Source organism: Vulpes vulpes, unplaced genomic scaffold (assembly GCF_048418805.1).
Source record: "Vulpes vulpes isolate BD-2025 unplaced genomic scaffold, VulVul3 u000000685, whole genome shotgun sequence".
Classification (NCBI taxonomy): Eukaryota; Metazoa; Chordata; class Mammalia; order Carnivora; family Canidae; genus Vulpes; species Vulpes vulpes.
The window spans coordinates 55,027-180,806 of record NW_027325784.1 but is presented as its reverse complement, the minus strand read 5'-3'; the positions used below and the strand labels follow the sequence as shown (position 1 = coordinate 180,806).

General features: G+C 39.2%; 2 protein-coding genes and 1 long non-coding RNA gene across 3 annotated transcripts; all 3 read left to right on the top strand.

The window, feature by feature from the left end:
- The first annotated feature begins 54,869 nt into the window (after positions 1–54,869).
- Positions 54,870–63,041, top strand: LOC140597338 (uncharacterized). The gene is made up of 3 exons (XR_011999197.1): positions 54,870–54,959; positions 62,157–62,263; positions 62,980–63,041. It is a non-coding gene; the product is annotated as an uncharacterized lncRNA (long non-coding RNA).
- Positions 63,042–67,288: 4,247 nt separating this feature from the next.
- LOC140597339 (rho GTPase-activating protein 20-like) lies at positions 67,289–110,858 on the top strand. The gene is made up of 17 exons (XM_072745557.1): positions 67,289–67,891; positions 67,972–68,086; positions 78,711–79,020; positions 79,958–80,125; positions 87,094–87,243; positions 88,998–89,039; positions 89,675–89,759; positions 93,415–93,492; positions 95,652–95,712; positions 98,348–98,536; positions 100,143–100,315; positions 101,629–101,790; positions 103,563–103,672; positions 104,189–104,378; positions 105,592–105,703; positions 107,565–107,740; positions 109,075–110,858. The coding sequence occupies exons 3-17, from the start codon at positions 78,956–78,958 to the stop codon at positions 109,270–109,272; spliced, it is 1,959 nt and encodes a 652-aa protein (XP_072601658.1). The 5' UTR covers positions 67,289–67,891; positions 67,972–68,086; positions 78,711–78,955; the 3' UTR covers positions 109,273–110,858.
- Positions 110,859–111,049: 191 nt separating this feature from the next.
- Positions 111,050–121,908, top strand: LOC140597337 (rho GTPase-activating protein 20-like). Its single transcript, XM_072745556.1, has 4 exons — positions 111,050–111,162; positions 117,565–117,740; positions 121,058–121,167; positions 121,689–121,908. Exons 1-4 carry the CDS (start codon positions 111,150–111,152, stop codon positions 121,906–121,908), a joined length of 519 nt encoding a protein of 172 aa, XP_072601657.1. The 5' UTR covers positions 111,050–111,149.
- Positions 121,909–125,780: the final 3,872 nt, after the last annotated feature.

Sequence of the window (125,780 nt, the reverse complement as noted above, 5' to 3'; positions counted from 1 at the left end):
TAATGATTACACACATCTTACTCCCAGGTATGGTAAAGGCCAATATGGGAACACCTAATTGCCTGTCATTCATTCTAGATTACGCAATTAGATCCTTTTGCAGTTTATCAGAGTTCTCAGGATCTTTTCCTCAAAAATAGGAAATGAATTGCTGTTCTCAGAGATATTATGCTTGAGTATCCTGAGGGAAAAACTAACACTTATTAACTATTTCCCTATGTGAGAAATCTCTTCTCTGAGTCACAGTTGACAAATTAGTTCAGTTTCAGCTTTTCTATGTCTCCTTGTATTTCTATATCCTCTTCAATTTCTTTCTTTCTTTCTTTCTTTCTTTCTTTCTTTCTTTCTTTCTTTCTTTCTTTCTTTCTTTCTTTCTTTCTTTCTTTCTTTCTTTCTTCAATATCTTCTTTGGTTTAAAAACTCATAGCTGCATTGCCCAGCTATGTTTTTTGCCCCTTTTATTCTGGATTGTTGATATTTAAAAGAAATTTCATACAAACTTACAATCATTCCCAAATATATCACACCAATATCACTTTTTTTGGTATAATGAATGAAAATAGTATATCCAAGCACATGTGAATCAGCCTGTGAAGTCATATCTAAAACAATTACTCAAACCTATGTCTTATTGTCACCCCCTAAAATTTCATGTGCTGTGTTCTACCTCTTGTTTTAAAACTTGCAGTTTTTACCAGTATCTATAAAATCTCTATACTCTTAGGAAAGTGAACATATTCATCTGTACATTTTTTTGAGTAGACATTTAGCCAGGCTTTAAAAGTAGTATAAAACTAACACAAGATACAGTTGTTTACCACAGGAGTTTGGATTTTCTGGATAATGTATGAGCACATCAGCATAATTCCTGATGGTCAAAGCAGCATATCAGCCAATGTCTAGTAGGGTCAAGTGCTCATGTTTTATAAAGAACAATTAAATTGATATCCGAAAGGCTTTGTGAAATTTCTCGGAGTGGAGAGCCCAAATGGCTAGCCTACTTTGTGTGTGGCAATGCAGAGTCCAAGAAGAGGTGAGAATTATAGTAGAAAAGTGAGTGTGATTTGTTCAAGAGCCAAGGAAATGTCTGAACCAGTTAAGTAAAGGATCTGCACTGGGAAAGAGTGAAGACAATACTAATTACTAGAGCAGGCTGCATTGTGGAGGATCTTAAAGACGACATTTTTTTTTTTTTCACGAAAAGAGGAAAAAAAACCAAAGATTTATTGAAATCCATTGATGGCTTCTTAGCAGGGAGTGGAATGTTAAACTATGACTTAAAATAAATTTAGAGAAATGTTTATTAATGTTTCAAGGCTCCTTAATTAACGGGGTCACTTCAAAAGGGTCAAATAATGACAAATAAATATGGGGAAAAACTGCGGCATATGACTTCCAAAAGGAAAATATGAATTTCCCAAAACTATTTGACAAGGGAATCCTTTCAGGGAAAGGGAAAACAATGCATGGATCATATATTCTATATGCTCTGATACCAATCTCAGTCTATACACTGGGATATGTCAGAAATGTACAGTTCTGTAGTTCTAAGTAGCTCACTTGATGTCTAGTTTGATTGTCTGGTACTAGGAAATTGGTCGGTACTCCTGTTGCTGAGGCATCTCTCCATCTCAGTGGCTTTCTATTTCTTCCATACTATTCTGGGAATGATGGAAATACTTTTACTATCTGATCTGTCCATATTGAGGTATAAGAAACTGCGTGGACATAGAGGGCCCCATCTCTCTTAGACATGTCAGCTCGCTATTCTGTGAGGAATTTCTGCTTCCTGTTGGTTTCCATGCAGGAAAAGGTGCAGATATCCCATGTACCTACCTAGTGGTTTTGGGCTTTTCCCATGAGATTGCCACCTAAATCTTCGACTCTATGCCATGAATCATTTTTGTTTCCTAGAAAGCTAAATCTGTAAAACTCATAAGCAACAAAGAACTCCCTTTTCCTCCTATTCCCCTCTTGCTTCTATTCCATGAGGAGGAGATTTAGTTGCCTCTTAAGGCAGCTTAAGACAGGAAGAAGGATGAGGAAGGAATACCTGAGGTAAAAATGAGTTATTATTTCAAATATTTTTCCTACCGTACTTGGAATACCCTTTAGGAAATGCTAGAGTTCAGAACTGAGGATTAAAAGCCAGTGAAGAAGAGGATATGTGTAGTAGTGGTGCTGCCATGAGTTTTAGGATGTGTGGTCTCAAGAAATAATGCCTCCTTGTCTTGTGAACCACCATCTTTGCACATCCTCTCCCACATTAACTCTTGAGAAGTCTCTCTTGCTTCTGGGAACTCTTCCTCCACCCTATGAAAGGAGGAGAAGCTACCTTATGGAAGACATGGGGACCAATTGAGAGCCAGCACCAATAGACAGACACCTAGGTTGACTCCAGATGAGCTGCAGGCTAACTGCAAGTGCACAAGTGACCTCAGCTGAGACCAGACCTGCTCAGATGAGCCTCCACTGAAGTGTTATATGAATCATAACCAAATGAAATGGTTGTCTAACTTACTGAGTTATGGAATGATTTTTATTATCCACATAAAAATATACAACACAACACAATACAAAAGTATGTAATATGATAGATATGGTAGGCATTGAAGATAGAGGAGATATTTTGTGGGGAAATATCCTCAATATGAATATATGGGACCCAGGAAAAAAACTTTAAATGGAAATAGCTGGGTCTTGGAAGGGGTTCATTTTTCATTCATTGGAAAAATAAAGAAAAAGGAAGTGTCAAGTGTCATTATGGAGATTCCAGTCTTCAGTGACTTAATAAACTGTAGACATGTAGGTGGATGGTCCCATGCCAGATGGGGACTTGGTATCATTCTGCAGGTGTGCCTTTTTGGAAATCACTATCACTCCCACTGGCTTGGATTCAACAGGTGATTTTTCTGTTACTGATGAAAAAAACAAACAAACCTGTGTCTTATATCAGAATACTATCAGACCTGACACTAGATTCATCTTAATTCATTAAGACATGAATTACACTATAGAAAAAAAATGAAGACATGTCAAAACTATGGAGGGTTGATGATATATGTCTCTAGGTTCTGAATCTAAACTCTGTTTTACAAAATTGGGTGTTGCCAGTTAGCTGCGATTAGCTAGACTCCAATAATACACTAGTCTCAGGGGAACTTCTCCTAGTTCTATTAACTGCTTTATTAGAAATGTATTTTACATCCATTATCTTATTTAATCTCTAGAACATTTCTAAGATTTAGACATTATTTTCTTTTTTTTTTTAATTAATTTTTATTGGTGTTCAATTTACCAACATACAAAAAAACACCCAGTGCTCATCCCGTCAAGTGTCCACCTCAGTGCCCGTCACCCATTCCCCTCCAACACCCGCCCTCCTCCCCCTCCACCACCCCTAGTTCGTTTCCCCGAGTTAGGAGTCTTTATGTTCTTAGACATTATTTTCATCCAAATTTTAGGGATGAATAAACTGATAGCAAGCTTGAGGTATAGGCCAAAGGTCATATAGCTGATAAATGGGGGGCACTGGAGTTTGTATTCTGGAGAGGTGGTTTGACATCAAGTCAAGTCCTTTTCTCTCAATGATGCTGATTCTTTTCAACTCATTTTTTTCTTTCCTTTTTAATAATACATTTATTTTTTATTGGTGTTCAATTTGCCAACATAAAGAATAACACCCAGTGCTCATCCCATCAAGTGCCCCCCTCAGTGCCTGCCACCCAGTCACCCGCACCCCCTGCCCTCCTCCCCTTCCACCACCCCTAGTGCATTTCCCAGAGTTAGGAGTCTTCAACTCATTTTATTTTTTTTATAGTAAATTTATTTTTTATTGGTGTTCAATTTACCAACATACAGAATAACACCCAGTGCTCATCCTGTCAAGTGCCCCCCACAGTGCCCGTCACCCATTCACCCCCACCCCCCACCCTCCTCCCCTTCCACCACCCCTAGTGCGTTTCCCAGGGTTAGGAGTCTTTATGTTCTGTCTCACTTCAACTCATTTTAAAGAGCACTGGAATCCTGTGGTGCCTCAAGAGCCACTGAGCAAAAAGAGGAGGGAGGAGGAATAAAAGCCTCATGCTCGGGTTTCAACCAGAGCACATTTATATATTACAAATAGAAATTCATAATTATGTATTATATGCTTAACTACATATATAATATAATATATATGTGGGATCCATTTAAAATTGTGTTTGAAAATATTCCCCAAAATGGTATCATTCCATGCTATCTCCTAATACGGCTAGAAACCTCTTGAAGTCTATGCTTTTATTGGTCTCCAACAGTGTGAAACCTCCCTTGACTTGTGAGCCAGCCTTCGGAAGAAGGAGCAGCTGAGAATCATTGCCCTGGAGATGCCATGGGCTCCAGAACAGGGGTAAGTATCTGCCAGACCAATGGCAACCTTGCTGTCTGCTTCTGGCTAAAGCCAATTAAATTATTCACAGTACCTGCGGCCTTCTCATTGTTATCACAACTCATTGAATTCTCTCCCAAGAGAGAAGTGATGTCTACTCCAAATATCTTGAGGCAATTTTCAATCAAAAAGTGTACAAGACAAGCCTGTAATGCAAAAAGACCACAAAGGGGTGCTCTTTTTCATATGGCATAGCTATAAGTCACATTTTGTTTATAAATCTTGGATCTAACCATTAATATGAAAGACTTCTAAGAAGAATTCAGAGTTGATAAAATATAGAGAGACCAGAGTTCTCTAACAAAAATAACATAGAGTGATACTTTCTGGTGTACTTTGGGTACAGATTTGAAGTAATTATCACCAGTGGGCTATAGTTCTAACTTTTGGCCTATTTTTACAGCTAATATTGTGATACTAATAGTTACATCTTTAAAACTACAATAGTTTTCAAAGTAACCCAATTCATTAAAATTTACCTCTCTTTTAAAATTTTGTTTCCAGTAGATATTGGGTTGTAACCTCTGTATAATATCTTATTAAACTGTATAAAACATAGGCAAAACTTTATGAAATCCATTTCTTTTTTTAATAAATTAATTTTTATTGGTGTTCAATTTACCATCATACACAATAACACCCAGTTCTCATCCCATCAAGTGCCCCCCTCAGTGCCCGTCACCCATTTCCCTCCACCCCCCGCCCTCCTCCCCTTCCACCACCCCTAGTTCATTTCCCAGAGTTAGGAGTCTTTATGTTCTGTCTCCCTTCCTGATATTTCCCGGACATTTCTTCTCCCTTCCTTTATATTCCCTTTCACTATTATTCATATTCCCCAAATGAATGAGAACATACACTGTTTGTCCTTCTCCGATTAACCTACTGCACTCAGCATAATACACTCCAATTCCATCCACGTTGAAGCAAATGGTGGGTATTTGTCGTTTCTAATGACTGAGGAATATTCCATTGTATATATACATAAACCACATCTTCTTTATCCATTCATCTTTTGAGGGACACTGAGGCTCCTTCCACAGTTTGGCTATTGTGGACATTGCTGCTAGAAACATCGGGGTGCAGGTGTCCCAGCGTTTCATTGCATCTGTATCTTTGGGGTAAATCCCAGCAGTGCAATTGCTGGGTCGTAGGGCAGATCTATTTTTAACTCTTTGAGGAACCTCCACACAGTTTTCCAGAGTGGCTGCACCATTTCACATTCCCACCAACAGTGCAGGAGGGTCCCCCTTTCTCCACATCCTCTCCAACATTTGTGGTTTCCTGCTTTGTTAATTTTCCCCATTCTCACTGGTGTGAGGTGGTATCTCATTGTGGTTTTGATTTATCTTTCCCTGATGGCAAATGATACAGAGCACGTTCTCATCTGCATGTTTGCCATGTCTATGTCTTCCTAGGTGAGATTTCTGTTCATGTCTTTTACCCGTTTCATGATTGGATTGTTTGTTTCTTTGCTGTGGAGTTTAATAAGTTTTTTATAGATCTTGGAAACTAGCCCTTTATCTGATACATCATTTGCAAATATTTTCTCCCATTCTGTAGGTTGTCTTTTAGTTTTGTTGACTGTATCCTTTGCTGTGCAAAAGCTTCTTATCTTGATGAAGTCCCAATAGTTCATTTTTGCTTTTGTGTCCTTTGCCTTCATGGATACATCTTGCAAGAAGTTACTGTGGCCGACTTCAAAAAGGGTGTTGCCTGTGTTCTCTAGGATTTTGATGGACTCTTGTCTCACATTTAGATCTCTCATCCATTTTGAGTTTACCTTTGTGTACGGTGAAAGAGAGTGGTCTAGTTTCATTCTTCTGCATGTGGATGTCCAATTTTCCCAGCCCCATTTATTGAAGAGACTGTCTTTCTTCCAATGGATAGTCTTCCCTCCTTTATCGAATATTAGTTGACCATAAAGTTCAGGGTCCACTTCTGGATTGTCTATTCTGTTCCATTGATCTATGTGTCTGTTTCTGTGCCACTACCACACTGTCTTGATGACCACAGCTTTGTAGTCCAACCTGAAATCTGGAATTGTGATGCCCCCAGCTATGGTATTCTTTTTTACAATTCTCCTGGCTATTTGGGGTCTTTTCTGATTCCACACAAATCTTAAAATAATTTGTTCTAACTCTCTGAAGAAAGTCCATGGTATTTTGATAGGGATTGTATTAAACGTGTAAATTGCCCTGGGTAACATTGACATTTTGACAATATTAATTCTGCCAATCCATGAGCATGGACTATTTTTCATCTCTTTGTGCCTTACTCAATTTCTTTCAGATGTGTTCTATAGTTTTGAGAGTATAGATCCTTTACCTCTTTGGTTAGGTTAATTCCTAGGTATCTCATGCTTTTGGGTGCAATTGTAAATGGGTTTGACTCCTTAATTTCTCTTTCTTCAGTCTCATTGTTAGTGGATAGAAATGCCATTGATTTCTGGGCATTGATTTTGTATCCTGCCACACTACCAAATTCCTGTTTGAGTTCTAGCAATCTTGGGGTGGAGGCTTTTGGGTTTTCTATGTAGAGTATCATGTCATCGGCGAAGAGGGATAGTTTGACTTCTTCTTTGCCAATTTGTATGCCTTTAATGTCTTTTTGTTGTCTGATTGCTGAGGCGAGGACTTCCAGTACTATGTTCAATAGCAGTGGTGAGAGTGGACATCCCTGTCTTGTTGCTGATCTTAGGGGAAAGGTTCCCAGTGCTTCCCCATTGAGAATGATATTTGCTGTGGGCTTTTCGTAGATGGCTTTTAAGATGTCGAGGAAAGTTCCCTCTATCCCAACCCTCTGAAGTGTTTTGATCAGGAATGGACGCTGTATTTTGTCAAATGCTTTCTCTGCATCTAATGAGAGGATCATATGGTTCTTGGTTTTTCTCTTGCTGATATGATGAATCACATTGTTTGTTTTACAACTGTTGAACCAGCCTTGTGTCGCGGGGATAAATCCTACTTGGTCATGGTGAATAATTTTCTTAATGAACTATTGGCTAGTATCTTGTTGAGAATTTTTGCATCCACGATCATCAGGGATATTGGTCTGTAATTCTCCTTTTTGGTGGGGTCTTTGTCTGGTTTCGGAATTAAGGTGATGCTGGCCTCATAGAACGAATTTGGAAGTACTCCATCTCCTTCTATCTTTCCAAAAAGCTTTAGTAGAATAGGTATGATTTCTTCTTTCAACGTTTGATAGAATTCCCCTGGGAAGCCATCTGGCCCTGGACTCTTGTGTCTTGGGAGGTTTTCGTTGACTGCTTCAATTTCCTCCCTGGTTATTGGCGTGTTCAGATTTTCTATTTCTTCCTGCTCCAGTTTTGGTAGTTTGTGGCTTTCCAGGAATGTGTCCATTTCTCCTAGATTGCTCAATTTACTGGCGTAGAGCTGTTCATAATATGTTTTTAAAATCGTTTGTATTTCCTTGGTGTTGGTAGTGACCTCTCCTTTCTCATTCATGATTTTATTAATTTGAGTCTTCTTTCTCTTCTTTTTAATAAGGCTGGCTAATGGTTTATCTATCTTATTAATTCCTTCAAAGAACCAACTCCTGGTTCTGTTGATCTGTTCCTCAGTTCTTTTGGTCTCGATTTCATTTAGTTCTGCTCTAATTTTAATTAACGCTTCTTCTGCAGGGCGTGGGGTCCATTTGCTGCTTTTTCTCTAGCTCCTTTATGTGTAAGGTGAGCTTTTGTATTTGAGTTATTTTCAGTTTTTGAATGGATGCTTGTGTTGTGATGTATTTCCCCCTCAGGGCTGCTTTTGCTGCATCCCAAAGATTTTGAACGGTTGTATCTTTATTCTCATTAATTTCCATGAATCTTTTTAATTCTTCCTTAATTTCCTGGTTGACCTTTTCATCTTTTAGCAGGATGTTCCTTAACCTCCACGTGATTGTGGTCCTTCCAAACTTCTTGTTGTGATTAAGTTCTAATTTCAAGGCATTATGATCTGAGAATATACAGGGGACTATCCCGATCTTTTCGTATTGGTTCAGACCCGATTTGTGACCCAGTATGTGTCTATTCTGGAGAAAGTTCCATGTGCACTTGAGAAGAATGTGTATTCAGTTGAGTTTGGATGTAAAGTTCTATAGATATCTGTGAAATCCATCTGGTCCCATGTATCATTTAAAGCTCTCATTTCCTTGGAGATGTTGTGCTTAGAAGACCTATTGAGGGTAGAAAGAGCTAGATTGAAGTCACGAAGTTTAAGTGCATTATTATCTAGGTATTTCTTCACTTTGGTTATTAATTGATTTAAATATTTGGTAGCTCCCACATTCGGGGCATATATATTGAGGATTGTTAAGTCCTCTTGTTGGATAGATCCTTTGAGTATGATATAGGGTCCCTCTTCATCTCTCACTATAGTGTTCGGGGTAAATTTTAATTTATCTGATATGAGGATGGCTACCCGTGCTTTCTTTTGAGGAGCATTTGAATCGTAAATGGTTCTCCAACCTTTTATTTTCAGGTTGTAGGTGTCCTTCTGTCTAAAATGAGTCTCTTGTAGACAGCAAATAGACGGGTCCTGCTTCTTTATCCAGTCTGAAACCCTGCGCCTTTTGATGGGGTCATTAAGCCCGTTCACGTTCAGAGTTACTATTGACAGATATGAGTTTAGTGTCATCATGATATCTATTCAGTCCTTGTTTTTGTGGATTGTTCCACTGAACTTCTTCTTAAAGGGGAATATTAAGAGTCCCCCTTAAAATTTCCTGCAGAGCTGGTTTGGAGGTCACATATTCTTTCAGTTCCTGCCTGTCTTGGAAGCTCTTTATCTCTCCTTCCATTTTGAATGAGAGCCTTGCTAGATGAAGTATTCTTGGTTGCATGTTCTTCTCATTTAGAACCCTGAATATATCCTGCCAGCCCTTTCTGGCCTTCCAGGTGTCTGTGGAGAGGTCTGCTATCACCCTAATATTTCTTCCCATAAAAGTCAGGGATTTCTTGTCCCTTGCTGCTTTAAAGATCTTCTCTTTATCTTTGGAATTTGCAAGCTTAACTATTAAATGTCGAGGTGTTGAATGGTTTTTATTGATTTTAGCGGGGGGGGGGGGGTCTCTCTATTTCCTGGATCTGAATGCCTGTTTCCCTTCCCAGATTAGGAAAGTTTTCAGCTAGGATTTGTTCAAATACATATTCTGGAACTCTGTTCCTTATGGCGCCCTCGGGAATCCCAGTTAAACGTAGGTTTTTCTTCCTCAGGCTGTTGTTTATTTCCCTTAATCTGTCTTCATGGTCTGTTAATTGTCTGTCTCTTTTTTCCTCAGTTTCCGTCTTTGCCATCATCTTGTCTTCTATGTCACTCACTCGTTCTTCCACTTCGTTAACCCTTGTCGTTAGGACTTCTAGCGTGGATTGCATCTCATTGAATTGATTTTTAATTTCTGCCTGATTGGATCTAAATTCTGCAGTCATGAAGTCTCTTGAGTCCTTTATGCTTTTTTCTAGAGCCACTAGTAGCTGTATAATAGTGCTTCTGAATTGGCTTTCTGACATTGAACTGTAATCCAGAGTTTGTAACTCTGTTGGAGAGAGGAGTGTTTCTGATTCTTTCTTTTGAGGTGAGGTTTTCCTTCTAGTCATTTTGCTCAGTGCAGACTGGCCAAAAACAAGTTGTATTGGGAAAAAGAGAAAAAGAGAGAGAGAGAGAAGGAAAAAAAAGAGAAAAAGGAAAAAGAGAAAGGAGAAAAAAGGGGAAAAAAGAAAAAGAGAAAGAAAAAGAAAGAAAGGTGAAAAAAAGGGGTGGGGGAAGCAATCAGAAATCAAAAAGAGAGAAAAAAAAACACAAAACAAAACAAAAAATACAAAAAACACGGGGGAGTATCTTCTGATTCTGTATCCTTTAAGTCCCTTGACTTCCCCTGGAACTGTCCTTCTAGCTGGTCTTCTGGGGGAGGGGCCTGTTGTGCTGATTTTCAGGTGTTAGCACTTGGGGGAGCTGCTCTGCCCCCTGCCTGGTGGAGGGCTCAGTGGGGGTTGTTTACCCGTGAGGCCCCAGGAGGAACAGCCACAGTGGGGTGGCAGCTCAGGATACCTGGATTCAGCCCCCGCAGTAACTCCGGGGCTCTCTGTCTGCAGGGCCTGGAGGCCCCGGGGCAGGGCCGCTGATCTGCTCAGCTCCTGGCAGGAGCGTCCTTGCTCTCCTGGGCCCTCCCGGCCTCTTCCTGTCCCTGGGGGAGGCCGGATTCTGGGCTGTGTCCTGGCGCCCTGTGCTTTGGCGCCTGCGCCCTTGGATTCGTGCTCCAGGCCATGCAGCCCTCTCCACGGAGCCGCCCCCCGAGACCCTCTGAGCTGCTCCGGTCCCGCCGTGTTTGCTACAGCCCTTAGGGATCTCAGCGCACTCTCCTTGGTGCGCCGCAGGTGCCTGTTTGTGTCCCAGGGAGCCCGAGGGCATCCCCGCCTTCCTGGGTCCTGCTCTAACTCCCTAAGGGTGCCTTTCCACGGGGAAGGTTGGTGCAGCTCCTGCTTCTCCGGGACGGGGCTCTCCTGTCCTGGGGACAGTCGCCCTGGCCTCAGCCCGGCTGCTCGCAGGGCCCCTCCCTCTTGGAGGCCTTTTGTTTCTTTATTTCTTTTTCCCCGTCTTCCTACCTTGAGAGAAGCGTGAACTCTTCTCACTGTAGCATTCCAGCTGGTCTCTCTTTAAATCTCAGGCAGAATTCGTACATTTTCAGATTGATTTGAAGGTTATCTAGGTAATTTGGTGGGGACAGGATATTGGGGACCCTACTCTTCCGCCATCTTGCCCCTCCTCCATGAAATCCATTTCTTAAATGAGGAAGTATCTGAGTTGGAACGTGGAGAATCTTGTGGGGTTTTTTTTATTTTGTTTTTTTTGTTTGTTTGTTTTTGTTTTTGAGGAAAAACTCACATGGCTGGAGAGAACTGGAGAGAAAACATGTCTGTCTGTATAACTGCAGTCCCTCCTTATGTCTTGCTTTGCCTAATGCTGGCTGTCGTCGTGAGCTTGGGGTAAAGCTGTCATCTTATTAGACAGTGTTATGACCAGAGGAGCTCATTGTGTTATGAGGAAGCCATGACTTTGCCTATGTTTACAAGCTCCACCCCCCATCACAGATCAGGTTGAGAGTTGAACCTTGGCTTGTCAAACTCCAGAGCCCTGGTTCTTTTCTATCTTATCACACCACTCTTCTCTCTCTTTTGTGTAGTCAGTCTAGTATGTAATCTCCTGGACGGGAAGAAAGCGACTCAACTGCTCTCTGTTTCACACTTTAACAACACCCCTTCCCATATTCCACCAGCGTAGGATAATGAACTCTGCCATTCCAAGGAAGCCTATGAGGATGCGCACTTTTCAGAACTGAACCAGTTTACTACTACACATTTCAGATTCAAAGCATGGATTCTAAACCCCAAGGGACACAAATGAGAACTCTCTTACCTTTTTTATAAAGTTGTTTATCAATTCAAAGCTGGAGGAATTAGGTGGACAAAGAATGCATGGGGCTCTACTCTCTGATAAATTAAAATCTGTCATCTGATTGGATGAGGATTGTTGCTCAATGTTGTATAACACTCCAAAAAGGCATCACAAGAGAACAGCATTCGCTTTTGGCAGCTGGGCTAGAAGCCTAAAGTCAGACAGATGCACTTTTGAATAAGGCAAGTCATTGCACTTAGGAAGCTGGAAGTATAGAGACGGAGAACAGAGAATATCATTCTAGATCTAGTACACAACGTGTTGTAGCAGAGTTCCAGGCATTAATGTATACAAAAAAAAAGTTACACTGAATTCAATTTCTGAGCCAACCCACTCCGGTTAAAGGTTTGATAAGCTTATGGTTATACTTCTGGCTACTGATGCTCTAGCATCTCTCTTAGGCCACTGAGTTTTGTCTACCAGTTTCATATATTCAGATTGTGTACAATGGTAAAGGATTCTACATTAATAAGGTCAGGTGAAGAGCAAAAATAGCCTTAACACATGCCTGTATTCTGAAACATGCCTCCATGGGTATGTAGAATTGAAACTCTTTGGCATTGATCATTATTTTAGTGGACAGAGTGGCAAAAATTAAGCAAATATTTTCCTAATAGTATATTGGCTATACTTCAGATACATGACCAGAGTCGAGTAATTATAGCATCATTACCTTTGGGCTACATTTATTTTCTCCTCCTCAGTCGATTCATCAATAACACCAAGCCATTTATCATAGAGGTCGAATGAAAACATACCTCCTTGGATATTTTGAAAAAAATCCTTATGGTTATAAAAAATATAAACACACAATAGAAAATATATGTTGGAAGTATTACAGAGAAAACAGTTGAAAACTTCAGTTAAGTCCCTACTTCCTTCATAGATACCCAAACTGTGTCCCACACGGAGCTCAGCTCTGACTCTCCATTGATGTGCACATTCGAAAGCAGGTGTAGATTTTCTCCAACAAAAACGAAAGCTTCAAAGCAGAGCCTAGGCTTTAGTGGAAATAAAGACAAAGCTCCGTTCTATCATATGGCACTTACTCTTTTGTGTGCTTTTTTGCAAACTACTACAAAAGCTGCTCTCATAATTGCCTCACTCTTCCTTTCCTTTACTGTATAAAATAGACAGTCTAATGGCAAACTCATGATGGTCCTGAGGATATATTAATTTCTAGTGGAGACCAATTATCCAGATAGTTTGACATGATACTATTCAGGCCAAGGTTGCAGAGACTGATTCTCCACAAAGATTAGACAGCTTTAAGAAGGGAAAACTTTAGAAAGGTCTAAGAACCTACGCACACGTGGACACCATATAATCTGTGCTTGTAACATGGAAATAGAAAGGACCCTACTAAGTCTTGGTAGAAAAGTCAATTCCATGTGTGCACATTAAAGAGGACAACACTTATCCTGCGATTCGGGTACGTAATGTATCATCATTCTTTCCCCTGTCTCTTGATGGCTATATATATTTTTTTACTGGTGTGTTTTACTGTTGCCCAGTGTAGTAGTGGTCAGGGACTATTGCTATTTATCATAGAGTTGAACAGTAATGGGGGACAAGGAAATTCCAAAGGTGAAAAAGAAGGATGAAATATGACCTTGATTCTAAGAGTGTCATCATTACTGCATTAACATCCCTTTGTTTAGAGCTGTTAGGTGCCAAGGTAGATGGATTAAATTATCTGTTCTAATTCTCACTTCTTTCTCCATTTCCCTTTCAGAAATAGAGCTGGATATCTGTGATTTAGCTGTATAATTTCGAAACTAATCTATTTCTTGGTTGATCTATAGAATTTTCAGAATTCCAAACTACTTTTCTCTGTTGCACCTACTCCAAAAGTTAGATTTATCAAAAGAGGCATGTAGCAAGAGCTGGTTACCATGTTGTTATAACCTTGCGTGGTGGGCTAGACATCACAAATATTAACCAAAGGATGCTTAGGATGTGGTGAAAGGAGGCACAATTGGCAAAATCCTTCCTCCATGACTTACAAAGTATAAGGCATTAAGAGACAGGAGAGAATGATGGTTAAGAATGATTTGGTCACCTCACTGAGCCTTTTTGGATTCCTCATAAAGTAAACACTTGCTTACTATTGTAAACTTCTATACCAATTTTCAAATGTTTCATATTATTTTCCTTTTGGAAACTGCCTTCATTAGGAGGGTGGTGAGGAAGTCATCAAAAGCAGGATGTTTGCTTTGGTAAACATTATGTATGTGCCAGTGGATATTTTGAAATTTATTATTATTACTAGTAGTCATATTAGTATTAGTATTTTTAAGGGGTCTTCAGGTGGGCGGTGTGTGGTGAAAACAAAGTATTTCTAATCTATGTGGCTTTTAACCCCTACAGTATCTTCCTTAAATTTTCATTTCATGAAGTGTTTTCCAGTGTGTCAAGTTCTTAATCAGTTATGCCTATGATGGTTCTTGGGAAATCTTAATGAAAGACACCAATCAAACCTTGAGTTACTCATGTGTGGATAAGGCTAGAACTTTCCCGACCTTTAAAACAGACTGCTACCACAATAACATTCACTGTCAAAGTTCAATCTGTCCCCAGAATTTAGTTTCCTTTATGATTCTGTATGAATTTATATGGGCTGATTTTCTGAAGATGCCTTCTGTGAGTGGTCCTTTCTGATTGATAAGAAAGCATATCCTGTAGGAAAAAAGAAGGGTATATGGCATGTCATATGCCAATCCCAGAGCAAAAGCTTGCTTCCTTTGGGAAAGAGGTAGGGAATGTGATGGTATACGGTTTTAGAGCTGGAAAGACTAAATTCAATTTAGATTCTTTAGTCAATGTCTCTCTATAGTTTCTACCCAAAAGTCCACCTTACACTCATACACTGAAACATTGTAATCACTTACTTTAATCAGATTTTTTCATTGAATTTACCCTTTTAAACAAACTTCCATGTTTCAAGGCCTTTGTGGAATCCTCGCCTGTCTCCTACTTTGCCAGTCTTTTCTCCTTATTCCCTTCCATAGATGCTCTTCCCCCAAGTATGGAATACTTTTTGCCATACTCATTTCCCATTTGTTGATTCCCCTTAAGTGATTACATCCTCCATTCCTACTACCTCTATTTCCTTTCCTTTTCAAACCAAGCTCAAATGCTCTCTTATTCTCTTATTACATTCCCTTCATGAGTCTTTCACTGTCCTTTGATCTATCTTCATGTCCTCTCCCTGTGGTGTAGAACGATAATAAGGGCTGGAGTCAGAAAGACCAAGGGATTGGAAACCTATTATGCTTCTTATTGTGTGACCTGGGGCACATGCAAACTGTTCTGAATACCTTTCTAACTTTCTAACTCATTTGTAAAGTGTGGAGGACAGTAGTTCTAGCTACCCCCTAAAACTGCTGTGATGCAAGGACTGGGGTAGTAGCTAGCATGTAACTAACATGGTAAATTTCTCCACATCTAGCATAACATTCCCAAATCTAGTGTAGCCCTTGCAGAGGTACTGGGTATTCAGTAAATTTCCACACTACCAATTCAGTACACCAATTTGAGATAACACAGGCCAAACTCTGTGGCTTTCATTAAGCATATTCTGTTAGAATTAATGGACTCATATTTGCCACAGGATGCATCTTTATGCTTAGGTAAGATGTTTTCTAGTGTTAGATTAAGTAGACTCAGTTGAAGGAGACCTGAGACTACTGTGAATTCAGGAAGACAATGACAGAATGTGAAGATGATTCATGCACACAGAGTCCATTTTGACTGATCTTAACAGGCCTACATGGGTCTCTGTGCAAACAAGTGGAATGGACAAAAAGTTGTCCTGCTGTATTGGCCTCATGACTCTGCAGTGGCTAAATCAAATGACACTATCAATGCTCCTCAGCCACAGCCAGGGGCTGTCTAATAATTTCCACATTTGAGGGTAGGTTTGTATGAAAACACTTGGCCTCTCCAAGTTCCTTCTCCTCAGGAAGGCAATAAAAGACCAAACTGAGACCTACCAGAATTGGAAAGGGCAAGTTGTCATTATCACAGATATCTGTGAGGGAAAATCCAAAGAGCTGTCCTGGTTTTGCAGATGGTGCAGTTGTGCACTGGTTGTTCTTGCAAGTGCCAGCACACCGCCAAAATGCCGAGTTTCTGAAAGCACTGCTTTTCATGGTCTTGTGGCCTGTATCTAAGGAAGAAGGTTGATTAGTGTATTTTAATTCACTTAGCCTTATTTTCACCATGGCCATTATACAGCATGTCATCTAGTGTAAATGTCCCCAGGATGATTAATTAATGGGGTCACTTCAAAAGGGTCAAGTAATGTCAAATAAATATGGAAAAAAATTGGGGCATTTGACTTTCAAAGGGAAAGTATGAATTTTCCAAACCTATTTGACAGGGGAACTCTTTCTGGGAATGGGAAAACAATCCTTGGATCGTATATTCTATATGCACTGATAGCAATCTCTGTCTATACACTGGCATATGTAAGAAATGTACAATTCTGTAGTTCTAAATAGCTCACTTGATGTCTAGTTTGATAATCTGTTCCAAGATTGCTGGAGATTTAGGATTTCTTAATTGCCCTCATGAGTGTGTCTATGTTCTAGAGTCTTTTGGTGCTGTGGAGGCTGTAAAATAGTGAAGTGGCACTTATCTGGTTGTTCTGTGTCATTGATGTATACTAATAGCCGCTGAGGTGTCCAAACTGCTATCTGACCATGGGAAATTGGTCTGTGTGACTGTTGCTGAGGCATGTCTTTCAATCGCAGTGGCTCTCTATTTCTTCCATACTATTCTGGGACTGATCGAAATACATTTACTAACTGATCTGTTCCATGTTGAGGTATAAGGAATTCTGCATGGACATAGAGGGCCATCTTTCTTAGACATGTCAGCTCGCTATTCTGTGAGGAATTTCTGCTTCCTTTTGGTTTCCATCCAGGAAATGGTGCAGATATCCCATGTACCTAACCTAGTGGGTTTGGGCTTTTCCTGTGAGATTGCCACAGAAACCTTTTACTCTATGCCATGATCATTTTTGTTTCCTAGAAAGTTAATCTGTAAAACTGATAAGCAACATGGACCTCCCTTTTCCTAATATTCTCCTGTTGCTTTATTCCCTGAGAATGTGATTAGTTGCCTAAGGCAGCTTAAGACAGGAAGATGGATGAGGGAAAGACCTGCGGTAAGAAATGAGTTTTTATTTCTAAGACATTTCCAACCATACTTGGAATATCCCTTAGGAAATTCTGGGGTACAGAACTGAGGATTAAAAGGCAGTAAAGGAAAGGATATGTGTAGTAGTGGTGCTGCCGTGAGTTTTATGATGTGTGCTCTTAAGTAATAATGCCTCCTTGTCTTGTGAACCACCATCTTTGGCATGGTCCTTTGCACATCCTCTCCCACATTAACTCTTGAGAAGTCTCTCTTGCTTCTGGGAGCTCTTCCTCCACCTTATGAAAAGAGGAGAAGCTACCTTATGGAAGACATAGGGACCAATTGAGTTCCAGCACCAATAGACAGACACCTAGGTTAGCTCCAGATGAGCTCCAGGCTAACTGCAAGTGCACAAGTGACCTCAACTGAGACCAGAACTGCTCAGATGAGCCTCCACTGAAGTGTTATATGAATCAGAACCAAATTAAATGGTTGTCTTACCTACTGAGTTACGGAATCATTTTTATTATCCATGTAAAAATATACAGCACAACACAACACAGTACAATACAGTACAATACAATACAATACAAAAAGTATGTAATAGGATATGGTAGGCATTGAAGATAGAGAAGATATTTTGTGGGAAGTTTTCCTCAATATCAATATATGGGACCAAGGGAAAAAAATTAAATGGAAATAGCAGGGTCTTGGAAGGGGCTCGTTTATCATCACTGGAAAAATAAAGAAAGAGGAAGTGTCAAGTGCCGTTATGGAGTATCCAGTCTTCAGTGACTTAGTAAACTGTAGACATATAGGTGGATGGACCCATGCCAGATCGGGATTTGGTATCATTGGGCAGTTGTGCCTTTTTGAAATTTACTGTTCTTCTTACTGGCTGGATTCAACAGTTTGTGTTTCTGTCACAGATGAAATGAAAAACAAACACTTGATTTATACCAGCGAATTCTCAGACATGACACTAGACTCATCTTAATTCCTGATGACATGGATTACCCTAAAGATTACCTCAACACAATGTGGTATATGTCGTAAAAAGAAGACATATCAAAACTATGGAGGAATCGATGATATGGGTCTCCAGGTTCTGAATCTAAACTCTGTTTTATAAATGTGGTGTTGCCAGTGAGCTGTGTTTAACTAGGCTCCAATAATACTAACACTAGTCTCAGGGGAACTTCTCCTAGTTCTATTAGTTGGCTTTTTAGAAATGTGTTTTACATCCTTTATCTTATTGAATCTTGACAAAATTTCTAAGATTTGGACATTATGTTTTTCCACATTTTGGGCATAAATAAAGTGATACTGAGCTGGACTAATTGGCCAAAGGTCATATAGCTGACAAATGGGGGCACTGGAGTTTGTACTCTGTAGAGGTGGTTTGACATCAAGTCAAGTCCTTTTCTATCAGTGTTGCTGGTTCTTTTCAACTCATTTTAAAGAGCACTGAATTTCTGAATGCCTCATGATCCACTGAGGAAAAAGAGGAGGGAGGAGGAATAAAAGCCCCATGCTCTGGTTTCAACCAGAGCACATTTATATATTATAAATTGAAATACACAGTTATGTATTATATGCTTAACAACATATATAATATAATATATATGTGGGATCCATTTAAAATTGTGCTCAAAAAAATTCCCTAAAACTGTATCATTCCATGCTATCTCCTAATACTGCTAGAAACTTCTTGAAGTTTCTATGCTTTTATTGGTCTCCAACAGTGTGAAACCTCCCTTGACCTGTGAGCCAGCCTTCGGAAGAAGGAGCAGCTGAGAATCATTGCCCTGGGGATGCCATGGGCTCCAGAACAGGGGTAAGTATCTGCCAGACCAATGGCAACCTTGCTGTCTGCTTCTGGCTAAAGCCAATTAAATTATTCACAGTACCTGCGGCCTTCTCATTGTTATCACAACCCATTGAATTCTCTCCCAAGAGAGAAGTGATGTCTACTCCAAATATCTTGAGGCAATTTTCAATCAAAAAGTGTACAAGAGAAACCTGTAATGAAAAGGACCACAAAGGGGTGTTCTTTTTCATATGGCATAGCTATAAGTCATAATAGTCATAGCTATTAAACTAGGCCACAAATTATAACTTTAGCCCACTGACTAGTACTATTTTAAAATCTATACCCAAAGTACAACGGAAAGTATCACTCTATGTTATTTTTCTTTGGGAACTCTGCTTTCTGTATATTTTTATTAACACATCACAATTAACATTGTGATACCTATGGTTACATCATTAAAACTAAGATAGTTTTTGAAGTAACCTAATTTGTTAAACTTTACTTATTTTTTTAAATTTTGTTTCCAATACATATTGGGTTATAACTTCTGTATAATATCTAATTAAAATGTATAAAGCATAGAGAAAAACTTATGAAATCAATTTCTTAAATGAGGAAGTATCTTAGTGGAATTTGGAGATTCCTGAGGGTTTCTTTGTATTTGTTTTTTGTTTTTTGTTTTTTGTTTTTTTTTTTTTTGAGGAAAAACTCACATGGCTGGAGAGAAAACATGTCTGTCTGTATAACTGCAGTCCCTCCTCATGTCTTCCTTTGTCTAATGCTGTCTCTCGGCATGTGCTTGGGGAAAAGCAGTCATCTTATTAGACATCTGTGGCTCCATTAGGATGTTCTGGAATATTCTAGTAGTTTCTGTCTGATGTAACAGAGGCAAAACAGTAGCCATGTATTTTTCTAAATGAGCCACAACTTACAGAGGAAGGTCAATGTGTTTGGAGCCATGGGTACTCATAGTGCCCGATCCACCTAGGATGTGCCAGTACTGACTAGAGGACCTAGGTGTTGTTACCATTGTGTTATCAGGAATCCATGGCTTTGCCCAAAATCCATGGCTTTTGCCTTTACAAGCTCCCCCACCCCTCAAAGATCAGGCTGAGAGTTTAACCTTGGCATGTCAAACTCCAAAGCCCAGGTTCTTTTCAATCATATCACACCACTCTTCTCTCTTGTTTATTTAGGTAGTGTAGTATTGAACCTCCTGGATGGGAAGAAAGCGACTCAACTGCTCTGCGTTTCACACTTTAACAACATCCCTTCCCATATTCCACCAGAGTAGGATAACGAACTCTGCCATTCCAAGGAAGCCTATGAAGTTGTGCACATTTCAGAACTAATCCATCCAGTTCACTACTACACATTTCAGATTCAAAGCATGGATTCTAAACCTCAAGGGACAGAAATGAGAGCTCTCTTACCTTTTTTATAAAGTTGTTTATCAATTCAAAGCTGGAGGAATTAGGTGGACAAAGAATGCATGGCGCTATACTCTGTGATAAATTACAAACTGTCATCTGATTGGATGAGGATTGTTGCTCAATATTGTATAACACTCCAAAAAGGCATCACAAGAGAACAGCATTCGCTTTTGGCAGCTGGGCTAGAAGCCTAAAGTCAGAAAGATGCACTTTTGAATAAGGCAAGTCTTTGCACTTAGGAAGCTGGAAGTATAGAGATGGAGAACAGAGGACATCTTTCTAGATCTAGTTCACAACCTGCTGTAGCAGAGTTCCAGGCATGAACGTATACAAAAATGTTTCACCGAATTTGATTTCTGAGCTAACCCACTCTCGTTAAATGTTTGACAAATGTAAGATTATACCACGGGCTGTTGATGCTCTAGGATCTCTCTTAGGCCACTGAATTTTGTCTACCAGTTTCATATATTCAGAAGGTGTACAATGGCTAAGGAGTCCACATTAATAATGCTCTTCAGGCGAAGAGCATTAATAGCCATAAGGCATGCCTGTATTCTGAAACATGCGTCCATGGGTCTGAAGAATTGAAACTCTTTGGCTTTGATCATTACTGTAGTGAACAAACTGGCAAATGTAAGCCAATATTTTCCTAAAAGTATATTGCCTGTATTTCTGAGACATGACCAGAGTAGAGTAATTATTGCATCATTACCTCTGGGCTGCATTTATTTTCTCCTCCTCAGTCACTTCATCAAAAACACCAAGCCATTTATCCTAGAGGTCAGATAAAAGTAAACTTCCTTGGATATTTAGAAGAAAATACTATGTAGATAACAAAAATACACACACACACACATATTGGAAATATTACAGAGAAAACACTTAGTTGAAAACTTCAGTTAAGTCCCTACTTCTTTCATAGATACCCAAACTGTGACCCATACGGAGCTCAGCTCTGACTCTCCATCGATGTGCACATGCGAAAGAAGGTGTGTGGATTTTCTCCAACAAAAACGAAAGCTTCAAAGCAGAGCCTAAGCTTTAGTGGAAATGAAGACAAAGCTCTGTTCTATCATATGGCACTTACTCTTTTGTGTGCTTTTTTGCAAACTACTAAAAAAATACTCTCATAATTGCATCATTATTCCTTTCAATCACTGTATCAAATAGTCTAATGGCAAACTCATGATGGTCCTGAGGATATATTAATTTCTAGTGTAGGCCAATTCTCCAGATAGTTTGACATGATACTATTCAGGCCAAGGTTGCAGAGTCTGATTCTCCACAAAGATTAGTCAACTTTAGGAAGGGAAAACTTTAGAAATGTCTAAGAACTCTACACACACTTGGTCACCATCTTCCTAGTCTGTGCTTATAACACAGAAATAGAAAAGACCTGACTAAGTCTTGCTAGAAAAGTCAATTCCATGTGTGCAGCTTAAAGAGGGCAACACTTACCATGCTATGCAAGTACTTAATGTATCATCATTCTTTCCCCTTTCTCTTGGTGTCTATACATATATTTACTGGTGTGTTTTATTATAGCCCAGTGTAGTAGTGGTCAGAGACTATTGCTATCTATCATAGAGTTAAACAGTAATGGGGGACAAGGAAGGACCAAATATGACCTTGGTTCTAAGAGTGTCATCATTATTGCCTTAACATAGTTTTGTTCAGAGTTGTTAGCAAGTGCCAAGGTAGATGGATTAAATTGTTTGTTCTAGTTCTCACTTCTTTCTCCATTTCCCTTTTAGGAATATAACTGGATATCTGTGAATTAGCTGTATAATTTCAAAAACCTATTGTTTTAGTCAATCTTTTGAATTTTAAGAATCGAAACTATTTTTGTATGTTGTGCCTACTCCAAAAGTTAGCTTTATCAAAAGAGGCATGTAGCCAGAGCTTGTTACCATGTCGTTATAACCTTGGATGGTGGGATAGACATCTCAAATATTAATAAAAGGATGCTTAGGATGTGGTGAAAGGAGACACAAATGGCAAAATCCTTCCTCCATGACTTATAAAGTAAAAGGCATTAAGAGACAGGAGAAAATGATGCTTAAGAATGATTGCCTCACTGAGCCTTTTTGGATTCCTCATAAAGTAAACACTTGCTTACTATTGTAAACTTCTATACCTATTTTCAAATGTTTCATATGATTTTTCTTTTGGAAACTGCCTGCATTAGGAGGGTGGTGAGGATGTAATCAAAAGCGGGATGTTTGCTTTGGTAAACATTATGTATGTGCCAGTGGATATTTTGAAATTTATTATTACTAGTAGTCATATTAGCATTAGTATTTTGCATGGGGTCTTCAGGCGGGCGGTGAATGGTGAAAACAGAACGTATTTCTAATGTATGGGGCTTTTAACTCCTACAGTATCTTCCTTAAATTTTGATTTCATGAAGTGTTTTCCAGTGTGTCAAGTTCTTAATCAGTTATGCCTATGATGGTTCCTGGGCAATCATAATGAAAGACAACAATCAAACCTTGAGTTGTTCATGTGTGGATAAAGCTAGAACTTTGCCCAGCTTTAAAACAGATGCTACCACAAGAACAGATTCACTGTCAAAGTTCACTCTGTCCCCAGAATTTAGTTTCTCCTTTATGATTCCGTATGAATTTATATGGGCTGATTTTCTGAAGATGCCTTCTGTGAGTGGTCCTTTCTGATTGATAAAGGAATGCATATCCTGTAGGGAAAAAAAAGAAAGAGTATATAGCATTTCATATCCCAAGCCCAGAGCAAAAGCTTTCTTCCTTTTGGAAAGAGGTAGGGATGTGATGGTATACATTTTAGAGCTGGAAGTACTAAAGTCAATTTAGATTCTTTAGTCAATGACTCTCTATAGTTTCTAACCAAAAAATCCACCTTACAGTCATACACTGAAATATTGTAATCACTTATTTTAATAAGATTTTTTCATTGAATTTATCCTTTTAAACAAACTTCCATGTTTCAAGGCCTTTGTGGAATCCTCGCCTGTCTCCTACTTTACCAGTCTTTTCTCCTTATTCCCTTCCATAGATGCTCTTCCCCCAAGTATGGAATACTTTTTGCCATACTCATTTCCCATTCATTGATTCCTCTTTAAGTGATTGCATCCTCCATTCCTACTATCTCTATTTCATTTCCTCTTTTCAAATCAAGCTCAAATGCTCTCTTCTTATTCTCTTATTACATTCCCTTCATGAGTCTTTCACTGTCCTTTGCTCTATCTTCATGTCCTCTCCCTGCAGTGTAGAAAGATAATAAGGGCTGGAGTGAGATAGACCAAGGGACCAGAAACTTATTATGCTTCTGATCTATTGTGGGACCTTGGGCACATGCAAACTGTACTGAGAACTTTCTAATTCATTTGTAAACTGTGGAGGATGATAGTTTTAGCTACCCCCTAAAATTGCCATGATGTAAGGACTGGGGTAGTAGCTAGCAAGTAAGTAATGTGGTAAATTTCTTCACACATAGCATAACATTCCCAAATCTAGTGCAGTGCTTGCAGAGGTCCTGGGTACTCAGTGAATTTCCACACTGAAAATTCAGTACACCAATTTCAGATAACACATAACCAAACTCTTTGGCTGTCATTTAACATATTCTGGTAGGATTAATGGATTCATATTTGCCACAAGATGAGTCTTTATGCTTAGGTAAGATGTTTTCTAGTGTTAGATTAAGTAGACTCCGTTGAAGGAGACCTGAAACTACTGTGAGTTCCGGAAGACAATGGCAGACTGTGAAGATGATTCATGCACACAGAGTCCATTTTGACTGATCTGAACAGCACTACGTAGGTCTCTGTGGAAACAAGTGGAATGGACAAAAAGTTGTCCTATTGTATTAGCCTCATGACTCTGCAGTACCTAAATCAAATGACACTACGAAAGCTTCTCAGCCACAGCAGGGGCTGTCCAATGATTTCTCCATTTGGGTGTAGGTTTACATGAAAACACTTGGCCTCTCCAAGGTCCCCCTCCTCAGGAAGGCAATAAAAGACCAAACTGAGACCTACCAGTATTGGGAAGGGCAAGTTGTCATTATCACAGATATCAATGAGGGAAAATGGAAAGAGCTGTCTGGGTTTTGCAGAAGGTGCAGGTGTGCACTGGTTATTTTTGCAAGTGCCAGCGCACCGCCAAAAGGCCAAGTTTCTGAAAACACTAATTTTAATGGTCTTCTGGCCTGAATCTAAGGAAGAAGGGAGATTAGTGTATTTTAATTCACTTAGCCTTATTTTCACCATTGCTATTATACAGCGTGTTCATTGTACTGGCTAGACGAGGGAAACTGAGTCATTTGTTGTATAGAATTCTGCACGTTCTGATGTTGGCTAATACCATCCTCTTGGTGTTGAAGACTTCTTGCCCATATCCTTCAGACTGATGGTTAAGCCTAGAGACTCGATGACACTCAAGGTCAGTATTTCCTGTGCCATCAGTTACTGTCGATTACACTGCATCAGGAGACACTGAACCTGTAGACGTTTGTTTTCTACTGGTGTGATCAGTGGGTTCAGGTGTCGGATCTCATTTTAAAAGCTAGAAGGATTTATATTCAAATCACGTGGAGTTTGCTAATCATAGGCTTTCCCAGCCCTTCTCCCCTCAGCCTCAGATATCCTCTTTGGTTTTCTCAGTGCTCAAGTTTCTCCCATGCAGAGGATCTGCCTCTTGTGACACAATTTGCCTGAGCCCTACTTCTCTGGTTCCTCTGCTCTGGGTCATCTTCAAGGACGACTTTCTGCAGTCAGGGTCCTTGGGAAGTTGTCATCACATGCTGGCTATGTGGTGGCTGTGTTTTCTTGTCATACCCCACCAACCCACCCAGAGATGATGTTTTTGTTTAAATATGTTTAACATTTACTGAAAAGAGCCTAAACCACAATGAACTGTGGAAACACACTTCCTCATACACACACTCAAACATACATGTATATATACATCTACACACAAGTACAAGGCTTGAGAAAACATAGAAAAAGCAAAACAATGAGAGGTTATAAATGCATTTATTTACCACCAGTTTCCAGAGATGATTTTTAATTACTCAACATTCCCTATCAAAGGAAGAGCTTTCCAAAGAAAAGGTGATCAGCAGTGAAAAGCTGAATTCAGTGTTTCGAGTGGTCAGCTATGAATGTTTTCCTTTGAAGATACCTTAACATTGCTTAAATAAGTGAATTCCTTAAAAGTCAACAGATGAGCCAAGCTGTTGAAGGATAAAGAGATGAGCAACATTTCACCAAATGACCTTAAACACCTGGCCTCTTGGCTTTTCTGGAATGTAGTGAGTACATCACCACCTCCACTGATGTGGGTGCCAGCACTCCACCAGAAGCATCCTGGTTCTGCCACTTAGGAAGCTCAGCATTTTAAAGCTTCGGTTTGCTCAACTTTAACATAAATGATGCTGCCTACAACTCTTAAACTAAATATATAATATTCTACTCAGCACAAGGCAATAAATGTCCCCAGGATGATTAATTTTCGGGGTCACTTCAAAAAGGTCAAATAATGTCAAATAAATGTGGCAAAATTTGGGGCATTTGACTTTCAAAATAAAAATATGAATTTTCCAAAGCAATTTGACAATGGAACATTTCTGGGAATGGGAAAACAATGCACGGATCATATATTCTATATGCACAGATACCAATCTCTGTCTATACACTGGCATATGTAAGAAACCTACAGTTCTGTAGTTCTAAATAGCTCACTTGATGTCTAGTTTGGTTCTCTGTTCCAAGACTGCTAGAGTTTTAGGATTCCTTAATTGCCCCCATGAGTGTGTCTATTATCTGGAGTCTTCTAGTGCCAGGGAGGCTGTAAAATGGTGAAGTGGCACTTATCTGGTTGCTCTGTGTCATTGATGTTCACTAATGGCCATTGAGGTGTCGGCACTGCTCTCTTGACCTGGGAAATTGGTCTGTGTGCCTGTTGATGAGGCATGTCTTTCAAACCCAGTGGATTTCTATTTCTTCCATACTATTCTGTGACTGATGGAGATACTTTTACTAACCGATCTGTTCCATGTTGAGGTATAAGAAACTCTGCGTGACCATAGAGGGCCATATTTCTTAGACATGTCAGCTCGCTATTCTGTGAGGAATATCTGCTTCCTTTTGGTTTCCATGCAGGAAATGGTGCAGATATCCCATGGACCTGCCTAGTGGTTTTGAGCTTTTCCCATGAGATTGCCACCAAAATCTTCTACTCTATGCCATGAATCATTTTTGTTTCCTAGAAAGCTAAATCTTTAAGACTCATAAGCAACAAAGAGCTCCCTTTTCCTCATATTCTCCTCTTGCTTCTATTCCCTGAGGAGGTGATTTAGTTGCCTCTTAAGGCAGCTTAAGATGGGAAGAAGGATGAGGGACAAAATACCTGAGGTAAAAAAATGAGTTAGTACTTCAAAGATACTTCCTACCATACTTGGAATACCCCTTAGGAAATGCTGTTGTAGAGAACTGAGGATTAAAAGCCAGTGAAGAAGAGGATATGTGTAGTAGTGGTGCTGCCATGAGTTTTATGATGTGTGGTCTCAAGAAATAATGCCTCCTCATCTTGTAAACCACCATCTTGGGCGTGGTCCTTTGCACAGTCCTCTCCCACATTAACTCTTGAAAAGTCTCTTTTGGTTCTGGGAACTCTTCCTCCACCCTATGAAAGGAGGAGAAGCTACCTTATGGAAGACATGAGGACCAATTGAGAGCCAGCTCCAACAGACAGACACCTAGGTTAGCTCCAGATGAGCTGCAGGCTAACTGCAAGTGCACAAGTGACCTCAGATGAGCCTCCACTGAAGTGTTATGTGAATCATAACCAAGTTAAAAAGTTGTCTAACCTACTGAGTTATGGAATGATTTTTATTATCCATATAAAAACATACAACACAACACAATACAGTACAGTACAATACAATACATTAAAATACAATACAAAAAGTATGTAATAGGATATGGTAGGCATTGAAGAAAAAGGAGATATATTGTGGGAAGATTTCCTCAATATGAATATATGGGACCAAGGGAAAAAAATTAAATGGAAATAGCTGGGTCTTGGAAGGGGTTCATTTCTCATTCACGGGAAAAATAAAGAAAGAGGAAAAGTCAAGCGTCATTATGGAGATTCCAGTCTTCAGGACTTAGTAAACTGTAGACATGTAGATGGATGGACCCGTGCCAGATGGGTACTTTGTAGCATTCTACAGTTTTGCCTTTTTGGAAATCACTATCACTCTCAGTGGCTTATTTTCAGGAGTTTGTTTTTATGTCACTGATGAAAAACAAACAATTGTCTTATACCAGCATATTCTCAGACATGACACTAGACTAATCTTAATTCCTAATGACGTGGGTTACCCTAAAGATTTCCTCAACACAATGAGGTATATGTCGTAAAAATGCAGACATGTCAAAACTATGGAGAGATTTATGATATGTGTCTCTAGGTTCTGAATCTAAACTCTGTTTTACAAAATGGGGTGTTGCCAGAGAGCTGTGGTCAGCTAGGCTCCAATAATACTCGCTCTAGTCTCAGGGGGAACTTCTAGTTCCATTAGTTGCTTTATTAGAAATGTATTTTACATACATTATTTTATTTAATCTTTACAGCATATCTGAGATTTAGACATTATTTTTATCCACATATTAGGGATCAATAAACTGATACTGAGCTTGAGTAATAGGTCAAATGTCATATAGCTGATTAATGGGAGCACTGGAGTTTGTACTCTGGAGAGGTGGTTTGAAGTCAAGTCAAGTCCTTTTTTACTCAATGATGTTGGTTCTTTTCAACTCATTTTAAAGAGCACTGGAATCCTATGGTACCTCAAGACCACTGAGCAAAACGAGGAGGGAGGAGGAATAAAGCCTTGCACTCTGGTTTCAAACAGAACACATTTATATATTACAAATAGAAATACAAAATTATGCATTATATGCTTAACTACATATATAATATACTATATATGTGGGATCCATTTAAAACTGTGTTTAAAAAAAAAATTCCCAAACACTCTATCATACCATGCTATCTCCTAATACTGCTAGAAACTTCTTGAAGTTTCTATGCTTTCTTTGTTCTCCAACAGTATGAAACCTCCCTTGAACTGTGAGCTAGCCTTCGGAAAAAGGAGCAGCTGGGAATCATTGCCCTGGGGATGCTCTGGGCTCCAAAACGGGGCGAAGTATCTACCATGACCCCCGGCAACCTTGCTGTCTGCATCTGGCCAAAGCCAATTAAATTATTCACAGTACCTGCGGCCTTCTCATTGTTATCACAACTCATTGAATTCTCTCCCAAGAGAGAAGTGATGTCTTCTCCAAATATCTTGAGGCAATTTTCAATCAAAAAGTGTACAAGACAAGCCTGTAATGCAAAAAGACCACAAAGGGGTGCTCTTTTTTATATGGCATAGCTATAAGTCACATTTTGTTTATAAATCTTGGATCTAACCAATAATGTGAAAGACTTCTAAGAAGAATTCAGAGTTGATAAAAATATAGAGAAACCTGAGTTCTCTAAGAAAAATAACATAGAGTGATACTTTACAGTGTACTTTGGGTACAGATTTTAAAATACTACTAGTCAGTGGGCTAAAGTTCTAATTTGTCGCCTAGTTTAATAGCTAACATTGTGATATCAATGGTTACATTTTTTAAACTAGCATGGTTTTCAAAGTAACCTACTTTATTAAACTTTACTTATTTTTCAAAATCTCATTTCCAGTTTATATTGGATTGTAAGTTATGTATAATATCTTATTTAAATGCGTAAACCATAGACAAAAACTTATGAAATCCATTTCTTAAAAGAGGAAGTATCTTAGTTGGAACGTGGAGATTCTCGTGGGGTTTTTTGTTTGTTCATTTGTCTGTTTTTTGAGGAAAATCTCACATGGCTGGAGAGAAAACATGTCTGTCTGTCTAACTGCAGTCCCTTCTCATGTCTTGCTTTGCCTAATGCTGGCTCTAGACATGGGCTGGGAAAAGGCTGTCATCTTATTAGGTAGGTGTGACTACATTAGGAATTCCTAAATACTCTAGAGGTTTCTGTCTGATGTAGCAGAGGCAAAACAGTAGCCAAGTATTTTTCTAAATGAGCCACAACTTGCAGAGCAAGGCCAATGTATTTGGAGCCATGGGTGCTCATAGTGCCCGAGCCAACTAGAATGTGCCTTAATGACCAGAGGAGCTGGGTGTTGTTACCACTGTGTCATGAGGAGCCATGGCTTTGCCCAAGGTTCCAAGCTCCCCCCTCAAGGATCAGGTTGAGAGTTGAAGCTTGGCATGTCAAACTCCGGAGCCCAGGTTCTTTTCTACCATATCACCCCACTCTATCTCTTTTGTTTAGTCAGTCTAGTATTGAATCTCCTGGATAGGAAAGGAGCTACTCAACTGCTCTGCATTTCCCACTTTAACAACACCCCTTCCCATATTCCACCCGAGTAGGATAACAAACTCTGCCATTCCAAGGAAGCCTATGAAGATGTGCTCTTTTCAGTACTGATGCATCCGATTTACTACTATGGATTCTAAACCCCAGAGGACACAAATGAGAGCTCTCTCTACCTTTTTTAGGAAGTTGTCTTACAATTCCAAGCTGCAGGAATTAGACGGACAAAGAATGCTTGGGGCTATACGCAGTGATAAAATAAAAGCTGTCATCTGATTGGATGAGGTTCATTGCTCAATGTTGTATAACACTCCAAAACGGCATCACAAGAGAACAAGATTCGCTTTGGGCAGCTGGGCTAGAAGCCTAAAGTCAGAAAGATGCACTTTTGAATAAGGCAAGTCATTGCACTTAGGAAGCTGGAAGCATAGAGACGGAGAACAGAGGACATCTTTTTAGATCTAGTACACAACCCGCTGTAGCAGAGTTCCAGGCATGAACGTATACAAAAATGTTTCACCGAATTCGATTTCTGAGGTAACCCACTCTGGTTAAATGTTTGACAAACGTAAGGTTATACCATGGGCTGTTGATGCTCTAGGATATCTCTTAGGCCACTGAATTTTGTCTACCAGTTTCATATATTCAGAAGATGTACAATGGCTAAGGAATCTACATTAATAAGGTCAAGTGAAGAGCAATAATAGCCATAACACATGCCTGTATTCTGAAACATGCCTCCACGGGTATGTAGAATTGAAACTCTTTGGCATTGATCGGTATTTTAGTGGACAAAGTGGCAAAAAGTAAGACAATATTTTCCTAATAGTATATTGGCTGTATTTCTGAGAAATGACCAGACAAGAGCAATTATTGTATCATTACATTTGGGCTGCATTTATTTTCTCCTCCTCACTCGATTCATCAATAACACCAAGGCATTTATCATAAAGGTAGAATGAAAATATACATCCTTGGATATTTCGAAGAAAATCCTTATGTAGATTAAAAAATATAAATATATGCACATATATATGTATATATAATATAAAATATTTATTGGAAATATTACAGAGAAAACACTTAGTTGAAGCTTCTCTCAGTCCCTACTTCCTTCATAGATACCCAAACTGTGACCCACGCGGAGCTCAGCTCTGACTATCCATTGACTTGCACATGCAAAAGCAGGTGTGTGGATTTTCTCCAACAAAAATGAAAGCATCAAAGCAGAGCCTAGGCTTCAGTGGAAAGGAAGACAAAGCTCCCTTCCATCATATCGCACTTACTCTTTTGTGTACTTTTTTGCAAACTATTACAAAAGCTACTCTCATAATTGCTTCATTCTTCCTTTCCTTAACTGTATAAAAGTAGATGGTCTAATGACAACCTCATGTTGGCCCTGAGGATATATTCATTTCTAGTGTAGGCCAATTCTCCAGATAGTTTGACATGATACTATTCAGGCCAAGGTTGCAGAGTCTGATTCTCCACAAAGATTAGTCAACTTTAGGAAGGGAAAACTTTAGAAATGTCTAAGAACTCTATGCACACGTGGTCACCATCTTCCTAGTCTGTGCTTATAACATGGAAATAGAAAAGACCCTACTAAGTCTTCTAGAAACATGAATTCCATGTGTGCACCTTAAAGAGGGCAACACTTATCATGTTATCTGAGTACCTAATGTATCATCATTCTTTCCCCTGTCTCTTGATGCCTATATATATATATATATATATATATATATATATATATATATATATATATATATTTAGTGCTGTGTTTTACTGTAGCCCAGTGTAGTAGTGGTCAGGGACTATTGCGATTTATCATAGAGTTGAACAGTAATGGACCAAATATGACCTTGATTCTAAGAGTGTCATCATTATTGCCTTAACATAGTTTTGTTCAGAGCTTTTAGCAAGTGCCAAGGTAGATGGATTAAATTCTTTGTTTTCGTTTTCACTTCTTTCTCAATTTCCCTTTTAGAAATAGAACTGGATATCTGTGATTTAGCTGTATAACTTCAAAATTAATCTATTTCTTGAGTCGATCTATTGAATTTTCAGAATTCCAACTACTTGAAGACATGGGGACCAATAAGAGCCAGCACCAATAGACAGACACCTAGGTTAGCTCCAGATGAGCTGCAGGCTAACTGCAATTGCATAAGTGACCTCAGCTGCGGCCAGAACTGCTCAGGTGAGCCTCCACTGAAGTGTTCTGTGAATCATAAACAAATGAAATGGTTGTCTAACCTACTGAGTTATGGAATGATTTTTAGTATCCATATAAAAACATACAACACAATACAATACCATACAGTACAATACAGTACGATTCCAAAAATATGTCATAGGATATGGTAGGCATTGAAGATAGAGGAGATAATTTGTGGGAAGATTTCCTCAATATGAATGTAAGGGACCAAGGAAAAAGCTTTAAATGGAAATAGCTTGGTCTTGGAAGGGGTTCATTTTTCATTCATTGGAAAAATAAAGAAAGAGGAAGTGTCAAGGGTCATTATGGAGATTCCAGTCTTTTGTGACTTAGTAAACTGTAGACATGTAGGTGGATGGACCCATGCCAGATAGGGACTTGGTAGCATTCTGCAGTTGTGCTCTTTTGGAAATCATTATCACTCTCAGTGGCTTGGATTCAGTAGTTTGTTTTTCTGTCACTGATGAAATGAAAAACAGACACTTGTCTTATCCAGCATATTCTCAGACATGACACTAGACTCATCTTAATTCCTGATGACACGGATTACCCTAAAGATTCCCTCAACACAATGAGGTATATGTCATAAAGCGAAGACATGTCAAAAGTAGGGAGGGATTTATGATATGTGTCTCCAGGTTCTGAATCTAAACTCTGTTTTACAAAATGGGGTGTTGCCAGTGAGCTGTGGTCAGCTAGGCTCCAATAACACTCGCACTAGTCTCAGGGGGAACTTCTCCTAGTTCTATTAATTGCTTTATTAGAAATGTATTTTACATCATTATCTTATTTAATGTTTACATCATTTATAAGATTGATACATTATTTTTATCCAAATTTTAGAGATGAATAAACTGTTACTGAGCTAGAGTAATTGGCCAAAGGTCATATAGCTGATAAATGGGGGCACTGGAGTTTGTACTCTGGAGAGGTAGTTTGACATCAAGTCAAGTCCTTTGTACTCAATGATGCTGGTTCCCTTCAACTCATTTTAAAGAAAACTGGAATCCTGTGGTGCCTCAAGAGCACTGAGCAAAACAAGGAGGAAGAATGAATAAAAGCCTCATGCTCTGGTTTCAACCAGAACACATTTATATATTATAAATAGATTTACATAATTGCGTATTATATGCCTAACTGCATATATAATATAATATAATATAATATAATATAATATAATATAGATATGGGATCAATTTAAAATTTTGTTAGAAAAAATTGCCAAACACTCTATCATACCATGCTATCTCCTAATACTGCTAGAAACTTCTTGAAGTTTCTATGCTTTCTTTGGTCTCCAGCAGTGTGAAACTTCCCTTGACCTCTGAGCCAGCCTTTGGAAGAAGGAGCAGCTGGCAATCGATCATTGCCCTGGGGATGCTCTGGGCTCCAGAACAGGGCTAAGTATCTACCATGAACCCTGGCAACCTTGCTGTCTATATCTGGCCAAAGCCAATTAAGTTATTCACAGTACCTGCAGCCTTCTCATTGTTATCACAACTCTTTTTTAATTCTCTCCCAAGAGAGAAGTGATGTCTTCTCCAAATATCTTGAGGCCATTATCAATCAAAAAGTGTACAAGACAAGCCTGTAATGCAAAAAGACCACAAAGCGGTGCTCTTTATCATATAGTATAGCTATAAGTCACATTTTGTTTAAAATCTTGGATCTAACCAATAATGTGAAAGACTTCTAAGAAGAATTCAGAGTTGATAAAAATAGAGAGAGACCAGAGTTCTCTAAGAAAAATAACATAGAGTGATACTTTACAGTGAACTTTGGGTACAGATTTTAAAATACTACTAGTCAGTGGGCTAAAGTTCTAATTTGTGGCCTAGTTTAATAGCTAACATTGTGATATCAATGGTTACATTTTTAAAACTAGGATGGTTTTCAAAGTAACCTAATTTATTAAACTACTTATTTTTCAAAATTTCGTTTCCACTTTATATTGGGTTGTAACTTATGTATAACATCTTATTTAAATGCATAAAGCATAGACAAAAACTGATGAAATCCATTTCTTAAATGAGGAAGTATCTTAGTGGAATTTGGAGATTCCCGTGGGCTTTTTTTTGTTTGTTTTTGTTTTGTTTTTTGAGGAAAAACTCACATGGCTGGAGAGAAAACGTGTGTCTAACTGCAGGGCAGTCCCCTTCTCATGTCTTGCTTTGCCTAATGCTGGCTCTAGACATGAGCTTGCGGAAAAGCTATCATTGTATTAGGCATTGTGGCTCCATTAGGATGTCCTGGAATACTCTAGTAGTTTCTGTCTGATGTAGCAGAGGCAAAACAGTAGCCAAGTATTTTTCTAAATGAGCCACAACTTGCAGAGCAAGGCCAATGTGTTTGGAGCCATGGGTGCTCATAGTGCCAAGCCACCTAGGATGTGCCAGTAACGACCAGAGGAGCTAGGTATTGTTACCACTGTGTCATGAGGAGCCATGGTTTTGCCCAAGGTTCCAAGCTCCCCCCTCAAGGATCAGGTTGAGAGTTGAAGCTTGGCATGTCAAACTCTGGAGCCCAGGTTCTTTTCTACCATATCACACCACTCTTCTCTCTCTTTTGTTTAGTCAGTCTAGTATTGAATCTCCTGGATAGGAAAGGAGCTACTCAACTGCTCTGCATTTCCCACTTTAAGAACACCCCTTCCCACATTCCACCCGAGTAGGATAACAAACTCTGCCATTCCAAGGAAGCCTATAAGATTTCTCTTTTCAGTACTGATCCATCCGATTTACTACTACACATTTCACATTCAGAGCATGGATTCTAAACCCCAGAGGACACAAATGAGAGCTCTCTCTACCTTTTTTAGGAAGTTGTCTTACAATTCCAAGCTGCAGGAATTAGACAGACAAAGAATGCTTGGGGCTATATGCAGTGATAAAATAAAAGCTGTCATCTGATTGGATGAGGTTCGTTGCTCAATGTTGTATAACACTCCAAAACGGCATCACAAGAGAACAAGATTCGCTTTGGGCAGCTGGGCTAGAAGCCTAAAGTCAGAAAGATGCACTTTTGAATAAGGCAAGTCATTGCACTTAGGAAGCTGGAAGCATAGAGACGGAGAACAGAGGACATCTTTTTAGATCTAGTACACAACCCGCTGTAGCAGAGTTCCAGGCATGAATGTATACAAAAATGTTTCACTGAATTCGATTTCTGAGGTAACCCACTCTGGTAATGTTTGACAAACTTAAGGTTATACCACTGGCTGTTGATGCTCTAGTATCTCTCGTAGGCCACTGAATTTTGTCTACCAGCTTCACATATTCAGAAGGTGTACAATGGCTAAGGAGTCCACATTAATAATGCTCTTCAGGCGAAGAGCATTAATAGCCATAAGGCATGCCTGTATTCTGAAACTGGCCTCCATGGGTGTGAAGAATTAAAACTCTTTGGCATTGATTGTTATTTTGGAGGACAAAGTGGCAAAATATAAGCCAATATTTTCCTAATAGTATATTTGCTGTATTTCAGAGACATGACCAGAATAGAGTAATTATTGTATCATTACCTTTGGGCTACATTTATTTTCTCCTCCTCAGTCAATTCATCCATAACACCAAGCCATTTATCATAGAGGTCGAATGAAAATATACTTCCCTGGATATCTTGAAAAAAATCCTTATGTAGATTAAAAAAGATATATACAAACAAACATAGATATAAAATAGAAAATATATATTGGAAGTTTTACAGAGAAAACACTGAGTTGAAACTTCACTTTGGTCCCTACTTCCTTCATAGATACCCAAACTGTGACCCACACGGAGCTCAGCTCTGACTATCCATTTACTTGCACGTGCAAAAGCAGGAGAGTGGATTTTCTCCAACAAAAAAATGAAAGCATCAAAGCAGAGCCTAGGCTTCAGTGGAAAGGAAGACAAAGCTCCCTTCCATCATATCGCACTTACTCTTTTGTGTACTTTTTTGCAAACTATTACAAAAGCTACTCTCATAATTGCTTCATTCTTCCTTTCCTTAACTGTATAAAAGTAGACGGTCTAATGGCAAACTCATGTTGGTCCTGAGGATATATTCATTTCTAGTGTAGGCCAGTTCTCCAGATAGTTTGATATGATACTATTCAGGCCAAGGTTGCAGAGTCTGATTCTCCACAAAGATTAGTCAACTTTAGGAAGGGAAAACTTTAGAAATGTCTAAGAACTCTATGCACACGTGGTCACCATCTTCCTAGTCTGTGCTTATAACACAGAAATAGAAAAGACCTGACTAAGTCTTGCTAGAAAAGTCAATTCCATGTGTGCACCTTAAAGAGGGCTACACTTATCATGTTATCTGTGTACCTAATGTATCATCATTCTTTCCCCTGTCGCTTGATATATACATTGTGGTGTGTTTTACTGTAGCCCAGTGTAGTAGTGGTTAGGGAGTATTGCTATTATTGTATAGTTGAACAGTAATGGGGTAGAAGGAAAGACCAAATGTGACAAGGAAGGACCAAATATGACCTTGATTCTAAGAGTGTCATCATTACTGCATTACCATAGTTTTGTTTAGAGGTGTTAGCATGTACCAAGGTAGATGGATTAAATTCTTTGTTCTAGTTCTCACTTCTTTCTCTATTACCATTTTAGCAATACAATGCGATATCTGTGATTTAGGGTGTATAATTTCAAAATTAATCTATTTCTTAGTCGATCTATTGAATTTTCAGAATTCCAAACTACTTTTGTCCATTGTACCTACTTCAAAAGTTAGATTTATCAAAAGAGGCATGTAGCAAGAGCTGGTTGCCATGTTGTTATCACTTTGGATGGTGGGCTAGACATCACAAATATTAACAAAAGGATGCTTAGGATGTGGTAAAAAGAGACACAAATGGCAAAATATTTCCTCCATGACTTATAAAGTAAAAGGCACTAAGAAACAGGAGACAATGATGCTTAAGAATGATTTGGTCACCTCACTGAGCCTTTTTGGATTCCTCATAAAGTAAACATTTGCTTACTATTGTGAACTTCTATGTCTATTCTCAAATGTATCATATGATTTTTCTTTTGGAAACTGCCTTCATTAGGGTGGTGAGGACGTCATTAAAGCAGGTGTTTGCTTTGGTAAACATCATGTATGTGCCAGTGGATATTTTGAAATTTATTATTATTACTAGTAGTCATATTAGCATTAGTATTCTTCATGGAGTCTTTAGGTGGGCGGTGTGTGGTAAAAACAAAGTATTTCTAATGTTTGGGGCTTTTAACTCCTACAGTATCTTCCTTAAATTTTGATTTGATGAAGTTTTTTCCAGTGTGTCAAGTTCTTAATCAGTTATGCCTATGATGGTTCTTAGAAAATCATGATTGAAAGACACCAATCACCACTTGAGCTACTCATGTGTGGATAAAGCTAGAACTTTCCCCACCTTTAAAACCGATGCTACCACAAGGACAGATTCGCTGTCCAAGTTCACTCTGTCCCCAATATTTAGTTTCTCCTTTAGGATTCTGCATGATTTTCTACTTCCTGATTTTCTGAAGATGTCTTTCATGAGTGGTCCTTTCTGATTGATAAATGAAAGCATATTCTGTAGGAAAAGAAGAATAGTATATGGCATTTCATATCCCAATCCCAGAGCAAAAGCTTGCTTCCTTTATGAAAGACCTAGGGAATGTGACAATATGTGGTTTTACAGCTGGGGAGACTAAAGTCAATTTAGATTCATTAGTCAATGTCTCTCTATAGTTTCTACCCAAAAATCCACCTTACAGTCATACACTGAAACATTGTAATCACTTATTTTAATTTGATTTTTTTCATTGCATTTACCCTTTTAAATCAAACTCCATGTTTCAAGGCCTTTGTGGAATCCTTGCCTGTCTCCTACTTTACCAGTCTTTTCTCCTTATTCCCTTCCATAGATGCTCTTCCCCCAAGTATGGAAATTTTTTTGCCGTACTCATTTCCCATTTGTTGATTCCTCTTTAAGTGATTGCATGCTGCATTCGTACTACCTCTATTTCATTTCCTCTATTAAAATCAAGCTCAAATGCTCTCTTCTTATTCTCCAATTACATTCCCTTCATGAGTCTTTCACTGTCCTTTGATCTATCTTCATGTCCTCTTCCTGCAGTGTAGAAAGATAATAAGGGCTGAAGTCAGAAAGACCAAGGGATCGGAAATCTATTATCCTTCTATTCTATTGTGTGACCTGGGGCACATGTTAACTGTACTGAAACATTTCTAATTCATTTGTAAATTGTGGAGGATGATAGTTCTACCTACCCCCAAAAATTGCCGTGATACAAGTACCGGGGTAGTAGCTAGCATGTAACTAACGTGGTATATGTCTTCACACCTAGCATACATTCCCAAATCTAGTGTAGTGCTTGCAGAGGTACTGGGTACTTAGTAAATTTGCACAGTAACAATTCAGTAGACCGATTTGAGATAACACAGGCCAAACTAGTGGCTGTCATTTAACATATTCTGTTAGGATTAATGGATTCATATTTGCTGCAGGGTGAGTCTTTATGCTTAGGTAAGATGTTTTCTGTTTTTAGATTAAGTAGACTCAGTTTAAGGAGACTGGAGTCTACTGTAAGTTCAGAAAACAGTGGGAAAATGTGAAGATGATTCATGCACACAGAGTCCATTTTGACTGATCTGAACAGGCCTACATGGGTCTCTATGGAAACAAGTGGAATGGACAAAAAGTTGTGCTGCTGTATTGGCCTCATGACTCTGCAGTGGCTAAATCAAATGACACTACCAAGGCTTCTCAGCCACAGCCAGGGGCTGTCTAATAATTTCCACATTTGGGGGTAGGTTTGTATGAAAACACTTGGCCTCTCCAAGTTCCTTCTCCTCAGGAAGGCAATAAAAGACCAAACTGAGACCTACCAGAATTGGGAAGGGCAAGTTGTCATTATCACAGATATCTGTGAGGGAAACTCCAAAGAGCTGTCCTGGTTTTGCAGATGGTGCAGTTGTGCACTGGTTGTTCTGACAAGTGCCAGCGCACCACCAAAATGCCGAGTTCTGAAAGCACTGCTTTTCATGGTCTTGTGGCCTGTATCTAAGGAAGAAGGTTGATTAGTGTATTTTAATTCACTTAGCCTTATTTTCACCATGGCCAATATACAGCATGTTCATGTAGTGTAAATGTCCCCAGGATGATTAATTAATGGGGTCACTTCAAAAGGGTCAAGTAATGTCAAATAAATATGGAAAAAAATGGATCATTTGACTTTCAAAGGGAAAGTATGAATTTTCCAAACCTATTTGACAGGGGAACCTTTTCTGGAAATGGGAAAACAATGCATGGATCATATATTCTATATGCACTGATAGCAATCTCTGTCTATACACTGGCATATGTAAGAAATGTACAATTCTGTAGTTCTATTTTTTTTTATTTTTTTTTAAATTTATGATAGTCACAGAGAGAGAGAGAGAGAGGCAGAGACACAGGCAGAGGGAGAAGCAGGCTCCATGCATCGGGAGCCCGATGTGGGATTCGATCCCGGGTCTCCAGGATCGCGCCCTGGGCCAAAGACAGGCGCCAAACCGCTGCGCCACCCAGGGATCCCAATTCTGTAGTTCTAAATAGCTCACTTGATGTCTAGTTTGATTCTCTGTTCCAAGACTGCCAGAGATTTAGGATTTCTTAATTGCCCTCATGAGTGTGTCTATGTTCTAGAGTCTTTTGGTGCTGTAGAGGCTGTAAAATGGTGAAGTGGCACTTATCTGGTTGCTCTGTGTCATTGATGTATACTAATAGCCACTGAGGTGTCCAAACTGCTATCTGACCATGGGAAATTGGTCTGTACGCCTGTTGCTGAGGCACGTCTTTCAATCGCAGTGGCTCTCTATTTCTTCCATACTATTCTGGTACTGATCGAAAGACATTTACTAACTGATCTGTTCCATGTTGAGGTATAAGCAACTCTGCATGGACATAGAAGGCCCCTTCTTTCTTAGACATGTCAGCTCATTATTCTGTGAGGAATTTCTGCTTCCTTTTGGTTTCCATCCAGGAAATGGTGCAGATATCTCATGTACCTACCCAGTGGTTTGGGGCTTTTCCCATGGGATTGCCACCGAAATCTTTGACTCTATGCCATGAATCTTTTTTGTTTCCTAGAAAGCTAAATCTTGAAGGCTCATAAGCAACAAGATTTATTCATTCATTCATTCATTCATGAAAAACACAGAGAGGGGCAGAGACATAGGCAGAGGGAGAAGCAGGCTCCAGGCAAAGAGCCTGATGTGGGACTCGATCCAGGAACTCGGGGATCATGCCCTGAGCCAAGGCAGACGTTCAACAGCTGAGCCACCCAGGTGTCCCTTAAAAATATTTTAAAACTTTTCCAAATTCACATGGTAAATAATCTAGAATAGGACTGAAATTCAGGGCTGTGCGATTAAAAAAATCAATGTTCATAACTAAGATTCTATGTTCTTATTTTAGTCCCAGTGCCTTCTTTTTGACAACTCTGGTCCATAAATTATGTTAACAGTTAATGCACTTAATTCTTATTACACCTATAGGTTATTTTTCTCTGAAACACATGGATACCATACATTTCTTCTGCTTGAAAAAACTAGAATTTTCCCATTTGCCTTCCAGATAAAACCTTGTATTTGTTAGTGTGGTATTCAGAAAGTAAAAGTAAATTAGGGAGATCAGAGTGAAGAAACAGGGGACTCAAGATGAGTTAAAGTTCAGAGTGATTAATGTACTTAATTGTATTTACTTATTTATGTTTTTTTAATTATCTATCGAAGAAAATATCCATTGGATTTCTGATATTTTTCCTAAGATACATTTAAAACTACCATCATGGGGTGCCTGGGTGATTCAGTCAGTTAAGTGGCAAACTCTCAATTGCGACTTGGAACCAAAGTACCACTACCCCCAGCCCATTTTTTGAGGTGGCACGTTGAAACTGACCTCTAAACTTTCCTATTTGCAATATGTAAAGAGTAGTTCATTCTGTCATGTCATGGCAAAATCCTTTTTTTTTTTTTAAAGAATGACGAAGTTTTTTTTTTTTAATTTTTTATTTATTTATTTATGATAGTCACACACACAGAGAGAGAGAGGCAGAGACATAGGCAGAGGGAGAAGCAGGCTCCATGCACCGGGAGCCCGACGTGGGATTCGATCCGGGGTCTCCAGGATCGTGCCCTGGGCCAAAGGCAGGTGCCAAACTGCTGCGCCACCCAGGGATCCTGGCAAAATCGTTTTAAAAAAAAAAAGATTTTATATATTTATTCATAAGACACACATAGAGAGAGAGGCAGAGACAGAGGCCAAGGGAGAAGCAGGCTCCTCACAGGGAGCCTGATGCAGGACTTGTTCCCAGGGCCCTGGGATCATGCCCTGAGCCAAAGGCAGATACTCAAACACCGAGCCACCCAGGCACCCATCAGCATGGCAACATCTTAGCCATTTTTCAATATGTTATACATTTGTGCACACCACTGTGGATCTTTGCCACAAAATCTTTTTACCTCAAGGTAGTGTCCCCTAAAGGTAAGAGGTGATCACAGCTGCAGAAAAATTTAGAGGACTCTAAAGAATAGAGAAGTCAAAAAAGGACTGTCCCTGTTCCCACTGGGACTCCTAGGAGGTAGTTGAGTGTGTCTAAGCAGAGAGGGTTGGGATGATCCCAGAGTCATCTGTACCATGGAAGCAGTGTGGAAGAGGTCCAGGAGTAGGGATGAAGAGGACAATAAATGAAGGACTGCTGAGGGAGACCATGGGGGAATTTCTGATGTCTTAGTAGATGCTAATGAGTTATGATGCCATTGCCCAAAAACTATGAAACCAAGCCTGTACCAATTTTTTTTTAATGTATGCCTGATATTTGGATTGAAAACATTGTGACTGCTACCTAAGTCATGGGATCAAATATTTTTTCCCTCAGCCTTCTCTATTAAGAAATTATCTCTGTCCTCTATATGTCTACTCCATGTTTAAATCATTCCCGTGACACCTTTGTGGGGGAGATTATAGTAGAGTAACTAATGCTACATGTCCTGTTTTCTTTATGAGATTGTAATTTGGGCAGCCCAGGTGGCTTAGCGGTTTAGCGCCGCCTTCGGCCCAGGGCCTGATCCTGGAGACCCAGGATCGAGTCCCATGTCGGGCTCCCTGCGTGGAGCCTGCTTCTCCCTCTGCCTGTGTCTCTGCCTCTCTCTCTGTGTGTGTCTCACATGAATAAATAAATAAAATCTTAAAAAAAAGAGATTGTAATTTTGCTGGATTAAGTCGTATTTATCTTGTTGTATCCCATCCCTTGTAGGGTCAAACACAGGGTCTTATACTTCTCACATAGTAGGTACTTCGTATATAATATGTAATATGTTATGAAATGAACTGAATTGTAAAGAAAATACCATTGAGTTTGTATTCCAGAAAAGACCCTTTCATATACTGCATTGTAGGACAAAGTAGCATCACACAGTTCTTTATCACATACATTAATGAGTTCTTACATAAATAAGCGAAGGGACAAAAATATTAGCAAAATGCTGTCAGTTACATAATAAGAGTTTTGCAGAGAATTTACTCTGAGTTCTCTAAAGCAGATAATTCAGTCCTGTGGCTCCAAATAGGCATTTATTATGTCTCCAGAATGCCCCTTTCTTTATTCCATCATTATAGAAGCTCTAATCATAGGGCACAATTTTAGAGAATATGTAAGTTAAAATGAAAATTCAGATTTCCACTTATGGAAAATTGCATGTGGAAAAACCCCAGCTGTGATTCCTAAATAAACATCAAGAAAATGAACAGAAAAAACCTTAGTGTGAAACATTTCCCTTGAAGAATTTTCTTCTTACTCTGATACTGGCTTGATTACAGGAGGCTGTTGGAGTAATAGTTATATTTCCTTTGTGATTTTTTATTTTATGCCATTCTTGTAAAAACTGAATTTGTCTGATTTATTAATTTCTGTTTTGAGACATGAAAAATCACTGATCTCTAAATTTTCTTTGTATTGATTACCAACATCTCCATGAATCTGTATGAGACTGCCCCGGAAGACGACTTACCTCATTGTGAGAAGATGAGATATTGACTATTTCATGCATATAGCAAAATGTTAGAATAGTGTCTTGTAATTAAAAGTAACTGTATCTATAAGGATATGATTATGAAATAAACATTGGAAAATCTGGTTGAGAAAAAAGAAACTACTCACCCTATTAAAACTAATTTTTAAGGGTGCCTGGCTGGTTCAGTCAGTGGAGCATGTGACTTTTGACCTTGGGGTTGTTTATAAGTTTGAGTCCCACGTTGGGTCTAGAGATTACCTTAAAAAAGTTTTTATATGTCTCAAATTCTGAAACACTCATGATGAACATGACACCCAAAGTGCATTTTTACAATAAATGTGTTACTTTGAGAAGAAATATCTTTGTGTCTAACTAAAGAATATGACAGACCTGAACTTTTATATTCTAGAACTAAAAGTCTTACTGTTTGACATTTTTATGTTCATTTATACATTTTATATAAATATAGACATTTCTAGAAATATAAATATTTTCACATTTCCCCCTATACATATGCTTACATATTTATATTTCATTTCTAAGGTATTTATATTTTTTGACCTACCTCATACTTTAGAGATAGTGATGGTTAACTCATTAAACACCCAAACCAAGTAAATGGGACAACAGCACAATTGTTAGACTCTATAGTGGTGCAGGCCATTTATGTGACCTTAACATGGATCTCTTAACATGGATCCCACAGCATCATGGTAAACAAGACAAATACTTTGGATAGAACAAATGCCTTTGTGATGTTCTTACAAATTTATATTCCCATTAATGGTGATATACCAAGAATAGAGTATATTTTTAATTTCTTTTAGGACCACAGCTATGTTTTCCTTCTCACAGCAAATGGTAAGATATCATCACTATTGGGAATTGAAGTCCACAAAAGAGAAAAAATAGTTCTTCAATGACCAAATGTGATTTTCAGAAGTCATGTTTAGTGAGTAACATGATTAATCTTGCATTTAAAAAGGAGTCAGAAATGATAAAAGGAAGAACATCTTCCTTCTTTTGAACTACATTTCACTCCACAAGTACTAATACACAAAGAGTAGAGAGTCATGTGAAAAACCTATAAAGGATAATTCAATACAGGAACTTGCATAGAATTATTTTCCATGAACTAATCAGAACCTGCATTAATGTAAATGAAATCTATTTTAGCTTCCAGGAATGCCATTGATTCTTTAAGGGACCTAAAAGAATAAAGAATGAATGTATAAGAATAGTAATATGATGGTAATGTGTAATAATTATACATCTACCTAATTGCAGAATATAGTGCAAAGTGTAATCATTACTGTTGTTGTGCCCAAGATAGCGAATCCGAGAAACCACCGAGGAGCTGACAACGATGCAAGCACACGAGGGTTTATTAGCAAGCTCGAGCTTGGATCCAAGTATACCCGACACAGCGGAACAAGGACTTGGACCCCGAAGTGGGTTACAGCTGGGTTTTTATGGGCTGGTCTAGGGGATTTTCAGAAGGGATGGAGGAATTTCTCAAGTTCTGTTTACATTCTGATATGGGGCTTTCAAGGGCATTGAGCTCTGTTCTTATTCTAATAGGGGCTTCCTGCCCTTGGCTTGGGGTCTGTTCTTGTTCTAATATGGGACTTTCTACCATGGGCGTGGGCTCTGTTGTCTTTCTGATATGGGATTACCTGCCGAGGACACTGAGGACATTCTGCAGTTTTCCCATAAAGTTCAGCTCTTATTCACAGGGGCCTAAAATGGCTGTACTTGTGCTAACGCTAAACTTGAGGTGGAAAGGCTTTGATTTTTCTTGGCCTCCACACTGTGAAGAGCAATTTAGTAATCATTAATAATTCTCAGGTGTTTCCCTCATAGTCCAGTGATACAAAGCAATTGTTGTACATTTTCTGCCGATATCAGCCATCACTTTAAAATTGGTTTTGTTTATCTTTACTGAGTACAAAAATTGGCTGTTTTTTAATTTCGAATAAATTTTAAATATGAAAATATTTTGATACTATATTACATATGTTGTACTTAAATTACATGCTGTAGCCTTCCACAACTCACCCTGATACTTTTGGTTTTCTTACATGCAAACTGAAACGTCCTTTGAAAAAAATCCTCATTAGCTGATAGGTCTCCTTTTGTTGACATATCCTAGAGATATGATAATTCCAGAAAGAGGATAAGGAGACAAGAATTTTAATCACTAAATCACAAAATCTTTTGTAAAATTGAATAACCTCCAGATGCTATCCTTTTTAGCCTTGTAAACTAATGGAAACATATTTCAAACTGTAGATTTTTCTTCCCTTTAATGAGGTCACTTGTACCTTTTAGTGGTCTACAAATAGCAAGCTAAATAAAAGAATGTCTTCTTTTTTTATACTCTGATAGCACTAAAAATGAACAAAAGCATCTCTGCTAAGCTTGTCTACTGTTATCTCCAGCCTCGTAGGCATATTTCATTTAAATTATTCCTTGTCTTTCATGAACATACACATTTGGTCTTGGCATGTAGCTGGGCCAGTGGCCATTTTTAACGTTGCAGCATAATAGACCCATGGGAGGAGAAAATAGTGTTCTATTTGTTAGTACTTCTCAAAGTACTTTGGATTGCATACAAAATTACCTGGGGATCTTGGTAAAATATAGCTTCTGACTCAGGAGGGCTGGGGTAAAGCCTGATGATTCACATTTCTAATAAATCTCAGGTGACCCAGTGCCGCTGGTCCACTAACCCTCACTTTGTTTGCTAGGTATGATCAAAGTGATGTATTTTCATCTTTTCTCTTGAATTGAGTGCAAGCTTGGGGGAAGGGACCTAACCTATCTTTATCTATTCTTCAGCAGGGCCAAGCACAGCACTCGGCATCTGGTGTGCGCTCAATAAACATATGTTGCATACCAGACGATAACCAAGAGTAAAGACTCCCTGTTCTCTGGTGCCCTAAATTTTGTTTTCTCTCAGAATGTATAACAACAAGAGACCCTTTTCTCACCTAGTCACGTGATCTGGTTACAAGTCAGAGTAGTAAATTGAAATTATAAGGTTGCACTCACTAGAAGTCACAGAACCAGGATGACAATTTTACAACTTCTTTTATCACCTCTTCCCAGCTTTCCTTTGTCTAGCTAGAACATATTCTAGGAGTGGTGCCCTCTTCAACTCCTCGTGGTCCAAAGTGCTGAAGTATTAAGCCTCTTAGAGGGAAAGTAAGGGAGGAGCACAGGAGGCTGAGGGTAACACCTTGAAAGTTCTTTTTGAGAATATCAACAGAGGGTCACCCGGACTTACACATGCATTGCTTTGACCTTCTTCTAAGATGTAAAATTGTTTGTTCTTGAGGTTATTTATCCACAGTTGTTGTTGTTGTTTTTTTTTTTTGTTTGTTTTGTTTTGTTTGTTTTTTTTAGTTAGAATTGCTCCTAAGCATTTTTGGAAACTGAAGAGGTCACTGGTGTGTGGCTGTTGCATTTTGCCCTAGATCATTAGGCATCCACCTTCAATAGTGTACAGTGAAGCCATCCTGTGGGGTGCTTGGGCAGCTTGCCTTCTTCGTGTGATGGACGTGTAGACAGTCTTATACCCACTCTGTGCTTAGAAAATCAGTGTTAACAAAAAGACATTAAAGGCATTCAAATTGGCAAAGAAGAAGTCAAACCCTCCCTCTTCGCCGATGACAAGATACTCTACATAGAAAACCCAAAAGCTTACACCCCAAGATTGCTAGAACTCATAGAGCAATTTGGTAGCGTGGCAGGATACAAAATCAATGCCCAGAAATCAATGGCATTTCTATACACTAACAATGTGACTGAAGAAAGAGAAATTAAGGAGTCCATCCCATTTACAATTGCACCCAAAAGCATAAGATGTCTAGGAATAAACCTAACCAAAGAGGTAAAGGATCTATACCCTAAAAACTATAGAACACTTCTGAAAGAAATTGAGGAAGACACAAAGAGATGGAAAAATATTCCATGCTCATGGATTGGCAGAATTAATATTGTCAAAATGTCAATGTTACCCAGGGCAATTTACACGTTTAATGTATTCCCTATCAAAATACCGTGGACTTTCTTCAGAGAGTTAGAACAAATTATTTTAAGATTTGTGTGGAATCAGAAAAGATCCCGAAGAGCCAGGGGAAGTTTAAAAAAGGAAACCATAGCTGGGGCCATCACAATGCCAGATTTCAGGTTGTACTACAAAGCTGTGGTCATCAAGACAGTGTGGTACTGGCACAAAAACAGACACATAGATCAATGGAACAGAATAGAGAACCCAGAAGTAGACCCTCAACTTTATGGTCAACTAATATTCGATAAAGGAGGAAAGACTATCCACTGGAAGAAAGACAGTCTCTTCAATAAATGGTGCTAGGAAAATTGGACATCCACATGCAGAAGAATGAAACTAGACCACTCTCTTTCACCACACACAAAGATAAACTCAAAATTGATGAAAGATCTAAATGTGAGACAAGACTCCATCAAAATCCTAGAGGGGAACACAGGCAACACCCTTTTTGAACTCGGCCACAGTAACTTCTTGCAAGATACATCCACAAAGACAAAAGAAACAAAAGCAAAAATGAACTATTGGGACTTCATCAAGATAAGAAGCTTTTGCACAGCAAAGGATACAGTTAACAAAACTCGAAGACAACCTACAGAATGGGAGAAAATATTTGCAAATGACGTATCAGATAAAGGGCTAGTTTCCAAGATCTATAAAGAACTTATTACACTCAACACCAAAGAAACAAACAATCCAATCATGAAATGGGCAAAAGACATGAAGAGGAATCTCACAGAGGAAGACATAGACATGGCCAACATGCACATGAGAAAGTGCTCTGCATCACTTGCCATTAGGGAAATACAAATCAAAACCACAATGAGATACCACCTCACACCAGTGAGAGAGGGGAAAATTAATAAGGCAGGAAACCACAAATATTGGAGAGGATGCGGAGAAAAGGGAACCCTCTTACACTGTTGGTGGGAATGTGAACTGGCGCAGCCACTCTGGAAAACTGTGTGGAGGTTCCTCAAAGAATTAAAAATAGATCTGCCCTACGACCCAGCAATTGCACTGTGGGGATTTACCCCAAAGATTCAGATGCAATGAAACGCTGGGACACCTGCACCCCAATGTTTATAGCAGCAATGTCCACAATACCAAACTATGGAAGGAGCCTTGGTGTCCATCGAAAGATGAATGGATAAAGGAGATGTGGTTTATGTATAAAATGGAATATTACTCAGCCATTAGAAACGACAAATACCCACCATTTGCTTCGATGTGGATGGAACTGGAGGGTATTATGCTGAGTGAAGTGAGTCAATCGTAGAAGGACAAACAGTGTATGTTCTCATTCATTTTGGAAAAATAAATAATAGTGAAAGGGAATAAAGGGGAAAGGAGAAGAAATGTGTGGGAAATATCAGAAAGGGAGACAGAACATAAAGACTCCTAACTCTGGGAAACGAACTAGGTGTGGTGGAAGGGGAGGAGGGCGGGGGGTGGGGGTGACTGGGTGATGGGCACTGAGGGGGGCACTTGACGGGATGAGCACTGGGTATTATTCTGTATGTTGGTAAATTGAACACCAATAAAAAATAAATTTATTAAATAAAAAAATTAAAAAAGTAAATTCTAGAATCTCCAAAATTATACCAACAATTATTTACATATTCAGAAAAATGAAACCGAAGAAAATATTTCGTTACGTGCTCAGTATCAATATAAAATTCCTCAGAAAGAGAAACAATTTTTATTTGTAGTAAGCTGAGCATGTGGCTCTACCAGTATAATGCCCGAGTTCTGCCTCTAAATTCCTGGTGGAAGTAGTGAAAAGATGGTGATTTAAACACACCTGTGTGTATACACAGGTACAAAAGATTGAAGGGTGTACGGAAAATATTTTAGGGCTACTTGGCCTATTAGGTATGTTTCAAACTGATCAAAATCTGATAACACTGTCATAGGCAGCATTCTAAGATGGCAGAAAAATCCTCTAAGGAGCACATTTTATTTATTTTTTATTTTTTTAAAGGAATCTTTTCAATTTATTATTATTTTTTTATGATAGTCATACAGAGAGAGAGAGAGAGGGACAAGGCAGAGATACAGGCAGAGGGAGAAGCAGGCTCCATGCACCGGGAGCCCGATGTGGGATTCGATCCCGGCTCTCCAGGATCACGCCCTGGGCCAAAGGCAGGCGCCAAACCGCTGCGCCACCCAGGGATCCCCCAAGGAGCACATTTTAGATACTCTCCTCATTTTGAGTGTGGCCAGAGCCTGTGAATATGATAGGATTCACTTCCCGGATTAAATTCATCAAAGGTAAAAAAAAAAAAAATTTAGCTAAGGGTAAATTAACTGACTAGGTCTAACCCAGTTAGATGAATCCTTAAAAGGGATCTCCATGAAGTCAGACTCGCAGTATGAGAAAGTCTATGGAAGAGCCATCTGGCAAAGGCACAAGACTCCCCTCTGGCCAAGGAGCAAAACAACAGTAACCCCAGTCCAAGGTTATTAATTCTGCCAACAGCCAAGGGGCTTGGAAGAGAACCCTGGGTCTTCTGGGTTGATGGATGCAAATGGATGAGATTGCACTTGCAGAGACACCTGTATTTCAACTGCGTGAGACTCTTGAGTAGAGCATCCAGCTGTGTCACAGCAACCCCTGATGTACCAGATGGCGATAATAAATGCGTGTTATCTTCAGCCATCAATTTGCGGTAATTTGTCATGCAATCATAGACAGTAAGACACTAAGGCATTTCTCATATAATCAAGTAGGATAGCATGTCTGGTGCGTAGTTTTTGAGACTTGATTTTTACAAATAATGTTTCTAGCTGCTTCAAGGACTACAGTGTTTTTGCAATTGACACGGATTGTGCGCTCTCTTTCAAACTTCTCATCCTAACATAACATAGTGAATTCGTGGGTCAGAATTCCCTGACAACTTCTTCCGCGTGTCTGGGCCTGATTGGGGGGGAACTTATTCCCGAGGAACTTATTCCCGCGCGCAGAGGCAGCCCCTGCGGCTCCCCGCTGACAGCACAGGACAGGAGCTGCGGCTCACCCCTTTAACCCCAACCCAATTCCCTTGTTTTTGAAGAATTTATTTATTCATGATAGACACACAGAGAAAGAGAGCGAGGCAGAGACCCAGGCGGAGGCAGAAGCAGGCTCCATGCAGGGAGCCCCACGCGGGACTCCACCCCAGGGCTCCAGGGTCAGGCCCAGGCTGAAGGCGCCTCAACCGCTGGGCCACCACGGCCGCCCCCAATTTCTTAAAAGCTGCGCCCGGATCCAGTCACCAGGCCCTCTCAAGCTGCAGCTGGGCAGCCACGCAGGCGGGTTCTTCACTGACTCCGGAAGCATCTAAGCAGAAGTTTGGGGAGGTGGCGGGGGTCCCTGGGGCCACGTTAAGAGGCAACCCGCGCGGTTCACATCACTTTGAAAATGGCTTTGAAAAAAAAAAAAAAGAAACAATCGCTTTGGCACTGACGAGCTGGGATCCTGGGCCGCTCAGTCCGCAGGCCTCGGGAGCGGGCGTCAAAGCAGGTTCTGCAGTCCTCTCGCCTCAGCTGCTGCCCGCGACCACAATTACAGGGGCCCGCCAGGACCCTTCGGAGCCCCACAACCCGGAAGTGCCTGACCACGCCTACCCACTGCGCCTGCGCGAGGCGCCCCCCCTCCGGCGAGCAGGGAGACTGGCGCTGGGCGGGCTGAGAGGCTCGTCGCGCCTGCGCGGAAGGCCCCGGGGAGCAGCGTAGTTACTTTCCAAACGAGTGGCGGGAACCGTTGGGGGCTGTGCGGTCGCCGCCTGCCGGGTAGCAGCGCGCTCCCTCGTCCCTAGGCCTGGCCATGGCGCTGCAGCTGTCCCGCGAGCAAGGCATCGCCCTGCGCGGGAGCGCGGACATCGTGGCCGAGTTCTTCTGCAAGTCCCGCTCCAGCAGGCCAGAGGGCGGGGAGAGCTGAGGCCCGGCGGCCCTGGAGGCCCGGGGCCACGGAGGCGGGGGCGGGGGCGGGGGTGGGGGCGGCTCTGCTCCAGCGCCCGCCTGGCTGGAGAATCAAATCTAGGCGCCTTGCTCCTGGGGCAGCGGGAAGCCCAGGTGCTGCCCAGGCCTGCCTCGCGCCGGCCCCTCCCCAGCAGCCTTGCTTTAAACTGCGGATCCCACAGGCTTCCCAGCCCGGCCGGCCGACACCGCCCCGAGAGGGTGGAGCCCCAGTACATTTTGCACAGCCCATCCACCAAGCTTTGATTCCGGCACTGAGGGCGATGGACTGGATTTAGGAAACTCTGTCCTGGACCAGGCCATGTTTGCACCCTCTGATAGACTCTGGCAGGAGAAGAGGAGGGAAAAGTGAGGGAGAGGCTTGCTCTGGAGCATTGGACCGGTTAATCAGTCAATTGCTAATCCAGACGCAAAAGCCTGTGATCACATAACCTGAATTGGGGCTTGCATTACCGTGAGCTTGTAGTTCTAGTTTGACGCTAGGTTAATGCAGTTTGGCATTTTTATTTCCGCATAAAAGCACGTATCGTGTTCTTTTGATTTAGAAGCAACATTTTTAAGGATTTTCAGTGGCACTTTTCACCTACTCTGCTTTCAGCGAGACACCCACAAACGCACATTAGGCTTTTTCAGTTTGATGCCATGAATGAAACCGCAGCCACATCTAAATAGGTTTTATTTTCCAGAGTTACAAAGTGGAAATAACTTTAACATTCCTTTTGTTTTCAGCATTTGGCGTCAACAGCATTTTATATCAGCGTGGCATATATCCACCTGAAACCTCTACCAGAGTGCAGAAATACGCATTCACCTTGCTTATAACAACAGATCCTGAGCTCATAAAGTAACTCAGTAATGTAGTGGAACAAGTGAAAGGTATTTAATTGTTGAAAACCAATTTGAGTTTCGCAGGCCTTCTTGGACCCGTACTTTCTGGCATCTTGGTGTTCATTTTTCAGCTCTATACAAAGAGGTGTAAAACACTGCAATCTCAAATAAAGCGATTCTCCATCGGAAGGAAGCAAATAATAAAGTGAAAGAAACTCCACTCTTCCCTACCACATTTTGAGTGGGTTAAATACGTTGATGTTAGGAATCTGATCTGGCTTCACAAAACAATCTCTATCAACTCTTTTTGAAGTGATTTTTGCAGTTCGTGTAGCCAGGTGGAACAAGTTGGAATTTTACATAACTATGATGATGTTTATTGTTGGAGAGAAATCCACTATATATTTTTACATGACATATTTTCTATAGCTGCCTGGAGTTTAAAACCGTCATTATTTTAAGATAAAAGAAAATGAAATTGGATCCAGCCTGGGAACTAAACTTAAAAAAATACTACTAATAGAGTACCCAATAAAGTTTTTTAATGTCTTACTTTCTTCATTTGTCTTTGTTAAAATCCTGCCTGTAAGTTAGCCGTTTCTATCTGAACACTCCTTGTTTTTCCGTAGCTCAAGAAATTCCTGAATACTTGTTCTCCATCTATTCTGTCTCTTTTTCCCCCATGTTTTTCTCTACTTAGGATTCTCACTTCTAATTTTTCTGTGTTATAGGATGTTTCTCCCTGGCTCCTCATTTGACCTTCCAAAGCTAGTTCCAAAAAAAACCAAAAAAAACATTATAGTATTTTTTTTTATTCCTAAGTCATATATATATATATATATATTGTTTCAAGAGGCTTTATTTTTAGAATTCTATTAATTATATTTTTATCATCTTCAGGGCTAAATCACCCAGGGCGATACTCAGATTACTTAGCCTGCAACATAGAAGTAACTAAGAATCTATGTCACCTTAATTTGATGAAGAAGCAAACCCTGCCTAAGTTACTGGTTTTTAGGTTGTCTCCTTTAAGACTACACTGATGACATTTCACCTCGGTTGTATGTACACCTTCCTATTTAATTTGTCCCTTTTATTTTAGTTAGAATGGGGGAATTGCTCTTCTTAGAGGCAAATTGTTCAATCTCTTTGAATCCCCATCCCTCTAGCCTTCTTAAGGACTCTACCCTAGTTCTTCTCTGGTATTTCTGACTTCTTTCTTTTGAGATATTTTCATTGGTTTCATTTGTCTTCAGTTTTAAAAGAAAAAGATTTCCACCCACCCCAGATCTTTAAGTGACTACCCAATCTCTTCCTTTTCAGACCAAAATTGAGAAAAGGTTGTTTTTTGTCGAGGGGTCGGCAAGCCTGAGGGCACATATCCAACAAGTGGCCAATTTTTGTACTACCTGCAAACTGAGTGTTTTCAGATTTTGAAAGGCTAGTTTTTAAAAGACTACGCAAGAGACCTAGGGGGCCCACAAGTCCTAAATATTACAAGATTGTTTTTGTCTCTTGAAAGAAAACAACAACTGTGTATTCTTGAGTATATTATCCCCAGTTCCAAGATTAATTCAGGGCTCATTATGAGGTCCCCTTATTATAATCTCTAAGATGACTTCTGACACATACATAACTTTACTAACAATCTTTGTGTAGTTGACTCACAAACATACATCCAACCCAAGTCTTCTCTTTGCTCATATAGTAAGTGGCTCCCTTGATATCCACATGTGGCTATCCTAGTGATACTTGAAAACTAAATTTAAGGGGGTCCTGGCTGGCTCAGTCAGTAGAGCATGCAACTCTTGATCTTGGGTTGTAAGTTCCAGCCCCACATTGGGTGTGGAGATTACTTAGAAATAAAACCTTAGGGCAGCCCGGGTGGCTCAGCAGTTTAGCACTGCCTTCAGCCCAGGGCATGATCCTGGAGACCTGGGATCGAGTCCCACATCAGGCTCCCTGCATGGAGCCTGCTTCTCCCTCTGCCTGTGTCTCTGCCTCTCTCTCTATGCCTCTCTCTCTCTCTGTCATGAATAAATAAATAAAATCTTTAAAAAAGAAGAAAAATAGAACCTTATAAAATTGTAAGCATCATGTCTCATTCCCATTCTCTTTCTCTCAATGAATGGATCAACCTTCCAACCAGTGGTATAAACCAGAAAGTTGGGAACTATCCCTGAGTATTTCCTCTTCCTTAGTCTCATAAGTATCCAATAAATCTTAACAATTTTAACCACGAAATCTCTTCACTCTACCTATACTGATCCATCTCTCCCAATTTATCCTTCTATAAGCCTTCAGTACCTCTTGCTTGAATTACTAATCAATTAGCATCCCTAGATCCTCTCTTTACTTCCACTCTACTTTCCACACATCACAGCCAAAAGGATAGTTCTGAAATATAAGTTTAATCACATCACACCCTGCTTCAGACACAGTAATGACTTCCCTGGTACTTGAAGTATAAGTTCTTTAATTTAGCCCATGTGACCTTGTGTGGTCTGACCCCTATGTATCTTGCACAAACCGACCTTGTTCATTCTCCCTTTCTTAACTGTATCTGTATTACCCTTTCAATCCTCTGGTCAGATACTTTTTGCTTTCCAGTATTTTAGACCTGTACCCTTTTCTGTAACCTTTTGCATATTTAATTGTATTTACTTGTAGAACTGAAGTCCAGTGAGAATTCCCTGAGTCAAATTTTCCTATATTCTCTCATTGGATCACATACTGCACCTTCTTGGCACTTATTACAATTAAAAATTTACATTCATTGCTGCAGTGATTAGATTAATGCTCATCTTCTGCAATTTACCTTGGATTACAGTATACTGCATGTTCACTACTCTGTGCTTAGCATTCAGTAATAACTACATCTGCTATGGATACTGAGAACTGGAAAACGGGAGCTAGGTTATCGTGAGGCAAGTTTTCTGTACAGGTTGGAGGAGTTCCAAAATACCAGTGGTAGGATTTGCTAAGGGTAGAAAGTGAGACCTGGGAAGAGTTACTTTGTAATGCAGTGAACCAAAACAGATGCCTTGTTCTGTATTGCAGATTGGTTATACAAGTTTTCAGTTCAGAAGCTGGTGGTATTCATCTCAAATAATGAAAGCAGTGAAGTCCTTGAAAGGTGGCAGGTTGACATTGAGTGCGACAAGACTGCAAAAGATGACAGGTAAGTATGAATTAAACTGCTTCCATTTTCATGATTTTTTTCCCAAAACTTGTTTTCTTGACTAAATGAGTTCTAACCAAATTGAACTAGTTTCGTATAAGGTAGTTTGTTTGTAATTATGTTAGATCTCCTGTGGAGAAGAATAAGACTCACAAACTGTGCTCACAAAAGAGTCATGCCTATTATGGACTTGTATAGTGTACTTTTAACATAACTGCCCTTAGTCTAAAATCCATGAATTTCAACCGTTAGTATTTATGGTGCTATATGTAAGCTATGTATTAGGTGTATTAGGATGTATTAGGTGGCCCATTTAATGGATTGTGTCAAGGTACTTTTAACCATGAAGTATTATCCTAGACGTTCTCCTAGCTTGATATGCAGCTCTACTGTATTTCATTTAATGCTATGAACTTCCTAAGACACTCTGAACTGAAGTTCTTAGATCCTCTGGATGGGAAATGCCCCCTCATTATATGCTAATTCTTAGCATTGTCCAAGGCATGCTTACCTGTAAACTCAGAACTCTCTCTCATAATGAAATGTACTTTGTTCCTGAAGCCTTTGGTCTATTTTAGAAAATGTTTATTTTATTATTTTAAATAATTTATTTTTATTGGTGTTCAATTTACCAACATACAGAATAACACCCAGTGCTCATACCGTCAAGTGCCCCCCTCAGTGCCCACCACCCAGTCACGCCCACCCCACCCTCCTCCCATTCCACCGCCCCTAGTTCGTTTCCCAGAGTTAGGAGTCTTTATGTTCTGTCTCCCTTTCTGATATTTCCCACACATTTATTGACCCTTCCCTTATATTCCCTTTCACTCTTATCTATATTCCCCAAATGAATGAGAACATATAATGTTTGTCCTTCTCCGATTGACTTACCTTCACTCAGCATAATACCCTCCACTTCAATCCACGTTGAAGCAAATGGTGGGTGTTTGTCATTTCTATTGGCGGAGTAATATTCCATTGTATACATAAACCACATCTTTATCCATTCATCTTTCGATGGACACCAAGGCTCCTTCCACAGTTTAGCTATTGTGGATATCGCTGCTAGAAACATTGGGGTGCAGGTGTCCCGGCATTTCATTGCATCTGAATTTATGGGGTAAATCCCCAGCAGTGCAATTGCTGGGTCATAGGGCAGCTCTATATTTAACTCTTTGAGGAACCTCCACACACTTTTCCAGAGTGGATGCACCAGTTCACATTCCCACCAACAGTGTAAGAGGGTTCCCTTTTCTCCACATCCTCTCCAATATTTGTGGTTTCCTGCCTTGTTAAATTTCCCCATTCTCACTGGTGTGGGGTGGTATCTCATGGTGGTTTTGATTTGTACTTCCCTGATGGCAAGTGATGCGGAGCATTTTCTCATGTTCATGTTGGCCATGTCCAGGTCTTCCTCTGTGAGATTTCTGTTCATGTCTTTTGCCCATTTCATGATTGGATTGTTTGTTTCTTTGGTGTTGAGTTTAAGAAGTTCTTTACAGATCTTGGATGCTAGCGCTTTATCTGATACGTCATTTGCAAATATTTTCTCCCACCTGTAGCTTGTCTTTTAGTTTTGTTGACTGTATCCTTTGCTGTGCAAAACCTTCTTATCTTGATGAAGTCCCAATAGTTCATTTTTGCTTTTGTTTCTTTTGCCTTCCTGGATGTATCTTGCAAGGTGTTACTGTGGCCGAGTTCAAAAAGGGTGTTGCCTGTGTTCTCCTCTAGGATTTTGATGGAGTCTTGTCTCACATTTAGATCTTTCATCCATTTTGAGTTTATCTTTGTGTGTGGTGCAAGAGAGTGGTCTAGTTTCATTCTTCTGCATGTGGATGTCCAATTTTCCCAACACCATTTACTGAAGAGACTGGCTTTCTTCCAATGGATAGTCTTTCCTCCTTTATTGAATATTAGTTGACCAAAAAGTTCAGGGTCCACTTCTGGGTTCTCTATTCTGTTCCATTGATCTATGTGTCTGTTTTTGTGCTGGTACCACACTGGCCTGATGACCACAGCTTTGTAGTACAAACTGAAATCTGGCATTGTGATGCCCCCCGCTATGGTTTTCTTTTTTAAAATTCCCCTGGCTATATGAGGTCTTTTCTGATTCCACACAAATCTTAATATAATTTATTCTAACTCTCTGAAGAATGTCCATGGTATTTTGATAGGGATTGCATTAAACGTGTAAATTGCCCTGGTACCATTGACATTTTCACAATATTAATTCTGCCAATCCATGAGCATGGACTATTTTTCCATCCCTTTGTGTCTTCCTCAATTTCTTTCAGAAGTGTTCTATAGTTGTTAGGGTATAGATCTTTTACCTCTTTGGTTAGGTTTCTTCCTAGGTATCTTATGCTTTTGGGTGCAATTGTAAATGGGTTTGACTCCTTAATTTCTCTTTATTCAGTCTCATTGTTAGTGTATAGAAATGCCACTGAATTCTGGGCATTGATTTTGTATCCTGCCACACTGCCAAATTGCTGTATGCGTTCTAGCAATCTTTGGGTGGAGGCTTTTGGTGTTTCTACGTAGAGTATCATGTCATCGGCAAAGAGGGAGAGTTTCACTTCTTCTTTGCCAATTTGAATGTCTATAATGCCTTTTTGTTGTCTGACTCCTGAGGCTAGGACTTCCAGTACTATGTTGAATAGCAGTGGTGAGAGTGGACATCCCTGTCTTGTTCCTGATCTTAGGCGAAAGGCTCCCGGTGCTTCCCCATTGAGAATTATATTTGCCGTGGGCTTTTCGTAGATGGCTTTTAAGATGTTGAGGACTGTTTCCTCTATTCCTACACTCTGAAGAGTTTTGATCAGGAATAGACGCTGTATTTTGTCAAATGCTTTCTCTGCATCTAATGAGAGGATCATACGGTTCTTGGTTTTTCTCTTGCTGATATGATGAATCACACTGATTGTTTTATGAGTGTTGAATCAGCCTTCTGTCCTGGGGAAAAATCCTACTTGGTCATGGCGAATAATTTTCTTAATGTGTTGTTGGATCCTATTGGCTAGTATCTTGTTGAGAATTTTTGCTTCCATGTTCATCACGGATATTGGTCTGGAACTCTCCTTTTTGGTGGGATCTTTGTCTGCTTTTGGAATTAAGGTTATGCTGGCCACATAGAACGAATTTGGAAGTACTCCATCTCTTTCTATCAAACAGCTTTAGTAGAATAGGTATGGTTTCTTCTTTAAACGTTTGATAGAATTCCCCTGGGAAGCCATCTGGCCCTGGACTTTTGTGTCTTTGGAGGTTTTTGATGACTGCTTCAATTTCCTCCCTGGTTATTGGCCTGTTTAGGTTTTCTATTTCTTCCTGTTTCAGTTTTGGTAGTTTGTGGCTTTCAGGAATGCGTCCATTTGTTCCAGTTTGCCTAATTTATTGGCGTATAGCTGTTCATAATATGTTTTTAAAATCGTTTCTAATTCTTGGTGTTGGTAGTGATCTCTCCTTTCTCATTCATGATTTTATTAATTTGAGTCTTCTCTCTCTTCTTTTTAATAGGTCTGGCTAATAGTTTATCTATCTTAATTAATTCTTTCATAGAACCAACTCCTGGTTTTGTTGATCTGTTCCACAGTTCTTTTGTTCTCAATTTCATTGAGTTCTGCTCGAATCTTTATTAACTCTCTTCTGCTGGGTGTAGGATCTATTCGCTGTTTTTTCTCTAGCTCCTTTATGTGTAAGGTTAGCTTTTGTATTTGAATTCCTTCCAGTTTTTGAATGGATGCTTGTATTGTGATGTATTTCCCCCTCAGGACTGCTTTTGCTGCATCCCAAAGATTTTGAACGATTGTATCTTTATTCTCATTAGGTTCCATGAATCTTTTTAATTCTTCCTTAATTTCCTGGTTGACCTTTTCATCTTTTAGCAGGATAGTCCTTAACCTCCACGTGTTTGAGGTCCTTCCAAACTTCTTGTTGTGATTTAGTTCTAATTTCAAGGCATTATGGTCTGAGAATATACAGGGGATGATCCCAATCTTTTGGTATCGGTTCAGACCCGATTTGTGACCCAGTATGTGGTCTATTCTGGAGAAAGTTCCATGTGCACTTGAGAAGAATGTGTATTCAGTTGAGTTTGGATGTAAAGTTCTGTAGATATCTGTGAAATCCATCTGGTCCAGTGTATCATTTCAAGCTCTTGTTTCTTTGGAGATGTTGTGCTTAGATGACCTATCCAGTGGAGAAAGCCTTAAATCGAAGTCACCAAGTATATTATTATCTAAATATGTCTTAATTTATGTTATTAATTGATTGATAGTTTTGTCAGCTCCCACATTCGGGGCATATATATTGAGGATTGTTAAGTCCTCTTCTTGGATAGATCCTTTAAGTATGATATAGTGTCCCTCTTCAACTCTCACTACCGTCTTTGGGAAAAACTTTAGTTTTTCTGATATAAGGATGGCTACCCCTGCTTTCTTTTGAGAACCCTTTGAGTAGTATATGGTTCTCCAACCTTTTATTTTCAGGTTGTAGGTGTCTTTCTGTCTGAGTCTCTTGTAGACAGCAAATAGATGGGTCCTGCTTTTTTATCCAGTCTGAAACCCTGTGCCTTTTGATGGGGTCATTAAGCCCATTCACGTTCAGAGTTACTATTGAAAGATAGGAGTTTAGTGTCATCATGATATCTATTCAGTCCTTGTTTTGTGGATTGTTCCACTGAACTTCTTCTTAAAGGGGAATTTTAAGAGTCCCCCTTAAAATTTCTTGCAGAGCTGGTTTGGAAGTCACATATTCTCTCAGCGCCTGCCTGTCTTGGAAGCTCTTTATCTCTCCTTCTATTCTGAATGAGATCCTTGCCGGATAAAGTATTCTTGGTTGCATGTTCTTCTCATTTAGGACCCTGAATATATCCTGCCAGCCGTTTCTGGCCTGCCAGGTCTCTGTAGAGAGGTCTGCTGTAACCCTAATACTCTTCCCCATAATAGTCAGGGATTTCTTGTCTCTTGATGCTTTAAGGATCTTCTCTTTATCTTTAGAATTTGCAAGCTTAACTATTAAGTGTCGAGGTGTTGAACTGTTTTTATTGATTTTAGGGGGAGATCTCTCTATCTCTCTATCTCCTGGATTTGAATGCCTGTTTCCCTTCCCAGATTAGGAAAGTTTTCAGCTATGATTGGTTAAAATACGTATTCTGACCCTCTGTCCCTTTCGGCGCCCTCGGGAACCCCAATTATACGTAGGTTTTTCTTCCTCAGGCTGTCGTTTATTTCCGTTTATCTATCTTCATGGTCTTTTAATTGTTTGTCTCTTTTTTCCTCTGTTTCCCTCTTTGTTGTCTTCTATGTCACCCACTCGTTCTTCCAGCTCATGAACCCTCGTTGTGAGGACTTCTAGTTTGGATTGCATCTCATTCAATTGATTTTTAATTTCTCCCTGATTAGGTCTAAATTCTGCAGTCATGAAGTCTCTTGAGTCATTTATGCTTTTTTCTAGAGCCACCAGTAGCTGTATAATAGTGGCTTCTGAATTGGCTTTCTGACATTGAATTCTAATCCAGATTTTGTAACTCTTTGGGAGAGAGGACTGTTTCTGATTCTTTCTTTTGAGGTGAGGTTTTCCTTCTAGTCATTTTGCTCAGTGCAGAGTGGCCAAAAACAAGGTGAATTGGGAAAAGGAGAAATTGAGAAGAGAGAAAGGAGGAAAGAAAAGAGAAAAAGAAAAACGAAAAAAGGAAGAAAAAAAGAGGAAAAAGAGAAAGAAAAAGAAGGGAAAAAAAGGCCAAGGGAAACAAATAAAATTCAAAAAGCAAAAAAAACAAAAAACAAAAAAACAAAAAACAAGAACAAAAAACAAAAAACAAAAAACAAAAAACAAAAACAAACAAACAAACAAAAAACACAGGGGAGTATCTTCTGATTCTGTATACTTTAAGTCCCTTGACTTCCCCTGGAACTTGTCCGTCTAGTTGGTCTCTAGGGGACGGGCTTGTTGTGCTGATTTTCAGGTGTTAGCGCTTGGGGGAGCTGCTCTACCCCCTGCCTGGTGCAGGGCTCAGAGGGGCTTGTTTACCCCTTGAGGCCCCAGAAGAAACACCTGCATTGGCAGCGGCCTGCTCTGGAGCCCTGGAGTCAGCTCCTGCAGTTACTACGGAGCTCTCCATCTGCTGGGGCCTGGATGCTCTGGGGTCGGGGCCGCTGATCTGCTCAGCTTGGGGCAGGAGCGTCCTTCCCATCCTGGACCCGCCTGGCCTCTGCCTGTCCCGGGAGGAGGCCGGATCCTGGGCTGTGTCCCTGGCGCCCTGTGCTCCTGGGCCTGTGCTGTTGGATTTGTGCTCCCACCACACGGCCGCCTCTCTGCGGAACTGTGGCCCTAGACCCTGTGAGCTGCTCCCGGGTCCAGCCGTGTCTGCGCTGCAGCCCTTTAGGGAGCTCAGCACACTCTCCCCGGGGCGCAGTTGCTCTGGTAGTGTCCCATGGAGCCTGCGGTCATCCCCGCCTTTCTGGGGTCCTGCTCCAACTCCCTGCGAGGCCTTTCTGCCCAGGAAGATTGGTGAAGCTCCTGCTTCTCTGGGCCTGGGCTCTCCTGTCCTGGGGACACTCGCCCTGCCTTCGCCTGGCTCCTTGCAGGGCCCCTCCCCCTTGGATGCCTTTTGTTTCTTTATTTCTTTTTTCCCCGTCTTCCTACCTTGATAGAAGTGCGAACTCTTCTCACTGTAGCATTCCAGCTGTTCTCTCTTTAAATCTCAGGCCGAATTCATAGATTTTCAGGATGATTTCAAGATTATCTAGGTAATTGGTGGGGACAGGTGATTTGGGGACCCTACTCTTCCGCCATCTTGCCCCTCCCCTGGAAAATGTTTAATAATAAAAACAACTTGATATAACATCTTCTTTGAAGCACTACAGAATTAGACATTTATGTATTCCTAAAAATGCCAAAATGATTATGCCAATTAAAGATCTTAGATACTAATTGTTATCTTTATTTTACAATATGCTGAATGTTTCCTGACTTGAAGCACTTGGCAGGTTTTCTGGTCATCTGTTATTTAATGACCTGATACTAAGATCAGCCTTAATCACTGGAATAATAAGTGAAATTATAATTGTTTTTTAAAAACTCCTTTTGAATGCATTCCTTAATTTGAGTTTTGAAGCACTTAATCAAACAAATAATCTTACCAGTGTTTTAAATAACTTGTTAAAACTTAAAATGAATCAACTCATTTGGTTTCTTCAGTAGCACACCCAGAGGAAAGTCTCAGAAGGCCATCCAGGATGAGATCCTCTCCGTAATCCGACAGATCACAGCTACCGTGACGTTTCTGCCGCTGTTGGAAGTCTCTTGTAAGTATTATATGACTTCATGATGGTTCAGATTTGTTGTGGAAAGATTAAGCTATTACTTTAAGAATTAACAGTTTTGTTGAGTTTTTTCTTAATTATCCATGTCATGGTATATAAGTGAGAAAAACGTCATGAATCTAAAGCGATGCTGGTTGTGTTTTATTTACAAGTGCCGAATAGGGAAAGAATGAAAGTTTTCATTCAGTACTCCTGAATATTTTGACGTAATTTCTTCCATTACTTTTATTTTATACACATTTCCTTGTATATAATTAAGACTTAGACAGGTATAACTGTGTCTTTCTTTTCTGGCTTAGTTACTCCTTCATTCATCAGATATACCCTAAATGCCTACTGTATACCTTCCATGGTTCTGGGCATTGGGATACAGCGGTCACAAAACCAAGATGTTCTTTTTCTCTGGCTTAGATTCATGCTGTCTCGTGATCAATTATATACTTTCTGCAAATATCTTTAATGGCTTTTCTCTTTGAAGAAAAAAAAACAATCGAGTTTTTCATTAAGTAAAAAGGAGTACAGTATTTTCTGTACTAAAATTTCCATTGAAGAAAAGCAATTAGCTAATATAACTGATTAGAGATCAAGCCAAACTAGCTTTTCTGACATGATAGGTGGCTCACATGTGAGGGAGAGAGGAAGGATAGTTGTACCTTTCAAAAACTAATTGTACTTTAATGATCTTATCCCCAATTTAGGTTCATTTGACCTACTGATTTATACAAAGATTTGGTTGTACTTGAATAATGGGAAGAGTCGGGACCACAGTATATTACCAATTCTGAGGAAGTCTGTCTTCATTCATTTACTACTACTATCCACAAAGTAAATAGCATGGTGGCCTATAAAATTCCGACCAGTGACTGAGGATGAGATTAGGACAGTGATGTACTTGTAGTTCTCAGATGCGGTTTTCCTGAAACCAAGTCAACTATAGTTGATAAATTTTGTATCACTGGTTAATTTTTAGACTGGGGAAACTTAACATTATACATCTATTGAACTGTGCATAATTGTCCCATTTTTTGTTACCTGTATGACTTTATACAGGGTTGGCATAAATTATTGCACATTGTTCAAAAGGGAACTAGCAGATCACATCAGCATTGTTGTCAATTCCTTGAAAGTGGTAACTGTAGATGGATAACTTTTGCCATAAAACTAAATGCCTTCTTAAATCAGACCTTTTGGTCAAGGACTTTGCCTCTGGAATATAGGTAGGGAGATATTAAATGTAAAATACAGCAACAGAAGTATGAATATTGAGAGTCTTTGTTTAGATTCTGAAATTATCTAATGACAACCTGCAAGTAATGAAACATTGCTCATAATAGGTCTCTGCCATTTATTTCATTTGTATATTTTCCATATTGAAAACACTTCCAATTATTTGATTTTGATTTGTTGTAGAACTCGAACCTACAAAGCTATGTGTATTGCCACTGTTTAAATTCCTGTGATACAGAACTCTTAATTTTTTTGTTTTATAAAATCAAGCTTTAAATGATGATGAAATAAAGTTAAATATGTATGTTTAAAATTTGTCTTAAATATGTTTATATTGGTGTGGTATTAACACATATAATAGAATGGATTCAGTATAGCAAATAATATCTTGTGCCTACTGAGGCCTAAGGATACCAACTTGAATAAATCTGGAGGTGCTTTCAATTTAACGAACAAGCTTTGATTATATCCCTTTAATCTTATAACCTTAGACTTAAAATAAGCATCATTCTCTGTATAAAATAATACATGTCATTTGGAATTAATTCATTTTAGCATATAGTGGACTGGAGAACTTTTCTATCCTCTTAGCTTTATTGCCAGCCTAGTTTTCCTTATTTTTTAAGGGTCAGTTTAAGGCAAATTTCTGACGTCTTTTCTAATCTCTATTCTAAATGTTACCTTGTTTTGTAATTAAGTGCTTAGTATCAGACACCGTTCTAAGCTTTTTTTTTTTTTTAAATTACAATTTCTTTTTTTTTTTAATAATTTTTTATTTATTTATGATAGGCACACAGAGAGAGAGAGAGAGGCAGAGACACAGGCAGAGGGAGAAGCAGGCTCCATGCACCGGGAGCCCGACGTGGGATTCGACCCGGGTCTCCAGGATCGCGCCCTGAGCCAAAGGCAGGCGCCAAACTGCTGCGCCACCCAGGGATCCCCCGTTCTAAGCTTTTTATATGAATTAACTCATTAACCTTCACTATAAAGTAAAAACACATAGCCTGTATCACTCATTCAGAAATGACAAAGTGAGCACCTGTTAAAGTTCCAAGTATTAGGATGAATGAAACAAAGTCTTGGTCTTTCTGAAGCTTGAGATATGGAGAGGAAAATAGATGGCAAGCTTCCAGGCAGTTACTACACAGGTTTATCTCATTATGTATTTGTTTTTTCACCTGAGTAATCTAATTTCTTTGATCCAGTTGCCTGCTTGTTAAGAATAAAAGGCAATTCTCTCATTGCAAGACAAATAAGTGCCAGTATTTGATGACAGGTATAGTGAATGCTATTGTGAAAGCCCATTGCCTGGAGAATTGTTGAAGCTATCTAATTGAGGTCCACCCACATATGTCCTTTTCCTGAATAAGAAAAGCAGTTCTGCAGAAAGGAAAATGATGTTGAATTAAGGTATGGTCAAGAGTCTGGTTTTCCAAACATGAGGTATGTTACAAAGTGGACACTAGTAAGATTAAAGCATTTAAATTCTGTGCTGTTTGTAACCTCTAAACATGAAACATTAGGTTGAGAAGGAAAGCAGAACTGGAAGTTCAGTAAAAATATGAAGAGTTAAAAAATCTGGTCCTACTTTTGGGACAAAAGTTTGAAATTCTTTTTAGAAAGCAGTAACTGCTTTAGGAAACACTAAATGCCTCTGCTAAATAACCAGAAATAATGTGGTCATTCCCTGAAAAATATTCACCAGTAGCAACTTTCTTAATAGATCACGGATAATACTTAAATTTCTGTCAGTTGTTTTTATTCGCCAAATTAAAAAGTCCTAATATTACCACTTATACTTCGTGGCTTATACCACTACTGACTCCTACTAGTACATATATTAGAGTTGAGTGGGAGCCAAGCTACAAGCTTTATTGGCAAAGCTCAACTGGAAAAGCTTTAGCCTATGGCTCCAACTAAACTTGTCCTGCCCTCTTTTCCTATACCTTGAAGTCCACCTTAAGAGGAAGATATTTAAACCAACAGATGTAAGAATTGCAAATGACCTATGAACAGTGGGTATTATATGTAAGTGATGAATCACTAAATTATACTCCTGAAACCAATATTACACTATATGTTAATTAAAATTTAAATAAATGTTTGGAAGGAAAAAAAAAGCCCTACATGACTTCCACACCATGTTATACAGTGAACCCAAGATTCTAAGAGAGCCTAATGGGCCTGCCCTGGACTCTTGACTCAGTTTTGCTTACCATAGGTAGAGGAATGGAAACATGTTCCGACTGGGCCTATCCGGGTCTGAAATAGAGCCCCAGAAGGGACTGAACCACACGTCTCCAGGAATCTTCTCCCAGTGTCATCAATTGGAGGGAGGAGTCAAGCTTCCATGGGAATTCACACAGAGGTGTGTAATAGTCTCATGTATTAATTGGCTTTTGCACAAACAACCATAGAATAACAATTTTTTCCCGTGTAGTCTGTGGGTTATCTGGAGTGCTTGTCTTCTTCTTTGCCCCTGCAAATCTGCAGGGCACGTGTCTCCTTCTATCATTGAAGGGGCAATGGCTCACCAGGACTCCTAAAGCTTATCTTCAGAACTTTCACACTGACATTTTTGCCCGTATTCCACTGATGCAGGTAAGTCTTAAGGCTAAGCCAAACTTCAATGGGGCCAGAAAGTACACTCTTCCCATGGACGTGGGGAGAGGGCTGTGCGAAAATCTGATGAAAGTGATAGAAAGATCAGGATACCTAAATAATGCTACCCTGTAACTCGTTTTCCATCAGATGTCACTAATGCTACAATATTCAAATTAAGGTGAACTTTTAACTTTAGTATTCAGCCTTTCCTATTCGAAATTAACATTGGGATTTCTGGCTACAAAGATATAAAGACATCAGAGGAAGAAAACACAGCACGTGTATTGGCTAGGTAATTTTTCATTTAATTTTCCTGCTTTAGTGCACAAGTAGAATTGCAGGATCAATGGACACACAAACAGCTCTACATTTTTTAAACTTTAGGTGGTCTCTTCTGTCCATGATCAAGAAGCTCATTTGGCTCCTCAGCAAGCACATCAAGAGAAGTGTGTATTCACCTTTCCTAATGGCTCCTACCCTTTTACATCCTTTTAGCAATTGAATGTCCATAACACATTACTTTCCATTTACTGTATTTACAAAACTCCAGGTTTCTTTGGGAGCGTTGTAATTGCACTGTCCTCGGATGACTTTAACCAATTAATGGCAGGAACCAAAAGACAGAGGACTGAATCCTGTAAGTTATCTATATCGTTCAAAGAATAAATCAAGTGTGAATTTGTGAACCGTTGTGCAACACTTTCCCAACCAGTCAAAAGAATTGTTCATTAAATAACCTTTTACTCTTTAGGGAATTAATTTTTGGCTAAAGTTGTAAATAATAATATCTTCATCTTTTTATTAAATATGTAAAGCTCTGTTTTAAGTTATTTTTGTACAATGTAACCATGATAAAAACTTGTGTGTTGGAATAACTATGGAATAGAAATGCTGCTAAATTTCAAATTTTATTAGTTACACCTTCTTAGAGCAGATCTTTGTTTTTTATTTATTTTTTACTGGAGTTCAATTTGCCAACATAGAGCATAACACCCAGTCCTCATGCCTTCAAGTGTCCCCCTCAGTGCCCGTCCCCTTGTCACCCCATCCCCCCACCCACCTCCCCTTCCACTACCCCTTGTTCATTTCCCAGATTTAGGAGTCTCTAAGAGCAACTCTTTAAAGATCTTTCCATTCTTCATGAATATGGCTTTGAAAGCCAGCAGCATTAACTGATGCTTATTTTTAAAAAATCTCGTTGGGAAATCTACTTAATCTTCATTAGAGTTGACAATCCTCTTCCAATCTGGCAAAAAACATGGTAGCCTTAGCAACAAAACTATCAGAAAAAGCTTAGAGAGGAAAATGTCAAGAGTTGACCCTCTGATTACAAAAGTCAGTTTATGTTACCATTTCACCTATTTTTGTGCTCTTACCATTTGATCTATTTTTATACTAGAGAAACATAATTTTCATTTATTTGTATAAATTCCATTCATCTGTGTTTATCTGCACCATTTTGCTAGGCAAGCTTGTTTGCACAAAGGAACACATGACATCAAAATCTTTATTGTTTTGGCATTTTATCTGTGCTAACAAAAGCCTCTGATTATAGGCACGACCACACATACTCCACTATCCATGCAAGGGAAAGATCTCAAACCTCTTCCAAAACTATCTAGTTATGGACATACCCAGTGGATACCTAGACATGGATCTGAATTTCTTTCTGAACGGCAGTGTCACTGACTCACATGCATTATTACTTAATCCTCACAGCAAATCTAGAGGGGTTATTCCCATTTTACACGTATAAAACCTGAGACTCAGGAAGGCCAGGTAATTTGCTGAACTTCAGATATCCAGGATCTAGCCCCAGGCCTGACCCTAAACTAATATTCTTTCTCACTGTTTTTCAGAAACTCGGCAACAGCGGAAGGTGCCCTGCTCCAGCTGCAGGGACTCAGCCAGAAAGACTGGAATACTACATGACTGTACCTGCAAGTTGGGGAAGGAGAACTCAACACTATTTGAGTATTGAGTTGCATTCATTTTTTAAAAAACACTTTTTCAAAATAAGCTATCATTAAATGTTTATATATACATAGTATTTTTGCTGTATAATAGCAGCATGCATTTTCTTCCATCAATGTTTTCTTCTCTCATTCTTTCACTTGTTTATGTAACTACATGCTATGTTGGAATTTGGGCTTATTTACGGGTTGGAACCAGTTCGAGAAAGGGGACACAGCAGGCAATTGAAATGTATGTTATCATCCAAATTATAGGGTTCCCTAGTAAAGCTGGGTAGAGGCTTAGACGTCATGCAAAAACAGGGTTTGCTACTGCATCTCCATAAACAAGCCATGGGATGGCCAGACAACTGCAGTTGTCCTCACTCAAGCCCACTCCAATAGGGGACCAAGAAACTCTTTAAGTACAAAAGCTCTACACAGCTTCTATAGGTCTTAAAAAGGTCTGCTCTACGTTGCTTGGGATGGTGTGAGAAAGTGAAGAGAGCGACCCCAAATCTCTTCTCCAACACCATGTTGTGTCATCAGGATTGGAGTCGAATCCTGAAGAGGGGAATAACATGCATCCCTCCTAATGCTTGCCAGCTTTTTAATTTTTTAAATATATTACATTGTGGATTCCACTGGCATCATGTGAGTTGTTTTAAGTAGCATACTCCCAGGCATTTTTTTTTCAGTTTTATTAATTATGTATGCATTTTCATCTGTAGTCAGAAAGATACCTGTTTTTTTTTCCTAACATGTTTTAACACATATTACCCTGAGCAAAGATTGTAAAGTCCATGCTGAATACTTAAAAACATGTATTTGTAGAAAAGTCATGAAGGCGGTGTACGCATGATGGAAGGCTGAGAAACAATGTCATAACCCTTTGTACTCAGGCATCAGAAGGGGACCAGGCAGCTGTCCCTCTCAGCCGAGTGGTGCATGCTCACAGTGCTGCTGTGCTCACACAGACCCCATGTCTGCTTCTCCCTACACAGAGTCGTTCTGGGACTTCTTGAAGGGCATTTTGCTTTTTGCCCATAAAAGACTAGCACCATGAGTCAGATAGTACTAAGCTGAAAGTTCACTCTCTAATTCTATTTCTTATCACTAATTATGCCCAGTCATGTTGTCCAAAATAGCTCACCAGATTTTATGAAATGAATACAGAGAACTATATCAATATGAAAATGTCCCAAATTTGAACAATATGAAACTGATTTTTGTTACTCAACTTCCCCACAAACTAAATCCCCTTGCAAGGAAAAGCTCATGGAGCTTTTATTTAAAGTCCAAATGCTCTCACTCTCCATTTTATACAATTGGCTCAGTGTAAGCCAGAGGCTTTTACTTAGAGCCGAGGTTCCTATAGCTGCAGCTGTGTCCTGGGATTTCACAGGAATGAGTATAGCTTCTTCAGCCTCTTCAAAGTTGCTTCAAATCTCTAATTAGTTCTAGTCTCCAAGGGGTCAGCAGTCACAAAAGAAACTGTCCACTATAGAAGTTGTCACAAACAAAACTGTGGTACCCCAATTAAGTGACTATGTAATGTCATCTGATACTGCTATCGGAGCACAGCAGATAACTTAGTAGCACCTATGCTGGAGACAGCGAGGACCTGGTCTAGGTCCGGTGGCAAGCCAGCCAGCTGCACCAGCACTGAATCCATGGCCTGTGAATCTGTATGACTGAGCAGAAAGTGCCCATCAATAGTTGTGCTTCCCCATGTTTAATATAGGTATTCCTTTGCTTTTGCTGTTGTTTTGTTTTGGTGATGTGTGCAGTGGTCTCCCATATATATTACCTACTTTCTCTCAGAGAGTGACATTTGAGACATTATTGCCTTCTTCAAAAATGTAGATAGGTATTCTGGTTTCTTCATTTCCTTGTGTCTTGTGTCTCATGTTTTGGCTACTTTGGTACAAGATTGTGAGACCACAAGTCTAGAGAGAATTTCTCCTCCCACATTCTCCCAAGTCTGTTCTCTCTAGGACAGGGAAGTACACTCTCCTCTTAAAATGCATGAGGAATGGGATAATGAACATCATCCTACTCCCTTAGTGCTATGTTTTACTAGTATATGAAGTTTTATTTTTTCTGAAAATGATAATTGTCATCTCTCTTCCATAGATGTTTCATTCCTACCTAGGCAGGTTGAGTTGGGCTAGGCAAAGCAGTAGTTGGACAGAATCAAGATTCTAAGAAAATAAAATACTGTGATCACAGTAAGAGGCAATGAGTCAAGATTAGTCTTTTGTCAAGAAGTAAAAGAAGGATAACAAAGTTTAGCAAAACTTTAAAGAGGATCTAGATATCACAGATTAAAGTAGTCAAAAGTTAGTATTCCAAAGAGTTGCACATTGAAAAGATAGAACCCAAGCACAAAACAAAAATATTCCAAAAAACTTAAATTCAGGACAGAAACTTTTTTTTAGAAGCTTTTTAAAAATTTTTATTTATTTATGAGAGAGAGAGAGAGAGAGAGAGAGAGAGAGAGGCAGACACAGGCAGAGGGAGAAGCAGGCTCCGTGCACTGGGAGCCCGACGTGGGACTCGATCCCAGGTCTCCAGGATCATGCCCAGGGCCAATGGCAGGCGCTAAACCGCTGCACCACCCAGGGATCCCCAGGACAGGAACTTTTCTAGTCTCTTATTCCTTCCTGCCTCCATAGGATTGGACTACTGGTGTGAGGAGAGAGATTGCAGATGGGAAGGAAGTGGTGCCAAGAGCTGCAGCTGCAAAAAGTCGAGTTGGTTTTGTTTCTTCTAACTTTTAAACTTAAATTTAATACATACACATGTTTTAAAAATCAAGCAGTAGAGAATGATAACAAGAGAAAAGTAAATTCTCAGCCTGAACTTGTTCCCCGACTCATTTCCAGCTCCCTGTTTTTAAGTATTTTCTGTTCTCCTGGTGGTTATCACAGTACCTCTGAAATATGTGTTAATACTTGATTTCTCCTTTTATCTTGTTTATCAACCTTAGATAGCATCTATTGGAAGATGAGAAACTTATTTCTTTGATCCATCCATGTCTACACTTTTCCAGTTACATTGCTTTGATATTTCTGGTGATTGTCATTTTAAAGAGTATATTTAAACTCTATTTTGTTACATCAATTTTACACGGTATATAATTGATTTCTTGCTATATAAATAAATAGGTGAGAAAAATCTGTGACATTATCTTCCATATCTCTCTGCTGCTTTAATATTCAGACTTCCAGTATTTCATATTATCAGTGTTAATATTAGTCAGATTCTCTTTTACACTTGTTGTCTTCCAAGCTTTGTTTGTATGTTGATTCTACCAATTAAAATAGCTTTTCTGTTATTCCAATGATTAATTTTCTCCTTACTGAAGGACTAAATAGGTCTAGTTATTGAGGAAAAAAAAGGGTAACCTTAGGTCAGGAAAACTGAAAGATGAATGTTCCAAGTGTCAAGGTCAAATAGGATTCCTTGAACTCAATCTTCAAGACTTTCTATTCAATTTGGTCGATGATACCTTTAATATACAAGAAATATTTATCTGCCTTTGTTCTTATTTTGTAGCCACCTCTTTTTTGGCTTCTTGACTCTAAAGATGTTTGTTGGTTTTGTTTTCTTAATTTTTTTTTCCGTTCTCTTGTTTTTCTCAGGAGTCTACTGTTATAATATCTGTTCCACTTGCACCTTTTTTTTTTTTTTTTTTTGGTTTATTCTAAATTTTCTGGGTCTTTTTCCCAAATATGCGAGTGATGAAAAAGGTTCATCAGCGCTGGTAGCATGATTTTCCACTGTGGTATTAGACCTTTTTCTTGAATGAAAAATGGATGGCAGGGTCTTTGTACATATAAGCTAGTAGTACTGTTTTAGGGTACATTTCGGTATTTTGTTCATCATGTATTTTTTGAAAATTGACTTCTAAAAATATTACATTAAAATATCATATCTTCTTTACTTAGTTTTTTGATGCATCTCAAATTTTGTGTGCCTGGTTTCACTCACTGCAGTATCTCTATCTGCTTTGGGACAAGGACCTGGAAGGTTAAAAGTAATTTCCAGATATGGTCAGTAGAGGGCAGCAAAGGGTAGTGGCGTGAACACTCAACTGCCAAGGCCTGGGCTTCCCTTTTTTCCCTCTTTATAGAGATCAATTAGTGGTAGTAGAAAATCCAGAGTGCCAGAATCAGGATAGAAATTACTCATAATACTGATCCAGGATGGGTATCAAGCTTAGAAGGCAGTGGAAATGTTTAGCCACAAATTCATAGCCTGGTATCTATCAAAGAGATGTGAACCACTGGACATTAGGAGGGGAATCATTAGACTTTCACAGTCCTGACTCTTACTCCCAGCCTGTCTAAAACCTAAGATCTCGTTCTGTAAAGTATCAGGAGTCTCCTACCCACATTGAGAGCTGATGCAAATTTCCTGTCATTATCTGATACGTCATTTGCAAATATCTTCTCCCACTCTGTAGGTTGTCTTTTAGTTTTGTTGACTGTATCCTTTGCTGTGCAAAAGCTTCTTATCTTGATGAAGTCCCAACAGTTCATTTCTGCTTTTGTTTCTTTTCCCTTCGTGGATGTATCTTGCAAGAAGCCACTGTGGCCGAGTTCAAAAAGGGTGTTGCCTGTGTTCTCCTCTAGGATTTTGATGGAATCTTGTCTCACATTTAGACCTTTCATTCATTTTGAGTTTATCTTTGTGTATGGTACAAGAGATTGGTCTAGTTTCATTCTTCTGCTTGTGGATGTCCAATTTTCCCAGCACCATTAATTGAAGAGACTGTCTTTCTTCCAGTGGATAGTCTTTCCTCCTTTATCGAATATTAGTTGACCATAAAGTTGAGGGTCCACTTCTGGATTCTCTATTCTGTTCCATTGATCTATGTGTCTGTTTTTGTGCCAGTACCACACTGTCTTGATGACCACAGCTTTGTAGTACAACCTGAGAATTCTCACAGAGGAAGACATAGACATGGCCAACAAGCACATGAGAAAATGCTCTGCATCACTCGCCATCAGGGAAATACAATCAAAACCACAGTGAGATACCACCTCACACCAGTGAGAATGGGGAAAATTAACAAGGCAGGAAACCACAAATGTTGGAGAGGATGAGGAGAAAGGGGAACCCTCTTACACTGTTGGTGGGAATGTGAAATGGTGAAGCCACTCTGGAAAACTGTGTGGAGGTTCCTCAAAGAGTTAAAAATAGACCTGCCCTACGACCCAGCAATTGCGCTACTGGGATTTACCTCAAAGATGCAGATGCAATGAAATGCCGGGACACCTGCACCCCGATGTTTCTAGCAGCAATGTCCACAATAGCCAAACTGTGGAAGGAGCCTCGTTGTCCATCGAAAGATGAATGGATAAAGAAGATGTGGTTTATATATACAATGGAATACTACTCAGCCATTAGAAATGACAGATACCCACCATTTGCTTTGACGTGGATGGAACTGGAGGGTATTATGCTGAGTGAAATAAGTCAATTGGAGAAGGACAAACATTGTATGGTCTCATTCATTTGGGGAATATAAATAACAGTGAAAGGGACTAGGATGGAACGGAGTAGAAATGGGTAGGAAATATCAGAAAGGGAGGCAGAACATGAAGACTCCTAACCCTGGGAAATGAATAGGGGTGGTGGAAGGGGAGGTGGTCGGGGGGTGGGGGTGACTCGGTGGTGGGCACTGAGGGGGGCACTTGACAGGATGAGCACTGTGTGTTATTCTGTATGTTGGCAAATTGAACACCAATAAAAATAAATTTATTTAAAAAAAGAAATGAAAGAGGAGAAATAACAAACAATACCACAAAAATATAAAGGATTTTAAGAGAATATTATGAAAAAATTATATGCAAAGTCATTGGGCAACCTAGAAGAAATGGATAAATTCCTAGAAACATATAACGTCTCAATGCTGAGTTGGGAAAAAATACAAAATTTGAAAGACTGATTATCAGCAGTGAAATCAAATCAGTAATAAAAAAACTCCCAAGAAAACAAAAGTACAGGACCAGATGGCTTCATAGGTAAATTTCAGCAAACATGTAGGGACGCCTGGGTGGTTCAACAGTTGATCATCTGCCTTTAGGTTGTGATCCTAGAGTCCTGGGATTGAGGCCCACATCGGGCTCCTTGAGTAGATCTTGCTTCTCCTTCTGCCTCTGTCTCTGCCTCTGTCTTTTTCTGTCATGGATAAATAAATAAAATACTTAAAATTTTTTTTTACCAAACATATAAAGAAGAGTTAACACCTACTTTTCTCAAACTACTTCAAAAAACAAAGAATGAAAGCTTCTATGTATTCTGTGAAGGCAGCATTACCCTGATATCAAAACCAGATGAAGACACTACAGAGAGAGAGAGAGAGAGAGAGAGAAAGAGAGAGAGAGAGAGAGAGAACTACAGGCCAATATCTCTGATTAACATACATGCAAAAATCCTCAACAAAGTATTAGCCAACCAAATCCACCAATACATTAAAAAAGTCATTTACCATGACCAAGTGGGATTTATTCTTAGTATGCAAATGTGATTCAATATTCACAAATCCATTAACATAATACATCTCATCAACAAGAGAAGGGTAAAAACGATGATCATTTTAATAGGTGCAGAAAAGCATTTAAAAGTACAACATCCATTCATGATACAAACTCAGCAAAGTAGGTTTAGAGGGAACATACCTCAACAGAATGAAGACCATATGTGAAAAAACTACAGCTAATGTCATACTCAATGGTGAAAAAGTGAGAGCTTTTCCCCAAGGTCAAGAACAAAACAAGGATTTCCACTCTCACTACTTTTATTTAGCATAGTACTGGAAGTCCTAGCCCCAGCAATCAGACAAGAAAAAGCAATAAATGGCATCCAAATGGGTAAGGAAGATGTAAAACTTTCACTATTTGCAAGTGCCATGATACTATATGTAGAAAACCCTCAGGATTCTACCAGAAACGGACTAGAACTGATAAATGAGTTCAGGAAAGTCACAGGATACAAACCAATATACAGAAATCCACTGCATTTCTATACACTAATAATGAAGAGCAAAAAAAGAAATTAAGAAACAGTCCCATTAACAATTGTACCAAAAATAATAAGATACCTAGAAATAAGCTTAAACAAGGAAGTGAAAGACCTATATATATATATACACACTGAAAAACTATAAAACATTGGTGAAAAAAATTGAAGACAACACAAATGGAAAAATATTCCATGCTTATTGATGAGAGAACAAGTATTAATAAAATGTTCCATACTCAAAATGATCTACAGATTTGATGGAATCCCTATCAAAGTACTAATAGTATTTTTCACAGAACTAAAACAAGTAATTCGTAAGGATGTATGGAACCACAAAAGACCCCAAATAGCCAAAGCAATCTTGAAAAAGAAAAAAACTGGAGGTATCACAGTCCCAGATTACAAGATATATTACAAAGCTGTAATAATCAAAACAGTATGGTATTGACAAAAATGGACAATAGATCAATAATACGGTATTATGGGCATAAAGATCACCTTACAGTATCTCTTCTATTTGATATTTAGGGTGAAAACATAGGTGTTCGGTGAAATAGATGAAAACAGACCCGGGCAGCCCAGGTGGCTCAGTGGTTTAGCGCTGCCTTCAGCCCAGGGCATGATCCTGGAGACCCAGGATGGAGTCCCACGTCAGGCTCCCTGCATGGAGCCTGCTTCTCCCTCTGCCTGTGTCTCTGCCTCTCTCTCTCTCTCTCTCATTCTGTGTCTCTCATGAATAAATACATAAATAAAGTCTTTAAAAAAGAAAACAGACCCCATCATTATTATTCTCTTTAGAGCTCATTCATCAAATTAAAATAAATCACAATGGTATTATGGAAGAAATTAAGCTTTATTACTGCAAAGGTAACTGTGACATGGTAAAAGAAAGCTCCCTTTAGCTTTCTCAGGCAAACTTTTCTCTCCTTTGCTTTACTACAAGGAGAAGATGCTATCAAAAACTGTATCTTTCTCAATTAATTCCTTAAAACCAGTGACTCACCATCCTGGTTACATGTAAGAATCACTCAAAGAGCTTTTTCCATATCTGATGAATCAGAAGCTCTGGGGGAGGCAGTTTCAGAATGAGTGCCTGAAAAGCCTCCCAAGTGAGTCTGATGCATATCAGAATTGATCAACAGGACGAGATTCTAAAAGGAGAGAAGTTTTCCTGGCCTCTAAATCTCTAACCTCTCTGAAGGGAGACGCAGAGAATGGGACATATTCTGAGAATTGGGGAAGGTGCAGAGAGAAGTCTGCCTATATTTTTTTACCTGAAATAGATTATTTTTTACCTGAAATAGATTTTGACAGGTGCTTGATGGGAGGCCAGAAAGTGTTGCCCAATGAGCCTCCATGGTTCTGAATACAGTCAAGCATGGCCAGACTAGCACTTGTCCTTTAAAAGTGGTGAGAAGGGGCGCCTGGTGGCTTACTTGGTTAAGTTTCTGACTCTTGATTTCCGCTCAGGGTTATGATCTCAGGATCATGAGAGAGAGCCCCAGGTCAGACTCCATACTCAGCACCATTTGTGCTTCTTTCTCTCTCTCTCTCTCTCTCTCTCTCTTTCTTTCTCTGCCCCCCCTCTTGTGCCCATGCACTGTCTCTTTCTCTCTCTCTCTCTCTCAAATACATAAAATAGTTATTCTGTATGTTGGTAAATTGAACACCAATAAAAAATCAACTTATTTTAAAAAATAAATAATAAAAATTTAATAAAAGTGGTTTGAAGCCTGGAGGCCACTATCTACATGCCACTTCTGTGTTAGTTTGGTTTTAAGATGAGAAGCCTTAATAAAGTCTAAAAGGACTACCAGGACTTGTGCTCTCACCTCTACCTAATTTACAGGCCGATTTCACTCTCCTGTACCTTCTGCCTGTGTCTCCAATCCAGCAAAGTCTTCCATGTTTCTGAAACATCAGTTAGTCACATTTTGTCCCTTCAACTGACAAATGTATCTTCCCTCCCTTCCCCCTTTCTTCCTCTTTCTCTCTTCTGTGTAGTCCCAAGTCATTCTTTAAAGGTCATTTCAAATGAGCTCGTCAAAGAAGTCTTCCTCTCCATAATTGAAATCAGGTGTCAAGTCCCTCTCTAAATTTCTCATCTCACTCTTTAATTTTCCTCTGCAGTACTTTCCAGAGGCTGTGTTAGGCAGTTCTTGATGGCATTCTCTGTTTAATATCTGTCTTCCCCCCTCCTCACTTAAATCCTGGTTTTGTGAGACTTGGGCCTGGCTCCCTGTTGCCCAGACCTATCAAGTGCCTTTCTCCTAGTACAGGTTCAAACACTATCCGTTGAATGAATAAAGTAAATAAGACAAAGACTATTTTATGTCATGCCTTTTCCCCTGTCCATCCCTGCCAGAAAACTATTTCATTCACTTGTTCAATACAGAATTTTTTGATTCCTCTGATGTGTCAATGTTTGTGAGAATTTAATGATAAATCAGACATAGACTCCTTCCTTGAGGTCCCTAGAGTCTAGTGGGGCATAAAAGATAGGTTTTCACATGCCTGTTACAGGAGCCTGTAAGAGAAACCACAAACTTTGTCTGTAGGATCAAATTTCAGTCCTCCACAGTTGTCAAAGAAAGACACTGTCCATGTGGGAAGAGTGGGGGTGGGGGGTCCTCACAGGAAGCTGCGTGACCTCCTGAGTCAGCTGGATTTGAATCCTTCATGTTACGTCACGGCTGCTTGGATTCAGAGCCCAACCTGTATGCGCAGGAGCCTCGTCATTTGTAAAATCATCAGTTTCCTAGTGGAAAGGGAGCCCTGTCTTCATGTAACATGTTTTTAACAGGCTCCTGTAGGTGCTTGGACACTGAAGGAGATGTCCAGGTGGCAAATCAATGGTTAGTATCACTAACCATTTGGGAAATGCAAGTGAAATCCACAGTGAGATATCACACTACACAGCTATCAGAATAGCTAAAATAAAAAATGACAACACCAAATGCTCGTGTGGATGAGGGGAAACTGAGTGACTCATACAGTACTGGGGGGAATGTGAAATGGCACAGCCATTCTGGAAACCAGTTGGACAGTTCCTAAGAAAAAACTATAAAAACAACAACAACAACAACAACAACAACAAAATAGCTAGCATATGACCTGGCTCTTCCCGTCCTGGGCATTTAGCCCAGAGAAGTGAAGACTTCACACTGACACAAAAACCTGTACACAGATGTTTATAGTAGCTTTATTAGTGACAGCCAAAACCTGCAGACACTTCGAACTCCTTCAACAGGTAGTTACGCAAACTGTGATACATCCATATCATAATGTACTACTAAGGGACACCAAGAAATGAACTGTGAATCCTTGCAGCCATCTAGATGAATCTCCAGTTACACCAAATGGGAAAAAGCAAATCCCCAAATGTCATAAACTATGTGATCCCATCTGTATAACATTCTTGACATGGCAACCTTTTACACATGGAGAACAGATTTTGTGATTGCCCGGGATTAAGGAGGTGGTGGAGGGGGAAAGAAATTTGTGTGGTTGTAAATGGGGAATAGGAAGGACCCTTGTGGTGATGGAAGTGTCTCTGGAAGACTCCATCTGTAAAAAAAACTGATGTCATCTCCCTGTGTTATTTCTTATAGCTGCAAACGAATCTACAGTTATCTCAAAATAAAATGATTACTTTTAAAAAATCAAAACTTGGAGGCCAAGAAAAGGAAACCAGTATGTCAGTTTGGCAGTTACAGCATGAGCTTTGAATCTGTGACATCATAATGGCAGTGACCGCGGACCGCTGCGGAATCTTGAGGCTTCAAGCAGTTGACAGTACTCTGCCAAGTGCTGTAGACTCCCTTGATTTCCCGTCCCACGAATTGAAGAGAAAAGGATGTTCCCGTCAATCAGAAAGCATGCTGAGCTCACAGGTGGTCATTCAAGGCTTCAGCGCATGAGGTAGTCTTCTGATACACTATTTCTGATCATCCAAACAGACCGGCAATAACAGGAACTGTTGTTTTCTTTTGTTTCCTCTAATACATAGAAACTAAGTAGTCACTTCAGCACCAGCTTCCTGAAAAGCTGCTCCTGTTCTTAAGATTCAGTGCTGCTGAGCAGAAGGGAGCAGGCTTTATACATCCTTGGGGGAGGCGGAGACACTTTCTTGGCTCCACGAGAGAGCCAACTCTCTCTCTCCATGAGACAGAATTTTCAGTGGGTCTATGAAAATACCTGTCCTAGTTATGAAAGAATTTTTACATTCTGTTCAATTGTGTTGTTTTAGTACCTATTTTGACCAGGAATTCCTGTCAGAGCTCAGCCAAGGAATAGCTAAACTCTTGTGTTCAGAAACTTTCTGAGGTTTCCAATATTTTTGCTGATCTTTGAGAATTTTTACCCCAATTTTGAATATTGAATTAGATAAGATGGGGGTCAACTTCCAGGATCTTCAGTTATCTTCATTTTATCTTAACATAAAAGCAATTTGTAATTGATTCTTCACACGTTGTTTTATTTTATATTAGGCCACAAGTTGTCCTGTTTATTGTTGTTGTTCATTCACCTTCTTGTAATGTGCTCTACCTTTGGCTTCTTGGCTTTTGCCTACCTAATGGCTCACAATGAGCTTTGCTGCTTTCTCCACCACACCTCTAAGTATTGGCAGGCCCAAGGGCTTTGTCCTTGAAACTGTCCTCCCTCTGCATCAGTTTCCCAAGTGACCTCACCACTTTCTATAGCTTTCGGTAACTCAGGAATCCCTGATTCTGAGCTCTGGAGCTCTGCTTTGGGGGTTGAGACTACATTTTAGTGTTGTGTGAACCTTGAAACTTGGCATTAAACTATATTGTGTATTTGACCAGTAACTAGCTGCTCTGTGTTTGATGTGTTGTAGGAAGAGCTCGTCTGTGGAGGTGGACACCCACAGCGAAAGCACTACATCATCTGAGGGTGCCACTCGTACCCTGCTCATCCATGGTCCCGTTGAGCTCAAGAAAGGCTGGAGGAGGAAGAAGTGGCAGCTTTTCTTGTACAGCGATTTATTACTGATGTCTAATACCAAGTAGGTGTACCATGTTTCGTGCTCTTGTGATTCTCCAAAAAATTGCATTCCCATTAACCCTTACTATACGAAAACATTACATTTTTTCCCTTTTGTGTTTGCCAATGCTTGAATCCTTCATTCCATGAGTACTTCTGGAGGTCTTGTTTTGTGTCATGTCCCTGCAGCAAATACAATTGCCAATGTGACAGGCCAATGTCTCTCCTGCCTGGGACTTACAAATGGCAAAATAAGAGGGGGAATGATAATGATTAGTGCTGCTGATAGAAGGTGGATAGGGGGCTGTGCGGAGAGGGTGGGAACGTGTTAGAGAGGAATAGTCTAGGAGGGCTTCTCTGAGGTGGAGCATTAAAACCAAATCTATGAGAAGAGAAGCAGCCACATTCCCAGACAATGTGCCTGAGCCATCGAGGCTGAGGGACTTGCAGGCCTACGTGGGTACAATCTGACCCCTCAGAGAGAGGGGCTCAGGGAAGCCTGATTTGACTAGAGCCCAGAGCATAGGTCATGCTATCAGATATGATACTATGCTCAGGGGTCTAGTCACACAGGGTCTTCACAGGCCATGGTAAAAAAGTGGAAATATTTTGCCAAAGGATTTTTAACTAGGGGACTGACCAAATCTGATTTATATTTCTAGCAAATTTTTCTGACTGTTGCTAGATAATAGATGGATGGGTAAGCAAGAGTGGAAGCAGGGAGAGTAGTTAGGGGAGGCCATAGTCCTGATGGATGGTATCAGGGCTCTATCTTAGCAGTTTAGTAAAAAGGAAAGATGGAGCAGGTTAAAGCGGGTGGCTCAGGGGTTTATCTTTGCCTTTAGCTCAGGGCGTGATCCTGGAGACCCAGGATTGAGTCCCACATCAGGCTCTCTGCAGGGAGCCTGCTTCTCTCTCTGCCTGTGTCTCTACTTCTCTCTCTACTCTCTGTGTTTCTCATGAATAAATACATAAATCTTTAAAAAAAAAAAAAAGATGGAGCAGATAGATGGAATCTAGGAGAAAGAATCGACTGTGTGCACTTTCCTCTCAACCCTGAACACAAATGCATCGAATATCCAGTCTAGAACATGATGATTGCTCAATAAACGTCTGGGAGCAGTTCATGGAAGGTCACCTGTTTACTTACTCCATCTCTGTTTGCATTATTCACAAAACATGGAAGACAAAGAACACTCCCACAAACAAAATATCAAGAAGCTATGGTCTTGCGAAAAAACTAACTCCCTCTTTTTTTTACTGCTTTCACCCTAGATCCCAGTTATGCCATGTCATAGGTAAGACATGCTAGTAATAATTTGGCAAAATGCTATACTCATCTGAGTTACATTAATAGTAATTTATCAGGGGCTTACTACATGTCAGATACTATGCTAAAAAACTTTATGTACCTAATTTTGTCCAACCTTACAACGACCCTGTGAGATGGGAGTATTTTTATATTGGAGAACCTTGATGCTCAGAGGTCTAATGGATCTGCCCAGGTTACCATATTAGTAATGGACAGAGTCTACATTTGAAATCAGGTCTATTTATTTCAAAGCACAGGCTTTTATTCACTATGTGGTGCTACCATTTCTATTCTCTCTTTTTTCCTGAATTTCATACAACATTCCATGAACACCTAGATTCTTTCACTATTGAAAGCAACCCTTCCTTTACATTGAGTGAACAACTAACTCCAGTCTGCTTGGTAACAAATAGATCAGAACGCTTAGCGAATTGAAAAATGAAGGAAATATAGCTATCAAAAAATCAGAGGCAAAGATAGTAGTAAAATATATTTGAGACTAGGGAAATTGCCCATAGATGTAACTTCGAGGGTGGTGATGTCATAAGGAGGCCAAAGAGAAAAAGAATGTCCAGGCCTTGGCATGAGGTCCATATGAAAGACTCTCTTCCTCTTGATAGAGGCCCATGTCATTATTTTAAAAATGCAGACTAGTTACCATTCTCTTTATTTAACCAAAGTGAGTATGGGAGACCAAAATATGCGGGATGCATGCTGGGAACCACACTAGGAACATCACAGATGCCTCACCCACCTGGGTTTCTCAGTGATTGAGCATCTGCCTTTGGCTCAGGTCGTGATCCCTGGGTCCTGGGATCGTGTCCCACATCAGGTTCCCCACAGGGAGCCTGCTTCACCCTCTGCCTATGTCTCTGCCTTTCTCTGTGTATCTCTCATGCATAAAGAAAATTTTTCTCACAGCACTCCAAGGCCCATATTTTTTATCATCAACAGGCTGCAGAGATGAAAATGGGGACAGAGGAAGTCTCAGAAATGGTCCAGTCATACATAGGGAAACCATGCAAGAGATTCCTACCCAGGCCTGCCTTCATCACAAGGCCATGTTCTTCCTCACATACCATGTTGTACCCTTCCATCCTTAGCCCAAGAGACATGATAACAAATAGCAAACTCATTTCCTGGTTGTTAGGACCTTGCAGACCACTCATATTCAATTTGTAAGGGGAATATGTTCTTTTTTTTTTTCATCTTTGTAAGTATTATAGCCTTTAGGGAGAGGAGAAGACTTTCCTTTTCTTACCAGAGCTATTTCTTCTCCTGGGTGCTGCCTACCTCTCAGCGGGTTTTACAGAGCCTACGATAGTCTGCTAAAAAGATTTTTATATAAAGATAGTGTTGTTTTTCCACTAGAGAGTTGCCTCTATTGAAGGGCTGAATTTTTATTTCGAATAGTTCATTAAGACAAAACAAGTTGAACATTTTTCATCTTTCACATATTGCTTTTGAGATATGTCCTTATGTCTACTCAAGGGTTTTTATATGACAAAATCTTTATCAATTTATTTGTTAATGTTCTTTGAAAGGGACTCGGTTCCCAAAAGTTTATCTTATATACTTTATATTATACATTGGTAATATTAGAAAATGTAAGTGATCACAGGCATTTGAGTTTCATATTTAAGCCAAGGTCTTTGATATAGAGAGAACACAGATTTTAGAATTCCGAGTTCGAGATATCATCATGGTCAGGTTCTGGTGAGAGCTCTTTTTCTGCTTGCACGTGGCTGCCTTCTCACTGTGTGCCCCAAGGCATTACCTCAATGCATGTATGTACACACATACAGATCTCTCCCACTTCTCACAAGACCATCCATCTTACTGGATTAGGACCTTACCTTGATGATCCCATTTAAACTTAATTACCTTCAAAAGCTCTATCTCCAAACATGATGATATTGGCAGAGAGGGCTTTATGGTAAGAAGGCAGGAAAGCAGTGGGAGGGAGACACCATTTCATCCATAGCAGTAGCAGGCAGCACTTAATGCCTGCCACAATCTTTAGAAAACTACTATGAGATCATTCCCATAATAAATATTTGGGTATATTTATGATCACTGTTAATATGAAAAAATTTACCTTTTTTTCTAGAAGGAAAAACTAAAAAGAAATAGCCCCTGAAATAACCAACATATTTAATCCCTGTCATGCCTTGGTCTTACATGGAGGAATCAATACCCTCAATCAATCTATTCAAATGAATAATCTGAGTTTAGTGCCTAATTTTTCCAATTAGCAATAAAAAGGGGGTAGGGTGACCCAGGTTCCATTTTACCTCAGCTCACCCTCAGGCTTCAGCTGGAGACTCTCTCATCTTTAGGTTGACACTACAGAATTTAACAGAAATTGAATAAATAGTTGATTAATTTCTACCAATTTTTTGGTCAGAATTAGTGAATTTTGGCTTGTGTGTAACAATGAGGGGAATTAAATGTTTGTTTCTTCACAAAGAAATTCTATTTCTCTAGTTGTACAAGATGTTAATAATAGTGAAAATTGTTTGGGGATTTTTGTCACTTCTTTCATACACTAGAAAGTTGTGTTCGCAAGAATTGAAGTCAAATGGAACCTTCCTTATCACTTTTGATATTCATTAGAATGCTAAATAAGTTATTTTTCAAATAAAAATTACTTTAAAAATTAAAGTACTTTAAAGTACTTTAAAAATTGAAATAAAAATTATGTTATTTTTAAGAACAGTATCTACTTGGGGCCCTTGGGTGACTCAGTGGTTGAGTGTCTGCCTTTGGCTTAGGTCACGATCCTGGGGTCCTGGGATCAAGTCCCCCACCCGGCTCCCCAGAGGGAGCCTGCTTTTCCCTCTGCCTATGTCTTTGCCTTCTCTCTCTGTGTGTGTCTCTCATGAATAAATAAATGAAATCTTTAAGAAAGAGAGAATAGTATCTATTTGATAAAATATTAAGATATTTGTACTAGTAGAGACCCGTGAATAATTTAGAAAAAGGGACTGAACTTAGATCACACCCTTTTTATACATCACATTCCTCATCATTAGTTATTAAGGAATGTAGAAATGAAATAAAAAATGAATTTAATTTGGTCAAAAGATGAAGATGACTATTAACTCACTGTCGGTGAAATGACGAATAGTTACAGAATAGACTATGACCCCTTCTCCCAACATTTGTAAGAGAATGCCTCTATCTTAGAACAGAGGAAATCTCCTTAGAATCCTGCAAAACTCCACAGTTCACTGGGGCTTACCTTCTGGCATAAAGATTAAGGTAGTGGAAAGCAAGAAGGACATCATGTTAATACAACTATAATAAATGACTATTTTTAGAAATAAAAACTGCAGTTCTCCTCCTCTTCTTCTTGAGTCAGTTTACAGTAGATTAACACTTTCTAATTTCTGCTGAGATAATCCAATTGGGTCAGTGATTGAGAGTAAAGAAACACAGTAAGACCTTAGAAGAATCTATTGAAGTATAAAGCTTAGTTGTACACGTTGTAAATATTTCCAAGCTAGCAACTGGTTTTATTGATATAATGCCTTGAGATTTATCCTCTCACTCCCAGTGTAAATCCCACGAGAAAACCTGATGGCTCTGGGGACAGAAATGAGGATGAGGGTAGGAAAGATGAAAAGGTTACTTCACGGTCAAGTGGTTACAAACATGGGCTTAGGAGTTAGGCTGTCTGGGTTCAAACCCTGTCTCCTGCATTTGACAATTTATTTAAACTTTCTGTGAGTTTCCTTATTTGTAAAATGGAGCTAATAGAGACCATCTAGTGTAGTTGCTTGAGGATTAAATTTTTTATATTTATATTTATAAAATATTTAGAACAGAGCTTGGCATATGATAAGTGTTCAAAACGTTGTAGGAGAGTAGAAACCACACACTGGGGTCTAGGAAAATTCCTTGGTTCAACTAATCCTGGTGCCTTATTGAACTAAGGTTATTGGATGGATTTTTCCAGGTCAATGTATTTGGAAGTTTCCACACAGGATCTTAGGGGTCTGTATATACACAGATACCTATATTAGAAAGAAAAAAATGTGTAAGAACAAGCAGATACCTGTCTATCATTCCCCTTGGCCATATATTTTTGACGTGACAATGCCTTTGGAATTACTATCTAGAAAAATGATTTTATCTGTTAATTGACTATGTTCCATAAAAATCTCCAAGCACAGAGATACAGGCACTTGGGTGTAATGTTGAAATAAAAAAAATGTGGAAAGATGTTGGTATCCATCATATTTATATTCATTGTGTCCTAAGTTTGAATCTAGATTATCCTTCAAGTGGGCTTCCTAAAAGATTTTTTTTATTTTATAAATCCCACTGAAGAGTTTAGCTCTAATTGTTCCATGAATCAGTGGAGCCATAGGGATTTTTGCACATGAGGTGGCTTTCATCTCAGTTTAGTTCAGTGTTTTCCACATGTGTTTCTGAATAGTAAGGAGTTCCAGAGTGGAGGATCCACGTTCCCCAGGCATTCCTTATAGGACTTGTAACTATTTAAATCTCAAGCCCACCTGCGAGTCAAAGTTATGAATTAACCAAATTAATCAATTAATCAACCAAAATAAATCAATGGTGGTTTTCATCTTTGAGGTCAAAGAGGATTAGGTAGAAATTATCAAAAACCCATTTCACCCCTTCTTACTCCTCAGAGAAACGGGAAGTATCCATGACTTACATATAAGACCTCCGGACCACTGATCTTGGATTGATTGATGGACAGATGGATGGATGGATGGATGGATGGATGATTTTTCAGTTGGGCTCAGTCTGTAGGCTAACAATTTTTTTGTTTTAGCCAGAATCTAAGGGAAAATGGTATGGACAAAATTTTAAGAAGGGAAATTGAAAATAACCTATGCTTCAAAGGCTAGAAAATATTTTGTAAATTAACGTTGAAAGTAACTTTCAAATCTTTCTGATCCAAGCTTATGTTTTTGTTTCAATTTCATCTGTCTTCCTCACACTCTTGAAAAGATTATTTATTTATTTATTTATCTATCTATTTATTTATTTATTTATTTTAGAGAGAGAGTAAACATGAGTGGGGGGCAGGGCAGAGGGAGCGAGGAATCCGACTCATTGAATGGGGAGCCCTACACAGGGGCATGATCTCAAGAGCCTGAGGTCGTGACCCAAGCCAAAACCAAGAGTTGGATGCTTAACTGACAGAGCCACCCAGGTGCCCCTGGTTTGTCTCTCTTAAGAAAAAAAAAAAGCATATAACTGTTTTTATAAGTCATGTATCAGGTACCTTTCTTCAGCCCCTCAAACACTTTTTGAAGTATGCAAGTCATAAATGAATAATTAACTGCAATATTAGCCATAAAAATTATCTGTAATAAGTAACAAATCCAGCAATAGAAAATGAATGAATGGTTTTCCTACAAAGCTCTAAAATATACAGTGGTTACTCAATACTCACCATTCAAAAATATGGCTATTTGCTGCCTTTAGAGGAAGTGTTTTCAGGTTTCCAAGCCAGAGTTTGCTCAACACACACATTGCAAAGGCCCATCTAACCATTTTCTGTGTGTGCACAGAGGGTAATAGAGATGCGGGAGACATGATTTGCCCTGGAGCAGTGAGAACTGGTCTCTAAAGAGCACAGCTGCTCCCATAACATTTTTGAAATGAACTAACAGAGGTCTTGTTTGGGATCTTTCTAGGTATAAGAAAAACTTTAAGATAAAAAAGAAAATACCACTGAACACCATGTGGATTGCCAACTGCATGGATACAGTGGGAGATGCCAACATCCGTTCTGGGAGGTCCTTTGTGTTGGGCTGGCCCACGGTGAACTTCGTGGCCACCTTCAGGTAAGACTGATGCCTTGGTGTCCTGTATCTACATGGCTTGAAAAGGATAACATTGTAATCTATTGTCTACCAAGCTGGTGACTCACTTCTTGACCTCCCATGACACTTGTTTTGCCTTGTACTCTGCGTAAGAAGGTGCTTATATCCACAAGGAAACAAGTAGATAATGTATAGTGGGAACTACTGGAGTAATTTCCTTCGGTTTTGATCAATGGTTTTTCAAATTTTGTTGTCTTACCTTTATGATGACCTGCGAGATTTTGGTGGAGTGGGGTGAGGAGAAGAAAGCAGTGTGTTAAGTGCAACTGCGTAAAACAGGAATGAGGCTTGGGGTGTGGATGTTTCAAACAGAGATGCAAGTGTGGCATGATCCCTGTAAACTCAGAGGTGTCTGCTCAGGATATCCAGGGTCGAGAGCCACATTCCCATCCTCATGTCAGCCTAAGAATGTGTCTTACACAACTAAACTCTACTCAATGGAATCAAATGAATAATCTGAGTTTAGTGCCTCAATGGAATCATATTTTGTTTCAGATCGTTACCAACTAAGATAATCTGTACACAGCAATTCAGGCAACCTAGTATTCAATGGCATGATCAATTTATTTGTATAATTACATACTGTTGTTAAGGGAATTAACTTGGGAGTGTAAAAGCAATTTCTCAAATTTAATGGGACCCTTTAATAGTACTTGCTCAAGAAATCTATTCCGGTGATTTAAACATGCAGATACCTCCTGGGAATCAGAGGGCAGGATCTTGGAGAGGAGACCTTGAACCTCACTCTGTTGTAGTTGTCCCAAAAGAAAGAAAGAAAGAAAGAAAGAAAGAAAGAAAGAAAGAAAGAAAGAAGAAACCAAGTTTTTATCAACAATATACAAAATGTGGTACAGGAGCTAGGGACAGGAGGGAAGGGAGAGTGACTGCTTAATAGACACATGTTTGCTTTGGGGTGATAAACATGTTCAGTCACGATCGTTGCACAGAACGATGAATATAGTAAAGGTCACTAATGGTCAATTTTCTTTTATGTGTAATTTACCACAATAAAAAAGAATGCTGGTAAGTGATAAGTCCACGTGTGAATGAGCCTTAAGACATTTGCAACTTTGGATATTAAATGCTGTGAATATTTTAGCAGAGAAAATATTAATCTTTAGTAATTTTGCGTCAGGGGATTGATCTTTCTCAGAAGATCACAGTGATGAAGAATAAGGTTTTTAGGAACTAATTTAACATATTACAATCTGCAATATGCATAAGGAAATAAAACTATTACAGGTGTTTTTTTCCAAAAAAGATATTCTTGTTTCTGAGCCAAGACAGTTCCACCAAATTGCTAAATTTCTTAAATGTGATTTAATTTGAATGGTAATATTCTTTATATCTGAATAGCCCTTGCAGCTGCAGGAACACTCTGAGCTATAATTTAACCCCTTTCCAGTTCTGGAAACTAAATATCAGAGTGGTTAACAACATGCCCGTGATCTCATAGCTTGCATCACATAGTCACAATTAAGTTTTCAGATTTGAAATCAACTTTTCTCCCTCTTTAGGATCTACTTCCCATTGCTTTAATACCACTCACAGAAGAGTGGAGTCCATCAAAACCACTCTAAGGGGAGTACAATTTACACATCCACATCCCTTAACAACTGGCTGCTCATATTTTTAGTCTGGAGTGGTGATCTTAATATGTTAGTAGGAGTATCGTACGTTCCTCAATTTTTTTCTTCTCATTTTTTAAATTGCAGCTCTTCAGAACAAAAGGAAAAATGGCGTTCTTACCTTCAAAGGTATTTTGTCAGTGTAATATTATAAGTCTTTAACCCATGATGAAAAAAATGTAGATCTCTTCAAAGCAGTGCCCCCAAACTATGTTCCCTCCCCTTAGTACGAATTGTTACACTATCCTCCAATGATTTCTTATTTAATTGTACCCTGCCCATTACTACAAATAACCTGCTCTCCTTTACATCCATATATTGCTTATTTTTTTTTATGAAATTCTGGTTATTACTCTCATCTTCCCCCACTTTCCAACCTCATGATTATAGCTAACATTATTCTCAAAACATATATTAAATTTCCATAAGTGCAGTTTACCCTACCAAGTAATGCTCAAAGCAACTTCTCATTCCTACATTTGAAGGTGCTAGTATGCCCTCCGGTCTAGGCAGGAAAGCTTTGGTGCCTGGATCTGCTGGTCAAATCTCACATGACAAGAGTGATCTATTGTTTTCCTAGTCACAGCTTATTTTCCTGAAATATTTTTGCATGTTTCCTTCCAACCCCCAATTTTTTTTTTGCTGAGCTTATTTATATGCATTTAAAAATAACGAAGTATGTTGAAAATATGATCAACATAAATTGATTTGAAAGTAAGGTAATTTATCCTACTCTCTTTTGGGTTACTATCGAATTGGATTAGGTACATCATGCTAGCCAAAGAGAAGGAGCAGCCAAAAAGCATTCCCCTCAAAATCTTCACTGAGAACATCAAGAACTGTGCCTGTGTAAGTATTTTTAAGACCAACAATTAAATTCTGAGTTCCTAATTCTGACTGAATGAAAAAATGGGATAGAGGTGGAGACACAGAGAGGGAGGAAGCAGTGAGTTGGGGAGAGAGGAAGGAGAGAGCAAAAGGTAGGAAGAGAGAGAGAATATTTAGAAAAGTGCCATGAGGAAAAATGTATTTTCCCCCTCTCCATGTACTTCTTTATAGACCTAAAAACTGTGTCCTAGGTAACATGAAGCAAGAGGAATACATACTACAGTGCTTAAGCAAGGAAAGAGTATTGGATGTTATGTGTCTATGACATTTCTCTGGATCCTTCTAATTGCTTATAGTGGCTTGTAATACAGTGATTTAGAAGGAACCATCATTTTTTCCAAGGGCCACCACTTACATACAGAATGGTCTGGATTGTCTCCACAGTCCTTTTTCCCCTCCAGATATTTTATTTAGTATAACTATAAACTCAGAGAAAAGTTGTAAATATAAAAGTAATACAAAAAACACCCCGTATACTCTTTATCCAGATTCATCTATTGGTAACACTTTATTCCATTTGCTTTATCATTTATTTTCTTTCTCTGTGTCTATTACATGTATGTGTATACATACGTTTGAGGGTCATACATATACTATAGCCCTTTTTCCTTAAACCTAAGTATTTCTTAACAATAAAGATATTCTACAGTTATCACCTTTAGTGAATTTAACCTTGGCGTAATACTTTACTCTGCCATTCCCGTTCTCATTTTGTCAGTTGACCTCAATAATGTCTCCTTTCTAGTACAGGATCCACTTAAGGATCAGGTGTTTTATTGAGTAGTTATGTCAAATGCAGAGGAGTTTCAAAAAGTCTTTTGTTCCAAGGAATATCAGGATTGAATTGAACTAAGAGGGATGACACTTTTAAGGGATCAGCATATTTCTATTTCAATTTCTTTATACTGTGGGGAGGAAAAAATCAAACCAATTGGCCCAGTTTTGTGTGTAAAATTTGATTTCTGAAATTGTAGTACAGTAACCAAGACATTTACAGTGATGAACAAGATACTTTGGGTATCTTTAAATGGTATTTTTTTGTGGTTGTTGTTATAGTTCGAAGTAGCTCTAGATCACACAAAACAGCATTTGAAGGTGGAACAAAAAAGGTATTCCTGGCTAAAGCAAAAGCCATGCAAATAGTTTGATCTGTTGTTAAGTGCCAGCTAGATGCACTGCATGAAGGAGAGAGAATTCTCTAGCAGCAGAGCACATTCTTGTCTCTGCCTTTGATATCAATTGTGGCAGTGGTTTACATTCAGAACTTTCCTTGGAAAGTTACCTTGAGATTTTTAAAAATCAACTTTATTGAGGTATAGTTTTGGTGAAATAAACATTTCTGATGTTCTTCACCCATTCTTAAAGATCCAAGTTTCCCACTGCACTGTTTCACTTCATCCTAGAAAGATGATTCTTAGCATTCCTTGTGCAGAACTGCTGCAAACAGATTTACTTAATTTCTTTTATCTGAATATGGCTTTATTTCACACTGACTCTTGAAGGATATTTTTGGGGGTGTAGAATTTTGTTTGCAAATTTTTTTCCTTTTAGTCCTTTAGAGATGTTCCAGTCTTTTGGTCTTGATGCTTTCTGATGAGTAGTCTGTGATTAAACATTAATCCTCAGTAGGTGATTTGTCATTTTTTCTCTAGCTGCTTTCAAGTTTTCTCTTTATTTTTGGTTTTTAGCAGAGTGGCTATGAAGTTCCTAAGCATGGTTGTCTTTGAATCTGTCCTATTTGACATATTCTGAATTTCTTGAATTTGTAAATTTATGTCTTCACCAAATTTGGGAAATTTTAATCATTATTTCATCAAATATTTCCTTCCTCATTATTTCTCTTTCTCTCCTCCTGACAGTTCCATTCTTTCCATATCAGACACTTTCACATTGTTCAGAGATCCCTCAGGCTCTGTAATTTTTTTTCAATCTTTTCCCCCCTTTTCTTCTTCACACTGGATAATTTCTAGTATCTATTTTCAAATCACTGACTTCTTTTCATCATCTCCATTATGCAATGTAGCCTAGTCAATAAATTTTTTAAAAATATTTTTCAAAAAAAATAAATAAATAAAAATATTTTTCCGATAAAAATTTCTATGTTAAATATTTTTCCTCTCAAATAAGGAAAAGTCATTAATACTTCTTATTTCTATACTATGATGCCTCTATTTTTGTTTAATGTGAACATATTTTCATTTGTATCATTGAGCATTATTGTAATAGCTGTGTTTGGCTAATAGTCTAAGCATCGAGATCATCTCAGGTGTGGCTTCAGCTCTTGAAAATTGATCTCATTTGCCTGGTTCTTCATATATTAAGTAACAGTTTTGACTCATGAACATAACCTAAGTTTTCTTTTTCTTTTGAATTATTTCAAAAAATAGTTTATTTTTCTGAAGTTATTTGTTTAGAGAGAGTTCTATCTAATGGAATTTGTCTGTTGGGAGAACCTACAACATGCAGGAAAATATACATACATCCCTTAAATTACTATTTGAATTGCTATTTGAATGATTATTGAATTACTTTGGGACCATCTGTGATATCAAGCAATTGCATTCAATTCATAAGAAGAAAAATACAATGAAAGGACAAGGAGTGATTTATGAAAGAGTTTCTTTTAACTTTGCTTTTAATATTTTCAAGGCCTGTGGGTGTCCACTTGTGCTGTTTCTTCTTTATGCACTGTTTCCCGAAGGACACAGGCCCCATTGCCTAAACATGTTATAAAAACTGTATGCATAGTAAATGTTCTGGTTACATATTCTCTTATATGACTTTCGTAATTTTTGTAATTCAGATAGTTTGTAATTCAGATAGTCTTATAGATCCATCTCAGATTGCTATTAACCCCTTTCAGAAAATTTTCTTTAAACTTTTCCTAGTTGTATGGAGCAGTTTCTCAATGTATGGTCTGATAGAGAGCTATTAGAAGTACCTACTCGCTGGCAGAGTTGTGAATGGAACATCAACTTCTAACATTTCCAGTCTCATTTCCTAGATTCATCAGTCTTAAGAGATTGCAACAATGGAAGTCTTAGTTAACCATGATGCCTGACAAAGAAAATATGGACTAAATAGTAGTTTTTAAAAAGTGTCTTTCATAGCCAGTTCTTATCTGATTTTACTGAAACCGACTATGTAATTACAAAGGAACTAAGCCAAAAAAAAAAAAAAACCCAGAAACAAACAAACAAAGGAACTAAGCCATACTATACAAACACAACTCAGTAAGAGAGGAAAGTATCTAGTGCCTTCCTTTAATACTATCCCCCTCCCACCATTTTGGAAATAGCCTTATGGAGCTGAGGGTCACCCCATGTGCCCTCTTAGAATTCTCAATTTTTCTCTTCCTTGCTTCAGCTGCTGTATTTTGTATGCCACAAATTCTTGGAGGGAAATATATGTTTTACTGACATGTTTCCTACTAGCTTCATGTTATATAAAAAAATGAAATTATAATTAAGGGTTCGTGTTCTACACGTGCTTTACTTTGTCATTACCTGGAAACAAGCTTTACTTTTGGAGTATGGATAATAATTTGACAATTATTTGGTCACATGCTTTAAATTTTAAAAAAATTGTAGCAATTTTTCTTATTTATTTTTTACAGTCCGTAACTGTAACAGTGACAAATTCCGACACAGCAAATGACACTATCAACATGTTACTAACAATGCTGGGAATAACCGTAAGTTGCCTACTATCTATTTTTAGTTTACGAACCAACTTTGACTTTTGAGTTTTGTGAGTGTGTGTGTGTGTGTGTGTGTGTGTGTAGGTGTTGTGCACCTCCCATCATAAGACAGCTGATTATTGTGGATAACATACTCATATTTTTCCTTCCAACTTTAGAAATTGAAGGCAGCGAAGCTATAGTATTAGCTTATACATGAGTGCTATTTTTATATTCCCATTTGAAATTTTCTGCAAATTCAAAGTTATAGCCTAAAATTGGACTATAATTTTAGAGTGCTAATAACAATATGCAGTTTACTGTATATATTTTAAATACAGACAATAAAGATGTTTCTAAGTTTCTTTTTTATTGTTGTTTCTAAATTTCTAAATATTTCCTCCTCTATTGGACTCTTCTTTCTGTGTTTTCAATTCTGATACGTCTCCATCCCTATTGACCCTAGTTATCACACAAGGAAGGACTCAATCCGTTTAATGAATCCTAAATTACATGTTCTGTTGTACATTTTGACATAAAGACTACATGGCTACAAGCTACCTCCTTTTGATGCAGATCCTGAGGATGAAGCAGCTCATACCCTTTAGCAACTGGTAAAGACAAAGACAAGTTCTGAATAAGACCATGGATCTGGGGCTGATCTCTTTTTATGAAAGAGAAAGATATTTGAGGATGAGGTTTTATAAGGGACAAAAGAGGGACAGTGATAGATGGAGAGAACCAAAGGGAGCACTTGGAAAGCACAGCTTCTTATCCAAAATCCTCTGTAAATGTGATGTGACATAATCATAAGATTGTTTGTAAATTCTATCTGAGCCAATGGTATAATAAAGGCCTTTAAAATTTCAGAGCAACGAGAATTTGGCAGAAGAAATCAATGATTTCTGTACAAACAACATTTAATAATACATCCAAAATAAAATTGAATTTATATGTACTGACTAAAGCACATCTTTACATACGTTTCTAACCTGTATGATATAGAAACCCTAAGTAAGAATTAAATCCTGGAAAAGAGAGTGAGTGGTTTGAGGGATGAAGGTGGGGAGATTGACTAATGATTTAACTCATTTTATTTCATGTTTGTGATTTTCTTTACTTAAAGCGATCAATGTCACTAGGCAAAGAATTTCTATTTTAATGAAGAACTGGGCTTATTTGGCTTTATGTAAACCTGATTTAAAGGATTCCAGCATGGCATTTCCAAACCCTACCCTACCTTATTAGCTCTTACTTCTTATTTGCAACACAATCTTGAGCAGATTTAGCTGTGTGTGTGTGTGTGTGTGTGTGTGTGTGTGTGTGTGTGTATCTGTGTCTGTGCCCATACCTATGACATTCCTTCATAAGGTGAAGGCCATGATTTTTAATCAGGAGTCAAGGGCACATGATAACTATTACCAATAATTCCATTTCAAACGTTTTTTTGCTTTAGTCTCCAGGAAGACTCTTTAAAATAGTTCAGCAATCTTTATAATTTAGAATTGTTTGTTTCAAACAATTGGGATTTTCAGTATTACTGGGCAATAATTGTGCTGGGAGTAATCATTTTCTGCATCTGACATGCTGCCTAGAGTCCTCATCCTTTCTCTCCCTAAAGTGGAGTTTGCCTGCCCCAAAGCCAGTGGCAGACTTCCGTCCACTATCTCCTCAATGTCTCTTGGGCATTTGTCTCCTTTGGCTCAGGGCTGCTGAGCTATTGATGCCTCTCAAGGTACTTTGCTCAGGATTAGTCATAGCAGAGTATATGGCTCTCTGGACAACATGCATCTCTGGGCAGGGACATTTGGAGACAAAGGCCAACGCTATCCAAGGAGTCTAGAGACAGCAGAAGAGAGGACTCTGAGATGAGACTTTTACTCCATAGTAAAGGGACACAAATCTCATTTCTTACACCATGGGCCACCCACAAAGTGAGGGGCTGGCTGTACTGTGGTTTCCCGGTCTTTATCAAAAATTACAAGAATCTGGGACAGTCTATTGGAAGCTGTGAGGGGAACTAGTTAACAACTACTATAGCTACCTCCATGGACCAAATACCATTTATCCTGGCCCCAATTCTTTCTTTTTGGAAACACAGATATGCTAAGGAAATGTGTTCTTCAAGTACTGTGAAAGATATGTTTTGACACCTAGTTCTTTTTGTTTCCAAGGGCTCTGAGAACGACTTCCAGCTGTGGGCGAGTTCTGGCAAGGAAAAACTTCCACTAATTGGTAAGTGTCAGGGAAAATCTAAGATGGGATTGATTAGGTTCAAAATTGTAACTCTAAGTTTCAAAGTAATGGTTGTTCTTTCTTAAGCTTCAAAATCCTTAAAAGTGAAAATCACATGCAATATTCACTCACATGTTTAATAAAGAATTACCAGGTACTGTTGCCCAGGCATTGATAACATCTCTTCATTCAGCAGCTATGATTTAGTGAGGGAGAGAAATGTAAATTTTTGTTTCTACTTCTTTTTACCTGACAAACAGAGCTGTCTTGAAAAAGTGTGATTATTTACTATTTACTTACTTATTTACTCATTAGGTATGAAAGCAAAATGGATTGGAATTTTTCCCATACATTTATTTTTCATATGTCAATTTTGAATTCTAGTTCCTAACTGCTAAGAAGCCTCTATTTGTGAGAATTCTCTAAAATCCAGTTATGTCTCTGAATCCAGGTACAGATATGTATTTAACACCCCTGCCCTGTGCCCAGTTTTCTCTGCATCATAAGGAAAATGAGATAATCACATTTAAACTCCTCTCATCTTCACTGATGAAATCGCCTGCACTTTGCTGTTTCTCAGGTTTTTTCCATCACTGTTCTTAAGGTTATTGATAAACAGATTGCACCTCTTCTAAAAATAGTTATTAGCACAAGTTCTCTGAAAAAAAAATCTTTGGATTAGCAAAATTGTTTAATGTTTCCAGTAATGGAAGGGTTTAAAAAAAAAGAAAAAGAAGACAGGATTGGTAGCAGGCCTTGAAGTATAGTAATGGATGGTAATGGTGACAATAATCTCTTCTAGAAATCTTAAAGCATTCCTTCTTACATGAAATTTTTTTATCCTTTTAATAAACCTGTGAAGCTATAACTCTTTTTCAAATAATCTGGAAATCTAAACAACCAATTTCCTTTTTTTAAAAAACAACCAATTTCTTTCTGCAAAATATATATTCCCAGTCTTAGACTATAGAGTCACAAAGCTCATCACTGAGAACAAAACCCCTCAGTACCACTTCCTGTTTTGAATTAATGTTGACATCTTTGTAAAAGTTGGACAGGGGCAGCCCTGGCGGCTCAGTGGTTCAGCGCTGCCTTCAGCCCAGGGTGGGATCCTGGAGAGCTGGGATCGACTCCCACGTTGGGCTCCCTGCATGGAGCCTGCTTCTCCCTCTGCCTGTGTCTCTGCCTCTTTCTCTCTCTCTGTTTCTCATGAATAAATAAATAAAATCTAAAAAAATAGTTGCTTAGCAGTAAAAAGGAAAAAAGTTAAATACTTATATATGTTTTAATAAAGTGCATTAATTTAGATAAAATGATGTAGATGGTAACTTTTGAGACTTTGAATAGCTTCACACACGAACGCAGCTCTAAGGAATCTGAAGAGCCTGTCGTTCATGATGATCCATTAGAGCATTCAAAAATGCATTTTTTAAAACATACTCTCAATTCTCAATTGTGGATTAACTCCTGGTTATCTTGGTTTGGTTGTATTGCTGTCATAGAAGCTTCTTTTTCCTTAATGGAGCGAAGTCCCTGTGATTCTTGTGAACATTGCATTCATGACGGATGAAAAGAACAGCAAAAGCTCCTTTAGGTACATTCAGTAATAAATCTGGAATGACAGAATGAGAATTTTCATTCTATTCTTAAAAAATGAAATCCATATCATTTCATAGGGTCTTTGAGAATTCTCTAGAGAGGAAAAACAATTTAAAGCATAAAAGAGCAAAACAAATCACTTGGCAGGCAATTCTGGATAGCTCTGGGTGTGGTTTTCTATTCTCTAACCATCATTTTACAGTTTGCTTCTGGGTTTCCCACTCTGCACACCCTTCCTTCTGATCATTGCCTGGCAGGACACCCCATAGAGGGAGGGCAGCAGTGGAAGGGAACCATAAAGCATAAGGGCAACCCATCCCACTACTCTAGAGTAGCTATGGCTGGAGAATTGACAAAAGGAAATGAACAAAAAATCTGTTCGACTGACATTCTGTTGGAGAGAATAGTGAAGATAGCAATTCTATATATATATACTCCAAATATTTAAAAATTTATTAACCAAAAAATAAAAATAAAAAATAAGAATATTAACCACCAATGCTTATTAATATATTCACTCTGATAAGTTTGTGTGTGGACAAGCATTTCAAAGAATTAGTGTAAGGCTCGACGGGGTCAAGTAATTTGCCTAAGATGTATAGATGTAGTTAGTGTCAAGGCACAAACTAGAAAACCTTCAACATTCTCAGATAGTTACCCAGCAAAAGTCAGCATTGTTTATTGCACTCATGAATATATGTATTTCAAGCAAAGTAACATGCTTTAAATTGTTTTCTCTTCTTAAAATCTTTCCCTTGGGCACACGCTTTCTGTAAGGTGTTCCCACAAGGGTGCATATGATGCTCACTGAGGAGGCACAGCCTTCTTTATCTAGAAGTCCCAGAAAAATACCAACATATACAAATAGGGTGATGCTTACACTCAGGTTTGGTTTGATGACAAAAATACCAACATATACAAATTTTTTCTTGATGACAAGAATACCAACATATACAAATAGGGTGATGCTTACACTCAGGTAGTTTGATGACAGCCATCACCATCATCCTAAATATTCAGGTTTCTTTCCATACAGGACATGAACATCCCTATGGAATTAAAATGAGCCATCTTCCATCTACTAAAGCACTGCCAAAGGAAGCAGAGGACTCCATCTCTCCTTCCCCAACTCAGGAGTCCCTCCTTCTGGAGCAGAAGATCACAGAGATGCAAATCCATTTCATACTGAAGCCCAGGCACCCAGCCCAGAACAAGCAAGGGAGAGGTGAGCCGCTTGCTTTTCTTCAAGTGCCTTCCCTTGGCTCATGTCTCCATGCTTAAACACAATTCAGACACACAGTTTATTCTTTCTGGGTGAGCTTATTGTCATCAATGAGGAGGAACAGTATAGGAAAGAATGCAAAAACTACCCAAAATCAAGCTTAGAAAAATTCAAAAGTCTGACATCAAGACCCAACTCATTTCTATGAAGGTTGTTTCCTTGTTTTAAATCTTTTGGGAAGACCTTTAACTCCTGTCTTTCTCTATACCCTCAGAGCACTTTCAAGCCTGCCCTGAGCCATGCCTTGTGCTGAGTAGTATATCATATATTTAGTTTAACGAGTTGTAGGTAGCATCATTTATGTTAAAGTTGAGCAAACCGAAGCTTTAAAATGCTGAGCTTCATAAGTGGCAGGACCAGGATGCTTCTGGTGCAGTGCTGGCACCCACATGAGTGGAGGTGGTGATGCACTCACTACATCCCAGAAAAGCCAAGTGGCCGGGTGTTCAAGGTTATTTGGTGAAATGTTCCTCATGTGCTTATCCTTCGAAACCTTGGCTCATCTCTGGACTCTTCAAAAATCAGTTATTTAAGCAATGTTAAGGAATCTTCAAAGGAAAACATTCACAGCTGAGCACTAGAAACTTTGAACTCAGCTTTTCACTGCTGGTCACCTTTTCTTTGGAAAGCTCTTCCTTCATAGGGAATGTTGAGTAATTAAAAATCATCTCTGGAAACTGGTGCCTTCGTATATATATATAATATATATATGCATTCATAACCTCTATAAGTGCATTCATAACCTCTCATTGTTTTTTTCGCTTCTATGATTTCTTTCAAGCCTGGGACTTGTGTGTAGATGTATATTTACATATATGTTTGAGTGTGTGTGTGAGGAAGTAGGTTTCCACACTTCATTGTGGTTTAGGCTCCTTTCAGTAAATGTTAAACCTATTTAACCAAAAACATCATCTCTGGGTGGGTTAGTGGGATATGACAAGAAAACACAGCCACCAGATAGCCAGCATGTAATGACAACATCCCAAGGACCCTGACTGCAGCAAGTCATCCTTGAAGATGGCCCAGAGCAGAGGAACATAGAATAGGGCTCAGGCAGATTGTGTCCTGAGAAGCAGATCCTTTGGATGGTAGAAACTTGAGCACTCAGAAACCAAAGAGGAAATCTGGGGCTGAGGGGAGACTGGCTGTGAAAGCAGAGGATTACCAAACTCAGCCTGATTTGCATACCAAATCCTTCTAGCTTTTAAAATCAGATCTGACACCTGAACCCACTGATCACTCCAGTAGAAAACACATCTACAGGTTCAGTGCCTCCTGATGCCTTGTAACTGGCAGTAACTGATGACACAGGGAGTACTCACCTTGAGTCTGATCGAGTCTCTAGGTTTAACCATCAGTCTGAAGGATATGACCAAGAACTTATCAATGCCATGAGGATGCTGTTAGCCAACATCAGGACGTGGAGAGTTCTACACAACAAATGACTCAGTTTCACTCTTCTAGCCACTACAACGAACACGCTGCAAAATGGCAATGGTGAAAATAATGCTAAGTGAATTAAAATACACTAATCTCCCTTCTTCCTTAGATTCAGGCCAGACCATGAAAAGCACTCCTTTCAGAGACTGGGCCTTTTGGCGGCGCTCTGGCACTTGCCAGAAAAACCAGTGCAGAGTTGCACCATCGGCAATACCACAACAGCTCTTTGGGGTTTCACTCACAAATATATGTGATAAGGACAACTTGCCCTTCCCAATACTGGTAGGTCTCAGTTTGGTCTTTTTTTTACCTTCCTGAGGAGAGGGACCTTGGAGAGGCAAAGTGTTCTCATGCAAACCTACCCTCAAATGGAGAAATCATTAGACAGTCCCTGGCTTTGGCTGAGAAGCTTTGCTAGTGTCATTTGATTTACCTACTGAAGAGTCATTTGGCCAATACAGCAGAACAACGTTTTGCCTATTCCACTTGTTTCCACCGAGACCCATGTAGGCCTGTTCAGATCAGTCAAAATGGACTCTGTGTGCATGAATCATCTTCACATTCTGCTGTTGTCTTCCTGAACTCACAGTAGTCTCAGGTCTCCTTCAACGGAGTCTACTTAATCTAACAACTGAAAACATCTTACCTAAGCATAAAGACTCATCCTGAGGCATATATGAATCTGCTAATTCTAAAAGAGGATGTTAAATGACAGCCACAGAGTTTGCCCTTGTTATCTCAAATCGGTGTACTGAATTGTCAGTGTGGAAATTTCCTGAGTACCCAGGACCTCTGCAACCCTACACTAGATTTGGGAATGTTATCCTAGGTGCGAAGAAATTAACCACGTTAGTTCCATGCTTGCTACTACCCCGTCCTTGCATCACATCAATTTTAGGGGGTAGCTAGAACTATCATCCTCCATACTTTACAAATGAATTAGCTTTCAGTATAGTTCACATTTGCCCCAGGTCACACAAATGATCAGAAGCATAATAGGTTTCCGATCCCTTGGTCTATTGGACTCCAGCCCTTATTATCTTTCTACACTGCAGGGAGGGGACATGAAGATAGAGCAAAGGACAGTGAAAGACTCATGAAGGAAATGTAATCAGATAATAAGAAGAGAGCTTTTGAGCTTTTTTTTTTTTAAGGAAGAAGGGAAATAGAGACAGTTGGAATGGAGGATACAATCACTTAAAGAGGAATCAACAAATGGGAAATGAGTATGACAAAAAGATTTCCATACTGGGGGAAGAGCATCTATGTAAGAGAATAAGGAGCGAAGACTGGTAAAGTAGGAGACAGGCGAGGATTCCACAAAGGCCTTGAAACACAGAAGTTTGATTTAAAAGGGCAAATTCAATGAAAAAGCTGATTAAAATAAGTGATTACAATGTTTCAGTGTATGACTGTACGGTGGATTTTTGGGTAGAAACTATAGAGAGACATTGACTAAAGAATCTAAATTGACTTTAGTCCTTCCAGCTCTAAAACCGTACACCATCCAATAGCCTAGCTCTTTCTAAAAGGAAACAAGCTTCTGCTCTGGGCTTGGGATACAAAATGTATATGCTCTTCTTTTTTTCCTACAGGATATGCTTTCCGTGATCAATCGGAAAGGACCACTCCTGGAAGGCATCTTCAGAAAATCAGCCTGTATAAAATCCTGCAGAATACTAAAAGAGAAACTAAATTCTGGGGACAGAGTTAACTGTTACAGCAAATCTGTTCATGTGGTAGCATGTGTTTTAAAGGTGGGGAAAGTTCTAGCTTTACCACACATGGGTAACTGAAGCTGTGATGGTGTCTTTCATTATGATTGCCCAGGAACCAACATAGGCATAACTGATTAAGAACTTGTCAAACTGGAAAACACTTCATGAAATCAAATTTAAGGAAGCTACTGTAGGAGTTAAAAGCCCCATACATTAGAAATACTTTCTGTTTTCACCACAAACAGCCTACCTGAGGACTCCATGCAAAATACTAATACTAATATGATACTATTAATACTAAGAAATTGCAAAATATACACTCACACATACATAATATTTACCAAAGCAAACATCCTGCTTTGGATGACATCCTCACCACGATCCTAATGAAGGCAGTTTCCAAAAGAAAAATCATACGAAAAATTTGAGAATAGGTAGGGAATTTCACAATAGTAAGCAAATGTTTACTTTATGAGGAATCCAAAAAGGCTCAGTGAGGTGACCAAATCATTCTTAACCATCATTGTCGCATTGTCTCCTGTTTCTTGATGCCTTTTACTTTATAAGTCATGGAGGAATGATTTTGCCATTTGTGTCTCCTTTCACCACATCCTAGGCATCCTTTAGTTAATATTTGTGATGTCTAGCCCACCATCCAAGGTTATAACGACATGTTAGCCAGCTCTTGCTACATGCCAGTTTTGATAAACCTAACTTTTGGAGTAGGTGCAACAGACAAAAGTAGATTGGAATTCTGAAAATTCAATAGATCAACTCAAGAACTATATTAATTTGGAAATTATACAGCTACATCACAGATATCCCATTCTATTGCTAAAATGGGAATGGAGAAAGAAGTGAGAACTAGAATAGAGAATTTAATCCATCTACCTTGGCACTTGCTATCAGCTCTCAACAAAACTAAGTTAAGGCAGTAATGATGACACTCTTACAATCAAGGTCATATGTGGTCCTTCCTTGTCACATTTGGTCTTTTCTTGTCCCTCATTTCTGTTCAACTATATGAAAGATACCAATAGTCCCTGACCACTACTACACTGAGGTCCAGTAAAACACACCACTATATATATATATAGGCATCAAGAGACAGGGGAAAGAATGATGATACATTAGGTACTCGAATAGCATGATAAGTGTTGCCCTCCTGAAGGTGCACACATGGAATTGATGTTTCTAGCAAGGTTTAATAGGGTCTTTTCTATTCCCGTGTTATAGGCACAGACTAGGAAGATGGTGACCACGTGTGCATAGAGTTCTTAGACATTCCTGAAGCTTTCCCTACTTAAAGTTGACTAATCTTTGTGGAGAATCAGACTCTGCAACCTTGGCCTGAATAGTATCATGCCAAACTATCTGGAGAATTGGCCTACACTAGAAATGAATACATCCTCAGGACCATCACGAGTTTGCCATTAGACTCTCTACTTTTGTATAGTTCAGGAAAGGAAGAATGATACAATTATGAGAGTAGCTTATGTAGTAGTTTGCAGAAAAGCACACAAAAGAGTAAGTGCTATATGATACAAGGGAGCTTTGTCCTCATTTACACTGAAGCCTAGGCTCTGCTTTGATGCTTTCATGTTTGTTGGAGAAAATCCACACACCTGCTTTTGCACGTACAAGTCAATGGAGAATCAGAGCAGAGTTCCATGTGGGTCACAGTTTGGGTATCTATGACGGAAGTAAGACTGAACTGAAGTTTGCAACTAAGTGTTTTCTCTGTAATATTTCCAATATATATTTTGTATATGTGAGTGTGTCTGTGTGTATTTTTCTTTTATCCACATAAGGATTTTCTTGAAAATATTGAAGGCAGTTTACTTTCATCGGACCTCTATGAAAAATGGCTTCGTGTTCTTGACGAAGTGACAGAGAAGAAAAAAATAAATGCAGCCCAGAGGTAATGATGCAATAATTACTCTACTCTGGTCATGGCTCAGAAATACAGCCAATATACTATTAGGAATATATTGGTTTACTTCTTGCCACTTTGACCACTAAAATAACATTCAATGCCACATAGTTTCAATTCTTGTCACCCATGGAGGGCAGTTTCAGAATACAGACATGCCTTATGGCTATTATTGTACTTCTCCTGACCTTATTAACATTGACTCATTAGTCATTGTATAACTTCTGAATATATGAAACTGGTAGACAAAAGTCAGTGGCCAAAGAGATGCCAGTGCATCAACAGCCAGTGGCATAACCTAAAGTTTGTCAAACATTTAAACGGAGTGGGTTAGCTCAGAAATTGAATTCGGTAAAACATTTTTGTATACGTTCATGCCTGGAACTCTGCTACAGCAGGCTGTATACTAGATCTAGAAAGATGTTCTCTGCTCTCCATCTCTATACTTCCAGCTGCTAAGTGCAGTGACTTGCCTTATTCAAAAGTGCATCTTTCTGACTTCAGGCTTCTAGCCCAGCTGCCAAAAGTGAACGTTGTTCTCTTGCGATACCTTTTCGGAGTGCTCTACAACATTGAGCAACAATCCTCATCCAATCAGATGACAGCTTATGAATTATCAGTGTGTATAGCCCCAAGCCTTCTTTATCCACCTAATTCCTGCAGGTTGGAATTGGAAGAGAACTTCAAAAAAAAGGTAGGGAGAGCTCTCATATGTGTCCCCTCGGGTTTATAATCCAGGCTTTGAATCTGAAATGTGTAGTAGTAAATTGGATGGATCAGTTCTGAAAAGTGCACATCTTCCTAGGCTTTCTTGGAATGGCAGGTTTGTTATCCTTCTCTGGTGGAATATGGGAAGGGGTCTTAAAGTGGGAAACGCAGAGCAGTTGAGTCACTTATTTCCCATCCAGGAGATTCAATACTAGACTGACTAAACAAAAGAGAGAGGAGTGATGTAATATGGTAGAAAAGACCTGGGCTCCGGAGTTTGACAAGCCAAGGTTCAAATCTCAGCCTGATCCTTGAGGGAGAGCTTGTAACCTTGCGCAAAGACATGGTTTCCTCATGACACAATGGTAACAACCCCCAGTTCCTGTGGTCGTTACTGGCACATCCTAGGTGGCTTGGGCACTAAGAGCACCCATGGCTCCAAACACATAGCTTTGCTCTGCAAGTTGTGGCTCTTTTAGAAAAACACTTGACTACTCTTTTGCCTCCGCTACATCAGACAGAAACTAGTGAGATATTCCAAAACATCCTGATGAAGCCACACATACCTAATAAGATGACAGCTTCCCCAAGCTCATGCCAAGAGCCAGCATTATTCAAAGTAAGACATGAGAAGGGACTGCGGCTAGACAAACATGTTTTCTCCCCAGCCCTGTGAGTTTTTACTCAAAAACAAAACAAAAGAAAACTTCAAAAAAAATCCACAGGAATATCCACTTTCCAAAAAATATTTGTCCATATTTAAGAAATGGATATCATAGGATTTTGTCACTGCTTTATACATCTAAATCAGATATTTTCCTAAGTTACAACCCAATATTTTCTGGAAGCAAAATTTTAGAAAATAAGTAAACTTTTAGAAAGTGGGTTACTTTGAAAACTATCCTAGTTTTAAAGATGTAACCTTTGGTATCACAATGTTAGGTATTAAATTAGGCCACAAAGTAGGAGTTTAGCCCTCTGTCTAGTAGTATTTTAAAATCTGTACTCAAAGTACAATGGAAAGCATCACTCTATGTTATTTATTAGAGAACTTGGGTTTCTATATATTTTTATCAACTCTGAATTTTTCATAGAAGTCTTTCACAGTTTTGGTTAGATCCAAGGTTTATAAACAAAATGTGACCTATAACTCTTCCATATGAAAAAGAGCACCCCACTGTGTTCTTTTTGCATTACAGGCTTCTCTCATACAGTTTTTGATCGAAAATTGCCTGAAGATATTTGGCGAAGACATCACTTCTCTCTTGGGAGAGAATTCAAAGAGTTGTCATAACAATGGGAAGGCTGCAGGTACTGTGGATAATTTAATAGGCTTTAGGGAGACACAGGCAGCAAGGTTGCCAGGGGTCATGGCAGATACTTAGCCCTGTTCTGGAGCCCAGAGCATGCCCAGGGCAATGATTCCCAGCTGCTCCTACTTCTGAAGGCTGGCTAGCAGGTCAAGGGAGGTTTCACACTGTTGGAGACCCACGAAAGCATAGAAACTTCAAGACGTTTTGGCAGTATTAGGAGATAGCATGGTATGATACAGTGTTTGGGGATATTTTTAAACACAATTTTAAATGGATCCCGCATCTATATTATATTTTGTATGTGGGTAAGCATATAATGCATAATTATTTATTTCTACTTATAATATATAAATCTGCTCTGGTTGAAACCATAGCACGGGGCTTTAATTCCTGCTCCATTCTCTTTTTGATCAATGGCTCTTGAGGCACCACAGGATTCCAGTGCTCTTTAAAATGAGTTGAAAATAACCAGCATCATTGAGAGAAAAGGACTTGACTTGATGTCAAACAACCTCTCCAGAGTACAAACTCCAGTGCCCCCATTTATCATCTACATGACCTTTGACCAATTACTCTAGCTCGGTATCACTTTATTCATGCCTAAAATGTGGATAAAAATAATGCCTAAATCTTAGAAGTGTTGTCAAGATTCAATAACATAAAGGATGTAAAAACGTTTCTAAAACACAATTAATAGAACTAGGAGAAGTTCCTCTGAGCCTAGTGCAAGTATTATTGGAGCCTAGCAAATCATAGCTCCCTGGCAACACCCCATTTTTTGTAAATTGGAGTTTAGATTCAGAACCTGGAGACACATATCATCAATCCCTCCATACTTTTGACATGTCTTTGTTTTACGACATATACCTCATTGTGTTGAGGGAAGCTTTTGGATAATCCGTGTCATCAGGAATTAAGATGAGTCTAGTACCATGTCTGAGAATATGCTGGTGCAAGACAAGTGTTTGTTTTTCATGTCGTCCGTGACAGAAAATCAAACTGTTGAATCCAAGCCAGTGAGAGTGATAGTGATTTCCAGAAGAGCACAACTGTAGAATGCTACCAAGTCCCCATGTGGTCCATCCACCTACATGTCTACAGTTTAGTAAGGCACTGAAGACTGGAATCTCCATAATGACCCTTGACACTTCTTTTTCTGTTTTTCCAATGAATGAGGAATGAACCCCTTCCAAGACCCAGCTATTTCCATTTAAAGTTTTTTCCTTGGTCCCATATATTCATATTGAGGAATCTTCCACAAATTATCTCCCCTTTTCACTGCCTACCATATCCTATGACCTACTTTTTGAATTGTATTGTACTGTGTTGTGTTGTATACTTTTATATGGATAATAAAAATCATTCCATAGCTCAGTACGTTAGACAACCATTTCTTTGGTTACGATTCACATAACACTTCAGTGGAGACTCATCTGAGCAGTTCTGGTCTCAGACTGGATTTGAAACCAGAGGATTACTAATCTCAGCCTGATTTGCATACAAATCCTTCTGGCTTTTAAAATCATATCTGACAGCTGAACCCACTGATCACTCCAGTAGAAAACAAACGTCTACAGGTTCAGTGTCTCCTGTTGCATTGCAAAGACAGTAACTGATGGCAGGAAATTCTGACCTTCAATCTGATCAAGTCCCAAGGTTTAACCATCAGTCTGAACGATAGGAGCAAGAACTCATCAATGCCATGAGGACCCTCTTAGCCACATTAGAACATGGAGAGTTTTACACAATAAATGACTCAGTTTCCCTCTTCTAGCCCCTACAATGAACATGCTGTATAATGGCAATGGTGAAAATATGGCTAAGTGAATTAAAACACACTAATCTCCCTTCTTCCTTAGATTCAGACCAGAAGACGATGAAAAGCACTGCTTTCAGAGACTCGGCCGCTTGCCAGCGCATTGGCCCGTCCCAGAACAACCAGTGCACAGCTGTGCTGTCTGAAAAACCAGGACAGCTCTTTGGAGTTTCCCTTACGGATATCTTTGATAAGGACATCTTGCCCTTACCCATACTGGTAGGTCTCAGTTTGGTCTTTTTTTTTTTTTTTTTTTACCTTCCTGAGGAGAAGGACCTCGGAGGAGCCAAGTGTTCTCATGCAAACCAACCCTCAAATGGATAAATCATTAGACAGTCCTTCGCTTTGGCTGAGAAGCTTTGCTAGTGTCATTTGATTTACCTACTGCAGAGTCATTTGGCCAATACAGCAGAACAACGTTTTGTCCCTTCCACTTGTTTCCACTGAGACCCATGTAGGCCTGTTCAGATCAGTCAAAATGGACTCTGTGTGCATGAATCATCTTCACATTCTGCTGTTGTCTTCCTGAACTCACAGTAGTCTCAGGTCTCCTTCAACGGAGTCTACTTAATCTAACAACTGAAAACATCTTACCTAAGCATAAAGACTCATCCTGAGGCATATAAGAATCTGCTAATTCTAAAAGAGGATGTTAAATGACAGCCACAGAGTTTGCCCTTGTTATCTCAAATCGGTGTACTGAATTGTCAGTGTGGAAATTTCCTGAGTACCCAGGACCTCTGCAACCCTGCACGAGATTTGGGAATGTTATCCAAGGTGTGAAGAAATTGACCACGTTAGTTCCATGCTTGCTACTACCCCAGTCCTTGCATCACATCAATTTTAGGGGGTAGCTAGAACTATCATCCTCCACACTTTACAAATGAATTTGAAAGCTTTCAGTACAGTTCACATTTGCCCCAGGTCACACAAATGATCAGAAGCATAATAGGTTTCCAATCCCTTGGTCTATCAGACTCTAGCCCTTATTATCTTTCTACACTGCAGGGAGAGGACATGAAGATAGAGCAAAGGACAGTGAAAGACTCATGAAGGAAATGTAATCAGTTAATAAGAAGAGAGCATTTGAGCTTTTTTTTTTTTTAAGGAAGAAGGGAAATAGAGATAGTTGCAATGGAGGATACAATCACTTAAAGAAGAATCAACAAATGGGAAATGAGTATGGCAAAAAGATTTCCATACTTGGGGAAGTGCATCTATGTAAGGGAATAAGGAATCAAGACTGATTCCACAAGGAATCAGGCGAGGATTCCACAAGGCCTTGAAACACGGGAGTTCGATTTAAAAGGGTAAATTCAATGAGAAAAAAATCTGATTAAAATAAGTGATTACAATGTTTCAGCGTATGACTGTCAGGTGGATTTTGGGTAGAAACTATAGGGAGACATTGATTAAAGAATCTAAATTGACTTTAGTCCTTCCAGCTCTAACACCATATACCATCACATCGCCTAGCTCTTTCAAAAAGGTAGCAAGCTTTTACTCTGGGCTTGGGATATGAAATGCCATATACTCTTCTTTTTTTCTCTCAGGATATGCTGTCCTTTATCAATGAGAAAGGACCACTCACGGAAGGCATATTCAGAAAACCAGGTAGTATAAAGGCATGCAGAATCCTAAGGAAGAAACTAAATTCTGGAGACAGAGTGAGGCATTACAGCAAATCTGTTCATGTGGTAGCATTTGTTTTAAAGGTGGGGAAAGTTCTAACTTTATCCGCACATGAGTAAGTCAAGCTGTGATTGGTGTCTTTCATTATGATTGCCCAAGGAGCGACATGGGCAGAACTGATTGAGAACTTCTCAATTCGGAAAACACTTCATGAATTCAAAATTTAAGGAATCTACTGTAGGAGTTAAAAGCCCAATACATTAGAAATACTTTCTGTTTTCACCACACACCACGCCCCTGAAGACTCCATGCAAAATACTAATACTAATATGATTACTAGTAATAATAAGAAATTTCAAAATATACACTGATACATACATAATGTTTACCAAAGCAAACATCCTGCTTTTGATGACTTCTTCACCACACTCCTAATGAAGGCAGTTTCCAAAAGAAAAATCATATTAAACATTTGAAGATAGGTATGGAAGTTCACAATAGTAAGCAAATGTTTATTTTATGAGGAATCTAAAAAAGGCTCAGTGAGGCAACCAATCATTCTTAACTATCATTGTCGCATTGTCTCCTGTTTCTTAGTGCCTTTTACTTTATAAGTCATGGAGGAAGGATTTCGCCATTTGTGTCTCCTTTCACCACATCCTAGGCATCCTTTAGTTAATGTTTGAGATGTCTATCCCACCATCCAAGGTTATAACGACATGGTAACCAGCTCTAGATACATGCCTGTTTTGATAAATCTAACTTTTGGAGTAGGTGCAAGAGACAAAAGTACTTTTGTATTCTGAAAATTCAGTAGAAGGACTCAAGAACTAGATTAATTTGGAAATTATACAGCTACATCACAGATATCCCATTCTATTGCTAAAATGGGAATGGAGAAAGAAGTGAGAACTAGAACAAAGAATTTAATCCATCTAGCTTGGCACTTGCTAACAGCTCTGAACAAAACTATGTGAAGGCAGTAATGATGACACTCTTAGAATCAAGGTCATATGTGGTCCTTCCTTGCCACATTTGGTCTTTCCTTGTCCCCCATTACTGTTTAACTACACAAAAGATACCAATAGTCTCTGACCACTACTACACTGGGCTAGAGTAAAACACACAGCAAATATATATATAGGCTTCAAGACACAAGGAAAAGAATGATCATCCATTAGGTACTTGAATACCATGGTAAGTGTTGCCCTCTTGAAGGTGCACACATGGAATTGATGTTTCTAGCAAGACTTAGTAGGGTCTTTTCTATTCCCGTGTTATAGGCACAGGCTAGGAAGATGGTGACCACGTGTGCATAGAGTTCTTAGACATTTCTGAAGCTTTCCCTACCTAAAGTTGACTAATCTTTGTGGAGGAACAGAATCTGCAACCTTGGCCTGAATAGTATCATGTCAAACTATCTGGAGAATTGACCTACACTAGAAATGGATACATCCTACACTAGAAATGAATACATCATGAGTTTGCCATTAGATTCTCTACTTTTGTATAGTTCAGGAAAGGAAGAATGATGCAATTATGAGAGTAGCTTTTGTAGTAGTTTGCAGAAAAGCACACAAAAGAGCAAGTGCCCTATGATAGAAGGGAGCTTTGTCTTCCTTTCCACTGAAGGCTATGCTCTGCTTTGATGCTTTCATTTTTGTCAGAGAAAAGCCACACACCTGCTTTTGCACGTGCAAGTCAATGGAGAGTCAGAGGGGAGCCCCATGTGGGTCACAGTTTGGGTATCTATGAAGGAAGTAGGAATCAACTGAAGTTTTCACCTAAGTGTTTTCTCTGTGATATTTCCAATATATATTTTGTATTAAATATACATATGTGTGTGTGTGTTTCTGTGTATATTTGTGTGTGTGTGTGTGTTTTTTTTATCCACATAAGGATTTTCTTGAAAATATCGAAGGAAGTTTACTTTCATCGGACCTCTACGAAAAATGGCTTTGTGTTCTTGACGAAGTCACTGAGAAGGAAAAAATAAATGCAGCCCGGAGGTAATGATGCAATAATTACTCTACTCTGGTCATGGCTCAGAAATACAGCCAATATACTATTAGGAAAATATTGGCTTCCTTCTTGCCACTTTGACCACTAAAATAACATTCAATGCCAAATGGTTTCTTTTTTTAATAATATATTTAATTGTTATTTATTTGTGTTCAATTTGCCAACATACAGAATAACACCCAGTGCTCATCCCATCAAGTGCCCCCCTCAGTGCCCGTCACCCATTCACCCCTACCCCCCACCCTCCTCCCCTTCCATCACCCCTAGTTCATTTCCCAGAGTTAAGAGTCTTTATGTTCTATCTCCCTTTCTGATATTTCCCACACATTTCTTCTACCTTCCCTTATATTCCCTTTCACTATTATTTATATTCCCCAAATCAATGAGAACATACAATGCCAAATGGTTTCAATTCTTCTCACCCATGGAGGCCAGTTTCAGAATACAGGCATGCCTTATGGCTATTATTGTACTTCTCCTGACCTTATTAAGTAGACTCCTTAGCCATTGTACAACTTCTCTTATATATGAAACTGGTAGACAAAAGTCAGTGGCCTAAGAGAGATGCCAGAGCATCAACAGCCTGTGGTATAACCTTCAGTTTGTCAAACATTTAACCAGAGAGAGTTAGCTCAGAAATTGAATTCGGTAAAACATATTTCTATACGTTAATGCCTGGAACTCTGCTACAGCAGGTTGTATACTGGATCTAGAGAGATGTTCTCTGCTCTCCGTCTCTATACTTCAAGCTGCTAAGTGCAATGACTTGCCTTATTCAAAAGTGCATCTTTCTGATTTAGGCTTCTAACACAGCTGCCAAAAGCGAATGTTGTCCTCTTGCGATACCTTTTCGGCGTGCTCTACAACATTGAGCAACAATCCCCATCCAATCAGATGACAGCTTATGATTTATCAATGTGTATAGCTCCAAGTCTGCTTTGTCCACCCGTTTCCTGCAGCTTGGAATTGGAAGACAACTTGATTAAGAAGGTAGAGAGATCTCTCATATGTGTCCCCTGTGGTTTAGAATCCATGCTTTGAGTCTGAAATATGTAGTAGTAAATTCGAAGGAACAGTTCTGAAAAGTACACATCTTCATTGCCTTCCTTGGAATGGCAGACTTCTTTATCCTACTCTGGTGGAATATGGGAAGGGGTGTTGTTAAATTGCGAAATGCAGAGCAGTTGAGTTGCTTCTTTCCCATCCAAGAGATTCAATACTAGACTGACTAAACAAAAGAGAGAGAAGAGTGGCATAATATGATAGAAAAGACCTGGGCTCCGGAGTTTGACAAGCCAAGGTTCAACTCTCAGCCTGATCCTTGAGGAGAGAGATTGGAACTTTGGGCAAAGCCATGGCTTCCTCATGACACCATGGTAACAAACCCCAGCTCCTGTGGTTCTTACTGGCACATCCTAGGTGACTTGGGCACTATGAGTGCCCATGGCTCCAAACACATTGGCCTTGCTCTGCAAGTTGTGGCTCTTTTAGAAAAATACTTGGCTACAGTTTTGCCTCTGCTACATCCGACAGAAACTAGTGAGATATTACAAAACATCCTAATGAAGCCACCCATACCTAATAAGATGACAGCTTTTCCCCAAGCTCATGCTGAGAGCTAGCATTCGGCAAAGCAAGACATGAGTAGGGACTGTGGTTAGACAGACAGACATGTTTTCTCTCCAGACCTGTGATTTTTACTCAAAAACCAAGCAAAAGAAAACATCAAAAAAGAAAAATCCACAGGAATATCCACTTTCCAAAAAACATTCTTCCCTATTTTAGAAATGGATTTCATAGGATTTCATGTATGTTTTACACATTTTAATGAGATATTATCCTAAGTTACAACCCAATATTTTCTAGAAGCAAAATTTTACACAATAAGTAAAGTTTAAGAAGGTAGGTTACTTTGAAAGCTGTCCTAGTTTTAACGATGAAACCATTGGTATCACAATGTTAGGTATTAAACTAGGCCACAAAGTAGGAGTTTAGTCCACTGACTACTAGTATTTTAAAATCTGTACCCAAAGTACAATGGAAAGTATCACTCTAAGTTATCTTATTAGAGAACTTGGGTTTCTATATATTTTTATCAACTCTGAATTTTTCATAGAAGTCTTTCACAGTTTTGGTTAGATCCAAGGTTTATAAACAAAATGTGACCTATAACTCTTCCATATGAAAAAGAGCACCCCACTGTGTTCTTTTTGCATTACAGGCTTCTCTCATACAGTTTTTGATTGAAAATTGTCTGAAGATATTTGGCAAAGACATCACTTCTCTCTTGGGAGAGAATTCAAAGAATTGTCATTACAATGAGAAGGCTGCAGGTACTGTGGATAATTTAATAGGCTTTAGGGAGACACAGGCAGCAAGGTTGCCAGGGGTCATGGCAGATACTTAGCCCTGTTCTGGAGCCCAGAGCATGCCCAGGGTAATGATTCCCAGCTGCTCCTTCTTCTGAAGGCTGGCTAGCAGGTCAAGGGAGGTTTCACACTGTTGGAGACCCAGGAAAGCTTAGAAACTTCAAGACGTTTTGGCAGGATTAGGAGATAGCATGGTATGATACAGTGTTTGGGGATTTTTTTAAACACAATTATAAATGGATCCCACATCTATATTGTATTATATATGTAGATAAGCATATAATGCATAATTATTTATTTCTACTCTGGTTGAAACCAGAGCACGGGACTTTTATTCCTCCTCCATCCTCTTTTTGATCAGTGGCTCTTGAGGCACCATAGGATTCCAGTGCTCTTTAAAATGAGTTGAAAAGAACCAGCATCATTGAGAGAAAAGGACTTGACTTGATGTCAAACAACCTCTCCAGAATACAAACTCCAGTGCCCCCATTTATTAGCTATAGGACCTTTGGCCAATTACTCTAGCTCCGTATCACTTTATTCATGCCTAAAATGTGGATAAAAATAATGCCTAAATCTTAGAAGTGTTGTCAAGATTCAATAACATAAAGGATGTAAAAACATTTCTAAAATGCAAATAATAAAACTAGGAGAATTTCCCCTGAGACTAGTGTGAGTATTATTGGAGCCTAGCTAATCACAGCTCACTGGCAACACCCCATTTTGTAAATAAAGTTTAGATTCAGAACCTGGAGACACATATCATCAATCCCTCCATAATTTTGATGTCTTCGTTTTACAACATATACTTCATTGTGTTGAGGAAATCTTTAGGGTAATCCATGTCATCAGGAATTAAGATGAGTCTAGTGCCATGTCAGAGAATATGCTGGTGCAAGACAAGTGTTTGTTTTTCATGTCGTCAGTGAGAGAAAAAAAAACTGTTGAATCCAAGCCACTGAGAGTGATAGTGATTTCCAAAAGAGCACAACTGCAGAATGCTACCAAGTCCCCATGTGGTCCATCCACCTACATGTCTACAGTTTAGTAAGGCACTGAAGACTGGAATCTCCATAATGACACTTGACACCTCCTCTTTATTTTTCCAATGAATGAGAAATGAACCCCTTCCATGACCCAGCTATTTGCATTCAAAAGATTTTCCATGGTCCCATATATTCATATTGAGGATATCTTCCCACATATTATCTCCTCTATCTTCAATGCCGACCATATCCTATGACCTACTTTTTGAATTGTATTGTACTGTGTTGTGTTGTATAATTTTATATGGATAATAAAAATCATTCCATAGCTCAGTAGGTTAGACAACCATTTCTTTGTTTATGATTCACATAACCCTTCAGTGGAAGCTCATTTGATCAGTTCTGGTTTCAGCTGAGGTCACCTGTGCACTTACAGTTAGCCTGCAGCTCCTGTCGAGCTAACCTAGGTTTCTGTGTATTGGCGCTGGCTCTCAATTGGTCCCCATGTCTTCCATAAGGTAGCTTCTCCTCCTTTCATATGGTGGAGGAAGAGTACCCAGAGGCAAGAGGGACTTTTCAAGAGTTAATGTGGGAGAGGACTGTGCAAAGCACCACGCCAAAGGTGGTGGTTTTCAAGATGAGGAGGCATTATTTCTTGAGACCACACATCATAAAACTCACAGCAGCACCACTACCACACATATCCTTTCCTTCACTGGCTTTTCATCCTCAGTTCTGTACACCAGCATTTCCTAAGGGGTATTCCAAGTAGGGTAGGAAGAATCTTTGAAATACTAATTTTTTTTTTGCCTGAGATATTCCTTCCCTCAACCTTCTTCCTACCTTAAGCTGCCTTTAGAGACAATTAAATCACCTCCTCCGGGCATAGAAGCAAGAGGAGAATATGAGGAAAAGGGATCGCCATGTTGCTTATGAGTTTTACAGTGTTGGCTTTCTAGGAAACAGAAATGATTCATGGCATAGAGTAGAAGATTTGGGTGGCAATCTCACGGGAAAAAAGCCCAAAACCTTTGGTAGGTACATAGGATATCTGCACCATTTCCTGCATGGAAACCAAATGGAAGCAGAAAATCCTCACAGAATAGTGAGCTGACATGTCTAAGAACTATGGGGCCCTCTATGTCCATGCAGAGTTTCTAATACCTCAACATGGAACATGTATCTCCATCAGTCCCAGAATAGTATGGAAGGAATAAAAAGCCACTGGGTGTGAAAGACATGCCTCAGCAATAGGAGTACAGGCCAATTTCCCAGGACCAGAGAGCAGTTTGGACACCTCAGCACCTATTTATATACATCAATGACACACAGCAATTAGATAAGTGGCACTTCACCATTTTACAACTTGTCCTGCACCAGACGACTCTGGAACATAGACACACTCATGGAGGCAATTAAGAAAACCTAAATCACTACCAGTCTCAGAACAGAGAATCAAACTAGGCATCAAGTGAGCTATTTAGAACTACAGAACTGTACATTTCTGAATCATGCCAGCGTGTAGATGGAGATTGCTATCAGTGCATATAGAATATAGGATCCATGCATTGTTTTCCCTTTCCCAGGAAGGGTTCCCTTGTGAAATAGGTCTAGGAAATTCTTACTTTCCTTTTGGAAGTCAAATGCCCCAGTTTTCTTCCACATATATTTCACATTATTCGACCCTTTTGAAGCGACCCCATTCATTAATGATCCTGGGAACATTTATTGCCTTGTGCCGAATAGTATCTTATATATTTAGTTTAACTTGGTGTAGACAGCATCATTTACGTTAAAGTTGAGCAAACCAAAGCTTTAAAATGCTGAGCTTGCTAAATGGCAGAACCAGGATGCTTCTGGTGCAGTGCTGGCCCCACATGGGTGGAGGTGCTGATGCACGTACTACATCCCAGAAAAGCCAAGTTGCCCGGTGTTTAAGGTTATTTGTTGAAATGTTCCTCATCTTTTTATCCTTCGACAGCTTGGCTCATCTGTTGACTCTTAAAGCAATCGGTTATTTAAGCAATGTTAAGGTATCTTCAAAGGGAAACATTCACTGCTGAGCAGTAGAAATTTGAACTCAGCTTTTCACTGCTGATCTCCTTTTCTTTGGAAAGTTCTTCCTTCAATAGGGAATGTTGAGTAGTTGAAAATCATCTCTGGAAACTGGTGGTCTATAAATGCATTCCTAACCTCTTATTGTTTTGCATTTTCTATGTTTTCTTTCAAGCCTTGTACTTGTGTGTAGGTGTATACATACATGTATGTTTGAGTGTGTGTGTGTGAGGAAGTGTGTTTCCACACTTCATTGTGGCTTAGGCTCTTTTCAGTAAATGTTAAACCTATTTAACCAAAAACATCATCTATGGGTGGGTTGGTGGGGTATGACAAGAGAACACAGCCACCACATAGCCAGCATGTGATGACTACTTCCCAAGGACCCTGACTGCAGAAAGTCGTCCTTGAAGATGGCCCAGAGCAGAGGAACCAGAGAAGTAGGTGTCAGGCAGATTGTGTCCTGAGAGGCAATTCCTTTGGTTGGTAGAAACTTGAGCACTCAGAAAGCCAAGGAGAGAATCTGAGGCTGAGGGGAGCCTGGCTGTGAAAGCACAGGATTACCAAACTCAGCTTGATTTGCATACCAAAAACTTATAGCTTTTAAAATCAGAAAAAAATAAAAAATAAAAAAATAAAATCAGGTCTGATACCTGAACCCACTGATCACACCAGTAGAAAGCAAACATCTACAGTTTCAGTGCCTCCAGATCAGTGTAATGGCAGTAACTGATGGCCAAGGAAATAATCACCTTGAGTCTGATCAAGTCCCAGGTTTACCCATCAGTCTGAATGTTATTGGCAAGAACTCACCAATGCCATGAGGATGCTGTTAGCCAATAACAGAACGTGGAGAGCTCTGCACAAGAAATGACTCAGTTTCCCTCTTCTAGCCTATACAATGAACATGCTGTATAATGGCAATGGTGAAAATATGTCTAAGTGAATTAAAAAAACACTAATCTCCCTTCTTCCTTAGATTCAGACCAGAACACCAAGGAAAGCAGTGCTTTCACGAACTCGGCATTTTGCCACTGTGCTGGCACTTGCCAGAACAACCAGTGCAGAGCTGCACTGTCTGAAAAACCAGGACAGCTCTTTGGAGTTTCCCTCACGGATATCTTTCATAAGGACAACTTCCCCTTCCCAATACTGGTAGGTCTCAGTATGGTCTTTTATTGCCTTCCTGAGGAGAGGGACCTCGGAGAGGCCAAGTGTCCTCATGCAAACCTACCCACAAATGGAGAAATCATTAGACAGCACCTGGCTTTGGCTGAGAACCTTTGCTAGTGTCATTTGATTTACCTCCTACAGAGTCATGAGGCCAATACACAGAACGACGTTTTGTCCATTCCACTTCTTTCCACAGAGACCCATGTAGGCCTGTTCAGATCAGTCAAAATGGACTCTGTGTGCATGAATCATCTTCACATTCTGCTCTTGTCTTCCTGAACTCACAGTAGTCTCAGGTCTCCTTCAATGGAGTCTACTTAATCTAACAACTGAAAACATCTTACCTAAGCATAAAGACTCACCCTGAGGCATATATGAATCTGCTAATTCTAAAAGAGCATGTTAAATGACAGCCACAGAGTTTGGCCTGTGTTATCTGAAATCGGTATACTGAATTGTCGGTATGGAAACTGCGGAGTATCCAGGACCTCTGCAACCCTGCACTAGATTTGGGAATGTTATCCTAGGTGTGAAGAAATTAACCACGTTAGTTCCATGCTTGCTACTACCCCAGTCCTTGCATCACAGCAATTTTAGGGGGTAGCTATAACTGTCATCCTCCACACATTATAAATGGATTAGAAAGTTTTCAGTACAGTTCACATGTGCCCCAGGTCACACAATAGATCAGAAGCAGAGTAGGTTTCTGAACCCTTGGTCCATCTGACTCCAGCCCTTATTATCTTTCTACACTGCAGGGAGAGGGCATGAAGATAGAGCAAAGGACGGTTGAAAGACTCATGAAGGGAATGTAATCAGAGAATAAGAGAGCATTTGAGCTATTCTTTTAAAGAGGAAGGGAAATAGAGATAGTAGGATTGGAGGATACAATCACTTAAAGATTAATCAACTAATGGGAAATGAGTATAGAAAAGATTTCCATATATGGGGAAGTGCGTCTATGGAAGGGAATAATGAAAAAAGACTGATAAAGTAGGAGACCGGTGAGGATTCCACAAGACCTTGAATCACGGAAGCTTGATTTAAAAGTAAATTCAATGAAAAAATCTGATTTAAATAAGTGATTAAAAAGTTTCAGTGTATGACTGCAACGTGGATTTTGGGTAGAAACTATAGAGACACATTGACTAAAGAATCTAAATTGACTTTACTTCTGCAGCTCTAAAACTGTATACCATCCGATAGCCTAGCTCTTTCAAAAAGGAAGCAAGCTTTTGCTCTGGGCTTGAGATATGAAATGCCATATACTCTTCTTTTTTTCCTACATTATATGCTTTCCTTTATCAATCAAAAAGGACCACTCATGGAAGGCATCTTCAGACAATCAGCCAGTATAAAATCATGCAGAATACTAAAAGAGAAACTAAATTCTAGGCACAGAGTGAACTTGAACAGTGAATCTGATCTTCTGGTAGCATGTGTTTTAAAGGTGGGGAAAGTTCTAGCTTTATCCACATATGAGTTACTCAAGCTGTGATGGTGTCTTTCATTATGATTGCCCAAGAACCAACATAGGCATAACTGATTAAGAACTGGTCAGATGGAAAACACTTCATGAAATAAAAATTTAAGGAAGATACTGTAGAAGGAAAAAGCCCCTTTCATTAGAGATACTTTCTGTTTTCACCACACACCTCCCACCGGGTGACTCCATGCAAAATACTAGTACTAATGTGACTACTATAATAATAAGAAATTTCAAAATATACATTGACACATAACGTTTACCAAAGAAAACATCCTGTTCCTGATGATTACCTCACCACACTCCTAATGAAGGCAGTTTCCAAAAGAAAAATCACATGAAAAATTTGAGAATAGATCTAGAAGTTCACAATAGTAAGCAAAAGTTTACTTTATGAGGAATACAAAAAGCCTCAGTGAGGCGACCAAATCATTCTTAGCCATCATTGTCTCCTGTTTCTTAGTGCCTTTTACTTTATAAGTCATGGAGGAAGGATTTCGCCATTTGTGTCTCCTTTCACCAGATCTTAGGTATCCTTTTGTTAATATTTGTGATGTCTAGCCCACCATCCAAGGTTATAATGACACGGTAACCAGCTCTAGCTACATGCCTCTTTTGATAAATCTAACTTTTGGAGTAGGTGCAGGAGACAAAAGTACTTTGGTATTCTGAAAATTCAGTAGAATGCCTCAAGAACTAGATTAATTTGGAAATTATACAGCTACATCACAGATATCCCATTCTATTGCTAAAATGGTAATGGAAAAAGAAGTGAGAACTAGAACAAAGAATTTAATCCATCTAGCTTGGCACTTGCTAACAGCTCTGAACAAAACTACGTGAAGGCAGTAATGATGGCACTCTTAGAACCAAGGTCATATGTGGTCCTTCCTTGTCACAAGTGGTCTTTCCTTGTCCCCCATTACTGTCCAACTATATGATAAATAGCAAAAGTCCCTGACCACTACTACACCGGGCTACAGTAAAACACACCAGTAAATATATATATATATATATATATATATATATATATATATATATAGGCATCAAGACACAGGAGAAAGAATGATGATACATTAGGTACTCGAATAGCATGATAAGTGTTGCCCTCTTGAAGGTGCACACCTGCAATTGATGTTTCTAGCAAGGTTTAGTAGGGTCTTTTCTATTTCCGTGTTATAGGCACAGCCTAGGAGGATGGTGACCACGTGTGCATAGAGTTCTTAGACATTTCTGAAGCTTTCCCTACTTAAAGTTGACTAATCTTTGTGGAGGAACAGACTCTGCAACCTTGGCCTGAATAGTATGATGTCAAACTATCTGGAGAATTGGTCTACACTAGAAATGAATACATCCACAGGAACATCATGAGTTTGCCATTAGACCATCTACTTTTGTATAGTTAAGGAAAGGAAGAATGAAGCAATTATGAGAGTAGCTTTTGTAGTAGTTTGCAAAAAAGCACACAAGAGAGTAAGTGCCATATGATAGAAGGGAGCTTTGTCTTCCTTTCCACTGAAGCGTAGGCTCTGCTTTGATGCTTTCGTTTTTGTTGGAGAAAATCCACAACCTGCTTTTGCACGTGCAAGTCAATGGAGAGTATGAGGTGAACTCCGTGTGGGTCACAGTTCGGGTATCTAGGAAGAAATTAGGGACTGAACTGAAGTTTTGAACTAAGTGTTTTCTCTGTGATATTTCCAATATATATTTTGTATCATATATACCTATATATTTGTGTGTGTGTGTGTGTGTGTCTGCGTCTGTGTGAGTGTGTCTGTTTGCATGTATTGATTTATTTTTCTATCCACATAAGGATTTTCTTGAAAATATCGAAGGAAGTTTACTTTCATCGGAACTCTACGAAAAATGGCTTGGTGTTCTTGACGAAATGACCGAGGAGGAGAAAATAAATGCAGCCCAGAGGTAATGATGCAATAAGTACTCTACTCTGGTCATGGCTCAGAAATACAGCCAATATACTATTAGGAAAATATTGGCTTCCTTCTTGCCTCTTTGACCACTAAAACAATATTCAATGCCAAATAGTTTCAATTCTTCACACCCATGGAGGCCAGTTTCAGAATACAGGCATGCCTTATGGCTATTATTGCTCTTCTCCAGACCTTATTAACGTGGTGGACTCCTTAGCCATTATACAACTTCTGTATATATGAAACTGGTAAACAAAAGTCAGTGGCCTAAAAGAGATGCCAGAGCATCAACAGTCTGTGGTATAACCTTCAGTTTGTCAATGATTTAAACAGAGTGGGTTATCTCAGAAATTGAATTCGGTAAAACATTTTTGTATACGTTCATGCCTGGAACTCTGCTACAGCAGGCTGTGTACTAGATCTAGAAAGATGTTCTGTGCTCTCCATCTCTATACTTCCAGCTGCTAAGTGCAATGACTTGCCTTATTCAAAAGTACATCTTTCTGACTTTAGGCTTCTAGCTCAGCTGCCAAATGTGAATGTTGTTGTCTTGCGATACCTTTTCGGAGTGCTACGCAACATTGAGCAAGAATCCTCACCCAACCAGATATCAGCTTATGATTTATCAGTGTGTATAGCCCCAAGCATTCTTTGTCCACCTAATTGTGGCAGCTTGGAATTGGAAGAGAACTTCATAAAAAAGGTAGGGAGAGCTCTCATATGTGTCCCCTGAGGTTTAGAATCCATGCTTTGAACCTGAAATGTGTAGTAGTCAATTGGATGGATCAGTTCTGAAAAGTGCACATCTTCATAGGCTTCCTTGGAATTGCAGAGTTTGTTATCCTTCTCTGGTGGAATCTGGGAAGGGGTGTTGTTAAAGTGGGAAACGCAGGGCAGTTGAGTTGCTTCTTTCCCATCCAGGAGATTCAATACTAGACTGACTAAACAAAAGAGAGAGAAGAATGATGTAATATGGTAGAAAAGACCTGGGCTCCAGAGTTTGACAAGCCAAGGTCAGATCTCAGCCTTATCCTTGAGGCGGGAGCTTGTAACCTTGGGCAAAGCCATGGTTTCTTCATGACACAATGATAACAACCCCCGGCTTCCGTGGTCCTTACTGGCACATCCTAGGTGCCTCGGGCACTATGAGCACCCATGGCTCCAAACACATTGGCTTTGCTCTGCAAGTCTTGGCTCATTTAGAAAAATACTTGGCTACTGTTTTGCCTCCGCTACATCAGACAGAAACTAGAGAGATATTCCAGAACATCCCAATGAAGCCACACATGCCTAATAAGATGACAGCTTTTCCCCAAGCTCATGCCAAGAGCCAGCTTTAGGCAAAGCGAGACATGAGAAGGGACTTCGGTTAGAGAGACAGACATGTTTTCTCCCCAGCCCTGTGAGGTTTTACTCAAAAACAAAACAAAAGAAAACATAGAAAAAAAGTCCACAGGACTATGCACTTTCCAAAAAATATTCTGCCCTATTTAAGAAATTGATTTCATAGGAATTTGTCTCTGCCCTATACGTTTTAATCATATATTATACTAAGTTACATCCCAATATTTTCTGGAAGCAAATATTTACAAAATAAGTAAACTTTCAGAAGGTAGATTACTTTGAAAGCTATCCTAGTTTTAAGGTGTAACCATTGGTATCACAATATTAGCTATTAAATTATGCCACAAATTAGGACTTTAGCCCACTGACTAGTAGTATTTTAAAATCTGTACTCAAAGTACAATGGAAAGTATCACTCTATGTTATTTTATTAGAGAAATTGGGTTTCTATATATTTTTATCAACTCTGAATTTTTCATAGAAGTCTTTCACAGTTTTGGTTAGATCCAAGGTTTATAAACAAAATGTGACTTATAACTCTTCCATATGAAAAAGAGCACCCCATTGTGTTCTTTTTGCATTACAGGCTTCTCTTATACAATTTTTGTATGAAAATTGTCTGAAGATATTGGGTGAAGACATCACTTCTCTCATGGGAGATAATTCAAAGAGTTGTCATTACAATGAGAAGGCTGCAGGTACTGTGGATAATTTAATAAGCTTTAGGGAGACACAGACAGCAAGGTTGCCAGGGGTCATGGCAGATACTTAACCCTGTTCTGGAGCCCAGAGCATCCCCAGGGCAATGATTCCCAGCTGCTCCTTCTTCTGAAGGCTGGCTAGCAGGTCAAGGGAGGTTTCACACACTGGAGACCCACGAAAGCATAGAAACTCCAAGACGTTTTTGGCAGTATTAGGAGATAGCATGGTATGATACAGTGTTTGGGGATTTTTTAAAACACAATTTTAAATGGATCCCACATCTATATTGTATTATATATGTAGGTAAGCATATAATGCATAATTATTTATTTCTAGTAATAATATATAAATGTGCTCTGGTTGAAACCATAGCATGGGACTTTTATTCCTGCTCCATCCTCTTTATGATCAGTGGCTCTTGAGGCACCACAGGATTCCAGTGCTCTTTAAAAGAAGTTGAAAAGAACCGGCATCATTGAGAGAAAAGGACTTGACTTGATGTCAAACAACCTCCCCACGGTACAAATTCCAGTGCCCCCATTTATCAGCTATAGGACCTTTGGCCAATTACTCTAGCTCCGTATCACTTTATTCATGCCTAAAATGTGGATAAAAATAATGTCTAAATCTTAGAAATGTTGTCAAGATTCAATAAGATAAAGGGTGTAAAACACATTTCTAAAACGTAATTAATAGAACTAGGAGAAGTTCCCCTGAGACTAGTGCGAGTATTATTGGAGCCTAGCAAATCACAGCTCACTGGTAACACCCCATTTTTTGTAAAATGAAGTATAGATTCAGAACCTGGAAACACATATCATCAATCCCTCCATACTTTTGACATGTCTTCGTTTTATGACATATACCTCATTGTGTTGAGGGAAGCTTTTGGATAATCCGTGTCATCAGGAATTAAGATGAGTCTAGTACCATGTCTGAGAATATGCTGGTGCAAGACAAGTGTTTGTTTTTCATGTCGTCAGTGACAGAAAATCAAACTGTTGAATCCAAGCCAGTGAGAGTGATAGTGATTTCCAGAAGAGCACAACTGCAGAATGCTACCAAGTCCCCATGTGGTCCATCCACCTACATGTCTACAGTTTAGTAAGGCACTGAAGACTGGACTCCATAATGACCCTTGACACTTCCTCTTTATCTGTTTTTCCAATGAATGAGAAATGAACCCCTTCCAAGACCCAGCTATTTCCATTTAAAGTTTTTTCCTTGGTCCCATGTATTCATATTGGAGAAATCTTCCCACAATTTATCTCCTCTATCTTCAATGCCTACCATATCCTATGACCTACTTTTTGAATTGTATTGTACTGTGTTGTGTTGTATACTTTTATATGGATAATAAAAATCATTCCATAGCTCAGTAGGTTAGACAACCATTTCTTTGTTTATGCTTCACATAACACTTCAGTGGAAGCTCATTTGAACAGTTCTGGTTTCAGGTGTGGTCACCTGTGCACTTGCAGGTAGCCTGCAGCTCCTGTCGACCTAACCTAGGTGTCTGTGTTTTGGCGCTGGCTCTCAATTGGTCCCCATGTCTTCCATAAGGTAGCTTCTCCTCCTTTCATATGGTGGAGGAAGAGTTCCCAGAAGCAAGAGGGACTTTTCAAGAGTTAATGTGCGAGAGGACTGTGCAAAGGACCACGCCAAAGGTGTTGGTTTACAAGTCGAGAGGTCATTATTTCTTGAGACCACACATCATAAAACTCATGGCATCACCACTACCACACATATCCTTTTCTTCACTCGCTTCTCATTCTCAGTTCTGTGCACCAGCATTTCCTAAGGGGTATTCCAAGTAGGGTCAGAAGAACCTTTGAAATACTAATTTTTTTACCTCAGGTATTCCTTCCCTCATCCTTCTTCTTGTCTTAAGCTGACTTAAGAGGCAACTGAATCACCTCCTCAGGGCATACAGGCAAGAGGAGAATATGGGGAAAAGGGATCCCCATGTTGCTTATGAGATTTACAGATTTAGCTTTCTAGGAAACAAAAATGATTTGTGGCATAGAGTAGAAGATTTAGGTGGCAATCTCATGGGACAAGCCAAAACCACAAGGTTGGTATATGGGATATCTGCATCTTTCCCTGGATAGATACCAAAAGGAAGCAGAAATTCCTCACAGAATAGCAAGCTGACATGTCTAAGAAAGATGGGGCACTCTATGTCCATGCAGTTTCTTATACCTCAACATGGAACAGATCAGTTAGTAAAAGTATCTCCATCAGTCCCAGAATACTTGGAAGAAATCGAAAGCCACTGGGTGTGAGAGACATGCCTCAGCAACAGGAGTACACACCAATTTCCCAGGACCAGAGAGCTGTTTGGACACCTCAGCGGCTATTAGTGTACATCAATGACACAGAGCAACCAGATAAGTGGCACCTCACCATTTTACAACCTGTCCTGCACCAGAAGACTCCGGAACATAGACACACTCATGGGGGCAATTAAGAAAACCTAAATCACTACCAGTCTTGGAACAGAGAATCAAACTAGACATCAAGTGAGCTATTTAGAGCTACAGAACTGTACATTTCTGA

Bases quoted from the DNA above. Each gene is read 5' to 3' on its own strand.
- LOC140597339 (XM_072745557.1), top strand. From the start codon at position 78,956: ATGTTCCCGTCAATCAGAAAGCATGCTGAGCTCACAGGTGGTCATTCA. The intron at 100,316-101,628 runs GTAGGTCTCAGT...TTTTTCCTACAG, and splicing joins ACTTGCCCTTCCCAATACTG to GATATGCTTTCCGTGATCAA. The intron at 103,673-104,188 runs GTAATGATGCAA...TTCTGACTTCAG, and splicing joins AAAATAAATGCAGCCCAGAG to GCTTCTAGCCCAGCTGCCAA.
- LOC140597337 (XM_072745556.1), top strand. The intron at 117,741-121,057 runs GTAGGTCTCAGT...TATCCACATAAG, and splicing joins ACTTCCCCTTCCCAATACTG to GATTTTCTTGAAAATATCGA. The intron at 121,168-121,688 runs GTAATGATGCAA...TTCTGACTTTAG, and splicing joins AAAATAAATGCAGCCCAGAG to GCTTCTAGCTCAGCTGCCAA.